This window comes from Myripristis murdjan, chromosome 1 (assembly GCF_902150065.1).
Source record: "Myripristis murdjan chromosome 1, fMyrMur1.1, whole genome shotgun sequence".
Classification (NCBI taxonomy): Eukaryota; Metazoa; Chordata; class Actinopteri; order Holocentriformes; family Holocentridae; genus Myripristis; species Myripristis murdjan.
In genome coordinates this window covers 7,237,549-7,381,727 of record NC_043980.1, presented here as the reverse complement: position 1 = coordinate 7,381,727, position 144,179 = coordinate 7,237,549, and the positions used below count along the sequence as shown (strand labels likewise).

At 40.3% G+C, this 144,179-nt stretch overlaps 7 protein-coding genes across 7 annotated transcripts; 3 read left to right on the top strand and 4 right to left on the bottom strand.

The window, feature by feature from the left end:
- Positions 1-16,793: 16,793 nt before the first annotated feature.
- Positions 16,794-22,118, bottom strand: wdr83os (WD repeat domain 83 opposite strand). Its single transcript, XM_030063612.1, has 4 exons — positions 21,957-22,118; positions 21,026-21,131; positions 18,451-18,548; positions 16,794-17,202 (listed from the first exon to the last, which is right to left on the bottom strand). The coding sequence occupies exons 1-4, from the start codon at positions 22,004-22,006 to the stop codon at positions 17,136-17,138; spliced, it is 321 nt and encodes a 106-aa protein (XP_029919472.1). The 5' UTR covers positions 22,007-22,118; the 3' UTR covers positions 16,794-17,135.
- Positions 22,119-22,204: 86 nt separating this feature from the next.
- Positions 22,205-31,162, top strand: wdr83 (WD repeat domain containing 83). The gene is made up of 10 exons (XM_030063946.1): positions 22,205-22,374; positions 22,909-23,019; positions 25,334-25,454; positions 26,098-26,203; positions 27,062-27,110; positions 27,379-27,505; positions 28,449-28,516; positions 29,067-29,175; positions 29,796-29,910; positions 30,343-31,162. The coding sequence occupies exons 2-10, from the start codon at positions 22,917-22,919 to the stop codon at positions 30,493-30,495; spliced, it is 951 nt and encodes a 316-aa protein (XP_029919806.1). The 5' UTR covers positions 22,205-22,374; positions 22,909-22,916; the 3' UTR covers positions 30,496-31,162.
- A 1,039-nt stretch (positions 31,163-32,201) lies between these two features.
- Positions 32,202-33,038, bottom strand: LOC115358155 (persephin). The gene is made up of 2 exons (XM_030050008.1): positions 32,960-33,038; positions 32,202-32,650 (listed from the first exon to the last, which is right to left on the bottom strand). Exons 1-2 carry the CDS (start codon positions 33,036-33,038, stop codon positions 32,202-32,204), a joined length of 528 nt encoding a protein of 175 aa, XP_029905868.1.
- Positions 33,039-41,643: 8,605 nt separating this feature from the next.
- Positions 41,644-44,105, bottom strand: LOC115360015 (transcription factor IIIA-like). The gene has a single exon (XM_030052701.1). The coding sequence runs from the start codon at positions 44,074-44,076 to the stop codon at positions 42,979-42,981; it is 1,098 nt and encodes a 365-aa protein (XP_029908561.1). The 5' UTR covers positions 44,077-44,105; the 3' UTR covers positions 41,644-42,978.
- A 33-nt stretch (positions 44,106-44,138) lies between these two features.
- yju2b (YJU2 splicing factor homolog B) lies at positions 44,139-52,113 on the top strand. The gene is made up of 10 exons (XM_030052700.1): positions 44,139-44,276; positions 46,834-46,883; positions 46,991-47,044; positions 47,164-47,246; positions 47,896-47,951; positions 48,033-48,093; positions 48,680-48,822; positions 49,572-49,744; positions 50,690-50,828; positions 51,545-52,113. The coding sequence occupies exons 2-10, from the start codon at positions 46,881-46,883 to the stop codon at positions 52,042-52,044; spliced, it is 1,212 nt and encodes a 403-aa protein (XP_029908560.1). The 5' UTR covers positions 44,139-44,276; positions 46,834-46,880; the 3' UTR covers positions 52,045-52,113.
- Positions 52,114-53,374: 1,261 nt separating this feature from the next.
- Positions 53,375-97,511, top strand: LOC115358146 (venom factor-like). Its single transcript, XM_030049997.1, has 41 exons — positions 53,375-54,364; positions 56,131-56,320; positions 57,483-57,648; positions 58,479-58,549; positions 58,869-58,960; positions 59,665-59,747; positions 59,878-59,965; positions 60,842-60,944; positions 61,173-61,287; positions 63,791-63,906; positions 64,609-64,752; positions 65,986-66,201; positions 67,818-68,018; positions 68,652-68,807; positions 70,282-70,411; positions 71,246-71,314; positions 74,179-74,502; positions 75,043-75,322; positions 77,427-77,512; positions 78,204-78,343; positions 80,378-80,587; positions 81,209-81,269; positions 82,386-82,469; positions 82,647-82,850; positions 83,817-83,892; positions 84,784-84,943; positions 85,115-85,225; positions 87,115-87,271; positions 88,187-88,350; positions 88,750-88,905; positions 89,064-89,123; positions 90,660-90,750; positions 91,410-91,461; positions 92,413-92,500; positions 93,148-93,237; positions 93,673-93,778; positions 94,237-94,326; positions 94,425-94,508; positions 95,819-95,899; positions 96,158-96,305; positions 96,804-97,511. Exons 1-41 carry the CDS (start codon positions 54,279-54,281, stop codon positions 96,946-96,948), a joined length of 5,274 nt encoding a protein of 1,757 aa, XP_029905857.1. The 5' UTR covers positions 53,375-54,278; the 3' UTR covers positions 96,949-97,511.
- Positions 97,512-101,110: 3,599 nt separating this feature from the next.
- On the bottom strand, positions 101,111-120,830 carry LOC115358136 (B-cell receptor CD22-like). Its single transcript, XM_030049985.1, has 8 exons — positions 120,805-120,830; positions 119,203-119,547; positions 118,878-119,093; positions 117,979-118,248; positions 117,569-117,832; positions 104,335-104,604; positions 103,904-104,164; positions 101,111-101,295 (listed from the first exon to the last, which is right to left on the bottom strand). Exons 1-8 carry the CDS (start codon positions 120,809-120,811, stop codon positions 101,111-101,113), a joined length of 1,818 nt encoding a protein of 605 aa, XP_029905845.1. The 5' UTR covers positions 120,812-120,830.
- Positions 120,831-144,179: the final 23,349 nt, after the last annotated feature.

The following is a 144,179-nucleotide window of genomic DNA, read 5'->3' as shown; positions in this document are numbered from 1 at the left end:
ATTGAAAATGTGTATCATATATGATACACATTTTCACACACATGGCTTTATAGGGTTAAAATGCTTTCAGTCTACCAAAACAATATGATTACATTGATTATATTTAAAGTTAGATTATATTATTTGTTCTCAGTGTTGTTAACATTAGCAAGCTTGTTAACGTTTGCAAACGGCCATGTTTTCCCACCTTGCAGTTTGAATGCAAGCGTGTCGGTAATTACATGTTCACACCTTTCAACCTCCCACATGGGGAAGTCACGAGAACCGATAATTCAGTACCAAGTCGATGCAGATAGTCCAAAAATATGATGGTACCCGTTTCTCTATGGTAGTGTAGGTATTGGATATATTTATTTAGATTAGTATTTCGATTTAGCCTCTAGTGGGCTGTAACATATTCTTTGCGAACTGAGGGGGGCAGTATACATAAGATTGTTCAAGAGTAAAACAAACAAGAAGAAGAGACAAAAATGTGAAAAAAAATGTGAAAGGTGTGGATCGTCTAAGTTTCCTGTTAAATAGTTGTTTCTTTTTCTAATTACGCATAAGCCTACTTACGATTTACATATTTTTCTCGTGTCTCTGCTGGACACTTCAGTTGAAATTCTGTGCAATCTAATAAGTTGTTAATTAAGCACAGTTGACTTACTATTTGTTTTAAATACTTGAAGGCTTAAATACTAAAAATGTTTAACAGACTTTAATAAAGGAGTGTATAGTGAAGTAAATAGGATTTTTTTTCCATTTCTTTCTTTTTTTTTTTTTTTTTGTGGTATTGAAGCAGGTATCAAGAATCATGGAAAATGCCATTGGTATCGACTGCTGAATTTCTGGTATCGTCACAGCCCTACTCCCTCATCAGACCATAAGTGCATGCAGAATTAGTTGCTTTATATCTGAGAGACAACTGAAAACTGCAATAACTGGTTATCTTAAAGGTGAGTGGAACAAAAATCCAGTAAATACCTTAAAAGGTTCCAAAATGTGTTTTAGTGATGGCTGTGTGTTCCCTTCAGTAAACCAATGCAATGTAACTAACACAGTGCTTTAATTTGTAATTGATGGATGTGCTGCCTTCACTTCTCGATGACGAAAATAGTGAAAACTGACACATACTATGCAAAACATTATTTAATTTTATATGACCGTGTAAGCTGCCTTTAAAAATGGACTTCAATTACTTGAGCCATTTTTCACATTTTGTCCATTCCCTGGAGAAGGCTATAAATACTGTGGTTATAATTTATCTGGGGGCGTAGGTGAGTCGGACAGCCGCAGAGAAAAAGAGGCAGGAGAAAGCCTAAACATTGGAGTCAGAGCGTTAGAGTTTTGATTGGAAGGTGAGCGGCCTGAATCCCCGGGCAGTCTGGGAAAATCTGGCAGGCGAAAGCAGATGAGCAACATTTTCCCTACCCTTGAAAGGCCCTTGAGCATGGACCTCTGTCCTAATCCCCCCCAAAATCACCGTGAAAAACACCTGCTGATGCACAGGGTGAATGATGGGCATTCAGCAGACGGGAGCTTGGAGCTTCAGTAGAAACACCAGCCCTCTAATATTAAATTGATAATAAAAATGAATGTATCACAGCAGAAAAAATATTAATAAAATGAAAACAAGCACACAACTTTTCTGTAAAACCAATGACATTGGAGATTGCATCTGGTTTCACACTATCATTGTGTTTCCGTGTGAATGATCACATAAATAAAATAAAGTGAATGTCTTTTGTGGTAGTCTTTTCACCGTTTCATAATTTATTTATTTATTTTTTTGGTTAACTAAACTCAATGCAAAATTTGGAGAAGGTTATAACCAAAGTTACAAATATGGTTTTGTCTTGATTGGTAACTGTTAAATTAACACTGAAACTGACATTGGAATTGTTGCAGTGCTAATTGCTGGACTAAATAATAATATTAATGCCACATTATTGAAGCTTGTGTAGGTGACTTTGATTTCAATGAAAATTTGAGCTCAAACAGCTTTTCCAACATTTTTTTCCACACGTACTCCTAACTTCCATCGACCATCTGCAGTTTCTCATGGTGCAGCTTTTATTGTGTAATTTGGAAATGACAAAAGGTCGAAACAACAAGCTCAGTCTTCACTGACTGAGCTTTTATTGTGAAAGGCTGCACAATCTGTCTCTGATCATTAAGTAATGGATCTGATTTAAAATGTACCGAAGTGCAAATACTCAACCAGAAATGTACTTAAGTAAAAGCAAAATTACTGGCTTTAAAAAATACCCAAAAAGTACAAGTACACAAAAACATTCTCAGTTACAGTAACGTGAGGAAATGTAATTAGTCACTTGGTTGTTTGAGTTGCATGAAACTGGATTTTAAAAGATGATATTACAGCACCAGGAGCAGCCGGGGACTGTATTCTTTTGTTTTTTTAACTCTGCACATTTAGCTTTGGCCCTTAGTGTATAACGGTGATTTGTCAAAATTGTCAGGAAAAAAATGTTGCCTACAGACTCTTTAGTGCATGTTAATGTTAATGCATCACTACCCAGTTCAGTCCAGACAGCCAGTCAGTCCATCAGTCAGCGTGTCATGCTAACAGGGAGCCAAAACCTTGATGCACCTTCACCATTTTGCAGGCAGACACAGCCGGCCTGCCCTCCTGGTGGTCTGGCTGGCTGACCTCGTTCTGCCTGTCAGCCCCTGCGCTCTGACCCCGCAGGTCTCGGCTCTCTGACCGCTCTGTCGATTGCGGAGCAGGTGAATGCTAACGAGCTGAGGCGACGTTCACTCTGCAGCCGAAAGCCGTCCCAGTCCTGATTTATCCCCTCATGCAGCTCTGACGGTGAACGATGAAATTCGAACCATTTTTTCCAATTTTTACCCAGATCATATGGCTAAATGGTATAATATTGGCTTGCAAATTACAGCGCATGTAACTTGGTAACTTGGATGCTTCAACTTTGTCAGTGTTGCCATGGCAATAAAATAATAATAATAAAAAAAACATCACTCCATTCACTTGGCACAACAACAGGACAGCAAGCCAGAACAAAACTCATAAAAACTCAATTTCAATACGGCTGTGGCGATTCAATTTTATTTTGATCTCATAATATACGACTAGATATTATATGGGATATTAATTATTATAATTTGATTATATGGCATAAATGTTGTCTTTTCCTGATTTTAAAGGCTGCATTACAGTAAAAGAGTGCAATTTCATGAACTTATTACTTATAACTATTCTAGACTTTCTGCTTGGTCATCATATCCACATATTGATACTGATTGCTTATCCAGATCTCCTGTGTATGTATTTTATGAAAGCACCGTCCTACTGTATCAACACAATAAGAACATTGATGTGTTTTTTCAGTGATATTATGATGTTTGATTTGGTCCATATCATCCACCCCTATATTTTAACTAAAATGTAGTTGAAACAAGTGGATTAAACGTGTACAAACAGATCTTCTGTTACTGTGTGAGCGTGACTGTCTTCAACATCCTAAAAATATATAAGTTGTCCAGTGAGAACAAAAGTTTGGAACTGAGCACAAAGGCCTGCAGGCTGAGCATTGCTTTAAAGGTGGTCTGCTCCTTAACATAATTTGTTATTTGAATGCAGCCTGGATACAGATGATAAGCCTCCCTTAAATAAAAATAGAACTGAATCGGACAGCATTTCCAAATTTGCAAAGAGCTAGTGTTGAACCAGCCTGGACTGAGAGGTGGGAGGGGTTTCTGTGTGGGGACGTTTAACAGGATTTAACAGGTTTCAGAGGTCCACAGCTCAATAAACTCACTTAATGCAGAAATGATCATGTCATGTTCAGTCTGAATAATTTTAAGTTGCATGTTTTTTTGTTTTTTTGTGTGTGACACATACCATTGTAGATATAAACCTCAGTGTCAGCCTATAGCACTGTGTAAACATTACACATGTGAGGTTGCAGGACATGTCGGCAGATGTCTTGCAAACAGCTTTTCTGCTTAAACAAAATGTTAGGAGTCTGTGGCTCAAGATGTCTCCAGCTCCATAGCAGCCAGCTGGACACGTGTCTGTTCAGGAAGAATGGCTGCCGGCTACTGCGATATGTCTAATTTGGCAGAGGATGAGGGCATTTTGAAACTGCTTTCCCAGCACTGGAGGAGGCAGAAGAGACAAAGTGCTGCTGCAGTCCTCTCCAGGAGATAATTATGTGTTTGTTTGTTTGTTCATTTGTTCGTTCATTTGTTTTGTTTGGGGTCTCTGCGGATAGTGAGAATATCTCCTCACCTGTTCAATCTCTCCTCAAACCCTCATCATTTACTTTACAGCTGGCAAATTTGTCCGTTTGTCCACTAACACTTTCATTCCCTGTGACCTGTTCCATTTCCATGGCAACAACGGCCCATCCAACCAATGAAAATGCGCGCCGCTAAATGGCGGGGTCTGCAACCTTACAAGGATTCGACAGGTGTGAGACGCCGTCGGATGCCAACACATCTTTCTGTCTTTCAGATGCCGTTTTGGTCGTCGGACGCTGTCAACAGACACGTCTTGTGACCATAAAACAGCCTCTAGTGTCGTGTCGTGTCGTGTCACGTCACGTCGTGTGTGCGCTTTAAAACACTCCTCTCACATCTTCAGAAAAGTCCCATGTGGGAATATCAATGAGTCAATGTACTGAGGTAAATGAAGTGCGAGAGAGTTTCTCTTGGACCACTGAACTGTGAAGACAGCAGTGTGTGCTCATGGTGTACATGTCTGTGTGTGTATGTGTATGTCTCTCTTTCTGTGTGTGTGTGTGTGTGTGTGTGTGTGTGTGTGTATTCTCCGGACCTGCGTCAAATAGACTTTGCAAATTAGCAAACAGCATTTTAACCTGCTTGGACTACCAGATGGTTTGTATATGGGGGTTTCAGGAGCCTCTTGTGTAGAAACAGACTGCTTACCAACCAGCCCATAATCAAAACACTGTGGGCTTCAAACCCCCCAGTCAACAGCTCTGAAGCCACACTTTACATTTCTCAGTCAACCACTGGGACACTACCTTATCCAGAGGTAAACACAGCTGCTTCCAATTAATGAAAAAGACAAAAAGCAGTCTGCGGAGAGTGATCTGCCTTGGGAGAACATCATTGAAATGGGCAGTAGGCTCTGTGGAGTCACCGCCCTACAGCTGGATACGAATAAAATGAGCCAGCCTCACGCTGCGATCTATTATTCTGGGAGAGCTGCCCAAAATTACGGGGCGACAGAGGAGACGGATCCTGAGAAGAAATATTAATGGGGCTTGTAAGCATGAACTGCAGAGAGAGAGAGAGAGAAAGAGAGAAAGAGAGAGAGAGATTGTGTGCATATTACATGGATCAGGTTCAGGTTCAGGTTACTTTGTACCTGCAGGTCGATTTGGTTTCCAGTAAGAAAAATTGTGGAATTTGACATAAATGCATTGAAATTTGTGTGAAAGGAGTATTTTTTTTTTTCCACAGACAATTTAGATTCAGCTCAACGTCTCTCTCTCCAAGCATTGTGGAGCTCAGTGATTGGCTGAAAGTTGCACCATGTTCCTTACAGGTAAATACAAGCAGATCGAGCTCCTGATATTCAACCCACACGCCTGAACTAAGCAGCTAGCTCCAGCTCGGCCACTTATACCTCACAGGAGCAGTCAGGAGTTAACAATAAATGGACCAAAAATACTCCTCCACCAACACATTTGGTGTTACCGCGTGAATTTTAAGTGATTATAATTGATTAAAACAGTATTTTCAGCAAAAATATGTGGTGGCCAAGTATTGACAAGATGGAATTACTGGTGTGCAATGACTTCCAAGTTTCACAAAGCAGAGACTGATGGTGGTCTCTCTCTGTGTGTGTGTGTGTGTGTGTGTGTGGGTTGTGAGGTGCCTCTACACAGAAGCACAGACACACAGCTGCTGTCTGCTTCAGTGCTCCTCTGAACCCTGCCGGTGTCTGACAGAGGAAGTATTTACTTTCACTCAAAGGTGCCACGACCTAGTGAGTCACTCCTCTTGTCACCCCTCTGCCCCAACACTCCAACACACACACACACACACACACACACACACACACACACACACACACACAGACACACACACACCTCCCTGGTGCCTTCTGCAACACATGACAAAGGACCGTATTTGATTCACGTCACACTTTGAGTGGGAAGACCTACGTGGATGACAGCAAAACAGATCAAAACAGAAGCAAACTAAACAAGTCTTCGGATAAGAAAGTAAGCAAGTAAGTAAGTTAATATGATTTTTATTATTATTATTATTACTATTATTATTACATTGACTACTACTTTGACTTCTTGTCAACAACGGTAACCGTATCTGTCTATTACAAGCATCGGTTGCATGAGTGTGTAAGGAATATGTTTTGGTGGCTTAAAAGTCAAGTTCAGTAATCAGTGTTGGGGAGCAACTAGTTACATGTAATTAAATTAAAATAAATAAATAAATAAATGTAGTTGTACTCCATTACATCACATTACATTAAAAAAGCTTATGTGCAGAATATAATATCCATTCTGTTGCTTTGTGTGTCTGTCTTTGGGCAGATTTCCAGACAACGTGGGTCAGCAAAGCCGTCGGGACAAATTTGAGTGCAACGCCATCAAGGGTAGGAGCTGTCCCTCTGTCTAGACAGGCTCTATTCATTTGGCAGCATGCGCTCAAATTTTGAGCACTGTTTCTGATTGGCTATCGTTTGAATTTGCCCCGCCTCTCGTCCGCCAATCAAATTAATGCCCATTGTAAAGTAAAAAAAAAAGTAATCAAATCTAATAAACTGCATTACCTTGATGAAGTAATTAAAACAGTTACAGTTCTTATTACATTTTTAACAGGGTAGCTAGTAACTAAGTCTATTTTCTGCATGCCTGACCACGATATGTGTTAGCTGAAATTACTGTTTTAATCAACTATAATAACTTTAAATTTGCATATTAACACCAAATATGTTCTATATCAAACTGGATGAGGATTTTTGGTTTGTTGCTAACTCCTGACTGCTCCCATGAGGTGTAAGCAGCCGAGCTGGAGGCTGCTTATAGACATGTGGGTTGAATATAAAGAGCTCTATGGGTTTCTAGTTTACCTGGAGGGAACATGTGACCTTGCCCAGTGTTACACCTTTCAGGAAATCGTTGAGCTCCACCACACTTGGGTCCTGCCCTCCGACCTGTCACTCACAGCCACGCATAACAAAGCCTAAGAATTACCTGCAGCTTTCAAGATTCACAGAGAGGTTTTTTCCACATTTTTTTTTTTAACATGTTGAAAAGAAGCCAAAATAGGTAGCATAAACAATTTGACTGTCAAAAAAGTGTCAGGCACCAAGGTGACCGCTTATTATCCGAGTAAATGTGCACACCATAATGAGTCAAAGTGCATTCTGGTTGTGATCAAATTCTGACTGTACAACTTCTAGCATATCACCCCTTTGGCCTCTGTAACATGTCCTGTTACTCTTTATGTGATTTACTTACGGCTATTTTTCCGCTTTGCTAGACTGGCCATCGGTAATTTCTGTTTACTGTCGATTTAGTTTGACAGCTACAGACTCTGATGGCACCGCTGTTTTCTCTCATGCCAATAAAGCTGCATTAAATTGAGTAGAACTGACAAACTGAGGCAGGGAAAAGATGGAGAGAGACAAGGAGAGGAAGCAAGGGACGGGCGAAGGGTTAGATAGATGGATGGAGGGAGGGAGGGAGGGAAGGATGCAGCATGGAGATGAAGGATGGAGGAGAGATGACCCAGAAGCAGCAGTCAAGGGGACGGTCTATTATAAGCAAGAACGCAAGTGTGAGGTCGCATCGAACACACACGTGAACATCCATCTAGCTGCAGATCAGAATGGTTTTAATCCTCCTGCAGGATTCATCATGCGAGTCCCTTCATCAGCAGGGGAAAGCTTTGGCTCTCTGAGGGATGGAGGAAGTTGCACTTGGCTTCCTATAAAGGTTTAACAGTGTTTGCATCTTTGGATTGAACCACCCACCTGTGCATAGTGCATGTTAAGGCATTTACTTCGCCAAGATATTGAATCTGCTCCTGCCTCTTTCCACAGTGTTACGCTCATCTGAGGCTTGCACTGCAAAAATCTCCATCTTAACAAGTCATTTAGTCACGTATTCAGTGTCAAAACCTCATTTTTCTCCGAACAAGGGAGGAAAATCTGCATGTGGGATGAAATAATCTCACTTGTTTCCAGTGCTAATCGACTTGCTTCCAGAATTTTCTTGAATCATCACCCTGATGTGCTGATCTGCCTTATTCTACCTTGTTTTAACATATTTATACTTGTTCCCAGAAAATAAAATCTGACATTGAAATTGAAACTGCATTGGAGACAAGTGGTATTATCTCTTCCTACTGGCAGATTTGTACCTTATTGAAGAAAAAATGAGATGATTTTAAGACTGAATATGAGACTAAATGACTTGGGATGATGGGCGTTTTTTGGCAGTGTGGTCCAGCTGAATCAGCCACAATAGCAAAGGGACACACAGAGAGAAAAAAACAATATTTTTGGCAAAGAGGCAACACTTTTCAGAAAACAAAGCATAGAGATTTTACATAACTCACTCGTCCACCATCTGCTTTGATACGGCGCTTGAATGTGTAATAATAACAGCCTGGAAAGAATCTACCCCAGTGTCTGCCACACTATTGACCCCTCAAAAGGAGAGTTAAGAGACCAGAAAGGGTTGTTGTTGCACATAACAAGAGACAGCAATAGCAGCGCTGTTTGTTTTGATGAGACCTGGCAGGGTGGGAAATTACCACCAGACAACAAGCAAATGCTGCTAAACATTTGCAAGCTGCTGAGTCGGTTTACTCTCCAAGGTAACCGGTAATGACTTGGACATCCTATTGTATTCTAAAAAATGTGGCGTGGTTGGTAAAATTGTCAAAATGGCTCTACTGGACGAGATAAGTGTTGGACAGCAAAGCCCAGACTGACAGAAGTTGATATTTTTATGGAGCTCTTGTCAGATTTGTGTTTTATTTTTGTCCGATTTGAAGCATCAATTAAATTTAACCCCGTTCTACAACCTGGTCAACTTTTGCCCATAGTATATTCTCAATTTATAAGCTCCATTTTTTACTGACAGTTTAATTCTTGACTGGATTTCACTAGATTTTGGGAAGCAATCATTATCAGTGGGTCTAAGATTTTTTAAAAAGTGGTTGCTGTGTAATGAGACATTCCTTCCCATGCGTTCAAGATTTTGTCACATCCCAACTCTTTTAACGATCTGGAAATGATCAAATTCATTTTCCATTCATGTTCAGATCTGTCTTGATCTGCACAGGAGCCCTGTAAGCTCCTCTCAGCTCGGCCACAGGCTCACTGTGACTCAGGGAAGACAAGCCCAGTGACAAAATATCTTTGTTGAAAAGCTCCGATGGTGTGGGATCATTTTGCCTTCGGTTCCCCACTCGTCCCTGTTTTTGTGCGTGTGCTAATATTGTTCTTTTTACGTGATCTGTGATTATTAGCATCACAAAAGCTCCATCTCTAAATACGCCGAGCCTACACTGTTTCGTGTCCTTTCCATTCACTCTTGTGGCGGTTCTAGTTTTCTTCTTGTGGGCACTGATGAATGAATGCACTGAAATGTGGAAGGAGTTATGACGCTGCACATTAATACCTATTCTGATTTCATCCAACACACACAAATATGCCGTTTTTGAGGTGATACAACACTTTTATTATCTTTTCTGTAATCCAGACAAGCTCATATCCTGGATATGAGAAACCTGAATATGACAGCAGCAATAGGCACATATTAACAGTGATATGTATGAACATTATCTTGTTTGTGTGTTTGGTCTGCCTGTCCCGTTTCTATGGCAGTATGCAGACAGACTGTTTATGATTAACTGAGCAATCAATGAGATGAATGACAGAAAATCAATTATAATCTCAACTTCTCATTAAGTAGTTTTTTTTTTAGTCATTTGCTGATGCCAGTTTCACTAATATCACTAAGATTTGATCACTTTTCTACGTTCATATCATCATAAAATGAATACTTTGGTGGTTTTTGGCTGCTGGTCAGACTACAACAGGAATTTGAAGACATCACTTTGGGTTCTGGTCATTTCCCATGAGCATGTCATTTTTTTTTTTTTTTTTTTTTTTGCATTTTATACACTAAACGAGTAGTTGATTAATTGAACAATCTATCAACAATGGATATAATCATGAGTTCCAGCCTTAATATATAGGCATAGCCAAGATGACTGCTAGAAGTATCAGCAGGAAGTGGTACAAAGGTCTCAGGACTAGACAGCACACATTCGATGATCCTTTACCAACAGTGACAGAGGAAATGTAAACAGTTATTATTGCAGAGAAGTGCAGACGCCTGTGGGACTTGCTGTTCTGTCTGATCGTATGTAATATCTTGAATCGCATGACATCACAGTTGTGATATCGACTGAACTTGTATCACACCTCACAAGTTTCTAAACTTCAGAAATTACATTCTAAAATTGTCCTCATGGGGGGCTGTGGGTGATGATCAAAATTTTCAACTCAAACATAATATCTTGTGATATCAGTGGTTCAGTTTTTACAAAACGCAACGATGCATTTCAGCAGTGCGCTCTGGCTTTGACAGCATTATGATGACTGGCCCGATGGGGGCGCTGTATAATTAACAGCTCAAAATTTCTAACTTTGAAAGGCTCTAACAACTAAATTTCATTTAGAACTGGCGCGAAACTTGCATAGGCTATCGTCACAAATTACACTCAATGACCTAATGGGGGCGCTACACTTAAAGGTCAAGATTTTTAACCCAAACAAAATATATCAGACAGACCAAGTCTGATTTTGATAAAGCTGAGAGAGATGCATTTCAGCACTGTGGTGTTTCTTTTTTCTAGTAATTTACTAATTCTAATAATTATTTCTAGCAATTCAATAATATTGCATATCAACAGAAACTTCAGTCAGTATTGTTTCAGTTTTCATTTAATTGTCATTTTAATCATCCATTTTAATCATCCTATTGTAATATTTTATTTAATTATTTATTCAGTTATACTGTAATATTGTATTATGGGTCTAATAGCTTGTCACACTGGCCAAATAGCCTATGGCTTTGGTGATAGCTGTAAAAGTTTATCATATTAAACCAGCCCTAATATGTAGTTTGGTCACCTCTCATAGCCTGGTTTATTATGCTGAACTTATAGGCCTACTGGGGTCCAATAGAAAATTATGGTGATCTATGCGTAATTATTTAAATATTGACAAAATGATGTCATTTGACCTCCATCAAACAGACTCTCAAACTGATTAAATAATATCTTGTCATTCATCTGTCATTGCTCCACTCTTTGCCTGCGGGAACATTGATTTGCACATTTTTCTGGCAGGGACACCGTCATTCATTCATTCATTCATTCACCCATTCATTCAGTCAGTCAGTAGGTCAGTCAATGGACAAATTCCAAAAGTACTGCGAGTGATTTTTTTTCTTTTTTTTTTTTTAATAATCTCAGGTGTCCGGTTCACTCTTACCTGCCTGTCACCTGCTCCGCTGTAACACCTAGCGGCTGAGCCGGCGGGCTCCGGGGGCTCCAGACCCGCCCAGCGGGGCTCCGGGGGCCTCGACCTGCTCACCTGGCGGCCTGACGCAGCTGGAAAGCGGCAGGCGGTACTGGGAGGACCGGACCGGAGGACGAGGAGGAACAGCACCGTATCCGCCACCGGAGCGGAGGAAAACTCCATTTTCACATCCAGAACATCCCGCAAAGTCACATCCACCGGCTGAACAACGTTACTGGAGTGTGAACTAAAAAAAAAAAAAAAAAAAAGAAAGAAAAAGATATGCAGCTCGGGCACTAAAAAACTAAACTGTACGGGGAAACCGGACAGAAATTAAGGCATGTCGGTCCACTCGTCGCTCTGTTCAGATGTGTTTCCAAACAGGAGGCGACAGTCTGAGGCTCATCCACTTGACTGGACTCATGCACCGCCTCTCTCTCTCTCTCTCTCTCTCTCTCTCTCTCTCTCTCTCTCTCTCTCTCCCCCTTCCGTCCTCTCACTGAGTGTCTGTAGGCTACCCCTCCATCTCTCTCTCTCTCTCTCTCTCTCTCTCTTTCTCCCTCCTTCTCCCTCCTCTCTATCTCTCCCTCATTCTCTCTCTCTCTCTCTCTCTCTCTCTCTCTCTCTCTCTCTCTCTCTCTCTCCCCCCCCTCTCTCACCTCGCCGCTCACTCTTCAGTGCCGTTTAGTTTCATTCAATTAAACTCAGTTTAATGAATTCATTTGCGCTGCAGAATCACGAAGGTGAAATTTTGAGCTGACAGTGAATCTGAGGATGTTGTTGTTTTCTTCAGATTGAGATCTATTCTTTTTTCTTTCTTTTATGTCTTTTTCTTTTTTTAATTCATAGATTATTTCAGGACATTTGTGAAGTCTTATTGTTTATGTAATGATGATAAAAAATATATTCTCTCTCTCTCTTTAACAGGATGAGGGTGGTCAGGGGTTAAAATAATTTTAGGCAACATTACAGCGCCAGTATCAAAAGACCTGACTGCTGCGGTGGTGGTACAAAGTGTGGTAACTGCGTGTGGTACACTGCCTACACTGGCCACGGCGCATGCGCAGAGGGTGATTAGTGATCAAAGTAAAGCCTGCAACACTTTCCTCTGCTTTGATTCGATTCATCTGATTCTATTCAACTCCGAGCCGTGACGACACAATGCGCTCTTACGCGCGAGAGTGCGTCCATTTGTGCATGATTCATGTCTTGATACTAAGATCTGTGTGTGTGTGTGTGTGTGTGTGTGTGTGTGTGTGTGAGAGAGAGAGAGAGAGAGAGAGAGAGTGTGGGTGCGCCTGTAAACCACCAAAAAAGCTTGTGTTACTCTTGAAAAGTCTAGGCTATAGCCACACACCTAAACACACACACACACACACACACACACACACACACACAGGATTAAAATATACTGGGGGTTTAATACGATTTAAGAACATCTGAGGAAGTAAAAAGCAGCCTGGATATCTTGTACTGCAGATACTGAATGGAGTTGCCTTTTTTCCGATATGCCTGCTGTTTGAACACCTTACACACACACACACACACACACACACACACACTGATTACATGCATGCACAGATGTCCAGACATGCAGCACACACATGCAAGCATGAAGTATAGCCATATAGCCACTTACAAATGACATGCAGACAATCTCATCATCCATTGACTCACTGTGCGGCTCAATAGCCTGAACCCAGATAAAAAGCAATACACTACATACACACAGCATGAAATATTTTATCAGAAAATACATCAGGATAGGCCCTGGCTCGGAAAATCTGACTGTGATGTTCCATTCGGTCAAAGGCACTTAAAGGAGAACACTTTTCGAGTTACTGCTGTTTGCAAGTTCATCTCTCTGCAATGCATGTCAGAAGTAGTTGGATTTATTTGTCAATGCTGGCTTAATTTTCATCATTTTATATTGGCATATATCAATGCCTAAAACCTATAGCCAAACAGATCAATGTATAAAACGTACAGCTTGGCAGAGAGGAGGAAGCGCACCTATTGGTGATGTGCAGCCAACGGGGCTGAATGCACTCAGAGAAAAGTCACTCAGTACCAGGAAATCTGAGTCATGTAAGATGTGATTCTTACCAAGGCTGCAAGTAGCCCACAGCGGAAATGTGACAATTTAATGAAAACCCTCTTAATATTTAATTTGTGGTCTTCTGTGCACAGAGAATTTGCATGTAAAATACAAAAATTCTGCTATATAGGCTAAATCAACATGTCTGTACTGTTTTTTTTTCTTTTCTGACACCTGGTGCAAAGTAGGTCGGATTTTCCAAGGAGATAGCCTGTATCCGTAGGCTAATTCTCAACCAGTCATAACATACTGCCTGCCCACCCTGAGAAAATCGTTAAATCCTGCCAGTTCCTTTATTTTTCTGTCCATGGCAAAAAGGAATAGGGTTCCTGTTTGCCAATAATTTTGTCTTTGAAATATGTTCAGCTGTGACATGGAAAGACAGCAGGGTGGATCTATTACAAGCGTTATCGATGCAGTCTAATTCTGTCAGTATCTATTTGTTCTCAAACCAGGACTGCAAACGTTTCCCGAAAACGTAACGTCAATGTCAATAAAGCTACGTTAGCAATTGCTAGCAGTTTTCAGATTTTTTTTCTTCAGTCCTCTGCAGCTGAAAACCTGCTCCACACCACACCAGGACATAAATACTTCCTCAATAAATGCACGTATTAAGCAAAGCACCAGTGTTGTCTCTGGAGCTGAGGCGGTAGTTTTGTGTTTTCCCATTCTTCTGGCATGTTCGATGGAACCAGACGATCCCGTATGTGGTCTGTTCACTCTGCCTTCAGTTTTCTGACGGGGCGTCCTGCAGGTGTGAGGTGCCAGACCTTGCTGCATCCGCCCTCTTTCCTAAACACTCCTCTCTCTCTCTATTGGCTAATAGAGGAGAGACAAAGCTTTTTTTCATGTTGCAATAAAGCTACAGAATGTATTGGAGCTATAAGTCTGCAGTGACTGTTTTTTTTTTTTTTTTCTTCTCGGCCAAAGCTAGCGTGAAATTAACTGGTAAACGCCCCAAAATAAGAGGACAGGGGTGTGTGAGAGTGTAGTTTGTAAGGTGACGTGTTTTTGAGGGATTATTTCCTGGCAGTCTTCCTTTTTATCCTTTGGGTGTCAGATGATTGACAATAAACAGAGCGTAACATAATACTCCATGTGATATGAAAACACTCAATTCTAGCATAATGAAACAAATAAAAATAGGGCTTTATTTTTGACTATGATGGATGACTTCACTCTGTGGAGGCTGATTTTCCATACTGTGATAAAAAATGAACAGCAAATGATTTCCTCTGAAGGGAAAACAAGCCCTCTGTTATCTCTAACTATGCTGAGTGTGTGCAGACAAACCAGATGTAATGTAAAAGAGAGCCACTTCTAGCAGGAAAGAGATTCAGAGTCGAGTTGTAGTGCCATGACGCAGAATAAGTGCCTTTTCCGAGGCTTTTCCACCGCAGCAGAGTACACTTCTAGGGGGAAGAGGCACTCCAGAGCTGAGTTTTAACAGCTGGCTTGTGGTGTTTTCCGGCCCTGAACTTCATGTGGACCCCCCTCAGCCACACTCATGCTAACGAAATGATAAATATACAGCATATTCATCGTACATCTGTCCATAACTCCAACAACATCCCCCAAAATAATGTCTTCCTGCAATCCACAATGAAACAAACCTTTATTTACATCTTAGCTAAAATCTTAACTCTCTTCCTAAGTGATAACTACATTTTTCATACACATTGATGCAGATATTCCCTCTCCAGTATACATGAAATAATGTTTAATGCCTGGTGTTTAACATAAGCCACAATAACAAAGTTTAGGACAGTCGTTCGCCTAACTTTATTCAACTCATTTATATGTCCTCTGAGATAATGTCCCAAATATTAAAGAGTCTGAGGAGACAGTGAGACGAACCCTGTCACGGAGCCCCATAACATTATAAAGATTTATCTGCATGGGCCTTGATGTTGTTTGAGTCGACTCTGATTTATACAAAACCACAAATTAACCAGATGATGAAGAGTCGGGCCCTCTGCTGATCGCCAGGGGCCCTCAGTCCACTAATCCTGCTCAGTTCATCCACACAGTGACTAACTAGTTGAGGACTCTATCTTTTTTCTGGCGCTGTGAGAGACTCACACTCATTTGTGATGCTGTTGTGCCATCTAGTGTTAAAACGCGGGACACAAACCTGTTTCCCAGCAGTCCCAGTCTCCCACAGTCCGCTCCCATTGGGCCGAGCAGAGTATGGAGATCAGCTTTAATTAAATCGCCTCCAGAAAGAAGCCAGCTGAACTTGAGATCCAGCATCCAGCAAAATGTGACAGCTTTTAATATCCAAATTATGCAGCCAGCCGATCAATGTTGACGATAACTGCTGACATGCGCATATTCAATATCCTCTCCCCTGATAGTAATCAACAAATGCATCACTCTGAATGGGGCAAGGCAAAATTTGAAATCCACAACAATAGGATGACAAGGGAGTTCTGAAGGCCTTTACAAATAGTAATATAATAATAATGATGAAGAGCCAGGTGGTGTTTTGAGGCGTGTCTCTGAGAACAAAATCAGGTAAAACGCAGTGGGGCTGCTGAAAAAGTGGCTCCTGGCAGCTGAGGTGCCCACATGAGTTAAAGGCCACTAAATCCGTTTCAGATCCAGCTGAATCCTCAACTACTGATCCTGCTTCCAGTCTGTCGTCAGCACACACACACACACACACACACACACACACACACACATTGACAGCAGTGAGTGTCTGCAGTGTGTTGTACAGGAGAAAGAGCAGCTCTTTAGAGGCCTTACTAGATAGATTTGAAAGGAATAGACTGAAAGCTTTGAAGATTAAAGCCAAGTGTGTGTGTGTGTGTGGTTGTTTAGCCGCTCCTGAATAGAGAAAAGACGAGGGATAACTCACCGCCGGATCAATGAGACGTCTGCTGACTGCGTGCAGTATATGAAAGATAAAAGTGCATGCGCACAACTCCAATACAGAGTAATTCTGTACAAGAAATCAGAATAATTCCATATCTGAGTTGGCGGTGTGCGGCTATCCTTTCATGTCTTACATCAAACTCATCCTAATCCCCTCTATAGTTCACCATGTCTGCTAATCTGTGGGTGTGGTGGGGTTTATGTGCTCAGAACATTAGCGTCTCCCGCTCGACACAAACAAAAGGCAGCAGGCATTTTTAAAACCGTACAACTTTATTTTCAACAACCTGCAGCAGGTAGACCAAACAGTGATGTTTTCATGTTTTCATCCAAAAACAAAGACTTAGAAAATGCTGAGGAGAAAAAAAAAGAAAAAAAAAGAAAAAAAGAACGCAGCGAAATTTCTCCATTTCGGTCTGGTGTCCTTGCTACTGACCACTTGTCATGTTCATTTGTTTTCTCTCTCTTCATCTCTTTCTTTCATTTTATCTTCCTGTCCATCTCTTGATGGCCAACGGGGCCAATCAGCTGTCTTGTCTCCCACTCCTGCATCCGCGATATATATTTCCAAGCTCTGCTGTGATTGGTCCTTGGTTACCATGGCGGCGACATCGGCTGAGGGTTCTGGAGGTAGGACATCACAACTGCCGAGATGGACAGCCTGCAGACAGCAGGGAGAGCAGGAGTTAAGACACAACAGGCACAATTTCGGTTTGAAACACAGTTTAACTGAAAAAAGTCCAGGTGGGGCCAAATTCTAGCTTCCTAAAAAGCATTTCTGGCATTAGGAAACACACCAGCTGTGCTATTTTTTTGGCCCCTGGCACCGCCATGTGCTGAAGTTTAGTCAGCGCTCAAACAAGCCCTGTACCTCTACAAGCTGTTCTAAAAGATATGCTGTCATCAACTGCATTCAGAATTTTCACGGACCATGCATATACATATACACAAAAAGCCAAAACAGAATTGAATTAACCCGGTGATACCAGGATTTGTTAAGACAAGTGAAATACATTGGCATGATGCGGCAATCCAGAAATTAGAGGACTAACATGTGGGTCTTGCTTTCTCTTAACATCGCTGCCAGGGTTTCCATGTAGGCATTCACCTTTGTTTGATAGCACAAGTGACACTCACATCATCCCGGCTATTGAAAAATGCCCTGAAACTGGCCTTGAACCAGCATCTACTTACCAGAGGCGGGCACATTAAGTCCATTCTCTGTCATTCCTTGCTGAGCTAAACATTTTGTGTAACTAAACTATGAGTGCATCGGACCCATCTTTAATACAGCCTCATCTAGCCAATGGACTGGAAGGCATTTCCTCGCTGCAAATTTGTTTGAGGGGCCCAACCCAGCTTCTCTGGACAGAAGCCCTGCTGTTGCACACTTTTATAAGCAAATGGAAATGTTCCGACCCAGGAGGTCACACAGTTAAAAGCTTTCGGGCATTAAAGTTGGCCTGTTTAGAGTCCCAATGGCGGATGCAAGCAAGTCAAACCTCTGGTATTTTTAGAGCTGCACTAGGCAAGATTTTATTGTAAAAATATAGCTGTTTTGACGGGCTAAATCACAAAGTTGGACTGCAGCAGATAGGCGCGTCCCCTCCCTACTAATTTAGACACAGTAGATTCTCCCTACTTTCCTAAATTAAATTCTGCTGTCGGGTATGGACACCTCTCCACCCCCAGGAAGTAACAAATCTATGCTACTTGTCATCTGGAGATGCCAAAGTGTACAACTGCCTTGTGTAGCTCAACATCTATGTTGAAATTACTGTAAGAGCATGTATTATTTTACTATGTGATCACAGCAGATCTGGATAGTCTGTTTTTTTTCTCACTTTTTAACACATTGGTGTGATATGGTGCAATGCAGACCCACACATACTGTTTATTTCATACTCACATGAAGCTGCTCATCATCTGTTTGGTGTCCTCTGAGCTTCTGGAGTTGGCGAAGCTGATGAAAGAGCAGTAGACTGCGATCCACGCACACCACTTCAGCTGAAACACAGACAATCCACAGGCTACTTTACGCTTCGGTTCATAGAAATATTATGCATAAACCATTTACCTTAACTAATTGAATTGTGGGTTTCATATACAAAATACCAAATCATCTCTCTGACATTACTGTCTTTCAATCCTAAACCAAATACTTGCAGTCACATAAACTGGCCTTTACATGTGGATCAAGGAAGACTGCGTAAGTGGTGTACAAAATAATAGAAACACATGAAAAAAGGACTTGTTCACAAGAAACTGATTCACACCTACAAAGGCAAACACACTGGTCAATGTTAAAGCTTGTGTAATTAACTTTGTAGAACAGGTTGGATTTCATCAAAAATTGGAACTAAAACAGCTTCCCACCCCCATCAAAATGAGATTTAGTAACTCTTCTGATGCAATGGAGGAACAGGAACTGGTGAGCTGGCTTCATTCTCTGCCATTCTGTAGCTATGGAAAGCCAAGCTTTAGTACCGCAGGTGCATAGGAGCAATGCACGCGTGTGCACAAGACATGACTGGCACTGAGGTAGTGACGCCTGCTTGAGGTGATTGGTTGACTGATTTGCACCAAATGGACTTTTAACAATTTCCAGCCCCAGGAACAGCCCAGAAGTGCATTTAGTTTGGCTCGGATCCCTTGCGTGAAATGGTGATTTGTCAGAACTGTGAGCGAAAAAAAAAAAATACCTACACAAGTCTTACCTGCATGCCAATTAACAGCAGGTGCCACGTTTAAAGAGCTCTGACAGTCACTGGTTTTATATGAACGTTTTCAAAAGAGCATTAGCCAGCAGGAGACCAAACAGTTGGTGCCCAAATTACAGGAGCATCACCCACAAAAAATGAAATATTGTTTAATTTGGCAAAGGAAACTGCCTAGAAAATCATGGCACCATACGGCAAACTAATGACAACCTGCAGCTGCAGTAAGAATCAGAAGTTGCAAGTTGAGGCACAGATGGACACTTGACACGAGAGTTGCTAAACACTGCAAATATTACCACAGAGTTGAATCAGCACCTCTGTGGCACGTTCTCAACAAAAACTCTACATCATGAGCTTTACAAACTGTGTATTATGGCAGGGCTGCCATTCAGAAACTGCTTGTATCCAATACCCACGCTCAAACATGTATCACCTTGTGTAAGGAGTACAAAACCCGGAGCCCTGAGCACTGCAGAAAAGTACAATGGTCTGATGAGTCATCATTCACACTTTTCATCGACATCTAGAACGGTTTATTTCTGCAGAAAGCTACAGGACGCCTTCAGTCCACAGTGTCTGTTGCCAGCTGCGACACACAAGTGCTTATTGCCCTGTGTGGTCATGTAACAACCGAGCAATATGAGGCTGGACCAGCGGCACCCGATGGTGCAAACTCTGCTCCCTCATTAAGTTCCTATAATACCCCCAAACGCATCGCAAGGAACAGTGAATGTCAGAGTGGGAAGTAGGTTTTAATCTTCTTCATCTCTAAAAAAATTACAAGCGTTCTTCCATCTGCCTAATTTCTATTTCTGTATTTATTGTTACCATTTTTTTTTAGGATTAATACACATATTTATACACAATACACATAATGCACACACTTTGTAAAACTAATTTCTAATGCACATATTTTTATATTTCTTATTTCTTTTTCTATTACCTCATTTTCACTTATGTTTACAATATATTCTTCTCTTGAGAATTTGAGCAACTGCAACTGACCCAATTTCCCCAAAGGGATCTATCAAATATTTCTAATTCTGATTCATGGTAATTTGGCCCAGTATCTTTCAACAAAGAGTTCAGGACTTGGATGACAGAGTTGCAAGGAAGACAAAAGATGTTTGAAGGCAAGGGGTGGCTGTCTTACCGCCAATGTATTTGATATTCATATTCAGTTAAGTCTTTCTATTATTTTGGTCACCCCCCATAATACTATATTAGCCTAGTATCTGTACTATGTGACTATGTGAGCACTTTTAGCTCATAAACCTGGCAGTGTTTGTGCCACGCTTTTCCCATAGAGCTCTACATAACATCTGACTATATTGTCCTGTGCCAGGATTTTTTTTTAAGTAACCAACAAATTAAAATAGAATTCTCTGTGAAAAAAAAAAAAAAAAAAAAAATTCAGCCAGATGGTGATCGGACAGGCCTATTAACTAGTCGTCCCCCTGCTTGTTTATGTGTCCCCTGCACTCAAAGGCAACAGCTGCCCTTCAGCCTCCCATTTAAAAGGTGAGTTTACCTTTAATCTCCTAAATGGAACAAGAAGGATGGACAAAGATCCAGTCTTTTGGGGGCAACACCCCTTTAGTGTGATCACAAATCACAAATACACACACACACACAAGCAGAGGACGAGAAAGGGTAAAGAGTTTGGCAGAGTGTCAGTGTGGTTGTGACACACAACAGAGGAGGTGGGATCGTGCATCTGTGTGTGTGTGTGTGTGTGTGTGTGTGTGTGTGTGTGTAGGTCACCTTGAGCATCAGTCCACACATGCTGAAGATCATGCCGAGCAGGTTCATGTAGTCGGGGGTGGGGTCCTCCAGTGTGGGGTTGGTCTCTGTGCTGGGCGGCTTGTACCTACAACGCCACAGAGATATTGACCACACACACAAATTTGAGTTAATTTTTCATTAGTCTCAGCATCTGTTTTAGTTTATTTTTCATTATAATATACTTGGTGTGTTGAAAATTTTGACTCAAACTGACAAAGACTAAAACTAAAAGTACTTTCTGTATATTTTTGTTATATTTCAGTTAGTTTTGTAGGTACACAATACCGTTTCAGTTAGATTTTTTTTTCTACAGTCCAGTTTTCATTTTTATTTCAGATAACTAAAATGTTTAGTCACACCTAGTTTTAGTTAACCATAATATTTAACCTTGCCTTGCTCTGTCCCTTCACACTTTATAAGATCCTGCCATTAGTACACCAAAATTGTCAATATGTCCTGCATTACTATGTAATCCTGAGTATGAACCTCCTCCAAACTGACTGTAGCTGACACTTGATTTCGCACCAATGGCATAAACACAGATCGCTGTCTATTTAAAAAAAAAAAAAAAAAAAAAAAAAAAAACGGAAAAAACGTCGACCAGTGGGAATGTGACAAGTTAACTAATAATGTGAAATACCAATAACAAAATGACACAAAGTCGTCCTTTCGTTTTGAACCAGCGCTACAGAGCTGGTACACACATCGTAAAAACGTCGATAATCCACTTCATGTTAATTAACAACAATTTTAGGCCAAATGTTCAATGGAAATCCTCATAGCTAATCGCTTTAGCCTCATTGAATTAGCCTAAAGCTAAACGTTAGCTACCGTTAACCATGCTAGTTACCTAGCAATGCTAGCTCATTAGCTAAGTCCAACAAAGCTGGTTTCCGAGTAACATACTAACCGCAAGATCTTATTTTGTCTTCTTGGGTCTGCCATGTTGTTAGAGGACATTTTATATCTTGCTGTGATAATTTATGTTACTGTAAGACTAGTAGTAATCCGACAGCTGATCGGCTACTCCATTAACTAAGTGAAAGGTTTGACAGTTCCGGGATGTTTCAAAACAAAAGCTTGGGGTTATATAGGTATGGCAAAGGAAAACAGGAAAAACGCGCTATTGGACTTTTATTTTGATAGGAGTGTTTGACCCCTGTATGCGCGGCGTGTTGTAGCGGAAGCACATCGGTGGATGAAGTCCTAACGTTTCCACGATGAAATGTTTTGAATAAAAGACTGTAATAATTATACCGATTTCGCCTAGATTTGGTAAACTACCATGGCACACACGTGAAACTGAGCTCATTGGCAAGATATTTCAAGTAAGTAGCCAAAAAAATTGCTGGTGTAAAGTAGCAGAAATTACTAACTGCAGTGCTAACTACCATTAGATCTTATTCTGTTGTACTTAGATCTTATTCTTTATTATTATTATTATTATTATTATTATTATTATTATTATTATTATCTTTTTTTATTTTATTTAATCTGTAATCTGTGGATACTGCTGAAAAACTGCGAAGTTCCTGCGGGATGAATAAAGTATCTATCTATCTATCTATCTATCTATCTATCTATCTATCTAACTACCAGTCAGGCTTGTTGCTGACGTTACACAGTAAAATACCACAGACACAGTTTGTCCCAGTTTATTAGGGTTCAAGATATTAACCAATTACGAAAAGTATTAGGCCTAGTATGTGAAAGTTGAATGTATGAACAGTTATTCAAATCCCTTCATGTGGCAAGTAACGACATCTTATGTTGTCTAGACATTTTATTTCTCTCAAGTGGACAGTGTTTTGCAAATCAACAACTGGCTATCTTACATGCCCATGGTCTGCATATTCCCACAGGTTATTTGATGGCGTTTCCCCTGCCCAAGCCCCAGGCCCCCCAGCTTCCCCAGCATCTGCTCAGGACCATCGACTGTCAGCAAGGGGCTGTCAGGGCTGTTCGCTTCAACGGTGGGAGAACAGCCGAAGCACAGTGTTGTGGTCCTGTGGCTGGACATGAGGCTGGAAGTGGCTCAAGACGAGACTGATTGAATTAGCTCTTGTGTTTTTAGTAGGAGTTGGAGGGAAAAAATTGACTCATTTAAGGATCAAAATTTTTTGTTGAGATATCTGGCATGGCCATTTTCAAAGGGGTCCCTTGACCTCTGACCTCAAGATACACTACTCACAAAAAGTTAGGGATAATTGACTTTCAGGTGAAATTTCAGGATGAACCTAAAAAGCATTATAACCTTTACAGGTGAACTTAATGTGACCTTCTGTAAACTTTTGAATGCACATGTCCAGCTGTTCAATGTTTCAGTGCTTTTTGCACAAGTTGCTGTTCTCTAACAAGGAGCTTAACGGCAAAATTCACATCAGGTGTTTGATGCTCCAGCTCATCGAGGTCGTATCATTAGGGAACGGCTGCTGGAGACTGGGGTACCTCAAATGGAGTGGCCTGCACTTTCTCAGACCTGAATCCCATAGAAAACCTATGGGATCAGCTGAGTCGCCGTGTAGAGGCTCGGAGCTCTGTACCCCAGAACCTCAATGTCCTGAGGGCCGCCCTTCAAGAAGAGTGGGATGCCATGCCTCAGCAGACAATAAGTCGACTTGTGAACAGCATGAGACGTCGTTGTCCAGCTGTAATTGATGCTCAAGGGCACATGACAAGTTATTGACACTGACATTTTTTGTTGTGGTATATCCACCACTGTTGTTGGCTTTTGTTTCAAGAAATTGTTTGAGATGAGGAAATCACCAGTGTATGCTTCTACTTAAATGCCCTACTTTCATGATATAATATCACTGTAGCGTGAACATTTTACATTTTCCATAAATTTCACCCAAAAGCCAAAAATATCCCTAACTTTTTGTGAGTAGTATATTTGAATGAAAATGGGTTCTGTTGCTCTCCCCTGTGCAGACATGCCAACTTTGTGCTAATCCCATGCAGTTTAGGGCAAAAACCATGCAGATGCTTGCATTCAGTACAAATGTTTTCCTTTGGCCTGTTGTAAAATGGTGTATTTGTGCAGACTGGGGCCTAGACAGCCTTGGAGTTGCATAAATTGGGATCGACTGCAAAGCAGAGACTCTTGTGTATTCAGTGAGCCCGATTTTATTCGTGTGTGATGATGTTAGCCCCCTTGGGAGTCATTTTATTAAAGTGAGACCAGTTTGTGAAAGTTAATGTCACACTAGAAAATGACTCATTGTGACTTCTAGGGTAATCAGAGCCTTATGAAACTTTACATCCACAAACTGGAGGATAATTCAAAAAACAAAAATTGCAAAACTCAAGAATCGCTGTATATAATCAGCACCCAAGTGTCATTATAGTATTGAATCTGGAGATAAGCATTATCATCCCGGCCCCAGTTTTTAGCCATTGAGACACTGGGGATTATGTTATGTTCTGGGTAGGTAAGTAGCACCAAATTTGATCAGAGGTCTGGTTAAAGCCTGTTTACAATGCATGTAAATATGTTTCATCATGTCTTTCTACAATCATAATATCTGTAGGCTAACAGGAGCCCATTTGGTTACCCTGCTGACATATTTGTTCTCACTCACTTACCCGCTTTTCTCATCCAAGCCAAGTTTCTACCTCAGTGCCAGAAAAACATCCTGTGTATTGCTAAATTGTAGTCCTGTGTAACTGAGTTGGTAGTTCACTGCAGTCACTTAATATATTCTGTTTGCTGTAGGCCTATTTGCAGTATATATCATTAAAGTGAATCTAATTGGGGCAGCAAGTAATGATTGTTTGTCTTGTTAATTACTTAAATCTTTGATTAACTGATTGATCATTTAGTCCAAGAAGTGTCAAAAATAATGATAAATTCTCATGGGAAGTTAAACGTGTCCAAAGTGATTTCTTCAAATTATTTCCTTTGTCGGACCAGCAGCCAAAAAAAAAAAAAAAACTAAGCAAAGTATTAATTTTATAAGGATATGAATGAAGAAAAGCAAGAAAATCTTAGCATCTTAGTGATGCTGGAGAAATGCTTAGGTTTTTACTTGATAAATGACTAAAACCATTTTTCTATTATCAAAATATAAATGTTTTTCAGTTGCTTGACCAGTTGATGAACTGACTGTTTCAGTGCTAATCTATTTATCTTATCCTGTTTGCATACTTTTCCATTGACTGTGTCACCCATGTTAATTTATTTGTACCCAGTGTGCTGTCAGGCATTTTGGATGCAAACTGTCCACCAAATGTTCAGTTTGTTACGGGAGAAATATTTAATTTGCTTCCCTCTCCCTCATCTGCCAGCTGATGGGAACTACCTGCTGTCCTGTGGCAGTGACAAATCTCTGAAGCTGTGGAGTGCGAGCCGAGGGACCCCGCTGAAGACGTACAGCGGTCATGGATACGAGGTCCTGGACGCCGATGGGTGAGGGACTTTTTAACTATTAATTACAGCCTCCTCTACAATACATCATAAAGCCTAAGCCAACCGCTTGGCATTTAACATGCTGAAGATGATGAGTTTTGCTCTGATGAATTATGCCTCAGCGTAAATCAACTACTGTGGTTTCAAAGCAGTAGGAGACAACTAACACAGTTCCAAAGAGGTCAAATGATCATTTAAAATTATGCCAGCCACAAACAAACATCATCAGCATAGAGGAACAGGAGTCGCAATTTTGAAGCTCATCAAATAGGTAGCAGCTAATCACCACAAGACTACTGTACATCTTCAGAAATTACCACCGAGATTATGATTCAAAGCTCACTGGCTACATGGATTAGATGGACAATTAATGGGATGAGGCTGTTTGGTAAACACTATAAAAATATTATTATTATTACCATTACCAAGCATTACAATAAGGAGTGAAGCCACTTTGAAGGCAAATGGTGACCCTGTTGCTTCAGCGGTATTTGATATTGTTTATTTTGTCTACCACCCCATAGACAGGTACACAACATAGCGATTAAAAGTGTGGCGAAAATATAAAGGAGTGCTAGTATAATATTTCCTTCACCACATACATGAAATAACAGTTCTTGTTTCTCATTTGCTGGCTCCACAGTTCCTATGACAACAGCCAGATTTGCTCCTGTAGCTCCGACAAGACGGTGATCCTGTGGGACGTCGCCACGGGACAGGTTTCACGAAAACTCAGAGGTCACGCCGGGGTCAGTTGTGCTGTTGATGACTTTCTGTTACACAGTTCAATTGTTTTTTGTCTTGATTTCTTTTCTCATATTTTTCAGTCTCTTGAGATTTTTGTCTCTCCTGAACAGTTTCTTGTTTTTCAGTCCTCTGTTTGTTCTTTTACATATGACTCCTCAGAAAGCACTGATGGGATTTTGAAGGCACCGTGATCTAACTTGCATCTAACTAAGGCATTGTTACATTTTCAAAATTTTATTTGATTGTCTCAGGTGACATGCCAATTTTGCTTTCATGTGCCATTGAATATATCAGGAAAAAAAATCTTGCTTGTAAATTCCACCTGTGTACAATTCGAAATCACATGATGAAGTTAGAAATGCAGAGTAGCTGAGCAGCTACATGATACGCTTAATCATCTTAATATAATAGGAAAAACAAATTAATATTCAGTCCATAGGTGCTTAAAATTGACTTTTTCATGACAGACACATCTCTTCATTCTTGCAAAAAACACTGCTATGTCATTGTCATCAATATTAGCAGCAGAAGAGTGGTAGGAGCAGTCTAATCCAGTCTTATCCATTTCAGGATGTGCTTGTTTGTTTATCATCTGTTCTCTGGTTTTAACTTTTTGGACAAAATTCCAAACGCAATAACAGAATGCCAGAACATGGTCACAACACCATTACAAGACAATTTATTTGCTGTTGATCGGCCCAGAGGGCGACTGCATCATTTATGAAGGGAAACATGTTTATTGTTGCCTTGTTTTTTCTCTTTATGTGATTATTGATTTCATATACATGCAGTTAAATAGACTATAAATGTGTGGGAAAAGCCAAAAGGGTCCTCCTCTGACTGAAACCTTCTGTTTACAGAAAGTCAACTGTGTCCAGTTCAATGAGGAGGCAACTGTGATCTTGTCTGGTGGGTCTGCTCACACATTACACACACACACAGTACAGAGTACAGCATTCAAATGCGGCTGATCATATTCTCTTGCCACTTTTTTTAATGTCTTTGTGCCGTATGCTGAATGTGTGTTCAGTACATCGATTCACTGATGCTCATTCCTCAAATTTAACTGTGCCTTGATTATTAAACCGATTTTAATTGAGATTTGGTGCTTCCCCATTAACATGGATGTGTTTATCTGCTTGTGATGTGTGTTTATGTGTATTTTCTGTCCAACCAGGGTCCATAGACGGGACAGTGCGGTGCTGGGACACCAGATCCCGCAGGTTTGAGCCTATCCAGGTTCTGGACGAGGCCCGGGACAGCATCAGCAGCGTGAAGGTGGCGCAACATGAGCTGCTTACCGGGTCAGAAAAGTAGATGCGATACGTAAAACAAAAGCCAATGTTTACCTGAGAGCTGATTTGGGGATTTTAAGACTTTACTGATCACAAAGTACAGCCATGGCAACCAAAGTGTTTTATGCCTCTTACCCCTCTACATCCCCCTATTAGATCTTTGAAGATTGAGGAAAGAGGGTGGTGCAGCCCGGCTTCCTGCAGTTGAGAAACAAATAAAAAATCATATTCAGGCCTTCACAAATTTAGAGAATGTTAGTGATGCTTTTTTAATAACTGAAACTCCCGCTCTTCCCGATTAAATCAAGTTATTTATGCCTCATGGTTTGATTTTTAATGCCAAATATGCCAATATGCCAAACAAAGAAACAGTCTTTATCTCCCTATTTATTCACCTTATATAATAATATTCCTCATTTTATGACTTGGAAAACATGTTTTTAGTTAAGCCCTATACAGGGTTTACATTTTGGAGATACTTTGTCATAAGTGGAGAAATGCCTGACATTATGTTTTGTCAACAGTTTTGTTTTATTTTAATTTATTTTACCTTTATTTTACCAGGAAAATACCCACTTGGATTGAAAATTTCTTTTAAATTAAATTAAGGGTTTTTTTTCTCAATACAGGCAGACATTGTGCCTGCATTGGAACGCAAACCAACAGAAGGATTGTTTTTCTTCAAGTTATTGTCACAAAGTCACTAATAGCTGTCTTAAGCTTTGACGAGTGACCCCCGTCTTTTTTGCATTTTGGAAAGATGTCTTCATTTAGAGAAGGTTGAACCAGTGAGTTTGTAGTGAATAAACAGTGTTTTACACTGCAGTTCTAGATGACACTCATATCCAGAGTGTAACAGTGTGAATGAGCTGAGATTCTCCTGGTAAACAACATTACACACAGCTAAATTTCCTCAGACACATTATTCTAAAAACAAACATCTTGTGTTCAGGTCGGTGGACGGCAGACTGAGGCGCTATGACCTGAGGATGGGACAGCTGTATGTGGACTTCATCAACAGTCAGTAACTACTTGTACTTTTTTTAAATTATTTTTTAAACATTCTTCAGAAATAGTAGTTATCATAATAACAAGAATAAGAATGATGACCATAAAATAGTGACCACCAACTATTCTTTCAAGTTAGAAGTCTCAAAGACGCACAGAATCTAAGGAAACATTTTTATTTTTGTTATAACGGAATTAAATAATATGTGACTTTTAGTAATCTATGAATTTCAGTGACCAAGGCAATGTAGCAACATTGACAGGTCAGTAGCACAGCTTACCACTGACACAAAAGATGAAGTCACATTTGCACAGGAGAGAGGAGCAGGCAGGCTGATTAGAGCCCAGAGAGACATCTAGTGGTGAAGTCATATATTACCACGGTAAATGCTGATTCTTCTGATTTTTTTTTTTTTTTTTTTTTTTTGGCTTGATATTCAAGTAAAACCGCCCACATGATGTACATGCTGTCGAGTATTTGAAAATATGAGCAGGTGGAGGTGGTGGGTGGTGTTTTCTGAGAAAGTAGAGCCCTCTAACCGTGTGTGTGTTTGTGTTCCAGGCCCCATCACTTGTGTGTGTTTCAGTCAGGACGGCCAGTGCACCCTGACCTCCACCCTGGACTCCACAGTCAGACTGCTGGACAAGAGCACAGGGGAGATGCTGGGAGAGTGAGTGGCGCTCAGCTGCTTCCTTCACATGCAGCGCTCTCATGCCTCAGTCCACTTCCTCACCAACTGATCCAGAAAACAGATTTTTTGAAAAGACTACATTCAAATTTCTGCAGCTTTTTTGCTCAGAGAAAAGCAGATATAAAGAGTTTAGTCCCAAAATGTGATATATCTATCTTTTATACACAAGCGATAAAGTAAAGAGTCCTAAAAAATCCTACTGAAGATCAGTTACTTTTATTTCAACAAATCTTTACTTAAGTAGAAGTAAAAGTACTGCCGTAAAAGTCTACTTAAGTGAAAGGAAAAAGTACTGCAGCGCCTTTTAAAATGTACTCAGAGTACAATTCATATTTCAGGTTATTACATCATTTACATCACTCTGTGAAAGTCTAAAAGATCGAGAGCACAGAGTTCAAAGTTGAATATTTTTATATGATTAGGAAAATTTTGAAAATGGCAGTTCACAAAGTAAAGGCAGATTCCTCTTCCTCTCTCTTCTCAGTGTTTTTACAGTCAGCCAGTTTACAATTATCCAGTTTGTGATGCAAATGCCCACAAAAGTTGCTGTCCTGGTAATGTTGATAGTAAGATGTCAAAGTGTTTTTCTTTTCCCTCAGGTACACAGGGCACAAGATGAAGGGCTACAAACTGGACTGCTGCCTCTCTGGTAAAGACACCCACGTTCTGAGCTGCTCAGAGGACGGACACGTCTACTGCTGGGACCTGGTGGAGGTACATATCTTGAACAAATCAGGTTCATCACAAAGTGTTTTACCTTGCAACTGTTATCATAGATATAGATAAAAAATAGAGAACCAGAAGTGCTGAGTAATTTTCCAACTTAAAAAGCTACAGCTCCCATAATATTTATCATTTGCTTGTCATTTATCTTTTGGATTTTGATTTTCTGCACATGAATGTGATGCAGCTTAATAGTTAAGGCTAAAAAACAGTGATGCATAACGACAGAAGTCCTAGATTGGGGTCATCACCAAAATGTATTTTAATCCTTGGGCAAACGGTAATCTGTCCACCAAATTTCAACCAAATATATTTATACCGTTCTCGGAAAAGCAATGGTGGAAAATGCACACAAAAAAAAAAAAAACATTTTAAAGACCAAAATAACATTTAACATTTTTTACTTTTTATTCTTTCTTCAAGGGCTCTTTGTCACTGAAGCTTCCAGTGGGGAAAGCCGTGGTCCAGTCACTGTCCTTCCATCCCACAGAGACCCGCCTCCTGACGGCCATGGAGGGGCGGGTCCAGGTATGGGGGGCGGAGCCTGAGGAAACGGAGGAAGCGATGGCTACATAGCAGAAGTCAAAGCACTCAGTGGACTCTGTTCTCAACTCAAGTAACGTGGATTTGTGTCGATGCATGTAGAGATCATAACTCGGCCAAATTTATTCTTTGATAGTGAGAAACCTGGTGAAGATGTCTGGCTTTCTCTTATTTTTAACAAGTTTACTGTGGCGTAAAAACATCTGACTTAGATTTTGTTGGCTGTAAACCCAGATTATTCATGACATAGTACAGGGTATCAGATTCATATAAACAGCTTAATTGACCTTAATTGGTGCATAAAAATGAAGCCACAGTAAACAACCAAACTGGAAACTCCTGAAGTTTCTTTGTAGTCGGAAGTGAGCGAGCGATGTCAATACACAGACGCCATCCGGGAGCATTCACGCACAGCTATGTCACTGCCTGTGCTGCCAGTGTGTCTTTATGGCTGGTAGTTTTACAAAGATATTAGTTCTAGTTCACATTTTCGACATTTGAGAGGCAAATACTGACAGCGCAGGTTGACATGACCAACAGAAATACAAAAAACGATGTTTAAGTTTGGTTCAGAGATCGGCAGGCCAATCTAAAGGCACATTTAGGCGTGTGTGTGTGTGTGCATGCATATGAGCACTGTTTTATTAGACTTACATTTTTGTACCAAACTTTGAATAAACCTTTTCTTATGCAAATTGAACCATATTATGTAATTTATCGTCCTTTACTGACATTCCCACGGACACTGTTTAGTCATGGTCTCATTTGTCTTTATTATGAACTGTACAGACAGTGAACACGGCACATCTCAGAATAAGTTAATCAGCATGACAAAGGAATGATACCAAATAAATAAATAATTTATTGAACATAAATATGCTTTAGATTGCTGTTTAGATTGCTGTTGAGGGCCTCATTTCAATGGTAAGGAACTTGACTCAGCTGCGTCTTTCTGAACCAGAGAGTCGGCACACAGCGTCGTAGACATGATCCACTCTTTCATCATTGCCAAATGCCCTGAATGTTTTTTTTTTAAATAATTAAATACATATTTCTTTTGATCTTATTTACAAACAAATTCAAGTAGTTTCTTGTAATATTATGTCTCATTTCAGTCCTTCCTTTGTGGAACACATTGTCTTATAATGTGATATCTAGGAAATAGTAACATTGGTTTGATATTGATATTTTTTTCACGTTAACAAAAAGTACATTTGTGGAGCTTATTTCCAAAATCCAGCATGTCTTGCTGTCAGGTAAAAACAAACAAACAAACTCCTGTCAACTTTTCAGGAACTAAGAAAACCTGCATTGTTTTTAGCTTCATTCAGTGGTGATGAAATTTTCATCAGTCCAAGGTTTGTAGAATTTTTTTCAACCTATAAAGAGACATATGATCCTTCAATTAAAGGTGAAAACTTGAATTAAATTAAAATCAAGGACGTTTTTACCCAACAGTGACAACATGCTACAGATTCCATTTTTTAAAAAAAGTTCTAAAAAATTATTATTAAGTGATTCATCATGCAACCAGAGACTTATTGAAAGGTTTTTGTCCATAGTTTTGTGCAATGAATCATTTTGTACATTTTTTTTTTTTCAAATGGAAGCTATGTAACTTTGGAATGAGGCTCCACATTTACAGACGTTGCAAGAGCACCTGCTAGCAGACTTGTCCTCCACTATCTTCCTTTCTTCCTCCGACAGTAACCCCCTTCCACCCCACAGCATCCAACCCTCTAGCCCACGCAGCTGCAGCCGGCGGCTAGCAGCTTCTCCACTTTGTGCCAGCGATACGAATTGTCAAGGAAAGCCAGGTCCTCGTGGTGGGTGGGCCTGCAGCAGGGCGCGTTGTGCCACAGCTCCCCGAGTGGCGGGTGGGGCAGCACCCCGTTGACCAGCAGGTTGGTGAGGGTGAGGTCGTGGTTGGAGCGGACGCGGGGACACGTCCCACTGCAGTACTTGAAGAGGACAGTCTCGTCTGAGTCGTAGCCCAGCCCCAGGTCTCGAACCTGCAGCAGGACGGAGCGCAGGCCACAGTGGGAGTCTGGGGACGAACGGCGGGATCGGATCAAGACTGGAACGGGGACGCCAGGGCCGGACACTGACCCAGCTCCAGAGCCCTCTTTGTGGTCCTCAGCTGCCTCTTCGTCCGGAGAACTTGGAGATGCTGTTTCTCCTCTCTGATCTAGAAAACACAGTGCCACAAAAATAACCCCTCATATTCTACATTCACAGCATAAAGCAACCACTGTACATTCAGCTGTCAAGACTCTTTAACATCCATACATCTGAGATAGCAGTCACTACTGATGGAGTTACTTATACAACAGCTCCAAATTATCATTCTGTTTTGTTACAGAGGGCAGAAATTTGTACTTCACAGTAATATATGACCAAGTCTGGACACATTTTCAACACAGCAGCCTCAAAGCAGTGAAAAAACTCAATTTTATCCAAAAGGTCATAGGTCATGACCATCCCAACCGGCACTTACCGAGCAGTGACCTCAGCCAGTGGCTGTCTGCCGTCTGGACACAGAACAGAAACACAACCAGCTTCAACAGGGACCTCATCCTGCCTGCTCTTCGTCAACCCGTCGCTCAAAACGAGTCAAAACACGTGTGCGTATGTGTACAGGCGTGTGAGCGCAAGTGATGCTGAGATGCAGACGAGTCACGACCTCCGATATATAGCCCTCCGAGTTGAAGGGGGGGTGAAGGGATGAGACAAGGCGGTGTACGGGGGGAGAGAGAGACACTAACCCGTTACTTGCCAACAGGCTATCCTGCTCACCTGAGGCTGACAGACAGCGTAGGAGGGCAGGCAGGCGTTTGACCCAGACTTTGTCGTTTTGGGATTATCTAATTGGTGTAAATCACTGGGTTATGGTTGCGTTCCCCAGATGTTTTTCCAAAGGATGTTGGCCCCTGGCAACACAATTCCAGGAAGTTGGGGGCAGATTTTTCGAAAGCTGCTATGGAGGGGACCAACATGACAATGAGATGGTGCTGATGACAGCCAGAGCCATCATGATAAAGGAATAAATAAAAAATGGATAGATAGGCAGGTGGAAAAGCAAGTAAAAAGACAGCCTCGAGATACACAGACAGAGACGCTTTAATACTTAGAGGCATAAAATTGACAGAAGAAGGACAATCTTGAAGTCAACACTTCAATGAAATGCGAAGCGAAAGAGGACTTTAAAGGGTTGCTAATCGAACCATGGTGGGAATTGAGGTCGTAATTGGAAAAATGAAAAGAAAAAAAACCACAACATGGCCTATAACAACAGACATTCCACAATGGGTGACTCGTCTTCTAAAGAAGGTTGACCATAAATTGAGGGATTTCACAAGCAATGTGCAGTCGACATGTAGAATATGTGTTATGTAACACTTGTAGGGCACAAGTAGGTGGTGATTACAAGATGGTGCATTTTTGTACCCTGTATTTTTCCATCCATGTGTTGGTCAGTTTGTACCCTATTAAGGGAATGATGAACACTTGCACACATGACTGACTCTTAGAAGATAAAGTGACTGATTCCGAAGCATTTGAGTTGCCTACCACCAGAAATAAGTTCTGTATCTCTCCATCTGGACATATATTTTTCTTCTGACAATATCAGACCATCGTACTTCATATATCTTATGAAAACAACTAGTGTCAATCAAACACTATTCGCAAATACTTTGTAGTGTTTTGTTGCTGTCCTGTCCAGGAACCAAAAAAGGTCTTGTTTTCAGCTTGACCACCATGCAGTGGCTTTTGATAGAGTTTCACTGGATGACAGTGAAACTCTTCTCAACCCAGAGAAGAGCATGTGTTCAGCGAACATAACCAAAAAGAAAATCAGAGGAGGTTTTCACATGACAACAGCAATTTGTTGAAACCTCACTCCATCAATGAGACATACCATGACTTTAAAAACTTTGTCGACCCTCCAAAATAAGACGTATATATGTTTACTGTTTAAGTCCTGGCCTTGTCTGTGCAATGATAAACTGAGGCAGTGTCTTTTTTTTTTTTTTTTTTTTTTTTTTTTTTTTTCAGAAACTTAGTGGCCTAAACAAATGTCAAGACACTGGAGATGGAAACTAACTACTTAAGTATTCTAGTTTGTGCACTTTACTAGATTTTCTACAATTTTTTTGAGAATTTTCACATTACCCTTACTCAAAGTATATTTTTAAACACTTACTCCTACTTCCACTTGAGGAAGCTATTTTTAGACTAGAGAAGTCAGTGCAATGAGATTTTGCATGTATTTATTACAGTAAATCAGCCCCATAGCTCATACTGTATCTTTCCTGATAAAAAAGGAACCATCTCTAAATCTTGAACTGGTAATGGCCCATGAAATTTATTGCCAGGTATTTCATTATTTTGTTGAGGATAAAAATTTGGAACCTACTCAAAATCCATCATTTTCCCTCATAAGAAATGACTGAGGTCTTCCTCACTGGTATTCCAGACAAATAGTCTGGCTCTAAAAGCCTCTATATTTCTTCTTGAGTAAAATATTTCAATATGCCTTCATTCCCTGCAAAGCATATAAAGAATGATATGTCAGTAAGACTAACTGGTAAATTTTCAAGGCATTTTGTTTGTGTCTTTCTTTTGTTAAGAAATCTGTAACTGAACCAAAAGCAGGGAGAGCTACAGAGGTTTAACACAAAAATAAATGTGTTTTCTTATTGATCACATGGGCTTTGGTTTGGACATTTATTTTGCTGTTGTGGTCAAGAACAATCCAATCAATATTTTTGTGTGTGAACAAATCTTTCCCTAAGCCAGAAAAAAACGAAGTTAGAAAGAGAAAAAAGATTGAAGTCAACAGGTGTAGCGCATTCACAGTTAACGTCGCATGTTCAGTTTGTGCTATTGTCACATAATCCAGTGGTGGAAGAATGTAATGTTCAAAGATGGCTGTGAAGGTTCACAGTCATCCAGTTCATGGTTATCCAAAGTAAGTTAAATCATTTATAAAGCACTCTCATTTCTCCTGCATGAAGAAGCTTCATGGATGGATTAACTCTACTTGGATTATGTTCATAAGAATTTCTGACAACACACAATCTGTGTTGTTGTTAGAAGGTAACAGTATCTCCCATAATCACCGGTGATCATTCAAGTGGAGTAAGATACCCTCCTCACACCAGGCTCAGACTACAAGACTTCAGAAATCCCAAAGTTGCTGTTCTGTTCAAGCTACACAACAATCTTTCCTGTATTTTACATCTTTACATTGTCAGCTGAGTGCTGTTCGTTGTCTTTATACATCCCATGGCACCACTGAGCAACTTTCATGGGAATCAAACGCTGTATCCAGGTCTCTTTACACATCACATGGTGCAGAGAGGGTGCATGAATTACATGATCTGTCTCCCGGGAGGACCCGGCTAAAGTCTGAAATTTCTACTGCAAAATGCATTAGAAATCAGTGCAGAATACAGAATCAGTGAATAAGTCACACCATCCTTTCTCTAACAGCTACTGCTGAAGTGCTCTTGAGCACTGAGCTTCCCTGCCTCTTCACAAGCATATGGTTGTACTGGGCAGTTTCTATGTGGCAATGTGTGTTTGCATGTTCCTTCCCTTCTGCAGCTGTTCCTCATGCATTACTGTGAATTAAAGTGCAACCTGTCATGTTACCCAGGTTAACTTACACACAGGTTAAAAAGCTGCAGCGGCTTTAGGACGATGACTTCACTCTCTGACCAGGGCTTGACTCAGCTCTCCTCAGCCAGAGACTAAACAGGTCTCACAGAGAGCATGCATCTCTGTAATCCTCACTGAAAACACGAGTATGAGAGGGCAAAAGGCCTGACACATTCCTTCCACCTCCCAAAGAGACGAGGGGATGAAGGGCAAGAAGAAGATTAAAGGAGGAGGCGGGTGAGGAGAAGGATTGAGAATTACGGTGGAGATAGAGCAATCCCTTTGGAATTTGGCCTAAAGAACCAGTCTGGAATTCAGACTTGTCAGAAGTTAGGAATGGAAAGCATGTGGCGTCGTTTATGGGAAAAGACACTAAATGTTGACAATACACTCATACTGTGGTATTGCTGGGAAGTAAAATGAGTGGCAGACTGATTAAGGGCATAGTCAGCCTGCCTGGACCGCAGCGGGCAGCTTGTGCCCCACTGGCATGCAAGGATGGCCGTGTCCGTCAGTCCATCCGACCTTCTATCTACATGTCCGTCTGTCATTTCAACGCTCTCTTCCAAGGCAACATTTGTCAAAATTCATTGGCCAGATTGACATGAAATTTGATGAGCACATTCATAACTCCTAGCGGACCAACCCAGCCAATGTAATCACCTCACAACCTTTCCTCTAGGTAATCTCCAGGTTTTGTTTTTATGCAACTAGTTACGTAATGTAGAAATAAGATCTTCCATAACGTCCTGCATCATGCAACGTTTTGCCTCATATGCAATATCTCAACATCTGTTTGACAGAATGATGTTAAATTTGTTGAGCACATTTATGCTCCCCAGAGGACGAACCTTGTCAATTTTGGTAACACTTCCACCTGTTGGCCAAAACGTCAAATTTGATTTCAATTTCTACCTGGAAGATGCTCATGAAATTTAGTGAATACTTTCCTGCCACCCCAGCTGTTACTTTTGGTGACCCTGTAACCTTTCCTCTGTGCCACTTAGGGCCCAACGTGGATGGACTGCCATGCCATTTGCTAAGTGGATTTGTAAAGCCTATCGATTTTGATGAGATCCTGTCCTAGTCCACCACTGAATGTAATCAAAAACTGATATGAAATTTTGTAACTGCAGAAAGATGAATGCTAACACATACATTTTTTTAAATATATAACCTAACGTTCCCTCAAGCACACATACACTCAAACATTTTTAATAATGTATTTCTAATTTTTAATAATGTAGTTTTTTCACTAATAATGTATAATGTTGCAACTGACCCATAATATACTATTATTAATAGACTTAATGCAATTAAAAATACATACATTTTTGTTTTGTTTTCTATGTTATTCATATGCAGTTCAACAATAAAACTGATGACCTGCTAATTTCAGGGGTTTGTTTTTATGAACCTGGTTATGAGGTAGCAATAAGACCTTCCATAAATTAGCAGTGGTCTATTAACCATATTTACAATTTAATACACACAGTTTGCACTTGGCATTCCCATTTGGGAGCTTCCCTGTACAACCAATCATTAACCAATGGTTGAAATAATCTTGGTTCACTCTTCACTGGTGGCTGCTGAGCACTTCTGCCTTGTTCAAGGGCACGGCGGCACTAGTAATTACTGAAGGGGACAATGTTTCACATGCAGTTCATGCAAAAGATCGAGAATTTGAAGAAATGACCTTACAGCCCACTTCTCGATCCTCTCTGCTTCCGTTGGCTCCTGACATGAATAAGAAGATCGTCTGATTTCCAATCTGCTCTAAATCTTTCTTGGAGCATCATAGATCTTGGTGTAAACCTCACATCCCTCCTCTCTGTGCTCTGACTCCGGCGCATTCCTGCACGTTCAGCACGCTCCTTCTCGAGGACTTACATACCAAGACAAATGTCTTTGGTGGCAAATTGTTTCAGTCTGTTTTATTAGAAAAAAAGAAGAAGAAATTATGTTCAATAACCTCATTATTTTTTTCACAGACATAGCATGTCAGTATTTTTGTGAAATCCTAATTTTCAAGTTTTAACAGGATTACATTGTCCTTTGTGGACTGAGAAAATCATGCACCAACCATTTTAAAACCTCATGGGATACACCTACAAATAAATTATTTTCAAGTTAAAATCAAGGCTGTTTTTCTTATTTCTTGAAAATTTGCAATTGTGGAAATATAATATACAAAAAACTATTTTTTAATCCCCAAAAAATAACCTCAGTAGTTTATACATATCTGATCAGATCAAAAATATTTTTTTTCCTTATCTGATCAGGGAATAGAGACAAGAATCAGAAATGAAGATATGATGTGTAGGTTTATCAGCAGCCAACCTTGAACCCAGGGCAGTCAGTCTGTCTTTCGGTTTAGAGGCAGCCAAGGGGCTGAGGCTCTGGCAGGACTGACTGAAGCCCAACCCTGATATAGAGAGGTAAAAATAGACAAGCATGTACAACACTGAACATGGAGAAAAATATCTCTGTGAACTGAAATAGCGAAAGTTTGGGAGAGTCACATGTGATGTGACAGTGGATGCATGAGTGTGTGTTTATGAACGAGAGAGAAAGGATTGCATGTGTGCACTCGACCTTGCACACGGTTTTGTTATTTAGCGTATTTTTTTTTTTAATCCATTCCAGTTTATTAAAACAAAATTAGAACAATGCACTTAAAACTGTGCACTAAATTGTAGATGTTATAATATCATATGAAAATAAACTGCACAAATGATACATATCAATACATAGAGTATTGATATGTATCAGATACAATATTGCAAAATATATGACCTACTCAGCTGCATAGATTTTTTATGGATAAAAACAATAATAATAAAATAATAATAATCACAATAATAATAATCCAAATATATCTAAATAACACCTGAAGAGACAGGACAAACATGCAATTTTTATCTAACTCTGATTGTGATTGACACTTCTTTTTTTTTAACCTGGGCTGTGATGAAAAAACATTTTAATCTTAATTAAGATTGCCATATTTAAGAAAGGTTTAAAAAAAATCAGACAAAATCATTAAAGCTTATGAGGGAAAGAACCCTGAGATAGACTGGCACTGGGCTTACAGCAAAAACACACCCAACGACATTTTCAAATGATATCTTGACTAATATGAAATAGATGATATGAGCACAGTAACTAAATATTAAATGTGCATCTGTAAGGACATCTGTGCATGATCATGTCATCCCAACAATCTCATCAGTTCAAATCCCTGGATATTTATTGTTGAATGAAGTTATTTTGGCTCTACAGACAATCTTTATAGGCTTTGAAAGAATTAATGACCAATGAATATCACCACTGTGTTGCATTCAAATTCTATGAATACTAATTGTATGAGGTCTGCTGTGCATTGCTGTGCATTCCTAGGTGAGCTGGTCTGACGGCCAGTCCATATAGGGCTTGTCTGAACCGAGCGGGGCAGGAATGTCGGGAGCAGCCATCCTGTAACGGGAAATATACAGAGGGGATTTAGCCTCGGAATCTCAAACTCGCGCAGAGCTGCTAATGTTTACGCCGTAAATCTGTTGGTCAGGCCGGCGGTTCTCAAACATGTGCCACTGAAGCCCAGGAATCTGCAGGTTTTCATTCCAAACCAGTCACCACAGCAGGTGATTTCACTGATTTACTCCCCTCCCCGCTTTCCTGTCCAGTTGCAGATGTGCACACCAATGAAATCACCTGCTTTGTTGTTATGAAAAGCTGCAGACTCTGAACCTCGATGGCGAGTAGTCGAGAACCACAGGGCCACGCAACTGTGCTTTTACCACCGTATTAGTGTACCGTGCTGTACCTGTGGTGTCGGTGCACTTGGCTGTGTTTTCCATAGATTCAATATGGTTAGGTTCCAGTAAAAGTGTGCTGATACAGTGGCTTATGTTGCCATCGTCTAGTGCAGTGGTTCCCAACCCAGTCCTCAAGGACTCCCTGTCTTGCAGGTTTTTGTTTCAGCTCTGCTCTTTCACACCTGATCCATGTATGGGCTTCATGCTGATTGGTTGCAACAGATCTACTTGAACAGGGCATGCATGAAGGTGCACGGGCCTTAATTGGCTGAGGTGTGCAAGAGCAAAGCGAGAACAAAAACCTGCAGGACAGGGGGCTTTGAGGACTGGTTTGGGAGCCGCTGTTCTAGTGGCTCCTGGCAGGACTGTCATCATCACCACAGTGCTGTACGAGCAATGGCCAGTTACATATGCCATTTGTAAATATACTGCAGGCGTAAAAAAAAAAAAAATACCTAGCTGTCCCCAGACCACATGATGAACTACAAGTCTTTACCTGTTTCCACCAGAGAAACCAGTTCCTGGCCCCAAAACAATCCTGGGGACTGTAAGGGTTGAGTTTGATATGCTCTTAGATGTATGAAACAAGAGACCTGTATTCCTCTATGCACACACATACACATACACTAAATAATAATGAACATGACAACGGCTGCAATATCTTCCGTGATTACTTTTAGGCTTTTATGCAGAACAACTAAGCAGCAAACAGTTCACTGCTTGCAAGGTGCTGCGGAAATGCAAACACACAAGAGCTTGGGGTTCCAGCTTTGTCCCAGAACCCAGTGGAAAACGATGCAATACCGCTGCAATGGGAAACAGAAGAAACAACACAATCTGTTCACATAGTAGCCCAATGACAGTGCGAAGTGAATGTAGTTCCTTCAAATTAGAGACAAGACGGGTCAAAGGAGCGATGGGTCTGCCATGGCTGCTGCTGTTTTAACTGGCCACGATGGTTCTGATGATCCACTGTTACACTTGGACAGGATCTAGTAGCTCCTGAATTGCAGTAGCCAGCCCAACCAAATCCTGCTCCATTTTTAGCATATACAGCACTGGGAATGAACTGCATTATGTCTATTAGGTAATACAGAAATACACCTGGATCCTTCCTATTATGGAGGGAAGTGCATCAATCATCCACAGACACCGATGAAAGCCAGAATGATGAAATCATCTTTTCTCTCTGTAAGTGATCCTCAATTAAAAACTATTTTGTCAAGCATGATGCCTTTTTACAGTACTGTATATGGTACCTGGGATAATGCATCAGTCTCTTTGCAGTATTTACTGGGTGATTTAACAAGTTGATCAAGCTGAAATCACTAATATTCTGGAACAAAAAAACACAGGGATTGGCACTTAGGCTGCACAAAAGCCTCTGAGGTGCTTTCATGACTAATTTAGGGCCTCTATTGTTCGGTTTTGTACCAGCCTGTTATTTACAAGATGAACTGTTGAACGGCTTTGCCAATATTCAGGATTTCACAGGGAGTAAACAGGTTCTCAGTGCCATCACAGACCAGAATTATGTAAGTTATCACTGTGAGTATTTTTATGGCCGCAGGAACAGGGGCGGTCTAGTCCGTTGTCGTCCTCCAACAGGAATGGCTGAGTTTAAAGTGGCCAAATCCACTAAAGTAACACTGAACATGATATTTAATCTATAGTTAGAAGGAAGGGACAAAACTTAGCAGAGTAAATGTGAAAAAATATTTATTTTGTACAATTTGAGACCCAAATGATTCCAAAGGTCCTTAAACAACAATCAATATGTCTGGCCCAATATGTCTGATGGCTTTTTACGTACACTCTTCTTCAAATGACAAACATTTCGACTGTATTTACTGGTGTGACTTAAAGACACCTTGTCTTTTTTTTTGTTGTTGACAATCTGAACATATTTTACTTTTTTTTTTGTTTTCTTTTCTACTATTGCTTGCTATTGCCTTTTGTTGCCTCTGTTTCTCTACTGTAAAGCACTTTGGTAGGCCACTGGCTGTTTTAAATGTGCTATACAAATAAAGCTGACATTGACATTGACATTGACATTTTCGTCTTAATCATTCACAACATGAACAAAATATATTTAACAGCAGGCAGGTGACAAAAATAATGGCTTTACAAAGTAAAAGTGCTTTTAAATGGACAAGTTCAAACTCAGTGTTGTAACCACAGAGAGAACCACTGAAACGGACAATGTCAACATCGGGTCCTGAGCCAAAGGTCGCTCACATGGCTGCGCCATCACGTTCACTGTACTTCAAATGAACGACCATGAGGAAAAACAAACTTTTTGGCAGGAAAACTGGTGCTTGTCAGACTGATTTACAATGTAAAATAAGTTTACAATGCAGAGCAAACGCTTTGCAACAGAGAGAAAGTAAACAACCAACTCAGACATTAAATATGTAATACATGCTGTAATAACTGCTATTGTCATTGTTGTGCGTTTATCAGCTGGGCTCTACACAGCCGGACTGGGACGATATGCTTATCTCCCAATGCAATACTATCACGGTGACAATTCTGAAGTATCGTGATTCTACAAGTACTGCGATCCGATATTATGATTTATTGCGATTTTTGTTTTTTTTGAATCGCCGTATAGTTTTTGGATGTAAAGTTTCATGAAGCTAAAGGTCACAACTGGTCCTTTTACACAGTGATGTCAAGTTCCAAAAAATGGTGTCACCACAATAAAACAGCGGCTATGGAGGCTAACATCATCCCCCATGAAAAAAATTGGGCTTACTGAATCCAGAATAGTCTCAGCTTTTCAGTCAGTCCCAATCTATACGACTTTAAGACGGCATGCACAAAACTGCACGGCTTTTACCCAAAAACTGCATGGGATTAGCATATGGTGGGTACGTCTGCAAAGGGGAGACCCATGGGTGCCCAGAGAACCCATTTTCATTCAGATATCTTGAGGTCAGAGGCCTCCAGTCCAGTTTCACTGATTTTTTTTAAAAAAAATCATACAGAAAAGAATCACAATGTTTAAGTGAATTGTGTTTTTTTCCCATCCCTACTACACAGGTAACACTGTAGTAAGTCCATTAGTAAGTCCATGGGTTTCCACAGCTGGGCTGCATAATAAGGATGTGTCCTGCAGGAGGGAAACCAGCTCCACAGGACCAGGTGGACCAGTCTGCCTCTGTTTGGGCCCACAGTGGGACCCGGGCACCCGCTCTGGGCTGTCCCGTGGCTTTTTACACACTGTTTTCTTCATGCCAGGGCAGCCACTGAGCCTGGAAGCCAGGGATCGCTTAGGTCTGGGCTTCCTCAGCTTCTTCCGCTCCGGATCGTGGACCACGCTGTGGCGCTGGAGACTCTGCCTCATGGCGAAGGTCTTCCCGCAGCCTTCGTGGGTGCAGGCGAAGGGCCGCAGCACTTCGTGGAAGGAGCTGATGTGGCTCTGCAGGTTGAAGGGCGTGGTGAACGACCTGTCGCAGCCGTCCCGGGGACACTTCAGCACCACTCGCGTCTCGGAGTGGACCTGCTGGTGCTGCTGCAGGGCCCACGAGTCGCGGAACACCTTGTTGCAGCGGTCGCAGGTCAGCACCGCCCTGTGCAGCTCCTTCCTGTGCTTCAGGTACTCTGTCCAGGTCTTTGCGGTGAAGGCGCAGCCCTCCTCCTTGCAGGGGTAACCTCTGTGCACCTTCTCATGGCGTTTCAGCTTGCTCGGGAAGGTGAACCGCATCTGGCAGCCCTCAAAGGTGCACTGGTAAGGGGGCAGCAGGGTGTGCTGCTCACACATGTGCGACTTGAGCTGTTTGTTTTTCCTGAAGGTGATCCCGCAGCCCTCCACTTTGCACACATATTTTTTCTGTTCTTGAGTGTGAGTGCGGCTGATGTGTCTCTTGAGGTTTGAATTAGTGGTGAAGGCCTCCGTACAGCCACCAGCCGTGCACAGGAAAGGCTTCACCCCGCTGTGAGTGAGCTCATGCCGCGCCAGGTGGTACTGACTGCAGAAGGACTTACCGCAGCCGGCGCTCTCACATGTGTACGGCTTCACTCCGGTGTGCTTACACATGTGCGCATCGAGTTTCCACTGTTTGTTGTAGGCGGCCGGACAGTCGGGGAAAGAGCAGATGTAGCGTCTGTGCGGCTGCTTTTCGGTCTCCATTTCTGCGGCATTGGTTAAAAAATAATATTAATACAGCAAATCCTGACACAGTTCCGCGCACGTTTTCATCGGCGCCGCTTCCCACAATCCCCTGCGATCTGACGTGACTTCCGAAACCTGGAAGTGACGTCTCCATTACCCATCAGTGCCTGTGGTATTGGCTTCTTGTTGTTGCAGCTCGTACCAGCTCTAAAACATTTGTAAGTATATTTAAAGCTACGGATCAGAGATACTAAACGTGGCACTTGTGCGTGTGATGTAATGTTTAGATGAAGGTTTTTGTTACAGTTGTCCTCCACGCTCTCTTGGTTTCGGACGCGTGCATCGAGCCCAAATACGTTTTCTTGCAAGGACGCAACCTCACACCAGGCTTCATAAAAATAACCTGGCAGTTTCGTGTGTCCCAGCGCACACGCTTTGTAGAACAGGACTTAAGACATTTTATATTCGTACAAGGTCCACTGTAAAATTCGGCATAACTCTGATCCACCAAACAGCGTGTAGTTTGCGAGAAGTCGATGTTATATATAGTCCAGTAATTTTAGGCCAAAATTGGGGTCATCCTAGGACAAATTGCAAGAGAAGCAAACTCAACTGATTTTGTATCCTCAGTTTGTCCTGAGTGAGGGGAAAAAAGTCCCAAGAAATCCCATTGGTGGAAAGTTTTGAAAATCACCTATATATGACCATATGTTACCAAAAAACACTGTTTTTAACACACAGGGGAAAGGGGTTCAAAATTTTACTTTCAGATATCACTATAAAAATTCACAAGTTGATTACACACACAAAGACAAGAAAAAAAGTCAATTACCAGTTCTTTGAATTATTCTGTTTTCACATGCATATCACACATTATCTGATTTGATATGCGCTAATAAGGAATATGAGGAATAAATGCCAGAAGAGACATTTAAACAGTAAATTAAAAGGTTACTATATAACAGTGAATTAAAAGGTTACTATATATATAGTAACCTTTTAATCCACTGTTTAAATATCTGTTCTGGCATTTATTCCTTATATTCCTTATTAGCGCATATCAAATCAGATAATGTGCGATATGCATGTGTAAACAGAATAATTTAAAGAGCTGGTAATTGACTTTTTTTCTTGTCTTTGTGTGTGTAATCAACCTGTGAATTTTTATAGTGATATCTGAAAGTAAAATTTTGAACTCCTTTCCCCTGTGTGTTAAAAACAGTGTTTTTTGGTAATATGTGGTCATAAATAGGTGATTTTCAAAACTTTCCACCAATGGGATTTCTTGGGACTTTTTTTCCCCTCACTCAGGACAAACTGAGGATACAAAATCAGTTGAGTTTGCTTCTCTTGCAATTTGTCCTAGGTTTTTTCATAAAATGACTGGACTAATAGGCTAGTTGTTCAAGCTGGTAGCTGTCGGCCTCACGTGGTTGTTATGGTGAGATATCATGTGAATAACAGGCGCACCGCTGTTAAAAGAGTTGATTTCTTTTAAACAAGAGGTGTTTCATGGAACATATGCATGCCGAATTTATCATTGGATCATATTAAGTCAGAAAATGTCTTATGTTAGGTTTTATTAACCACCTATATAGACGCTGGGTAACGTTTGCATTAATTTGCCAGTATTTCGAACGAAATTTGGTGCAAGTTTTCTCCACACTAACGACAGCTAGTTTGAGACTCTTTGCTCGCATTAAGTCCCTTTATGCCAACTTAAGGTTCAGATAACTTAGGTTAATGTTAATGTCCCACTTGTTAAACCTCAATTTATTTAGCTAATTAGCTAAACGGTCTAAATAGTGACTCTACACAGTGAGTAACAGTTAGCCGTTTTTTCTTCGAGGATGGCGATGTCTTTTTTTTTTTTTTTTTTTTTTTTTTAGGGCTGGGTGATGGGGACAAAATCAAATATCACGATATTTTTATTGTTGTTTATTGTTTATTGTTTATTGTTTATTGTTGATCCCCATTAGTCACTGCCTCAGTAGTGACTATTCTTCCTGGGGCCAAATAAGAAATACAATATAATCAAAAGATTTACAAGCAAAACCTAATAAAAAACAAAAGAAAAAAGAAAAAAATTAAATAAATTAAAAACATGTAACATATACAGTCACACATATATCAAAAAATGAAAACAACAACTATCATCCTAAATAACAAATGAAAACAACAACTATCATCCTAAATAACAAAGAATGATAAACAAAATATAACAGACATAAAATACCTACAGAAGTGAACAAAAATAGTATTTTTATGGTATTTTTGACCAAATACCTCCATCAATGTTGTGACAGTTTTGTAGGGATGACTACTGGTGCTGTCATTAGATGTTTACATGAGAGATTTTTCTAAGCAGTCATTAGTGCAGTGGATATGACCAAGCAGGAAGAGAGAAGTAATAAAACAGTTAGAAGAGTGTGATAAGTTTGGAAAATTGCTTTACTTTACTATAATACAGCTTTTCAAACCAGGAAAAGACATCACTTATGTCAAGTCATGTTATTATGATATCTTAAATCCCAAATGAAATCTATTTTCATATCACAATATCGATAAAATATTGATATATCACCTAGTCCTAATTTTAACGTCTGGTCATTTTGGCATATTGGTTAAGGTTAGGGTTGGGCCTAAGATTAGTGGAAGGCTGTGGAAGATGCATCTAAGTCAGCCAGGTCGTGCCTTTGCCATCCTAAGAAAAAAAAAAATGCTAACATTTACACCCTGATATGATAACATAGAGTTTCTCTCTTTTTTCCCTAGTATAAAGAGGGCTAATCCACTACTAAGGTGGAGAGCAAGTCGTCAATATGGTACGTCAGAATCTATATCTTGCATCTACAAATAACCACATGGATTTATGTTTCGAGACTCAGTTATTACTTTTTTATTCAGTTTGTTCTATTGTTTTCCTTGACAGGGTGAAAGAAAAGGAACAAACAAGTACTACCCTCCAGATTTTGACCCGGCCAAGGTGTGTATGACCGCACAGACTAGCAGATGGCTGCACGGATGGCCTGTGCAGCTCAAGACTGGCATGCAGGATAAAGATGGTACAAAAAAACTGAAGTGTCTGTCATTCTCTGTCTGTAGCATGGATCTCTCAATGGCTACCACAAAACTCACCCTCTGCGAGAGAGGGCAAGAAAACTGTCCCAGGGTATCCTCATTATCAGGTCAGTAAGGACACACACACACACACACGTACACACACACACACTTGTTGGTTGAGACTAGGAATATTTTTTTTTTTTTTAGCTATTTAGTATCTTTTATGTTATATTAATATGTTATCACTATTTAAAAAAATGGAAAAGGATTTTGCATGTTATAGATTGCTACACATCCCATTATTAATTTTGAAATGATAAGGAAATGTAAAATATCCAGGTGAATGTGACTGTATTCAACCCGTAGATGCATAAGTGACTGGACCCTGCACTCTTCCATGAGTGTGTCAAAAATGACCCCCATTTGATTCAATGTATTTTTCAGTAATTTAAGATGATTATTCTCATCCTTTTCGCTAAACTGCAACATATTTGGTGTGCACAGCAATGATTTATAATTTATAATATGATTATTTGTGTAACCTATTTTTAAGTGTGTTTAGCCAGCTACCCATGATATGGGCTTCCAAACTAATTAATAAACAGCTTTATACTTAAAAAGAGTCAGATGTTTTCATACTCAATCATGCATCTAGGGGTATTTAAGATTAAAGAGAGTGTAGAAGACCAAGCATAGTGTTAGTACCAACATTTCAAGCAAGGCCCATCTCTTGTGTCGGTTCAATTTGGTAAACAATTATTTGTGTCTGTGAAGGTTTGAGATGCCCTACAACATCTGGTGTGATGGCTGCAAGAATCACATCGGCATGGGTAAGCTAACACGGTCAAATTGTCGAGGTATCTCTGGTGGTGGTTCAGACATCGCGTAGTGACTCTCGTTTTTCTGCACAGGGGTACGCTACAATGCCGAGAAAAAGAAAGTGGGGAACTACTACACCACGCCAATCTACAGGTAAACACACACACACACACGGCTCTTAGAGGCCAAAAGTCTTAGCTGTTGTATGAAAATATAATGAGTTTTGTACTTTTGGGCCATCGTCAATGAAAAAATTCAATCAACCTAATTTAATGTGCTGATAATCCCCATAAAGAATAGTTAGCCCTGATTTTATTGTTTTGTATTTTTAGTAATTTGGAGAACATACATGTGGTGAAAACAAATTAATCAGTTATAGTTTCATAAATGAGTTTCTCCCCCCTTTTTACTAAGATTCAAACATGGCTCCTCAGTTGCTAAGTTTTATGAACCCAGAATTCATAAAATCCTTGCATATTATTTTGTTTGATTTAAAAAAAAAAAGTACACAGCATGATCGGGATAAGGATTGTTGGCAAATTTATCCAATCTAAGGTCGGATCAGTCTCAGAAATCTGTCCAATCTGTGGCACAGTTTTTTTTTTTTTGTCTTTAAAACATCCCAAACCCATGTTGAACCTCTATAATAAATGAAAACCATAAATAACAGTTGACTTCAGTGACTGCAAACTGAGCTTTTTTACATTTTGAGCACTGCTCCTTCCCCATCATGCAACAGGTTTAGGATGAAGTGCCACCTGTGTGTCAACTACATCGAGATGCAGACGGACCCAGCCACCTGTGACTACGTGATAGTGAGCGGGGCGAGCAGGAAGGAGGAACGCTGGGACATGGCCGACAACGAGCAGATCCTCACCACAGGTACACACAGCTCCGACAAAGCAGATTCACACTTTCCAGAGACGTTACTGGTCAAAAACATTTAAAAAACAAAACTGCTTATACTGTTTTTATTGAAGCAAGAAATCTGCCTGAGTGGTTTGATGGTTCATAGCAAAATAGTTAAGAAATAACTCCTTCAAACTTCCCTGACAGAAGCAGCAGAATTTCACTCTCTTCTTCTGAATGAGCTCCCCTTTATTTACTTATTTTTCTAGTATTTTTGTCTTTTTTTTTTTTTTCTTCTTGACATGGGGCACCAGAAGTGGATGAATTTCCCATCAGCCTCTCTTTTTGTCTCAGGATCTTTGTCATTATGCAGTGTTTATGTGTTTTCTATGATGCATTTGACATAACATCTTATGGCCAAAATACAAAAAATAGATCCTGGAGGTTTCTTTGACTATAGTCTGCTGTTCAAATCAGGTTGAATCATGTGGGAAAATACACAGCTGTGAGCCTTGTCAAGCTCACAGCCCATCTCAAAATGTGAAATGTTTTTTTTTTTTTCCAGTGTTTTTGATAAGTACGTTCAGTTTGCAGGGAATGATCATGTCCACAAGGCGTTCTTTGGCTCTTATCTGTCATCGCCTCACTCCTTTTTGTTGCTTGCTCTTCTCCTTTTCTTGATGCTTCTCTCCTGATCACCCTCCCCTTCTCTCTCTCTCTCTCTCTCTCTCTCTCTCTCTCTCTCTCCCTCTCTCTCTCTCTCTTTCTCCCTCTCTCTGCAGAGCGGACAGAGAAGGAGAAGCTGGAGACAGATGCCATGTACAAGCTCGACCACAGCGGCAAAGACAAGGAGAAGCTGAAGAAAGCTCTGCCCTCGCTGTCGGAGATCCAGGACCACCAGGCCGGCTGGAAGGATGACTTTCAGCTCAACAGCTCCCTCCGCAGGAAGTTCAGGGTACTGTTAGGGAGTTTTTTCCCCCACACAATCTGAAATCACCTTATCTCAATTCTAAGCTTTTATAGATATCGAACACAAATATTTTTAGTAGGTCATGCTCGGACACACAGGTTTTTTAACAGGTGACTTGAGTGCTCAATGGCCCAGTACAGCTCTCATCATAATTCCCATAATCCACAGTTAGCTCAGTGTTTTTATCATTTTGCATGTATGCCTGGAGAAAAGTCTTCAAGTCACTACAAATGTGGGCAGCTCATGTTTGAAAGTCATAATATTTGAGAGGATCTTCCCTATATTAAGTTACAACCAGCAGCAAAATGACCTAAAGTCTTAAATTTAACTTGCCTCAACATGCACACACCCTGTGCATTCAGATTTTTATATATCTGTTTTTCATATAAGGTACAACTTTCTCAGAGGTAATTTTTATTACTCCTTGTAATGTATATTTAAGACAAAACCTCAAACCAGGCACCTGTGTTGGTATTTTTATTATTGTTATTATTATTTTTTTTTTTGCAAGTTATCAGTTTCCATTCTTCATAGATGCTACAATAATGTGGCAATTTTTGTGGAGATTTTTTCCTGTAAAATGTAATTACCATCAATGTGTCATTGAAACCATCAACAATCATTCAAATAATCTAAATCCCTACTTACTTAAACTTGCAGAAATCCTGTACATTCAGTGTCAGATGTTGGTCCTTTGAATTTTTCATGTGGTAGTTTAGATTTTATTTATTTATTTTTGTTCATTTTATCCCATAAAATATGTTGCATAAATCCTATATTCTTATTTTTCCATGTGTAACTCAGGTGTCTCATACAGCTTCCCTCTCCAAATACAATGTGCCGGCCTCTGTGCGCAGAACATGGCATGTCATAATATCATGATTTTTTTTTTTTTTCATTAAACTGATGGTTGTGGTTTAATTGTTGCAGTCGGAGAAGAAAGTTCTGGCCGAGCAGGAGGAGAAGGACAACGCGGTGAGGATGAGGACCAACCTGTCCATCCCGCTGCTGCCAGAGAAGGACGAGGACAAGAAACTTGCGGCACTGCTCACCTACCAGGCACCTGACTGTAAGGAACACACACACACACACACACACAGAGGATACACAGGTATGCCGTGAGTAATTCACTGTCTGCCTGTGAATAAAATGACGTTAAAATATATGTAACATGAAAATGAAGCATGAAACATAAACAGACTTGGTGTAAGAAGCTCCAAATAATAGTAAGCAGCTTTGAATTGATTGGCTGACGTCACGGTGGACAGTGAGGGTCACATTAGTCTCAGCTGGTGCACATAAAAAACACAGCGATGTAAACCTGGCCCAAATTCCAAATTATTGACCCAATTTATTTACATACCAAACCCATTGATAACCCGGTGTTAATTGTGGACTCATTGAAAGGGTTCCTGCTCATGATTGGGAAAACAGCTGAAACATTTCCGTTTCAAATCACTACAGATGAAATGTAGAGAAACCGTCAGCTGTAGAGTGATAGGACCTTGCTGACCATCGTCATCATCATGAAAAAAAAACCAAAATCTTCAAATCCAGTGAAAGAACTGAGGTCCAGGATAAAGGCGTTTATCAGATTTTAAAACTTAAGTCCTCACAGACGGAGCTGCCACAGTGCTGAAGCTTGATTGGTTGACAAAACCAGCAAATCTGCTCCCAGTGTGTATGTGTGTGTGTCTGCTCAAATGTAGTATGAGCTATAATTCCTGTAATAGGGTAAAATTTAACACTTTGCTCCTTTTTATCCCGCTCCTCCTTCCCATGCAGCCTACGAGGACAGGCAGCACAGCAAGCGGAAGGAGATCTCCTCTCGCTCGTGGTTCTCGTCTCCATCTGCGCCAGCGGGGGGCGCCGCAGGCAGTCTGCTCCACAAGCTGGGGCTGCAGGGGAAAGGAGCAGCGGTGGCCAAAGCCCTGGGGCCCTCGTCCTCGAGCCCCCTGATCCGCAGACGCTCAGAGGCATCGGGAAGCAAAAGCGAACCGTGTGCCACCGTCACCCGCAGGAAGTCCAACCCTGAGATCAACACACAAGAGTGCGCCGTTTCTGAGGTCACACACACGGAGCAAGGCTCAAATATGGGACAAAAAGTCACAGAGACAAATGAGAGTGCGTCCAAGGAGACAAATGGTGGCACCACAGAGGAAGACAGCAAGGAATTGACAAGAGTGGAGGACTTTGGGAAGGAAAAGGAGCAGGACAGAAGTTTTGGAGGTGGCACATCTCTGGTGGCGGACTACAGCGACTCAGACTCAGATCCTGGTCTCTGAAGCTGCTCTCTTTCAAAAAAAACAAAAAAAAAAACAATACTGCTTCTGTTTTTAGTTCATGAAATATACGATGAAAGGCCAATGCGTCGATTTGTGAGATGGAAACATTAAAAAATTGGAGCTGCTCATCACAGCTGCAGGCAGTAATGACCACCTTTGCTGAGCCTTGTGTAGCAAATCTCAACCTTTGTTATAAACTGTAGCTGTCATTTGTTGACAGAAACAATGGTTAGTCACAAGTCGTCACAACCAAAATCATATTCTGTCACTTATGTTTTCCCAGAGCAGTGTGTGAAATAAGATACTAACCTTACACTTTGACAGCTTGTGTGATGCTGTGTCATGGATGTCTCCTGCGACGACGAGCCGTCTCCAAAATGCGTTTTGACATCTGCACAAGGCGTGTTGGCTGTCATCGTGTATTGTTCATAAGGCTTTGCAGACAATAGAAAACAAATGGCCATATCATATTGATGTGCTTTTATGTTTTACATGCACACATGTTGTGAGATCTCGTGAAACAACTTTTTTGTGTTATTGTTTGGAACCCGACAAGGAAAAATCCACTTTAAAATGCTTCATCACTGTTAAAAACAGATTAAGGAGATAAGTCTTTAAATTCTGTGCTTTGTTTTTTTTTTTTTTTTTTTTTTTTTTTTTTTTTTTTTTTTTTTTGCTTGGTGGTGTGTATTTCTTATTCCCACAGATAACTGGCCAATTGTAACATTAAGTTCACATATTTCCAGCAGTTACAATAGCAGAAAATATTTCAGCGATCTAAAACATCAACGGTAAATGTGAGGTTTCCAAAAAAACGAGGCCTTCTTTCTGGAGCGGCTGTTTTGCACCGATGTTCAGCAATCATACAGGGAGAAATCCATCATCGAAGAGACGCAGAGACAAATTCTTCACCGACGGTAGCCTCAATAGACCACAGGTTGTGTTTCGAGTGAGGATTGCCTCAGTGTTCACAGCCTGTTTGGCTAGCTTGCCAGAAGGTAACAAAGCAACATGGCATCACCAGTCTCATTAAAAATAAGACAGAGCATGCTCATTCTCTGAAAAGCAGGAAATCACTAGAAGTAGGCAAAGCAGGTTGACAGAAACAGGAAAAGCCAAAAAAGTAAATTACAGCCCTTCACAATGTACAATAAACATCAGATCGATGATATCCAACAGCTCTTGAGCATCTGATGAGGTTTTTTTTTTTTTTTTTTTTTTCGCCTCAAGGCAAAGCTGCCACTTAGAAATCTCTTAACGGCCCTTTTTTTGTGTGTATATGTAGTTTAATGAGATATTGCATATTTTAATTGGTTAAACAAGATACAATCACAACAGCAGCAGTATCCCTGACAAGCAGTTCATACACACATCTGCTTATTGATGTTAAAGAATGACAACTGACGGCCACAGAGCTCCAGTCTGTTAGTAAGGTTTACATCATTGTGGGTTTTTATCTAACAGAGAATGAAGCACACACATCAGTGTGGCGCAAGACATATTTCACTTACCACCATTGTGAAAATAAATCACGTTTTAGTTAAAAGGTAAGTTCTTTGGAAAGTTATTTTCCTCTTTTCTGAGGTGGTCAGGTTTCCTAAATGTTAATCAGCTTGTCAGGACAGATTTCTATATTTCGTGTTCCTCCCTGTATGTTCTTGAAATGAATTAAATTGGCTCTTACTCTGAAAGAAAAAAACAGAGCTTTAGTGAAATGTTAAACTTGATAAGAGTAACCTAACTGTCCTTGTTCGGATTGGATGGAAGTGTGGGCTGTATTGTGGGAAATAAAAGGCTGGCCATGAGAAAAGAGTCGTGATGTGTGACGTTTGGAGTTTTGCAGCATGCCACATACGTACATGCCTCATGTTATATTGGTTATGAACATAAAAGTGAGCAGATTTGATTTCTGTGCAGCTGTTTTCTGGGAGTGCCAATTCATTTTGAACAGAACAAAATAAAATGAGATGCTAAGATGTATATGAAGTTTTTCACGATTACAACAAATATTGGGTGAAAATTAAAAAAAAAAAAAGTCCAGAGAGACTGCTTACAGTTAATACACCCTCCTCCACACACTGATTGTTTGATTAGGAAAGTAGGACGTGTGTGTGTGTGTGTGTGTGTGTGTGTGTGTGTGTGTGTATGTGTGTGTGTGTTAGAGAGAGGGGAGGTTGTTGTAGCAGCAGACTATCTCCAGTGTCCATAGTCCACTGAGACCCCAGTCTGTCACCATGTCAGAGTGGACGCTACAACTCTTTTTATTCCTCATAATTTCTTATTTCTACAACTCCAATGGTCAGCTCAACGGTTTTCCAAGGTAACGTGTTTTACTTTTCTGACATTTTCCACTGGTGTTTTGAACAGCTTTCATGTCTGATGCTTGGTGTCTAATGTGGCAAACTGTCTTTACAGAAGACACAGTTGGGATGACAGATATGTTCATATTAAAATCAAATATATGTCTCCATTGAGCCAAGAGCTTGTAGCATGTTTTGTATTAAGATGTCACTGTGTTCCAGATTTATGACATTTGAGGACTTCTTGGATCACAATGAGTAAGTAACAAAAACTGACTTTGTCAAAGCGGTGGGGGAGGGGGGGGGGGGGGGGGGGGGGGGGGGCAGTTTGGATGTTTACAGAGGTTGTATTATCTAGTGGTCAGGATCACATGCGGCACTTTTTTCAACCAGATATAGTCCATCACAGGCAATGAAAATATCATGGGTTTTGAGCGATCCGGGTTTTTGAAGGCTTGTAGGCCTATTGATGCTTGGTACCAACGTTAAATATATTTAAATCTGACAATGATAATGCCAGAAGAGTACAAATGTCCATTGTTCCCCAAGCCTCTGAAACAGCATTTTCATTGTCCTTGGACAGTAAAACTCTCCACTTAAATGCAGAATAATGAAATTCGTCGAGTTTTCACAGCTCTTTAATCAGGGTGAGCTCTGGCAAACTCTTATACATTAGTCAATTTCAATTAATTAATTATTTAATTGACTGGGGGAGGGGGATATTTAAACATGTAAATGAATACTAAAAATATGAAATGAAAAAAGTATTTAGTAGTCAGTTTTTTTGTGGGTGTGGTTAGACAGGAGCTTTTATCATATCTTTGTGGGATTACATGACAAGAAAAGACCATTATTGGCTGAAATTTTTTGCAAACCATTCCATTTATCTGACTCTACCGTATACATTGGGGAAAAAACATCAGACGAGTGAATAGCTCAGACTAATGCAACAGGAAGTCAGTAATTTCTGCAAAACACAACGCCTTAAAAAAACTTCTTTACTTCTTGTTTGAGGACAGATGAGAAATGTGATTTTTTTTTTGGGGGGGGGGGGGTTACTGAAGAGTTTTAATCCATATTTTTCTTTCCTCTTTGTGTTTTAGTATTTTCATACGTGCAAATAAATTAACAGATTCTACGTCGTTTCATCATCTCTGCCATGGCTTTTGCCTTTGTAGCTGTTATCATGATTGAAAATGAATACTTATTCCCTTCATTTTGCAGTCCTCCAAGTTTGAGCAGTCGCATCAGCACTGTCCCAAGGTACAGCCGCTCTTCACTTTTCAAATGAATACGTTATTACAGACTAATAATCACTCAAATCAATTGTTGTTAACGAGCTGGTGTGTGGTACAGAAATATTTAAACTCTACAATAGAAGAGTTTTTCCCAACAATTAAAAATCCATTGCTTTAAAAACACTGTGCTTACGTTGCAAATTATGTGATGTTTTATCTAAGTAATTTCCTATTGAATATAACGGTTAAACCCAGTATATGCTGTTTTATTATTCATTATGAACTGTTGTTGAGAAACACTGTGTTGTGTGAGTAAAGTTAATTGCCATAAGTTCCTTTGTATCAGTAGCAATAATGTTATTATCAGAAGTAGTAGTGGTGATTGTGGTGGTAGTACTAATAATACTGGCAGTACTAATGGTGGTAGCAGTAGTAGTACATTTTAAGAAAATAAAGTGCACAAGTTGTACCTTCTTTCAGAGGGGCTGTAGATTTTTGTCAAAATGGCACAAAATTGTGTTAATCCTTTAACCCGGGACCTCGTCCAGGTTCACACTGGTGGCCCCAGACCTGCTGAGGGCAGACAGCCAGGAGAACATCTACCTGGAGGCCAGCGGTCTGTCCACCTCTGTCCCTGTCTCCATCTCCATCCTGGACTTCAGTAAAGCCACCCTGCTGCTGCAGGACTCGGCTACACTCAACCCAGAAAACAACTTCCACACTCTCAAGACTATCGAGGTGACTTTCCAGGGTCATGGCTACAGCTTTAGATGTCCGTTGGCAAAATTGTGTGTACCTACAATATAGCTCGTCATTCAGTGCCTGTAAAATTTAGAGAATCTCAAAAGTAATCGTGCCATCATTTTGTCAAGGGTTTATATTACCAACTATTAACATTTGGAAAAACATACATTCTTGACACACATTCTTATAATGACAAAAATTAGATTTTGAATAATGAACCTTTTAAAATCAAATTTATTAATAGCAGGATAAGCCCTTCAGAGGTCAATTTTTAGGGAATCCAAGAAATTTCATGACAGCAAGCTGCAGTTCAGGGTTAAAACATAAACAAAATATAGATAAAAACAAAATGCAGTGAAGGAGGAATGTAACAGTCACATATGATCACAGGCAAAAAAAAAACAAACAAAAAAAAAAACATGACAAGCAAGAGCAACATTTCACATAACTTCTACATAAAACATAAAATGAAATTATGAATCATAATTGAGAAGATTATTTGCTCCAATCAAATGAAGCTTCTAAGAAAAATGCCTTTTTGCCTTTTTTATAGAAACAAAAAGAACAGAAAAGCTAAGCAGAGTGTGTAAGAAACCATACCGAGCTGTATGGCACTAAACACGACATGAGGTAGTGTGGATAACTGCAATGAATGCATTTAGAAATAAATATAAACCAATGAATGTTTTTTTTTTTTTTTCATTCAAAAAAGTCCCTCAAGTACTGCATACATATCACCATGAAAAATAAAAGCAACAATCAGAGCAGACTGACAGTAGTTACTTCATAATGATAGGAAAGAATACTTGTCCAAGAATCGACCCTTGGGGAACACCCCTTTATCAGTATCAGACTGAATAGCATTCAAAACAACATATAGCATCTTGTTGACAATATATATATATATATATATATATGTATTATAAAAATGATGTTCTTGTTGTCCTCTTCATGCCTGACAAAGATCTATGACTCCATGCAGCTTCAGCATCAACATTGTTTTTTTCATTTTTGCAAGAGGAAATCTAACAGTAGTAAATGAGATGTTTTTTATGCTCCAGCTGTTCTGTTGCTACCAGTTCAGACATCAGCCTTCTGTGTTGCAGCTGATCCTCATTCTGCTTCTGCTGAACCTCAGTGTCTTCTTCTTTCCCAGCTTACCTCTGAGCTGCTGAATCGAGACGATACGAAGAACAAGTTTGTGTACCTGAAGGTGACCTTTGAGGGCTACCACTCTGAGGAGAGGATACTGATGGTGTCCTTTCACAGAGGCTACATCTTCATCCAAACAGACAAACCCATCTACAACCCTGGAGATACTGGTGAGGACTGGAAATACTGCTACTAGGTCACCGGTCTCGAAACAAATAAACAGAATAAATGTTAAAGGACTTGGAGCTGGAAGACCACAAGTTGCTTTTTGGCCTGAATTAAGTTCAGTTTCAAATCAGCATTTTTAAACTGCACCTTTTCAATTCAAAGAGTGTAACTTTTTTTGTCTTTCCGGGAAAGACAGTCAAAACCTACTTAAACCTACTTTTCAATGGCAGATGAAGGGGTTGTTGTGGCGGTGTTAATAGTAGAAAACGTAACAGTAGTGGAAGTAGTATTTGCGGTTGTGGTACTAATCATATTTGCAGTAGTAGTAGTATTAAAAATAATGGTAACAATACAGGCTTTTGGAAGTAACCACTCAGGGTTTGCATCCGGCTGAGTTAGCCAGTGCTGAGCCATTTTAAAAGTATTTGTCGATACACAGAACATTATTTCAGACAATATTTATGACATTCAAAGGAGTGCAAAACATGAACCTTATTTGAGTCATGAAATACAACTCAGCTGACAAAAGCGTGTAATGTCAAATGAACCAAACTGAATACGTTAGACAGGTCATCTTCAAAATGCAGTTGCAATGGAAATGCCAGAGGCGACATATGCTTTCATTGGAGCAAAGCAATATCAGGAGGCAACTGAAAATTAGCATCCTGCTGGGTCCTGGTGATATTTTGTTGAGTTAATGTATTAATGTCCCACCCAGCTAATTAATAGTTGATTAATAAATGTTCCAAAGCAAATCCTTCTGGTGTTCTTTCTGTATGTCTACGACTCCTTTCATCTCTCTCTCTCTCTCTCTCTCTCTCTCTCTCTCCAGTGCGGTGCAGAGCCTTGGTGTCATCTCCATCCTTCAAGGCCTTTGACAGCTCCATCACGGTGGAGTTCCAGGTAACAAATGATCATTTTAAATGTGACTTTTTTTCCTTTTTCAGTATTGACATGTAAAAAATTGTGCACACGAGGATGGTTGGATGTCAAAGGAATAAATGAAATAAAAGAAAGAGAGTATCTCTGTTATAGAGTCTGAATAACATAATTTGAAATCCTTTGGGATTATCTGCGATCTGTTTTTGATCTTTTCGAGGTGTTCTGCAAATTTGTAAACTTACTACCGGTTGTGGCAATACTTTTCAAACATTTTCCATTTCATAGGGATGGGTAAGATCTTGCTCAAATGTGTGTGTGTGTGTGTGTGTGTGTGTTTCAGAATCCGGACGGTGTGGTGGTCAAACAGACTGCCAGGACCAGAGCCATCGACGGTGTCTTCCCTGACACTTTCGTTCTTTCAGAAATTGTCAAGTAATTTCTACTTCTATTTCTGTTAACTTCCACAGCTTTGAGGGGGAATTATGGATACTGAATTTAATATTTATCCATCCAGGGGTATGCACATTTTATTCAGTGCCACCCTGCTTCACATTCACTTTTTCACTCTGCTCGGTGCAACCAGATGATTCTACTGGAGACAATGAGCAGCTCAACACGAATAAATTTTGAGTCTTTGATTAAGGGCAGCTCATTATTCATTGAGGAATGCGAGACCGTTACTCAGTCTTTTTTTTTTTTCATCTAGGAATTTGAATAAGAAGTGCACTGGTCACTGCTTTAAATGTAGAGCATTTTAACATGAATAAATCGTTAGTTTCTGAGAAATTGGTATAATTACCATAACCAGTCAAGAGCATTACTGATACGGTAAAATTTATCGCAAGAGCAGATGGTGGAACAAGTGCAAGGTTGAGGAAAAACATCACATCCAACATGTTTATCTTCAGTTGAGACAAAGACGGCAAGCAGCAACAGTCTTTGATAAATTTGCGCTTGCAATACCACTGGCATCTCAACCGTGGTCTCATTTCTTTAGCTGTACCGAGATACTGTAATTCATTTGCCAATAATATAATGATATTTAAAAATACCACATATAGCATTTTTACATCAAATACTGAGTTTGCTCATTTTTATGCGCCATCTCTAACATGATTGACTCTGGTCTCCTGCAGTGAAGGAACATGGAAAGTGATCGCCAAGTTTGACCACTGGCCGCAGAACACATTCAGCTCCCAGTTTGAAGTGAAGAAGTACGGTAGGTCATATTTAAGCAGCTGGGATGCAGTGTGTGTTTTCTGTAACGTGGTGGCGACAGCTAAACATGTCAGCAACATTCAGTAGTGAGTCTGTAACACTGTAAATTCACAAGGTGTATTGTGTCTCAGTGCTCCCTGCCTTCAATGTTACCTTGACACCGAAGAAGTCCTACCTCAAACTGGACGACACGGAACTGGAGGTAGAAATCTCAGCCAAGTAAGTCACATCGTTGTGGTTCCTCACTGACTGCAACCCAACCTTACCTTAAATGTAATCCTAACTCTAAACCCAAGTCTTGAAGGACTACTCCAAAATTTTGGGCATAATATTGTTTTTCCAAGTTACCAAGACTGAGACTGAATGTTTGATACCATTCACCTCTGTACGTCTAGAGGTTTGGTTCATATGGGTAACATTTCATGTTATGCTAAGCTAACAAAAAAATGGTACTCATAGAAGACGAACCAATAGACGTGCAGGGCTCCATTTTAACAATCTAACTGGAAACTGTGCCAGCTGGAAACTAGCAATGACACCTTCTTCATGCTTGATGTTGCTCTGTGCTGGATGTAAGAACGGGCCCACAGAGGAGAAAATGGTATTGAACATGTTTTCTCAGTCTGGGTAAGTCGTTAAAAGGGTATTTTGCCCAAAATGTTGCAGTATTCTTTTGAATGGGCTATTGTCTGCCTGATTTTGATGCTGCCAGAATGTGTAAAGTGTAACCTTTCATTATAAAGTCCCTTATAGAGGCAAAAAGTTGCAAAATTTGAGCTGAATCTTAATTTCACCCATAATGTGCTAAACTGTTCTGCCAGTTGTCAGTATGGGAGAGTGAGTGCTTTTAATGGTGGACATATTGTTTTGGAATGAAATCATTCATATACTGTAGATATATCCCTTTTTTCTATATTTTAAAATGATTTATTAATAGCAACATTTTGACAAATAAGCATCAAGTTCCCCTGATGAAGTCTCATTTGCTGAAATGTTGTTTACTAATAACTAATTTTAAGGATACGAGTGTGTGAATACTCTCCTCCACATTTATATAATGTAAACCTATGTCGATGACACTGTGCTGCCTCTCAGGTACCTGTATGGAGAGCCGGTCCAGGGAAAGGCGTACGTGGTGTTCGGGGTGCAGACGAACAACGAGATGAGGCGGTTACCAACGGTGAAGCATGTGTCTGATGTGAGTAAAAGTTCATCCTCACAGTCACCAGCTGCTCTCACTGATTTACCAGCAAACTAGATATTTAGGACAGGGAGGGAATTCCCAGTCATGACGTGTCACAGTGAAGATCCAATAACAAGTTAGTATGTAAGTAAAGCTTGATCTATATAGCACTTTCTGAAGCAAACAGAAGTGTTTGCTTCAGAAAATCAAAATGCTTTTAATGAAATGATGCACTGCCTGTAGGTGGATGGAGGAGTCGTCAAACTGAGCATGGACGAGATCAGGAGCGCCTACCCCAACATCAGATCTGTAGTGGGCAGCTCTGTGTATGTCAAGGCCTCGGTGCTCACCAATTCAGGTAGGACTTCATGATCACACACACACACACACACACACACACACACACACACACACACACACACACACACACACACACACACAGAGTAGTTAAACATGTAGCATGTCATAGTCACAAGCACAGCAATGAAAATGCAACCAAAAGCCATGATCAGGTTAGTCTTTGCGTCTTAAAAAATCTGATGCTGAAATGCTTAGTTGTTTAATTAGTCAACTGGTCGATTGACAGAAAACGTCGTTTTAGAAAAATTAAACTTTTTTTTTTTTAAGCTGGTGGTCAGACTAGACTCAGTTGATGGGTGGGTTGTTGTTCCTGTACAGAGCAGAGAGCCGGGGAACAAGGTTATTTCATGGTCGTGCTTGAGAAAAGGTGACGGCTTCACCAAAATCAGCACGGCTCCTCCTCCAGGCGTCATGAATGAATTTGAGTTTGAAAAGATTAGAATAAACTGTACTGGATTGGATTTATCACGTTCACAGTCAGAATCTGGACCTGTCGGTGATTGGAGCAAATCTGTACTGTCCCTGACACCATTGTTTCAGGAAATAATAATCATCAGCTGCAGCCTTTCATTGATCTGAGGCAAAGCTGCTCTGGAGACAGAAGTAACCTCGATGTGGAGCCAGCAAACCCCAGTTTTCCAGCTTGTCAGCTAACTGGCAAGCTTCACTGGCAAAGACAAAACTGGTCAGAAATGATAAATGACAAAGCTTCTTTTAACCTGAACTCCAGTCTGCATAGTCTTTGGCAGAACAGAGCCAGACATGTAAAAAGAAAACAGACTTTCATTTTCTATTTTAATGACACAACATCTCAGGAACGTGGCACACATACGTTTAGGGCGTGTCCATGTCCACTTTTACTATTTTAACAGTGGAAAAAAGAGTCATTGCTCCAGGTGCCTGATTCCAAAGGGTTGTACTTAGTCTCAATTAATCATGGGCGTAACATGCAGTGATCCAAGCAGAGTGCCGTCTCCTGTTCCCTTTAAAAGCCAGGTGTGGCTGCACCTTGGTGGGTTGCTGTTGAATCCACAGCAACAGCAGGACTCCATCGACGCTCCCTGAGGTGAAGCAGGTGTTCCTGATGCGTTCGTGCCCCCTATGTAGAAGCAAGTTACCATCTTGATAATGGTCTGTAAATAACAGTGAAAACTGTGTCACTGACTTCAGACCTGGTTTTTATTGGTCAATCGCACAATCGCTTTCAACATGGCAGTGCAGAAAAACCCGTCTAACCATGCCTCATTTTCAGACCGCGGGCGCTCAGAGGGGCACAAGTGCATTTGCTGTTTCAACAGTGTTGGTGCTGGACGGGAAAATGACGACTGCACTGGTTGGAAAGTAGCAAAGACACTTGCATCGAGTTGGTGCCGCTTTGTAAGATAGGGTCCATAGTCTATTTGCTGTTCCTTCCTCTGAAATGCTGAGCAACTGAGCCACAGGCATGGCCATCAGTGTTTTGCTGAATTATTAGCAGTACAAGACTGTGGTTGCACTGGGTTCAGTCAGTTAATCAGTTGGTCTAATCACACCTCTGTCAATAATGTCTGCAAATACTGAACTGAAAGTTTGTTTTTCCACATGGAGTCAAATACGATGGATTTCTCCAGCTGAAACGTAGTGTGTGCCTAGATGTGTATCGACGTGCCCTTCAGCCCCGTGGACAAACACAGAGGGACAGAAACTTTGCTGTGCAGGGGGAAACGAGGCCACTGGCCTTGCTTTGCCACAGAGACGCTAAGGCATGTTGCTGCTGCCGGGAAATAATGATTGTTGTTTGAATGTGTCATTTCACGTAAGAACAAAACAAACAGTCGGTCAGGCAGGTTTCATAACCTCTGGGCCTTTAAAAACCACCGTGCAGTTTCAATCTGCCTGCAGGTTCATCTCAGAGTTATCTTGATTGTTTTTCTTTCGTTCTTTTCAGATACGTTATTGTTTACTGTATTGTTGGCCACTACACAACTTTTCAATCTTGCGTTTTTGTGATCTTATTTTTTTATTGAATTCCTTTTGATCTTTTCTACTTTAAATCCTTGTTTCTTGTGTTTCTCTTTGTCTGATTTCAACTGCTACATAAATCATTTTCTTTTCATCAACACTGATAGCAGCAACATCTAGTAACTTGTGACTTGGACTCAGCTTTTTGTTTGTGTTTTGAGTGACTCACTGTGAAAAGTCACTGCAGCAGGTTTAATTAAATTATATTGGAATTACATTTAGTATACTCAGATTTTAGTCTCATTTTCCATAGCACAAAACTGATATAATCTTTTTATACGTGTATGTATGCTTACAGTTTTCACCCGCCCAGATAAACATTATCAGCAATGTTAAAGAGAGACTGTTTGAAAGGTGGACCAACAATAATATGAAGTGTTTTGCGACCAAAATATTGAAGAAACCTCAGGCTGCTGGTCATTTAGGAATTATTTAATACTTTTTCTTTTTATCCCGATGTGTGTCATATCCTAAATTCGCATCTCTTTTCTCCTGCGTAGGCAGCGACCTGGTTGAAGCTGAAAAGACTGGCATTAAGATTGTGGAGTCTCCGTACGTCCTGTCATTCAGAGACATGCCAAAGTTCTTCAAGCCAGGCATGCCCTTTGACTTCACGGTAAAGACCAGTGTCTAGTTTTCAGTCTAAAGCTGTAAAACCTGGCATTTCCACCGGTTCATTTGACTGTAAGGCCTCACACAGAAACAGCCATCTGTCCTTGAGCAAAGCACTAACCGTCGTTGGTTGCTCTGTAGATCAAGGTGCCAAACTCAATCATTTAATGGGCCATATTAAAAAAATCACAACCGAATTCGAGGACCAGACGTTGCCAATGTAGAGCATTTTTGACCCAAACTGGTCAAACCTTTCATCAAAATATGCCCTGGGTCAAAATAATGACTCATACACAAATACAAACTTTGCATGAAGCATTCCTCAATAAAATGTCTTCCTATTAAACAAAACAAGGATATTAAAAACCAAACTGATTAAAGTGGAAAATGACATGAAAATAGTCCACCCTGAATCCTTTCAAATGATCAACTGTTTCATCAGTTTTTATTTTATTTTATTTTATTTATTTTTTGTGCTAATAGCGCAAGATGTTGCAGTGCAAGTTAGGGTTTGTAGAATCCACATTGTGGGCAATATGTCACTTGCCTATATTAATAGAAAATCAAAAATCATCTCACTGGCCGGATAGAATTGTGCCTTGAGTTTGACATATGTGGTCTAGATTGCTATCAGTGAAATACCAAAATGTAAAACACGACCTAATGCAAATAAAATAACAAGCAAAGTTCCTCCCAACCTCTCCAGATCCAGGTGAGCCACCATGACGGTTCTCCGGCCCGTAACGTCAAGGTCCAGCTGAATCTGATGGATGTGCCGCTTCTGGTCAGCTCCGGCAAAACCAGAGCCACCGTCAACATGGCCGCAGAGCTGCGCCCACAAATCATCTCCGTCAGTACAGCCTTGCCTGTCTTTTAGTTTACAGTCTTGACAAAAGTCCATTTCTGCAAATCATGTCTGTGCTTTACTGAACCGTGTCTAATTTGTGTGTAAAAGTAACATCACATAATCACATAATCAGAAATTACATTGTTCTTGATACACTGTTACGTAGATCTGCTTTCATTTTTTCATATTTCCATCTATATATTTCTTCTATTTATGTTCAGGTGTTAACAATGTCATGTCAGAATATTTTAACTATCAGTTCCCCTGTGCTTATCACTACTCTGTTTTTTTTTTTTTTTTAATCCTTTTATTAGGCTGTTTCCTGATGTGTTGGCCTGTTTTCCTCACAGGCATCATTTAAGTATCCAGGTTATCTTACTTTATAACAGGAGCCAACTACTAGTGTGTCAAGAGCTGATTCACAGAGCATTCAATCAGCAAAAGCAGTTCATTTGAGACTTCACTATACCCTTGTTATTTGTTATTGTGAAATTCTTCCATTCTATGAGAGGAAATGTCTTACTCATTTCAGATGGTATAAATCAGTTTTTACTGCATGGTCATGGGAGAGGCACACCTCTTTCCTGTGAAAAGTGAACACGCGTTTCACTAAGTTAGATACATATCAGTCATAGTTCATCCAGAGTCTGTGTTTTTTGCTGCTGAAAAAAAAATGACAATACGCCCCAAAGCATACTTACTTCTAAACGGTACAGTCATGACATCATAAAATATTTTCCCTGCATTGTGTGGGGTTTCCTGTAAAATAACCTGATCAAGCATAAAAGCATAGCATAAAAGCAAAAATGAGACTTTATGGATCCCCCATGAGGAAATTAAAATGAAAGTAACACATAACATTAATTGCTAGGACTAAGACAGGAGCCAATGACTCAACTGGGATTGGGTGTTGAAATACCAGTGGGTGTCAAGTTTATTATTATCATTATCTATGTATGTTTGTGTGTTTGTATTTATTTAGTTATATATTTAGTTTTTTTTTTTTTTTTTCTCTTAAAGACAGAAATCTCGGTATGTGCTAAAATAAACTTTGAGTCATCTGTGCTGATGGCTGGAGAAACTTTATTATTATTAACGAGCACAGATGTCACTCATGATTATTTTGGAGTTTGTAAAATTTTTAATGTCGTCAGAATTTTATCCTATGCATCTGCTGGACAACAGGAATCAGTTTATCACAGGCGTTTTTTTTTTTTTTTTGAATTTGCATGCCAGGCTGAGACCACAGGGGGGAACCTGAGCCCGGAGCAGCAGGCCAGATACCAGAGCACGGTGCAGCCCTACATGCCCCAGAGCACCAGCGAGCAGAACTACCTGTACATCTCCACAGGGACCAACACGGTGTCTGCAGGGGACAGTCTGGCCGTGACGATGACCATCAAGACTGGAGAGCTGGCCCTCAGAGAATTCATCAAACACCTCACCTACCTGGTGAGATGAGCGCACCACACTGCAAAAAAAAAGTCATTTAAAACAGCATTAAATCGAAAATCCTTATTTTTCACACAAGTGGGCAAAAAATGTGCCGTTGGGGTGGAGTAATTTACCTTTTTCCTGTCGTCTTGGCTGAACAGCAGTGACGGTATCTTTAAATAAGACAGACATCTCCACTACAAGCAGTACAATATTTGATTTGAGAAAATCCTCGACTTTGGAAACAAGAAAATTTGTCTCAACACACTGGTAGACTATTGCAGAAGGATAAATAAAGCAGGCTATTTAAAACCTTTTTTAAGCTTTTGGTGATGACAAATTTTGAACACCGCAAATGGATGTAGTGAAAAAAGCAATGTTTACTGTTGCACTTCTGAAATTAAAAAAAATATATTTATAAATATCTATATTTTTGGTCAGACCCAAGCATATCATAAAGTGCAGAAACAGATTAAAAATAAGAGATGTCTTTGGAAATTAAACACTTTGGTTTTGTGTTAGGAGATGGCGGTAAAATAAAATCAAAAATAAGTGTTTGTCAGTCCAGGCAGAGTAACACCCACAGTTTTCATTACTGACACTTTTACGTTTCAGGGTTGACAGAGACGTATTTTTGGTAGAGCCTTTGCCTACCACGCTCACAGTGCTTTAACCATTTAGGCTACACAGTAACATCGCTATTAACATTTTTTTTTACAATATATTATTACAATTAAAACATTAAAATCGCTGTTAAAATAGCCTACTTAATTAAAGCTTGCTGGGCCACTCGGCAGTTGCCTCTGAGCCAGATGTGGGCCGTGGGCCGCCAGTTGAAATAACCAGTTGCACAGTGTCTTTTTGGCCGGCTGCCATATTGTTTGAAATCATGGATCTGTGGTATTTTTCTGGCTGGTAAATGCTGCCTGCAGCTGGGATTAGTGGCAGGCCTAATGGCCATTTATGTGATTTTAAATAAAATAAAATCAAGCAGATAAGAAATTGAACTGGCTGACAACAGTTTGAATCCACTTGCCGCTGCAGTCAGGTGATAAAAACAAATAAAAGTTAGTCTCATTAATTTTTTTTGGACGTCATAGCATAATCCAGCACTGACAGTCATTAACTAGGAACTAATCACCAGCAGTTATCCCAACATCTACACTGTCTAAACATCATGGGTCCTGAGTCTGTCATGGATGAGTTGATGTGGCCGGATCAGATCAGGAAAAAGTGCTCACATGTGCCAAAAAAATTAGTCTTCAAGGATGATGCTCAGGAGTCAGCCGAGTTCAGAGCACTGTACAGCTTTTGCAATGAAGCTGGGGGGCCTGCCTTCTCTTTTTCCTTATTTAGATCTTTCTTGGACCTAAAAACAGTAGTGTCCGCATGCAGGTACCTGCCTTGGAAACCACCGTGTCTTCCCAAACAAGTCCAGGACATGCCCTGACATAATTATATTCAATCCTGGTTCATACTCAGTTTTTAAAAAAGCATCTTTTACTCACACAAACCTAATGTTTTGGCTAAATCATTAAACAGTCTTGATTATTTAGATTATACATTGTTGCTGTTTACTGTTACTGAAAATGTCAAAACGTGAAAAATCAAAAATCTAATGCTCCTGTGCTCAGGTGATCAACAAAGGCAAAATCATTGTGGCCAAGCGGATGGACGTGTCCAGTCAGGTGATCAGCAGCGTCGCCCTGGCGGTTACCAAGGAGATGATGCCATCGTTCCGCATCCTGGCGTTTTACAAAGTTCCCTGGGCGGGGCGAGACGAGGTGGTGGCTGACTCCATCTGGGTGGACGTGGATGATTCCTGTGTAGGAGGGGTGAGTCTGCCGTGGTTCGGGAAGGTGTAAACCTGGCTCCAGTTTTCTGCTGCTCACTGCTGGGGTCAGAGGTCAGCGTGCAGAAAAAAAAAAAAACACTCTTGGTCCTTTTCAATATCCTTGTCCTTTTTGACAGTTTCTCTCCAGCTTAAATGCAATTGCAAAACACAAGATGAGAATGGAGGACAGATAAATATTCCAGAAGTTTTCATTTTTATTCCAGTGGTGAAAATGATGTTACATTCACACTGGCTGACATTAGAAATGTATATTGGCACATTAGGCAGACTGTGGGGGGAAAAAAGGTATGGAGTAATATTTAAAAAACTCCCTCAAACTTATGATAAAAAAAAAAAAAAAAAAAAAAATCGGATATTTTTTTTTTACTATCAGATTTAGTAACAAGGAAATCCTGGTGATTTTAGCCCAGAATCACAGTACTGTTTTCCTCTGAATCGGACTAAATCACAGCAATGTCTCTTCAAAGTCCAGATGCTGATGAGAATATAGTGAGGAGCAAAGAACAAAGGGAGCCTCCTCAACCTAAGAGAACTCAGGAGACTTACTTCTTGTATTTTATCCTTCTTCCAGTACATTTTTATTAACTGTCTTACCCCCTCTGCCCCCCCCCAGCTGAACGTTGGGCCGGCGGACGACAGATATCGTGAATACAGTCCCGGAAAGCAGCTCAGGTTTAAGGTCAGAGGTGATCCGGGGGCGAAGGTCAACCTGGTGGCTGTGGACAACGCTGTGTATCTGCTCAGCAGGGAGAGACTGACGCAGAGCAAGGTGTGTGTCGACATCGCCTGTGAAGAATGACGGCCTTCACAATTAAATGTGCTGGGCTTGAACGAGAGCATCTGATGCTGCTCACGGGGGATTCAGGTGGCTGAAATGTTGAAAATAGCACAAAGGAGCGCCCATATGATCACATATAATAAAATAATGGGACATACAATACTCACATTAGCCTTTTAGTATGAGTAGATACAGCAAGCTCATGTGGGATTCAGCAAAAGGTTAGTGCAGTTTACCGCATAGTAAGACATGGGGAGAAACATCAACATTAACATTAAGGGAAGTACACACTGAAACATCTTTCACTTTATTGACATATTTGGTCTGTTCATGTGTTGTAGACCAGTGTTTCTCAACTGGGGGTCCGCGGACCCCTAGTGGTCCGTGGTGTAATTGCAAGGGGTCCGTGAAAATAAAATATCTTTTTAAAAAGATTCTATTACATTTATAGAAATAAGATTATTTTACTCAAATGTGACTGAGACCTTTATCTACCTAAACTAGAGAGGGTAAAAGGACTTTTTTTCTCTAATTCCATCTGTTTCACAAGTGTAAGGAGCGCCCAGGCATGTTTGCCCCTAAAATCCGGATGATTTGACTAGTGTGATCGCTCCATTCCGTGCTTGAATACAATACACGTCCCCCGCTCTGGCACGGTTGGAAGGGGTGTGCTTCAGCATGGTACGGGCGCATACACGAGCACATGCACGAGCACATGCACGGTCACGCACGCAGCGCGCGAACGTTGATACGACGTAAATCATGCAACTTTCCTCCTGCCTCTGCAAAACTGTTTAATGCGCGCAGCGCGATTACCGGCGAATGGCCGCGTTGCGCAATCAATAATCAACCATGTTGTCTGTGTCATTGTCCGTTATGCTGCTGCAACCGCGGATAAACAAAAGTCGGTTTATAATGAAAGTACAGCAGTCTGTGTGCACGGAGATCCGGCAGACCTGATGCTGGCCGGCACCGGCCGTGGTATCCAGTCAGGTCTGGTCTGCCGGATCTATCTTACCCTCAGGGTCGATCAAAAATATGCAGGGGGTCCAGGACCCCAAAAAGGTTGAGAACCACTGTTGTAGACACTTTATATCTGGAATGAAACTCGCATGTAGAGCTCCCATGGGCAAAACAAGACCTGGGGCCCGGATCCCGCTCATAGCCACATTTAATCTGGCCCTTGGACATAATTCATGATGTAAAACTGTAATCAGCACAATAATCCAAGGGATTTCCTCTCGGGGGTCAGTAAAGTATTTCTGATTGTGATTCTGCTGATTACCTTCTGTTACTCTCTGAATACTTAGGCATATTTGAAGTATAAAAATGAGAAAAAGGGAAGTTAGTATATTAAGTTTGTTTCACAAGTCACCCAACGTACTGTACTAAAACCAAAAGAAATACGGAATAGCACAAAGTTCTCCGGTTTTGAACTCTGACCTCCACTGGACGTTTTCCTCAGATTTGGGACGTGGTGGAGAAGGGAGACATCGGCTGCACCCGAGGAGGAGGCCAAAACAGCATGAAGGTGTTTTCAGACGCAGGACTGCTCTTCTCCTCCAGCTCTGGGGTCAAAAGTGACACCAGACAAGGTATCTGACGCCTCTGCTTGCCTCCATGTTGGACAAATCTGAGCAGCTACAGACTACAATGTGTAACAGATTTATCCTCCTGCCCCTTATTTGGCTAATTGTGATAACTTGCATAGGTCAGGAAACGCAGGGTGGGTGCAAGATTTGCTTAAAAAAAATGGTAGGAGGCATTTGAAAGGCCATCGAAAGACAAATGATATAATCCATACGCTATTCCTTGCCTTTTCATCAAATCAAAATCCAACAGCCACATCTGTACTCATCTCTGCTCCATTATGCACCCAACATGTTTGGACTGAAACTTGACTTTTACAGAATTATATTTCTCCAGAATTTTATTTTTATTCTTCAGAAATCATCTGAAATAGCATTTAAATGACACTAAAACTCTCCACTGAAGGACAAGGACACTAGTACTAATACACTTCTGCTGCTACTGCTGCCTGCTAGTTATTAGTAGTAGTAGTACTACCACTGCGGCCACTACTACTGCTACTACTACTAGTAGTATTACTCATAAATGTAGAATCTGTCCAAAATGTTGCATTTCGATCAATTCAGGTAGGAGTTTCCACTGACAACTTGTGTAAATACAATAAATTATACAGAAAATATCCATTATTTCAGTTATATCTGTCATACCAGAAATGGACAAAACTGACTTTGCAATAACTGATTTTTTTAATGAAATGTCAGTATCAGTCTAGTACAAAGCCAAAACGATATATTGGTGTAACCCTGATCACAGATGATAGAAAACCAGATAAGGAAACAACAGAAAAACTGATTGTTCATCATGGTTACAGATTTTCTCCCCTCTCTAACTTTTCACAGCTCTGCAGTGTCCAGCCAGTGCCAGAAGGAGGCGCTCTGCTGAACTGTTAGAGCGGAGAGCCAGACTGGGTAAGTGTCCTCTCAGGTCCCCAGTTATACTGGGCTTTGGGAATTTCCCAGATAGAGAAAATGTGGGTGTTTTTGTCTTCCTCACACACTGTGGAATATCATCTTTGATCGATGACAAAACAAGTGGTCACTGAAATATGGAGCAGTCAGAGGCAAAATCTAGTCAGTCTATTGAAGATCAAATCAATGGCCTGCATTAACCAGTATGCAGAGGAGGCCAAACAACTGGTCTGTATTAATGGAATTAACAATGTAGACTTGCCTGGTATGTTTAATAGTTTTTTCTCTCGTTTTGAAAGGTCTGATTTTACCTCTGATGTTCATATGTTGCGGGATTCTCTTGTACCGCAAAAAGATCTTGTTATACCACAAGACAGGGTCTCCGCCTTACTAAGGAAAACAAATGTAAGGAAGGCGGCCGGCCCCGATGCAATTTGCGGGCGCACCTTAAAACACTGTGCTGACCAGCTCAGTGGAATTTTTTCAAGTCTCTTTCAGCTGTGTGCTGATCATTGTCAGCTTCCATCCATTTGGAAAACCTCAATAATAATTCCAATCCCCAAATCAAAAAAACCTAGAGAGTTAAATGAATTCAGACCAGTTGCTTTGACGTCTCTAGTAATGAAAACCTTTGAGAGAATTTTGAAAGATGAGGTTATGTCCTTGGTGTCTGACAAACTCGATCCCTTGCAGTTTGCCTATCGGGCTGGAAGGGGGGTTGAGGATGCAAAGGTCTTCATCCTAGATAGGGTGTACAAACATCTGGAGAAACCCCAATCTCATGTTAGGCTTCTATTTGCAGATTTTTCTTCTGCTTTCAACAAGATGCAGCCACATATTCTAATAAACCAGCTTTCATCTTATTTTAAAATACCTGATCAGTTCTCACTATTATTTCTTAACTTCTTAACTGACAGGAAACAGAGTGTTTTGGTTAATGGCATTATGTCTGATTTCCTAGCTTCAAACACAGGTTCACCTCAGGGTTGCGTTCTGTCACCCCTCCTCTTTATCCTGTACACAGATAGCTGCAGATCTCGTAAAGAAGGCAGCTATTTAGTGAAATTTTCTGATGATACTGCACTTTTATCTCTTCTTCAAGGCGCAGAGTCTGACCATGGTAGCGCCCTCCCTGACTTTGTCAATTGGTGCGACGAAAACTTCCTCGACCTTAATGTGTCGAAGACAAAAGAACTTGTTATTGACTTTAGGAGGAACTGTGGAAAATTAGAATTAAGTACTATCCATGGTGAAAATGTTGAAATTGTTGATACATATAAATACTTAGGAACTGTGTTTGACTCTAAACTGAGGTTTGATATTAATACAGAGAGCATTGTGAAGCGAAGCCAACAGAGGGTTCACCTGTTAAGGAGGCTAAACTCCTTCAATGTTTGTAAGGGAATTTTATGTATTTTTTATCAGTCCTTTATTGAAAGTATCTTAACGTTCTCTTTTATTTGTTGGTTTGGGGGCCTTTCTGTCAAGGACAAGAACCGCCTCTACAATATTGTGAAGATTTGCTCCAAGATAATTGGCACTCGACAAAGAGACTTGTGTTCCTTGTGGGAGAGGCAGGTGGTCAAAAAAGCAAGAGGAATAGTTTCCCTACCTGACCATATCCTGTCCTCCGACTTCATCTTAATGCCGTCAGGCCGTCGGTTTACGGCACCACTTCTGAAGACAAATCGTCTGTCAAAATCTTTCATTCCTAGTGCCATCAGGCTGCTGAACCTCGATGGCAGAATGTGGAATGAATAAAAAAAAAAAAGAAAAAAAACGTAGGCTACTCCATTTTTCTTGGAGCTTGTGTTGGACTGCACCAAGCTCAGTGCTGCGCACTGTGTATTGAAGGGCCTGTCAAGGCTACACTACTGTACTATTATTAGTGTATTTATTATCATGTATTTATTTATTTATTTATTTTTATATTTTTTATGGTCCATTGACTATTGCCTGTTGTGTATCTGTGCCACACACTGACTGTTCCTGCTTGGTATGGGTCTGTTTTTGTCTGTTTCTCTTCCTTGTTTTGTATGCATAATCTGGGTACACCGCTGAACCAAATTGCCCCTAGGGGATAAATAAAGTTGTCTGATTCTGATTCTGATTCTGAAGAGGATTGTAGAAATCATCGAGTATCTGCTTTAAAAACAACCACAGGAGTTTTTGTTTTGTATAATTATTATGATTATTGTTATTCTACGTGAGTGTATTACCGCCATTGTAGGAGGAAAGAAATTATTAAAGTTGTAAATTCACAAGAAAAAAACTCACAAATTATTGGGAAAAAAACTCAAAAATTCTGAGCTTGTAGAGTCACAGGTTTTTCACTTTGCTGACGCTCGCCGTGTTTCAGGCCTGCAGCTGATGACCTCATCAAATTCGACTTTGCAAAGGGATTTAGTGACAAGGAAATCCTGCTGATTTTAGCCCAGAATCACAATATTGTTTTCTTCTGAATTGGCCCAAGTCACGGCATTGTCTCTTCAAAGTCCAGATGCTGATGACAATATTGTGATTCTGGGCTCAAATCACCAGGATCTCTTCCTTACTAAATCCAATTGTATAAGAAAAACTACTTTATCTCGTAAATATAAGACTTTAATCTCGGAAATTCTGAGTTGTTTTTTCTCCGAATATTACAGCCCAGGACAACTTGCAGTAATCTTGAGGGATGTCATAGCCACTGCTGACTTCTTCCAAATTTGAGGTGACCTGCAAACTTGAGTGCAGGTTACGTGTTGTGGACACGTATAACGAGACGATTCCTTTCCTCCACCACAAAACGATCAAGGCGATGATTCTTTTTTTTTTTTTTTTTTTGCCTAAATCTGTCCCACCACCGCTCCCTCTGTCACCAGAGAGTCACTACAAGGAGAAGCTGCTGCGTCGGTGCTGTAAGGACGGCCTGAGGGAGATTCCCATGCCTTACTCCTGCACGCGACGCTCCCTCTACATCACCGAGGGCTGGGAATGCATCCGGGCGTTCCGCTACTGCTGCGCCCACTACCGGGACCAGGAGTTTGACACCAGGCGTCCCACCACCCCTCCACCTCTGACCACTCCTCTGCCCCTGACCACCACCCTCCCACCTGTGTCCATTCATCCATTCATGCGCTATTATTTCCCAGCAAGTGCAGGAGCTATGCCCAACCGTTTTAAGGATTTCCTATATACTACCTCAGGTAAATAAATGAATAGTTAATTTCCAGAATTTTATGTACCATATATCCATTGTCTTAATGTAAATATTTGTTGGGGAAAGTCAATAATTGATCACATTCATCAAGGTTCATCATGCATCGTCACTCAGCATTCAGTGTTCAGTCAAGTGTATTTATTTATTTATTTATTTATTTATTTTAACCTTTGTTTTATTGTACTTCATTTACAGTAGGGAAATTTACAGAGACCACAAGCTGTTTCCCCATAGAGAAACATATATTTTGTGATAAGAATTTTTGAACTGGTATGGCTTTAGTTCCAGTCAGTCAATCAGTCAATATAAAAATCAGAATCACTTTGTTCACCAAGCACATTCAATGTACAGGAATTTGTCTTTGTGGCACAGAATGCAGATATATTAACAGCTCCTAGAGTGATATAAGCACATCTGATAAAAGCAATGGACAACACTTTCATTTTAAATGGACAGAGCAGGACGTGCAAAAACCACACACCTCACAGATGTTCATCAAATGACTCCCATGAATGTCTGCACATAGTACGACAAGGACCACCTGGACTACCTGGACTACCTGGACCACCTGGACCACCTGGAGCAGCTGGACGTGTTGCACTTGCACGTGAAATACCTCAACCTGATCTGGTATACCAGTATGCAAGAGTAATCCCAAGGTTTGAAGAAGATCCGGTAACAGCGCATCTGGACGACGACGACGACGAGTACCTGGATGAGACTCAGGTGTATCTGCGCTCCAAGTTTTATGAGTCCTGGCTGTGGAAGGATGTGAACCTGCCAGCCGTGGCTGACAGAGGTGACGGGTAAGTGGTAGACTGCATCAGATATTCTCTGAGATTAAAGTGGTAAATGTATGAGAAAAAACTTGAAAATTCTGACCTTATAAAGTTGACGATTTTACGAGAAAAAAAAAACTCCAAAAAATTGTTTTTCTCATATAGTTGGATTTAGTAAGGAGGAAATGCTGGTGATTTGAGCCCAGAATCACAATATTCTCATCAATATTCGCATCTAGACTAGACTCATACTTAAATTTCCATCTTTAATCTCGGAAATTCTGATTTTTTTTCTCAGAGTATTACCCCCCTTTACCAGCTCCATAATTTTTTTCGCTACAGTGGCCCTAATTCACCGTCATACACAGTGTGAAAATAGCGCCACTGAAATACTAAATCAGGGTCACAAAATACAAGGATACAAGGATACATGGAAGTTTATTGATCATTATACAACAGGTTGTATTATAAAATTAAAATGTGGTTCCCTCTTGACTGATTAATTGATTGTGTAAAAAATAAAATTACTAAGCCTGGAGGAGTTCAGATGGTGCATTTAGTAGTCTCACAGCCTGAGGGAAGAAGCTGCTCTGTAGTCTGGTGGTACAGCAGCGGATACTTCTGTATCTTTTGCCTGACGGCAGCAGGGTGAACAGGCTGTGGCTGGGGTGGGTGTTGTCTTTTAGGATCCTTTTGGCTCTGCGCAGGCACCTCACCTCCCCAATATCACTGAGGCTTGGTAGATGGGTGCCAATGATGTTTTGGGCAGTTTTAATCACTCGTTGCAGAGTCTTCCTGTCCTGGGCCATGCACATCCCATGACAGGTTGTGATGTTTCCAGTCAGGATGCTTTCAATTGCTCCTTTGTAGAAGCTGACAAGAACTTGGCATGGGAATTTTACTTTCTTAAGTTTCCTTAAGAAATACAGCCGTTTCTGAGCTTTTTTAACCAGGGCAGAGATATGTGAAGTCCATGACAGGTTCTCTGCTATGTTGATTCCCAGGAACTTGAAACTGCTCACTTGCTCCACCTCAGCCCCTCTATACATATGTGCACGATTTACCTCTGTCATGCTCTCAATTTGCTAAAATTAATGAAATTGTGCCACCATTTTGTATGATTTGTGCGGTGATCTAAAGCAAATGTGCCCACAATGCCCTTCTGTTGCATGTGTGCCCTTGAAGACTACGGCATCAGGTTGCCCAAAAATGAAATAAATAATGTCCTCTTGTCAAAGCACACCTTAATCAAAGAATCTCCATCCATAACTACACACATGGCTGTTGTCAACTTCTTTAACAAATCATGGGCCCATTTTATATGGCTGAGGGTACAGATTAACCAAAATTTGGGCATAACTATACCGTATCCAGTTCTGAGAGGATCACACTGAAAGCACAGAAAAAGTACCTTGTGCATGTGCTTTAGGATTCCATGACCTCGAATTAGTATTTTGTGGATGCAATTGAAGATTTCATGGTCATAAAATGATGCAAAAAACACCAAAGCATCTCCCTGAGCAAGATATTTAAGTGTTAGAAGTCTACACGCACATATCAAAGCTGCAAAATGATTGCTACTGCTGCAGAAAAAAAGTGAACACAGTTTTTTTCTTTTCTTATTTGAATGACAATGTTGGACAAACAGACCGGGGTCCATCCTTAGTCCTGTGCCCAATTTGATTTCCTGGATTGCATCATTGCACTGCTCAATGATAACAGCTGTATCGTATCAACAGGTTAGACTGAATTCTGCTCACTCTTGTTCGTCAAATTAAACAAAAGCAGCCCTGATAAATGCATGTGCATGCATACATGTGGATGTTTGCAATGTGCAGCAACATGTCAATCCAAACACCAAGCTACTGTCACTGTTTACCATCAAGTTAATATTTTACAAGTCAGCTGCTGAAATTTTGGGACAAAAAGTCGAATGAAGAAACACAAAAGAGGTTACCATCGTACCTTAGCTCTGATTTTATTCAGTTAATGTTGCTATCATACAGCTCTACTCCTCGGTTCATATTTACATCTTGTCAGGGAGCTGTGGCTCTCATCCAAGATAAGTTCTGTCTTATCTTATCTCTGACTTTGTCACAGGTGATTAATTGCCATTGAATCTGATCAACAGGTTGGCATCCTTAAATGTGGACTCGGTCTTGCCTGACAGCATCACAGAGTGGGGTGTGCTGGCCATCAGTGCATCACCTGATACAGGTACGAGGTCAGGATTACTACATGTACATCAATGGATGTCCACATTTTCTATTACTGTGCAATACAACAACAATTTGACCAAGAAAAATGTATTTACTGTATTCATATCATATAATTTTCGCTTTAGCCTTTCAAAATGTTATGTCATTTCAATGGACAAGTTCTTATTGGGAAGTAATTATCAAAAATAAAAATAAAAATAAATAAAAAGAAATAAAAAAAAAATAAAAATGTATTGACCCCAAGAGATGCAACCACTGTGCAAGCACTAGTCTTGAGAGGTCTGTCCCTGACTTTCAAATTAATGTTGTAGAAAACTGAGAGGTTTGAATGTACTTATCAAATTCTCGTCCATTTTGCTTTGTTAGGAATAGATTTTGTTGATGAAATTAAAATCACATGCAAACAAGGAAGCATGCAGACCTCACTCAGCTGGTTGACTCTCCAAATGTTAGCTAAATTTGTCTGGTTAATTATCTCGATGAGAAATTTGCAGATTTCCTTTGATTTGTTGATTTTGTTGCTTGCAGTGTTCAGATTGCGTTCAAGTCGGTGCTTGTGTCAGGGTGTGTAAACATGGCAAACCAAAGTCCAAACCACACAGTTAGCCCCTTGACAAAGCAGGATCGGTAAAAATGTTTTTAAAAGTATGCATACTCGCATAACCCCCAGTATACTTCTCAATTCCCAGGTTTCTGTGTCGCTGAGCCTTACAACGTCAAAGCATGGAAGCATTTCTTTGTGGACCTCAAGCTGCCGTATTCAGTGGCGAGGATGGAACAGATCGAGATTAAAGCTGTGATCCACAACTACGACTCTCAGGAAATGCGTGTAAGAACACCAAATGAAACCTCTCCCACAGCACAGCCACTTTCCTCATTCAACTATCCTGGGAAGTAATATGTTAGCATTTTGCATTTCAGCATACGTGAGTGAGAAGTACGAAATATGGAATAGATGTTCGGAAAAACATGAGATTGTGAATTTCATAAATCCAAAGATGACTAGATTAAAATCAGGTGATCTGATAAAGAAAACAGGGCCATTTTCATCATTTAACATCATTTCATGATATTTATCATTTAGTGTGGAAGTACAAACATATTACTTGGTGTTTAGCGTCTTTCAAACTGTAATAACGCTCTCACCTGGGTGACCTAGCCAGGGCTGGTCAAATGCCAACTTATGCTCAAGGTACAACATTTTGGTATCGAAAGCCTTCTAATTTCCATTTCCATCGCAGGCCGATGGAAATGGTTGCTGTTTGTAGTCTGAGTGGTTTTATGAAGGCAAGCAGTCCATGTGTGGAATGAAAGAGGCAGAACACAGACAATGTCATCTGGACCTAAACAAACAAAAAGTGGGCCTATCAGTGCTTGTGTGTTGTGTGGAGAAATGTGCGACTTGTGTGATGACAGAAACGGAAAAGGTTTCCAGCTTGTTTCCTGCTACAACGGATGTATCACGTCAGTGGTGGTTTCGTCAGACCCAAATGCAGGAGCAGGTTGCATTGAGGAAAAGTAATTTATTAACAGAAACTACAAAATGACATGAGGAACTCAAGGAGCACTAGAAACAATCACAGGGAAAACAAGGGGCAAACAAGACTGAGTAACCAGACAGAAGTGGAAAACACAGCAGGGCAAAGGAAGCTACACCAAAACACAAGGAAAACACAGAAAAGTCCAAACCAAAAGTCCAAAACACAAGAAACTCAGAACCATGACAGGAAAACCTGAAAACTTGGCCATTTAGCCAATGGGTTCTGACATTGGCGTAGTCATGGATCAGCCCCCTTTATCCCTAACCACTTCTGAGAACCTCTCTGCAGCCTCTGCCATGTTCCCTGCAATGTGGCCTTCTTTTGTATCGTCCTGCAATGCCAACGAGCTTGGGTGCTCTGTAGAGACACTGGCCCGTGAATCCTCTGCAGCCCCCATCAATGGGCAGACATTGCAAATATTGCCTTGGCACTCCACCGCCATGCCGCAGCAGGAGACATTGCTGAAGGGTAACCTTAGCTTGTTGTTCTGTCTGTGTTTCCTGCAAATCATCATCTAGCAAAGGCCACCAAACCCGCGGTAGGTCACCATGCTGGTAGATCTAGGCCTTGAACGATGTAAGAATTATTCATGTGGAACTCTGGCAACTGTCCAGCAATGACAGAGGAATATATAAGCAGCACCACACAAGAGGCAGTGCTGCTGTACTGGATATCAGCACGGTTTTGATTCAGTCGTAGGCATGAAGCCACAGGCTGAGTGCAGAGGGTGATCCTAAGTCTGGGTCCTAAATCAAATTCCATAAACCGCTAACAGGGGGCTTGTTGATTTTGTGTTTGAAACCAGCCCAAAGCCCAAGATAACGCCACTTAAGTTATCCAGATAGATCCACAAAACTGCCTAAGACTGTATTCAACTTCAGCTCGATCCCAAGGTTGTTTGTTTAGCCTCATTCAGTTTTATTGCTAATGCCGTCATATCTAAATGTCAGTTAAACGACATGACTCTCAAATCAAATTAGCAACTTGCACCTCCTTGGAAATTAGTGTTTTTTGATTGAAGTTAACAAAATTTGGTAAATTCATAAACGTTTTCATCATCTTTAACTTTAACGTTATATTTTACTTACACCCTTCTATGGACCAGAGGTTGCTCGCCTTAAAAAACAACCTAAATGGCAACTTGATAACAAATGGCAGGAAAAAGTTATAAATGGTGAAAATGGATCTCAGTTTTTATCAAATCACTTCACATCATTGCTCATCATTTCAGTACAAAATGTGACTCAGGAATTAGCTGATGAACGCTGGGGGGTTTACATTTGTGTCATCAGCAAATGTTTTTGTGACTGGTGTCTTGCCAGGTGACAGTGGTGCTGATGAAGACAGAGGGCATGTGCAGCATTGCCTTCAATGAAAGACACACACAGAAAGTGACAGTGCCAGCCGGCTCTTCTGTGGTGGTGCCGTATACCATTGTGCCGCTGGTGGTGGGGAAACTTCCTGTGCAGGTGATGGTGGTGGCCGGGGACTCCATGGGACAAGACCGCATCCAGAAAACGCTTCGGGTCGTGGTGTGTAAAGGTCAATTAGTACTTCTGCATCAAAATGCCCCATCAATTAAACAAAGATAAAACTTCAGTATTTATTTTTGGAGCTAAGGAAGAACAAGTAAAATCAGCAACAACTGCTAAAAACCACAAACCAAGCCTTGAACTTGATATAGCCATGGTCAAATGTCTTATTAATCGCTTGCAAAACAGATTGAATTGCATTGCTGTGAACTGCACAAATAAACTTGGCCTAAAATTCAATTTAGACTTCATATCCATCCTTACATTTTAATGTGAAGGCATCAAACACTGCATAGACTACAGTTAAGCAGCAGTCCAAAGATACATTTCTACAAAATAAATGTAAGGTTTTACTGAGGCTTTGGCTGGTGAACTAGCAATGAAATAACCATAGTGAAGAGCAGATGAGGGGGGGTTGTTCTCCTCGAATGCAACAGTGCTTCATTTGTGTGGTACTTAATGATAAATGTTCAAAATTTGAACACAATAATAAGCACTGTTAACAAAAGGTTATAAATAATCATGTTTAGTGCATTAAAATAACACAGGCCAGTTTAGGGTTGATGTAGGATCAGGCTTGGTAGTTTTCACAAAGCAGACCTGCTTTCTGAACCCAAACAGATGGAAGGAGTGCAGAAGACTGAAGTCTGGACTGCTGTGCTGAACCCATCTGCACAAGGCGGTGAGGAAATTATGGATATTTTTATGTTCTGGTAATGATTTGTTGACATTTGATGCTCATCTTTTAGGTCTTTGTGTGATGCTGTCATCCAGAGCTATTCACTACAAACTCCAACAATACAGAAGCTCACAACTGTAGAAATTAACACAATTTTATGTTGGCATAAATTAGACTAACAGAGCACTATTTAACGCCGTGCACCATATGGTTATAAAATTATAAATTGCAGTATAGTCAGTACTGAGAAGCCGACATAAAATTAAGCTTTTATAGGCCACAATAATCACAAAAAACTGAAATCCTTGTGGGTCTGAGTTAAAGCTGCTATAGTGGCTTCCAAATGAAATCCCACAGTCAATAAGCCACTTCATGAGCTTTTCAAAGTAGCAAAAAGTGTAATAAAAAGGTGTAATTCAGTGGTATACTTTCTAAACTCTAATTAGCAACAAAAACCTGTTTTGCTCCCCCGTCTCAACAGGTGACATTCTTCCAGCTGTCTCCTGTCCCAGGTGTCTCTAATCCCTTTAATTATACAAACAAAATTCTTGTGGTATTAACACCAACCCAAAGGGGAGGGGAGTGAGGCAATTAAATAACCAAACCGCAAAGAAACTTGTTTGTATACTACTCTATAGTCTAATTTCATACATTAAATTCACTTTTTTCCCTTGAATGTTCATGCATGACAGTGATAGTGATGTGATACTGAAGCTACCTTAGGCAAAAATGTTACGTAAAAAATAAACTCATCTTATAAGCCTGTGCAACAAAGAACATGCCATCCTCTATAAATGAGATCCAGTAGTTTGAATCGGGCTGAGGCTAATTCTGGTGTCAGGATGTAGCAAATCAAAGAGTGAACCACAAGTGAGCTGCATGTTAGATCTTTTTCCTCTCTCATATTTTTGGTTTCTTTCGATTTAAAGCGTCACAGACCAGACTGGTTGGTTAAAAATCACTCTGCAATGTGTAGTTTATGTTGCAGGATTTTTGGGAGTTTCCAGTCAATCAATTCTCCCTGCCATTTGAAGCTGCCAACCTGCAAAGTTTCCTGGTGCATTTGGATAAATGTGAGTGAAAGGTTGCACCCTGTTGCTGTATTTCCCCCTGCTGCAGGCACACAGGTGGTTCGCTATCCCAGGGTGGAGTTGGAATCTGTTGTGCCAAACTCTCATCCTGAGACATACGTCAATCTCAGAGGTCAGTCACCAACAGAGTGGTGGGAAAGTTCATCCATAAAATATAAATGGACAGAAGAGGTGTCTTGTCCTGTCTTGACTCATCTCATCTCTCTCTTCTCTTCTTTCTTCTCCTCTCTTCTCCTCCCTTTTCTTTCCTCACCTCCCCTGTTCCATTCTACTCTGTTCCTCCTCCCAGGTAACCTGCTGGCGGACAGTATTGACAACGCGATCAGTGATGACTCCCTGGCCTCTTTGATCCGGATGCCTGGCGGCTGTGTGGAGCAGAACCTGGCCAGCATCACCTTGCCGCTCATCGCCACGCTCTACCTGGAGCGAAGTGAAGACTGGGAGAGCGTTGGGGTGGAGCGCAAGGCCGAGGCCCTCCGATACATCAGGAGAGGTGATGGACAGGAAGAGAGTGCAGCGATGGGAGCTAGATAACAAACTGGACAGATAGATGAATGAATGACTGGATGGATGGATTAAGAATGTATGGTTGGTGGGCATTTAGATAAATTGGTAGATGGATGAGTCAGACTAGTGCGGACTAGAAAGACCGACGCATACGAACTGATATAGCCCCTTGGATAAGAGCCGAAACGTCTTCCTAAGACAAATACAAGTCCAGTTGCCTACTATTCAATTTGCCCAAAGGTAGATGGACTTCTGTGTTTGTATGGATGAATGAATGAACAGCTAAATGGATAGCTTAATGGATGGTTAAGCAACTACAAGGAGTTTCATGCAGTTTGCATGTGCATCTTGTCAAGTGCTACATTTACAGCTTCCTTAATTTTGCTTTCACAACATGGCCACATCAAGATCTTTACGTCACGAGGCGGCGGTGCTCACGTGAAATGCAGCCTTTATTCCAGGAAACACTACCGATTTTGTCCACAGGGGCCGCCAAAATCAACACAAAGTGAAAGCTCCAAATAGTTGCTTGGAAGAACGTATCTATAGATGGACTGAAGTTTATTTAGAGCTCAAAATCAGTATTTACAGTCTCAAAGGGCCTTACAGGTGCAGAAGTTTATAACAACCCCTGACTTAACCCTCATATAGTGGACAAGAAAAAAACTTTCTCTGATACCAACAGATGAAACACAGAAAAAAGAAGGAAGAAAACTTTAGAAGAACCACAGAGAGAGAAAAGAAAATTGCAAAACACACCAGCTAACATGTGAAAATAACAAAACAAGCAGCAGGAGGACTTGATGAATATATGTTTGTTGAGGAATGGATGGGTAAGAGTCTGGAGCGAGGTTGCTGTCATTCCTCCGCGTTGACAGAAAACAGAATACATGTGTCTCTGACTCATACACGTCCCATCTTGAGAGTATCCCATGTGGCTGTGTATTTACAGGTTATGAGAACCAACTTGCCTACCGCAAGAGTGATGGCTCTTACCCCCCCTACAGGAACCAGGGCTCCAGTACATGGTACAGTCTTTACATTACATTTTAGGCATCAAGTACTCACTCATAAAGTCACTCGTAAAGCGGTTTGGTATTTTTCTTTGGATTTACCATTAATTAGGCTTCAGTTTCTGTTCGTAGCGGTTTTATCTTTGTCTTGACAGTAAATGTCACATCATGTGGCAGGTAGAAAGCAAAGAAGGGAACATATCAGTCATTCAGTGCTTGACATAACCGCTCTGCAATTATTTCCTTTTTTCAAGTGAATCTTATCGCCAAATTCTCACTTTTAACTTGACCGAGAAAACTTAGTTGTGCTTGTCTGTCAGTTTGTCAGCAGGATGTCTCCAAAACTTAGGCACCGTGGTGAATTGATGATGATATAAAGATTATTTTTGCGGTGATCGGCACTTTCATAACCAACAAACTAAAATTAAAACCAAATCAAAGCCATAAGAGTTGTTATGGATCCCACCGGAGTTCCAACATCAGCCCACAACTGCTGTGATTGGTCATAAAATTTGCTCCCATGTCGCCCATTCGCTAAAAAAAGCTTGACATAAATCCTCATCCAACCATAACCCTGACCTTAACCAAGTGGGAAGCCATAATAACTTATGAAACAGAGAATTGTTCAGCATTTTTCAGTCACAGGTTAACTCATCAAACTGTAATGACACACACTTCCTAAACTCAGTAACGTAATCTGATTATTTCTAGTAACTTTCAGATTGGTTTTCCATTTTTGAGATGCACTGGTAAATCTACAGCTAAGAAAAAAAAACGAAGAAATTGCAAACATCAAGAATATGTTAAACTGTTAAATGTGTCTTGTTACTGCACGGCGCTGAGAGCATGCGGACGTGATGTGCTTTTACAAATGTTGGCTGATCAGATTTAACTCTTAAACGCCAGGATCACGGCCTACGTGGTGAAGGTTTTCTCCATGGCTCACTCTCTTGTTGGCATCGACGAGAAGCAAGTGTGTGATGCTCTGATCTTCCTGCTGAAGAACAAGCAGATGTCCATGGGCCACTTCAAAGAGGACAACCCAGTCTACAGCACCACCATGACTGTGAGACACAAAAGCAATACTATTATTTTATCATTATCAGTATTATTACAGCAGTTAAGATTTAATGCCCACTTGATATATAGCTATGTAGGATTTTTATAAATGATTCAGTAAGACCCTGACTTCCCTTTGTGTGTGTGTGTGTGTGTGTGTGTGTGTGTGTGTGTTCAGGGCGGTCTCCGTGGCAAAGAGGCTGAGACGACTCTGACGGCCTTCGTCCTCATAGCATTGGCTGAGGCCAGGGAGGCAGGGATCAAGTGCAGCGGAGACATTGACATTCGGGTAACGCATTCACAAAAACCTCCAGTGTCACTTTGAACTGAGTTGGAGGAATCAGAATCAGAATCAGACAACTTTATTTATCACCAAGGGGCAATTCAGTTTAGCAGTGTACCCGGACAGGGACAGGCAGATCGATACTGTGGAACCGATACTCTGTTACTCACAAGTTACTCATTTGGCATCAATTCCTTAAAAAAAAAAAAAATACAATAATAAAATTACATAAAAACAAAACAGGGATGGCTGCAACAATTTCAAACGTTGTCAGTACTTTTGTATAATGTTTGTGCAAATAAACAGCCCACACATATAAACTGGTCTGTGGAAAACCTATGATATGAGACCCAACTGCGCACAGAACGAATCACAGAGAGACTGGAAACAAGAAAACGCAGCGTGGTGTGCTGTTACTGATACAAACACATCAAGATGCACAATTTGTGATGTAAAGGTCCCACCCAGCAGTAACACCAGTAACCTTTTTAAGCGTTTGAAATCACACCCCGACAGTTTCAAAGAAGCTGAACAAAAGCGACAAGAGGCTCCAAGTCTCCTGCAGCTCCCTCTGTTCCAAGCTTTTGTCATGAACCTTAATGGATGTGCCATGAATGAATGATTAAATAAATAAATAGATAAATAAATATTACGTGCAATGACCTTTTTTCCCTAAGAATGACTGTTATTTTAAAAAAATGAGACACCCATTTTATCGGTATCGGTAATATTTTAACAAAATATATCAGTATTGAATTTTAAAAGTCTGGTATTGCCCATCCTGACTGATTGGGAAAAGGAAATCACCACTCGGTCAGTGTTTTAGTTCATGGGCGTCAGAGTCAATAAAATGATTTTGGTAGTTTTGAGAGGCATTTGTATTGTGTTAACCCTGATTCATGTCCAGCAGTTTTTTTTTTTTTGTTTGTTTGTTTTGTTTTTTACTATTGTTTACCATTGTTTTTATTAATTACTGTTCAATTGTCTGTTAAACATTTTTAAATTTTTGTTTTGAAATGTTCATTATTATACTCGTTGGTAGTAGTCCTTGGCCTAGTAACAGTAGTAACTGAAAAATATTTGAAAAATAAGATAAAGCATAGTCATTTAGACTGTAGCTGTATAAATGGAACTATAGCCCTTGTTTAAATGTGTGTATTTTTAGTCATATGTGGACTTGGAGTTTTTAAGTCAAATCAAATCAAATCACACTTTATTTATATAGCTTTTTTTTTTTTTTTTTTTTTTTTTTTTTTGTAAAATTACAATACTAAGTGCTTAACAATACAATGGAAATAAACCAATACAGTGAAGATACAACCATGCATAAGTAATGATAAAAAAAAAAATAGGAGGCATGATAGAATAGAGACCAGTGAGGCGCAGTAAAAGAGGGATCAAAGATAATAATGATGATTAGATAAGATAAGATATTCCTTTATTAGTCCCACAGTGGGGAAATTTCAAGCATTACAGCAGCAAAGTGGATAGCAAAATATGAAGCATAATTTACAATATAAACAGATAATAAATAGCAACAAGCAATATAAACACTATAAACAAGGAATACAGAAAAAAATAGAAATATGAACAATTTAAACAACATAAGAAAATAAACTAAACCTGAGGAACAACCCGCTCCAACGGAGGTTCAGAGTTAGCGTGAAACCATGAGACCAAGTGACAGAACCCGACGCCTGGTACTGGGATTCAAGAACTATCCAAACTTGATCTTGATGATGATAATAATTCATTCATTCATAGTGGCAGAGGTAGTCAGGGTTGTATGAAGAGTAAAAAACATTAACTGTAGGAACAGTAACTGACATTAACATTAGCTGTAATAACAGCGGTAACCGTTTTGATTGTAATAATATGATTTGTGTTTTCTGTAGGCGTCCATCCGTAAGACGGCTGACTACCTGAAGAGGGCGCTGACGAGACCGCTGAGGAGGCCGTACACGGTGGCCATCTCCTCGTATGCGATGGCTCTGATTGGAAAAGACGCACACTTCAACCCTGTGCTCCCCTTACTTGCAGCAGCATCTCCAGGTGTGCACTTCTTTTTTCTTCAAATGATGGTCATCTCCATCTCTTCCATCTATCTCTTTCCTTCCACTGATCCATGCGTCTTGCTTCCTCTCTGAATGCGGATTTGGCTTCAGGTGGCTCCTCAGTGGGTTAAAACCAAACAAGCACCATTTTCACACAAATTAATCTGCCAGTCAGGCTTTATTTTGACCAGAGCTCCCTCTTCGTTATTCAGGTTTTGTCAGTTATTTAACTGTGTGTTTATTGCAGTTTTGTTTGTTTTTGGGTCCACCTGCTGAGGTGTATAAGATTATTTCTCTGCCTCTGAAAAACTTTATATAACTAATGCCAGACTTATGGGCATGATATTTGTGTGCTTTTTTGGTCAGTCAAATGGAGGTGATAAAGCGATAATAGAATCAGAAAATCTTTACTGATCCCCAAGGGGAGACTGGGTCAGTTGCAGTTGCTCAAATTCTCAAGAGAAGAATAAAATTATGAAAAGATAGAGAGAAATGTGAAATATAAAAATATGTGCCCTACAAATTTTAAGAAGTATGTGCACTATGTATATGTTGTATCAAAAGTATGTGCATTATGAAGTCTCAATATGTATGGAGTGTTTGTACTGTTTCTGCCTCTCTTAGCTGGGTCTTGACCATAAAACAACCAAAGAGACATACTAGTTGGTAGACTGATTGCAATTCAATTTGAATACTTTGTCATTTGTCAACAGGCAAAATAATGTTGTTATCCACCATGTTGGCCAGTGTCGCTTCACCAGCATTCCTCTTTCCCCAAGATGATTATCCAATGTGAAGGAGTGTTCAGATGGAGTTTTCGGCAGGAGAAAGTCATACACCCAACAAAACCTGAATGCACAGAAAGGTTCTCAACTATGGAGTTACACAGATCGTCCTGCTGTATTTTTTCCAGATAAAAGCAGGTGGCATGACTCGGAAAACCACCTGTTCACCCTGGAGGCGACCGGCTACGCCCTGCTGGCCCTGGTGAAGCTCGGGCGCATGGAGGAAGCTGCAGCACCCTTCAAATGGCTGAACGACCAGCGGAGGAGAGGAGGAGGCTTCGGTTCCACTCAGGTACCACCAGGGGGTGGCCTGGAGGCTGCAGCTCCTCTAACTTGTAAAAGTCTCTTTAAAGTCCCCATGAAATGATCTCAAAGTACGCTAAATAGTGGCATCATCCTGCTCTAGTGGGTGTAAATTAAAATTTCAACCAATAAAACCTTCACAGTTCTTTAAACATCTTCTCTCATCCACCTTTTCCCTTCAAAATAAAATTCCCTGCCAAACTGATACCCTGTTGGTTTGCACTTGTGAATGATCCTGCTGATCCAACTATCTCAGAGGGATCAAGTTGAGGCAGTAGCTATGACTTGGTGAACCTCCTTTAATGAGGTTTGGAAATGGCAATGACAAAAGTGCAGAGCGGCTTCTGAGATTGTAAAAGTGTTGAGTAACCTTTGCCTCTCCCTTCAGCCCACCATGGTGGTGCTCCAGGCCCTGTCGGAGTACCTGATCAACAACCCCCCTCCACTGGACCTCAGCCTGCATGTGGACGTCAGGGTACCGGGGCGCAGTGACCTCCGCTACCATTTCGAACCCAAAACCTCCTACGTGGCACGCTCCTCCAAGGTAAAGGAGACGAAACTCAAAGCGAATGCAATGAAAAATGCATTTGTCGTTATAGATCGATACCATTTCCCCAAAACATTAAATTTCAGGTATACTTAAAATCTCTTTTCCGAGCATTTCACCAATGATGTCCTCTTGCTCTCTGGTGTTTTTTGTAGGTGCCACTGGATAAGGAGTTTGAAGTTGAGGCTCGAGGGAATGGACAGGGAATACTGGAGGTATGACAACATGACCGCCTCTTTAAATGGATATTACTGCAAAAAAAGTGACTCAAATTTTTATTTTCACTTTTAACGTACGGCTCAAGTTTGCCTGTCCCCTACAGCAAAATTGCACTTTAGTAGCCTGTAGTTCCCCTGGCATCCACATGGTGGTGAAACATCCTCATCAATCATTATGTGCCTCCTGGGGCTGCTAATACAACACTGTATTTTTTCCCTTCCACTCATATCTCTAGCACTGCAAAACACCTCTTAGCACATAAACAAATATGAACAAAGCAGAATTTGCCAATATAAAATAAAACAACCTGTCCCGGGGCCCATCATTGGATGAAATGTTCTTGTTTATTCCTATTTGAGTCAGAAGGTGGATCCAACCAGATATTATATTCACAATTCCCCCCCCCCCCATACATGTGTACACAAACTTATATATATATATATATATATATATATATACACTACTCACAAAAAGTTAGGGATATTTGGCTTTCAGATGAAATTTATGGAAACTGTAAAAAGTTCACGCTACAGTGATATTATATCATGAAAGTAGGGCATTTAAGTAGAAGCATACACTGGTGATTTCCTCATCTCAAACAATTTCTTGAAACAAAAGCCAACAACAGTGGTGGATATACCACAACAAAAAATGTCAGTGTCAATAACTTGTCATGTGCCCTTGAGCATCAATTACAGCTTGACCACGACGTCTCATGCTGTTCACAAGTCGACTTATTGTCTGCTGAGGCATGGCATCCCACTCTTCTTGAAGGGCGGCCCTCAGGACATTGAGGTTCTGGGGTATAGAGCTCCGAGCCTCTACACGGCGACTCAGCTGATCCCATAGGTTTTCTATGGGATTCAGGTCTGAGAAAGTGCAGGCCACTCCATCTGAGGTACCCCAGTCTCCAGCAGCCGTTCCCTAATGATACGACCTCGATGAGCTGGAGCATCAAACACCTGATGTGAATTTTGCCGTTAAACTCCTTGTTAGAGAACAGCAACTTGTGCAAAAAGAACTGAAACACTGAACAGTTGGACATGTGCATTCAAAAGTTTACGGAAGGTCACATTAAGTTCACCTGTAAAGGTTATGATGCATTTTAGGTTCATCCTGAAATTTCACCCGAAAGCCGAATATCCCTAACTTTTTGTGAGTAGTGTATATGTGTGTGTGTGTGTGTGTGTGTGTGTATATATATATATATATATATATATATATATATACACACCACCATGTGGACTCATATATCTACCAAAACTCAATTTTGCTTTAAGAGTAGAGCCAGACTCCAAATTTTGTGAAATCCAAATTCAAAGCTTGGGATAAATAATCATAAATACATGGTTGGCAATGTGGTTGTCAGTCAGTTTTTTTCCTGAAATTTATATTTTTTTTTAACATACAAGATATTTATCCAACAGTAGATCTGTAGAACTTCTCTCTTTTTGTATTATTGATTGGTACTAATTTTTGTCTCTTGGGTGTTTCCTTGTTTTGCCTGCGGCGTCTCATCCTGATGACCTCAGGTTGTGACTTACTACAACCAGCTGCACGAGGTGGACGAGAAAATGCCCTGCAACAACTTCGAGCTCAGCGTTGCCATCGCAGAGTCCAGCGGTAGCTGCAGTTCTGACTGCTCAGCAGAACTTATAACAGCATCATAACACATAACAACGTCTAACGCGATGGATAACACAGCATAACATCAGGCACATTAAGATAATCCAAGAAAAAAAAATAAAACTCAGATATTCTCTGAGATTTAGGTGCTCTTTTTTCTTTCTTTCTTTTTTTGGATAACATTGCTTCACTTTGCTGAATCTGGTTCTTGGCTTTTAAAAGAAAAAACACTTTTCAGAGTTTTTTTTTCCTTGTAAATTTTTGACTTCCTAATCGCAGAATTTTTGATTTTTTTTTCTCATAAATTTGTGAGTTTTTTTCTCATAAATTTACCACTTTAATCTCAGAGAATATCTGAGTTTTTCTTGGAAATTTAATCTCAAAATTCTGTTTTTCTTTCTCTGAATATTAGCTCCATATTTTTTTCCCCCTACAATGGCCCTAATATGCAGTCATACAATCCTGATCAATAACATAATGCAGTGTAAAGCATATCATGTATGGGGATTATTATGCCATTACCTCATTAATAATTACATTACAAACTTGCAATGCAGTGAGAATAAAAGCAGTCATGTGCATTCACATCGAAAGGACAAAATGTCCAACCATGGTTAGTTCAAAAAATGATTTTGTGTTTTTCTTCTCCACAACAGAGAAGCCTCCAGCAGATGTGGAGAAATCTTACGAGATCACCATCAAAGTGAGGTGATTATTGTTCTGGTGCCTCCTACGTCTTACATAATGTGTGTGTGCAACAGCTGGGGGTGAAGTGCCTTGCTCAATGATAGTCCAACAGTGGAGGGGTCCGTGTTTTCTGTCCATCATACCTCTTACTGCATATCTCAGACACCAGCGGTCCAGTTTGACTAAATGCTGGAGATTATACATTTAGCCACTGCTCATTTTAAAAAACTATACCAATTGGCCTAATGGGGCCTGAATTTTTCATTTACAACCTGCCTGATTGATATGAAACTATATGAATGGTTGTCGTTCCAAATTACACCGAACCTCCAAATCTTTTAAATTATATTTTAGGCACTCACAATGCAACTGAACATTACCGTATGTACCAACCATGCAACATGTTCAAGTTCAACATTCACCAAAATCACCAAATCACCAAAAAGAACTACCAGGCCAGCCCTAGTTATATAGTTTATATTTTAATTATTTAAACTGCCCCACAATTCCATCTCTGTTGTAATACGGAAGCCAAGCAATGACATTTCGTTGCCAAAATCTCACTGCTGTGTTTTTTTGTGCAATGACAATAAAGAAGGTCTAAAGAAAGTCTAAGGAGGGTGCAGTGTGTGTGCTGAGTGTGTAGTTATTTTCTCAAATTTGGCAAGAACAAATTTAAAAACCAGATCAGTGTCTATTGTATAAGGATTAAATCTGTTGTAGGTGTTGTGTCTGATTTATGGCTGTGCAAACTGAAAAATGTATTGCCAAAGTTTCAAATTTCAAATTTATAGCCGTAGCCTCAATAACCTAGAAAGCCTAGCCTTAGCCTTTCTTGCCTCTCGCCTCTAGCCTTACACACAAACATTCTGATCACTATTTTGTGAACATGAATCATGAACTTTGTGTGTATGTTCATGTCCTCTCAGGTTTACTATTTTACTTTATCTTCATTCTCTTCCTCTCTCACAGAGCTTTAGGACCCATGGATGTCAGGATGGTGGTTCTGGACATCAGTCTGCCCACTGGCTTCACCCCAGATAACTCTGACCTGGAGATGGTAATCAGCACCTAACACTCGTTTTCAAATAGCAGCAGTGTAGAAAAAAAAAGAGCTTTTAGGGTCAAAACCACTGAAAAATGTTTCACTATCTCATTAACAATGTACTATGTTAGGTTTTTTGAATATTTTGTTTAAAAAAAAAACAAAAAACAAAAAACAAACCCTTACTAGAATTGTTAATTAAAGTGGTGTGCCAAGCAGAGAACCAACACAAGTGAGGATTCAATACATCGCTATGCAAAGTCCTGTAATGTGCTGTTGTTGTTGTGCTGTTTTGGCTTTGGAGAATGAAGCTTTTTTGCCTTCCTAACTGGATATGGATCCAAAATGAGTTGGAAAAGTGAGTTTACATAAGGAGAGACAAGTAGTTTTTGCTTGAAAAGAGAATATGAGTCAGAAAGTTTTTAAAACTAGAAATTTTAGCACCTTTGATGGTATTGATTAGTAATCCTGCACGTATTTTGGCCATTTTGTGATCTGAGGTAGTGAAAATTGTATTTATTGGCTCCTTAGACTTGCAGTAGCTAATGATTTCTCCTAGAGGGCGGTGGTAATCACTTTTCTGGGCCAGTGCTGCCAACTGATTCTCTTTGTGTGTGTGTGTGTGTGTGTGTGTGTGTGTGTGTGTGTGTGTGTGTGTCCAGCTGTCCAACTCAGTCGACCGCTACGTCAGTAACTTCCAGATTGTTGACAACCTGAGCGACAGAGGCTCGCTGATCCTCCACCTCTTCAAGGTAACGACACGAGAGGCTGCAGCAAGAAAACAGAGCAAAAAAAAAAATCTGTTTGTATCGATTTTCTCTGTGGCGTTTTCTTCTCTGCCATCCTGTCATCCATTCTGTTCTTTTCTGCAATATGTTCCTTTGCACGCAGTTCTGCTTTCCACTGTTGTGCTGTTGATTTGGTGTAATATGTTCTACCCTGCTTTACTCAATTGTCAATGACACTCCTCCTCTTCTTCTACTGGACTTTACTCAGCCCGTCTATGCTCCTACTCTGCTCTGTGCTGCTTTACTCCACTCTGCTGTTTTCACTTCCGCCATGTTTGTTTATGCTCTGTTCTCCTTTTGCAATGTTTCACCTTTCTTCTCTGTTCAACTCCGATTTTCCAAACTTACTCTACTCCACTTGACTCCTCTGTTTTCTCCTCTCCTCTCCTGTCCTATCAGGTGTCTCACAAAGAGCCAGAGATCCTGATCTTCAAGCTTCAGCAGAGCTTCAAGGTCGGCCTGCTGCAGCCCTCCCCAGTCACCGTCTATGAGTATTACAATCCAGGTAGAAAAACACAAAATTTCATCATCATGTCATCTCTTTACCACAATGGAAAGAAGCCTTGTGTTATCCTCAGTTTTTAAAACACATGTATTTATTTTTAGATTTGTGATTTGGGACCTTCAAGGGAGCTTTAAATTATGACTGAAATTACCAAATAGACTGAGTTGTTCAAATCACATTACATTAAAACTCGTTAATCCTTTTCTAGCCTCTGCTGTGCTGTTGTCTGTGGTAAAATTACAGACTTAACACAATACAAGGTGCAAATTATCTATGGCAAGAAAATAAATAATGTAATAAGTAAGGAGTCATCTTTGTTTTTTCATTTTGTTAGATAGATATTATCACCTCAGTGCAGGGCCGTCTCAAGGAATTTGGGGGCCCCAAGCAAAATCGAGCAGCGTGAACATCGGTGAAATTTGAGGAAATGTCTTTCTCTCGCCTGCTCTCTCTGTCAGACCACCGCTGCAGCCGGACGTACACACCCAGCGAGGACAAGGACGAGCTCGCTCAGATCTGCAGGGACGACGTCTGCCGCTGCACACAGGGTGAGACTGTGCACACGTCTGTAACCATGTGTGTGTGTGGTTTGTGGTTTGTGTGTGTGTGTGTCTGTGTGTGGTTTAACTGTGTCTGTAAACTCTAGGCGACTGTTGCGTCACCAAGGACGACAGCCAGAACTTCCCTGACAAAGCACGAGAGACGTTCGCCTGCCAGACCTTACACCACGGTACGCTCCTCGCTGTCACCCAGCTACACCACAGACACACACACACACACACACACACACTGCAGACAAAAACACTGTAATTAGACTGCATTGAAGTTGCTTTAAAAATCATATGATATGCCACTTAGTGATGCTGACAGTATCTTTCTTTCTTTCTTTCTTTCTTTCCTTTTCTTTCATTCCTTTTCTTTTATCCTTTTTTAACTTTCATAACTTTCATAATTCTCGCAATTATGCGAGAATTATGTGAGAATTATGTGAATTATATTAAGTCTATCTCTGATTAAAAAATAAGATAAAAATAAATCTTATTAATTAACTTATGTTATTATTTATTTATCAGTAACTTTTTTTTTTAAACTGTGTTTTACTGTGTTTGTATACTCAGAGTCTATATGAAAAAATGACTTATGGCCCTTGTTAGTATGTGCTAAACAGTATTACACACCGACTGTGGTGTTCTGACATGTGAAGGAGGCCCTGTTGCAGGTGTGTACGTCGTCTCATTATGTTTTCTCTGTCTGGGAAAAAAAAAATGAAACAAACATTGGCTTCCATGGTAGAAGAACAGAGGAAACTGGTACACTTTTTTTCATTTGAATAAAACAGGATTTCAAAGATTGAAAAAAATGTGTAGATCAAGTGTGCTGATCCGTAAATACATTTAATACTACTTAAATTAATTGGATTATTCCAGTAAGGTCATGCAAAGCCTTTATTCTTTTTCCCTTCATAACTAAACTCCTATGCCTGGTTGGTTGATTGTTTGATTGATTTACTGATTTTATTTGACTAATTAAAAAATACAGTACACACATGAGCATACAATAAAATAAAATAAGTCAGGATAACAGTAAAGTCACAAGACTTATTTCCATTGTGGTCCTAGAAATTCATGGCAGGGAGGCAGGCACATTTTAAAAAAAAACAGCATAAAATGAAGATAAATAAAACCCGGAGGTTCAGAAACCCAACCTTAATACCTAGAGATGGATGTGTTGTCATGATAACCTGTTCAGCATCCAGATCTTCAGTTGTTTTTTTTTGTTTTTTTTTTAAGTGTTTAAAGTGTGAGCAGATTTTATTCTGTTTTGGATTTTTGCAGCTATGTAAATTTGGTTCATGGTATTTGGTATATTTGATAAATATCAGCAAAATAAAAGGGTAGGGTAGGAAAACCAGCGGTATAAATAAGGTAATGACTAAAAATGAGAATTAAACCTGCACTTGCAACTTGACCGAAAGGAGTAAAATTGTCTTTTAAGATGTGATGTTTAAAAAATGACACAGATTTTCTTCTTGTCCTCCAGTCTTCCAGGTGAAAGTCCTGAATGTCAGTCAGAGTAATTATGACAAATATGAGATGGAGATCACACAGGTTATTAAGCTGGGTGAGTCACTAATAATCCCCTAAATCCAAATTTACTTACAGTAATCTATACAAAACTGAAGCAACAAAAATTGTTAAGACATGTTATCAAATGTTAATATTTGTTCATGGTTTTGTGTTTAAAATAGCACTGATTGTGAGTGGTATGATTATAAGGAAAGAGTGTTAACTGTTTTTATGGATAAAAAAATGTGACATACTGCAGGTATAAAAAAGTCCAGTTATGTGTAATTCCAAATCTCTTCTTTCCACCCCACAGGCGTGGAGGCTGGGGTCGCGGCGGGCCAGAAGAGGTTTTTCATGTCCCATGGAAGCTGCAGAGAGGGCCTCAACATGCAAGTGGGCTCCGAATACCTGATCATGGGCCCCGAAGAGGACCAGTGGACCATAGACAGCGACACCAACAGGTCAGGAGACTGAATGACAGGAACCAGAAAAACACTGATTGGACTGTAAAATTCAATAGATACAACGTTGATCAATATTAACAGAGTGATCAAAGTTAAATCATCAGTATCCTTCTTTCTTTCATTTAAACACACTCCTCTGCTGCTCTAAACTCCTGTCAAGAAAAGAGGATAGGAAAAACTAATTTCCTGACAATTCTGCCTGTGCAATAACAAGTCAAGGCCAAACCAAATGGTGTAGTAATGTGGATAAATGTTATGGATAAAAATTATAATGTCAAACTGATATGTAACCTCGACACTGAAAATTGGATTGAATCTGAAAAGCATTAGCATTAAGCAGTCCACCAACCCTGTCACCCTTTGCAGGCAAACTTAAGCAATTATAGCAAAAATTGCCATAACAATTTGTCTCTTGGAAAAGTCTCTTCTTTCGAATCAGCTGCCTTGTAAATATATATTAACTGTTCTCTCTCCTTCCTTGTTTCTTCTTGTCAGGTTCATATATATATTAAGTAAGAACACGTGGGTGGAGCGCTGGCCTTCGTCTGCTGAGTGCTCGAGCAACCCCAGCCTCCGGGCTAAATGCATTGGCCTGGAGCAGGCTGCCTATGAACTGTCCTTCAATGCCTGCAGGGTGTAGAGGCCTACAGCCGCCGTCTGGGATCAAAATCTCTTTGTGCTGTTCTGTCTTTCGGACGGCAGACAAATCGATTGTGGACACATGGATTCAGTGATTTAATTTGGAATTGAGTCTGTGCAATAAGGTTATGGGATATCCTGAGATCAACCAGTTCTTGTTGATGTGTTGGTGAGAAATGAAACTGTTTTGTCTGTTATGGTCATACCCAAGATGTCATTCTGTAGTGTGCAATGGACATGCAATGAGGTAGAACCATGAGGTAGAACTGAGCACCACCAACAGACAGCACCCAAGTATTCATAATCAGAGCTAAGAACATCCTCAACAGTATTACACCTCTAACAAAATGTTACAGATGTTTTTAAGAGTATGCGTGGGGAAATTAGGGCATTGTAGCAAAATAATAGTATTGTTATCAGATTTACAGGACAATGTGTGTGTAGTTTACAGATCTATGAACTTACAAGCCAGTTTATGCAGAATGTGCAAATGAATCACTGGCTACATGTTATTAGATTGTCAAAATTATGAAAAGTCCCCTGTAAAGGAGGAAAAATATATAAAAGTACCAACAGTGAAAGGAAAACACTGCTTGTCTTTGTCTCTGCTTTCTTAATATTTTCATATAAGCCACAGTAAACTCTACCCTGATGAGGCTATTCCTCACCTTTTCTTCCATATTAAATACTATCCAATACAATCTGTCATTGATCATTTGTTCTCTGTAATGGATGTGATTTAAAATGTAGTGAAAGACAAAACTCAAGCACAAATTCAGTAAAAAGTAAAATTATTGACTTCAAAAATACTCAAAAAGGCTTCTCAGTTACAGAAGGTGAGTAATGTAATTAGTTACTTCCACCTCTATCAACAGTCCAAAGCCGGTTTTAAACCCAAATGACCTGGGTAAAGTATTACCAAGGGAACATTTCAAGGAAGTAATAAGGTTCCTTCAGCCCATCGCTGTCTGCATTTCCTCAAAAAGATCCACAAATATTCAGCAAATTATTCCACTGACATATGAAACATAGGCTGCTGTTTTACCCGTCATTTTTTACAATCATCAAGCATCAGGCTATTTCACCTATTTTAATCCCCTTGCTGAAAGACTACTGACACGTTTTACAGTATTATTCTCTGGAGCTCTTTTTTTTTTTTTTTTTTTTTGTAAAAATGAGTTGGGAAGCCCACGCCTCACTTTTATTTTGCTTTTATCAAAGAGAAATGTCCTCCCCTTGCCCACAAAACGGGTCCAGAATTGATACAGCAGTGCTTCCTTGTTTTATGAATGAAGCTGTAACTAAAGCAGCTGCACTGTGTGTTTGACCAATCAGAAATTTTTTGGGTGTGAGCCACACCCATTAAAGTTCCGGGATGATCTGAAAGTCATCAAAAAGTCAGTCAAAAAAAAAAAAAAAAATCCCAAGAACAGGAAAGTTCCTGTGGTTGAAATGGACCTTACAAGTGATTTTTTTTTTCTTTCTCCTCTTTTTTTTCTTTTCTTCTGGCTGCCAAGTTGCATGCTAGAGTGGAACGGTAATCATAGTAATACCATGCAGGTTACACAGTAATTGGAGGCTATAGTAATGTAGGATACATTAATTCAATGGCAGAGCTAGGGGATGGAAAGAGGTGGCAGCTGCTACTCTTAAAAAACAGGTCACCCCGAAATCAAGTGAACGCAGCATGATGTGTGTGGAAATCTATGGACAAGTTCAAGAGGGTTGAGACTCTGCTAATGCACTTTTTCTCTGACTCACAGCAGTCAGTAGTCTTGGCTGGGCTCTAACTGATACATTGTATCATTAGAATGGAACACTGAGCACACATGAACTGATACATTGTAAAACTGGAATGGAACACTGAGCACACATGAATTGATACATTGTATCAATTCAGTGCAGTCTTTTGGAGATCGGAGGCTGTGCTGACCACTTGCTAAACAGATTAGAATACATGGCAGTCATTGAGGATAAATTCTATGAAATTATGACTACATTCGATTCCAAACTGCTGTCAGTGGTGCCAACCAGAATACCAAGTCGCTGTCCATGGTGCTGACCGGATTTATTGTGTTTATGTCGCTGTCTGCGGCGCTGACCAGGTTATCGTGGTTTAAGTCGCTATCCGTGGTGCTAAGCAGAATGTCAAGTCGCTGTCCGTGGTTCTGAACGTATTAGTTTGTTGATGGCGCTGTCTGTGGTGCCGACCAGGTTATTGTGGTTTAAGTCGCTGTCCGTGGTGCTGAACTGAATATCAAGTCGCTGTCCAGGGTGCTGAACAGATTAGTGTTTGTTTCTGTCACTGTCAGTGGTGCTGACCAGGTTGCCATGGTTTAAGTCACTGTCCGTGGTGCTGAGCAGAAAATCAAGTCACTGTCCGTGGTGTTGAACAGAATATCAAGTCGCTGTCCGTGGTGGCGGGAGGCGTTGTGCTGGGAAGCAATTTGTCGGGATGCGTTGTGTTGGGAAGCAGTGTGTCGGGAGGCGGTGTGTGAGAGGTGGGAGGTGGTGTGTCGGGTAGCGGTGTGTCAGGAAGCAGTGTGTCGGGAGGCGTTGTGTCAGGAAGCGGTATGTCGGGAGGAGTGAGGCGATGTGTTGGGAGGCGGTGTGTCAGAAGGCGGGAGGCGCAATAGCGCAATAGCCTATGCATTATCACCCTCTTCTGGTTAGTGATAGAAATTAATTGTCCACAGACAGTCAATAATTAGATAGAATAATAATATTTTTATTATATGACAGTGGCGGGCCGCATAAAAATGACGCATGGGCCGCGGGTTGAATATCCCTGATGCACATCATCCTGATCCACATTAGCCTGGTCAGCACCATGTTGTCAGAATAGGCGTTGCATGTTGAGGTGAGCAGTGAAGACATGAACTGATACTCTGTGTCATCAGAGAGAAACAATGGAACAGAGTGCTTTCATGCAACAACAGGGTCGTATATTTCGGCAATAATTCTCCAACTTCAACAAAATGCTTACATTTCAAATTTTTAATGACTTCAGCCTCATAATATTAAGGCCAATATTTTTTGTTTCTAGTCGACTAAACATCCAAAACAAGCAAAGCAACTTAAAAAAGCAATTTAAAAGTGTGTTGATTGGTTTAATGTTTTTTGTAGGACTGCAGATGGAAATTAGCTTCCCTGCTAAATCTGGTGCACTCATCTTTTTATTCTTGTGAATAACTTATGAAAGTGCACACTGTCCTTTATAAATTTAATAAATGAAAATATAAATAAAATAGATATGTATGTAATGTGTGTAATATATTTACTATTTCTGGTGGTAACTCATGAATACCGATACATTTTTATCCCTTTGCTTCAACTTTTGGAAAGAGGCATATTCTTAAGAGTTGTTGCATATATATAAGCAAAAAACACAAAGCCAAATGATTTTACATACAGTTCTTCACAATATACTGTGAATTGCTGCATGTTGTGTCCTGAGAAACATATCTTTCATCTCAAAATGGCCACTCTGTTAAATGCACATTAGATACTTCAGCATGTTTCAATAACAGACCACAGCTGCATTGTTGTGTTCAAACTCTGGCATTTTTACAGGGTTTTTGGACCGTGGAGTACAGCTGAGATGGACCTGCCTCATCTTCCCGGCTTTTGTTTCTGACAGGGAAAAAAATTAATTAGTGTTTCCTGAAAATGACAAAATAAAACATCAACCCTCCTGTTACCTTCAAATTCTTGTAACCCCCTGTTACCTTCATTTTTTTTATCAGTTGTTGTTTATCAGAAATTTTAACATCCAAAAAATTATTCTTAAAAAAAAAAATGTTACCCAAGTTTATGTGCTGGTTATTTTATGTCTCTTTTTGAATACTAAATAGTCCTTTAAATAACACCTAACCCCAATGAAACACCAAAATGTGTACAGGACACTGAAAACATATCATGATATTAATTTTATGTTTTCCCAGTTGTCCCCAATAAAATCAGAAAAGTCACTAAATATGAAGAAAAAAAAAGTTAATCATATGTTTAGAGTTGTTAAAAAGTGAATAGGGTAAAAGTGACCCCAAGATAAATAGAGAGAAAAGTAAAGTCACATACTGATTAAAAAGAGGTTCCAGTAATTAAAACAGGCGTGTAAAATGTGTATATTTGTCATCTCCTACAAGGACAATGTAAAGAGCTGCTCACCCAGGGTTGGTTTTATCTGGTTTAAAGTTGACAGCAGCATATTGCACTTTCTCCTCTTCCTCTCTCTGGGGCTGAGGTATATTAACGTTGGAGTAGAGACAATCCTCATTGTTCTTCGAGAAGTGGACGGAGGTGTAGTGAAGCTCATCCTGCTGCTCTGTCTGTTGTGTCTGTGCTGCAGCTGACGTGGTATCATACATGGGGTTTAACTGGTGGATAGATGACACACACGTTTTACTGTCCTTATTATTGTATAGACAGTGGATTTACAAAGATAAATACATTTGAACAATGACATTTTGTTTACTGAAGATCCTGAAAATGAAATATTTTTAGTGACTGATCATATAGAGAAGGTATTGAAAATGACTGAATAGGCATTTTATAAGTATAATTGCTATTATAATTGCATACTGCCTTTCACAGTGTCACAGATGTGCTTTGTACAAGTTAAACAGTGTTAGGAAGTTGTACCTTGTGTGGTCATTATGTGGCTCACTCTCCCCCTGAGCTTTACCCTATAATGATTTTGTGCCATAGTTTCATGTGGCAATTAATTTGGCATGACAGGAAAAAGAAAATTGAATTGCATAAACTTTAAATATGTTGCTGATCCCCTTATCAAAATCCTCTGACAATAAATGTAATTTAAGACTAACTTAAAGGGGTAACATAATTTCTCATATGCGCTTGTTTTAAGATTAAGGTATTAAGAGATCACATCACACTTTTATTCTCTTGGACAGAAAATGCTGTGATTAATCTTTTTCGAAAGTGTTTATTTTAAAAAAACAATAAATACGATTTTTATTGCACCATAGCGATTAATTAACTAATTAACTGTCCTGAATATATCTGCAGCGGACTGACTGACTGTCTGATCAGTTGTTCCAGAGACCTGTGTGGGACGAGATCTATCTCTTAATGTTGCAACTTCTACTAGTCGCCAGCAGAGGTCAACAAAGACAGAAAAGATAAAAGATAACTTTTTAACCGATGGAATTGTCTCTATTCTTCATTTTGACTTTTGACCTCCCATCTTTATCTGATAGAGGAAGGTAGAGGAAAGATAGACAGCTGTCAAGTTGTGCAGAGTGACCGATGAGCATGAGGAGCCAGACTGAGTGAGGAAAAGTTTTTGTTTGTTTGTTTGTTTGTTTTCTTCTATTTTTTGGCATTGAAATTGTTTAGCTCCTCTTCCTCTTCCTCACCTGTAGCCTGTTGTCTGGCGTTTGTCCAGGTTCGGATGGTTGTGTGAAGGCCTTTTTTCTTCTGGTTAGCAGAAAGAATGAACAGACAGATGCACAAATGAACTGAATCACAGAAAAAATGACTGATTTTTAAGATGCTTCAGTGAACATTACAGTGAAACAGAACTGCTCACCTAATCCTCAGGAAGTTCAGATAGAGCAAGGCAGAGAGGAGTATGACAGCCAGCAGAGCAGCGGGGATTACAAGAGCAACTGCTGATCTCCATGCAGCTGGAAAATGAAATGAAATGAAAATACTGATGATTTCTTGAGGAAATACAGATTGTGGGTTTGTGACTAACTGACAAAAGGACAAAAACATATTCAGCAAATATGTGCTATATTCATGCTATAATAGTAAATAAGATTCTCAATTTTTTCTCTTAAGCTGAGTCAAATTTCTCACCACAAAGGACTTTTAGAGATAAGTCAGAGTCTGATGGCCCTCTTGAGACAGGAACAGCATGTTCCACTTGTGTAATGTTCTGGCTTTATTGGGTATGTGAACACAAACATATTTTGTTCAGTGATTATCTTTGTTGTAAGAGCGCTACACGACCACAGCACTTTGGCATTAAGGTGGACATCTCCACTGACAGCGACTAAAAAGTGTTGGCATGCTTGTTGGTGGAAGCTGAAGTTGAAGTTGAAGTTTCTTTTTTTGCCAATTCTTATTTTCACCTGTGTCAAGTTTCTTTTTTGGAAGAGAATACAGGTTAAATCACAATACTGGACGATCATACTGGTCTGCTGAAATCTCTTGAGCTGCAAAGGAACATTTACACTACATGTAACTGAATAACAAATTTTACATAAAAGGGATGGTTAAACCACTTTAAAACTGATTTTTTTATTGGGGTATTTAGTATTATTCTTGAGCACTATCTTCATCATCCACCAAGATTTGACAACTTCTGAAAGCCAGTAACTGCAATAAAACAGAGGGCTGGACCATCTGACAGCTCCTGCCCCCCAGTGCCAAGCATCATCTGGTGCCATCTGGTTTCATGTTAACTCAGAATCACCGTGTGCTGTTCTTCGGCATTGTGGCAGATAAGACACAGACATGGCCGGTGCCTTTTCTCTCTAAAACTCACCTTTCGAGCCTCCCACTGAGTGCATCGCTCCTAACACTTAACCTTAAACAATAAGCCAAAATGATGACTCAGAACGTAAAAAAGTAAAAACGTAAAAAACTGCAGGTGCAGTTGAACGGTTATGCGAGTGCCAGAGTAATAAAAACTGATGTCATTCTCTGATTTGATCTTGTGTGTGAAAGTAACTTGTTAATCATTTGCCAGCAAAATTGTTTTTTTGAATCAGGAGAAAACAAACTGCAGGCATCTCTTTGCATAAGAAGGACGAAAGACTCTTAGTTTTGTGATGATTTCTGTACGCAATGATGACAATAAAAACAATTTTAAAAAGTGCATGTATTTGTTTACCATCCCTTTAAATAAGGTAATGCGTATTACAACACAGACAACATCCAGTTCGGGACAGAGGATGTATGTGTGAAGTTGAATGAGCACAGCTAACCTGCCAAAACATTCAACTGTACGGTGGAGTTATGATATCCTCTTCTATTTTGGACTTCACAGTAATATTCTCCACTGTGTTCAGATGTGATGTCAGTGATAGTGAAGGTCTGTCCCAATGCTTCTGGGGAGGCTTCATTCTTCTTGTACCAGGTATAAGTAGCTGCTGGGTTAGCATCACTGCTGCAGGTCAGAGTCACTGAACTGCCCTCCACTATTTCACCAGAGGGACTCACGGACACTGAGGGAACCCTCGGAGCATCTGTAAAATAAGGGGAAGGCGAGGATGTGTCATTGCAATGGCACATCCTGGATTTACAGAAGCAGGCTGGTAATAGCTACTGTGGGAAATTAAACAAGGTAGAGCTGAGAAAAAAATACACACTAAGTAAAACTTAAAAATTGATAAAATGTTGACATTTTCAAACTCACATTTGACATCAGTAGAGGTGGAGTCAGATGTCTTCTCCCCCAGCTCATTCTGCGCTGTGCAGTAAAACTCTCCAGAGTCAGAGGACTGGATGGAAACAAAGTTCAGCTGTGGTCCTGTCCTGAAAGGTTCCTGGTCTGGATTTCCATTCTTCTTGTACCAGGTATAAGTAGCTGCTGGATTAGCATCACTGCTGCAGGTCAGAGTCACTGAACTGCCCTCCACTATTTCACCAGAGGGACTCACCGACACTGAGGGAACCTTCGGAGCATCTGGAGGACATCATGTTATCATATAGGCTTTTAACTGTAAAAGTAATAGTTCACAGTTGTTTGATGTCAGCAGCCTAAAGGTTACAGAGGCAGAATAACCATGTGTAAGAGGCAAAAATGTCAATGGACAAACTGTGTATGTGTGCATATGTGTGTGTTTGGGTGGGTGAGTGGGTGTGTGCCTCTGTGTGTATGTGTTTGGATCAGGCATTAAGAGCACATACTATTTTACACTATCTCCACTCTGTGGAGGAAACTCACAAACTGAAGGAGAGCGGAAACCCTCGTGTCCTTTCACAGCACAGGAATATCTGTCATCAGGATTAAAGTTGCCTCTATAAGAAGAGGAAGCTCCTTCCTCAATTTTCTCTCCGTTCTTGTACCAGACGTAGGAAGGATGATCAGCTGATCGACAAATGCCGCGACACTTCAGCTCCACCTGGCTGCCTGTTACTTTGGTCACCTCCACCTGGAGATCTGCATATGCACATTAAATCATTATCAAAGTATTCAGCAGTATTCATATGTTGATATGCCATGAGTTTGTTTAAAGTTAGCATGTTGTTGTTGTTGTATGTATCAGTTTGTGTTCAGCAGTACCTGTGACAGTCAGAGTTGTACCAGGTAAACTGCTCCTCCATTCAAAGTTCTTCGATGTTTTGAATTTGAAGCGATACTCGGCTGAATCGCTCTCTCTCAGCTCAGTGATTCTCAGAGTGGAGCGTCCACTCTCTTCAAACAGCTGGACACGACCTGCAAACTCGGCGTCCCCACTGAGGTCCTCAGGTTGTGAGGAATCCCACCATCGATCACTTTGTTTGAGACTGAACCAGAATTTTGATCTAACATCATTTTCATAACTGTTGTATGAACAAGAAATGTCCACTGATGAGCCCTTCACAGCACAGATGCTTCTGTCAGCGTAGGTCACTCTGTTGCAGGTTGGATAGTAGATACCTGAAAGGTGAGACAGGGTGCGGTGTTTCATTGCTACAGGGGTCATCAAGAACTTACACTGAAGCCGCCGAAGCTGAGCTCTACCTCCTCCTCCTCTACCTTTGATATGACCCTTTAATTTTTTTTTTTTTTTTTTTTTTTTTTACTTTCCCAATAATAGTTATCTAATAAGAGGTGCTGACACTTTCAAGTTTGTTTATTGAGCTGTGGAAGAAGGGAAATGCAGGTAAACACAGGGTACCCACCTCTTGAAATCTTAACTGCACCTCCCCTGAAGCATTTAGTTATATGGGTAAGTAGGGAGAAAATCAAGCCTGGTTCCCAGGCTCACAGTCAGTTTTGCAAACTCACTCTTTTTTGGCCAGGCATTAAAAAAACACATAACAACCAACAAAGACAACCGCAATGAAAAATACTTTTTTATGTATGTCTGTCCCATACCCGTGGAGTAGCTGACAAGAACTAGGGTTTTTTCCAGCCAATAAATTAACGTTACAGCCATGAAATGTATGTTGTTGATTCATGAAATAAAGCAGGAATTAAATTTTCATCTATAGCTCATTTACATCACTGAACTAGCCAGCTGGAGGTATCCATTTAGGCTCTGACCTTGTCACTCCCTGCAGTATAAACCATGAAATTTAATATGATAAGAGTGCAGGGAGTGACAATATCAAATCTGTTGGGAGACCTCCAGTCAGAGACTACAGGAGATTTAACCACTGGGGTCACCCATATTAAATACATGCCGTGATGACACAGTACTTTGCCTAAATATTCCACTATGATGCTAAGTTACTGGATACACTGTGCAGTGTACTCACAAACTGAAGAAGAGTGGAAATCCTCACGTCCCCTTACGGCACAAGAACAGCTGTCCCCACGTTTATAGTAGATTCCAATGGAAGAAGAAGGTCCTTCCTCAATTTTCTGTCCATTCTTGTACCAGACATAGGAAGGATGATTAGCTAGAGGGCAGCTGCTGAGACACTTCAGATCTGCCCAGAAAGTAATCTTGGATGGGGTCACCTCTATCCAGAGATCTGGGTTTATGAACATGGAACGGAAATTTCAATGTTTACTAAATGACTGAGTGCACACTGAAGACTGAATGAACAAGTCATCTGATGAAAATGTTACCTGTCACAGTTAAAGAGACTCCAGGTGAAGCGGTCATTCTCCGGTTCAGGTTTGGTATGAACCTGAACTTGTACACAGCTGAGTCACTTTCTCTCAGGTCACTGATTCTCAGTCTGCTATAATATTGATCATTACCCTGATACTCCACACGACCTTCATACTCTGAGTCTGATCTCAGATCCACAGGTTCTTTATCCTCCTCCTTAGTAAACCATAGTGCTTGCTGAACTCTGGTAACACCTTCTTTTCCGCTGTTTGGGTATGTGTAGTTGCACTGCATTTCCACTGTTGATCCTTTTAAGGCACAGATCTTTGTAGGAGTGCAAGTTGCTGCCCAGCCATCCTGTCCCTGCACCACTGTAACACAGAGCACATCAGAAACCATAATCAGATTCATAAAAAATATAACAAGTTACACCCTGATCCATAAACAGGCTAATTCAGTATGTAAAGCATGCTGCATTTCCCAAAACTACTTTGGAGACAACGTGCTTAGTTGCAAACTTAGCTGAGCTTAATACCAAGATGCTTTGGGAAAAGGGAACCTTCAAACTTCTCAGAATAACAAGTATAATAAGAGCTAATCTGCTGCAGCTGCTGCAAGTTCCACATTTTGCAGCTATCTAAGCAGATCTCATATCAGTTGTCTGTCAAACGTGATCATTCTGAACACACAGAAATATTTGTTGCTGCTGGGTGCCGATGCTCTGCCCACTGCCCACTTTACTGATGATGATTTAGACTCAGATAAGTCTCTCTGTCTCTTAAGGGTGTCAGCTAAATTCCCGTGTGTCCACACTTCTATTCTATGATGCAAAAACAACTAACACACAGTCTGCATTGTGGTTTGTTCACACTCTGTTTAACCCCTTTCTGTTCACACTGTGGTGATGAGCTGCTGAGTGGACTGTGACAAGAAACTGAAGCTTCATGGTAAAAATGGAGGTGTGAGAAACTGTTCTGCACATCTGAACAACTCAGTGGCCCAATAGTGTTGATCATAAATGGACATGACACACTGATATGAGATCATAAAATGAGCTTAAACCATTCAGTGTGGATACACAACTTTAAACTTTAAAACAGAATGACAAAGCCAAAATGAAACAGAATGCACGTAATTTCTCAGTTATCAAATGTATTTTATATTTTATTTTTTATTATTTTTTTTTTTCCTTGGACATAAAACCTGCAGTAATGCTGAGCAAAAATACAAACGCTCATTTTGTAATGTCACAGCTTTCACCAGTATAGTTAAGCATGGTGTATTAGGGCACTGTCGTTGATATGAGCGCTAGCAAACTGTCTACAGTTGAAAAAGAAATGTACGATACCTCGCAGAGACAGAAGGAAGACAACAAATCCACTTGCTGCTGCTGTGAAACTCATGGCTGGGCCAATGGTCTCATGCCAACCCGGTCTGGAGTGGTAATTTGCTGTGTGACCATTAAATATGACCAGGCTTCCTTCCTCATAACAGTTGAAACAGAGAATGCTGGGAAATGAAGTGTAATGGTGAAGATGACTGCCCAGTTTGTTGTCTGTATAGAAAATAATGAGAGTTTTTGCCAGAGAAACTCAGAAAGCCACACATTTCAACCACAGGAGTGACACCTCATATCTCCACAAACCAGCACAGCTCTGTCATTCTGAAAAGACTTTAAAAAAAAAAAAAAAAATTATTAAGACACACAAAGAAGATCGTTTCTTTGAGCCACCATTTTGCACCGTCATTCAACAATCGCACAGGAAGAACTCCATCACCGAAGAGGAAGAGAGGGCGGTTTCTCCACCAACACTGGCCTCAGTACAACAGAGTGCATTGCTAAGACTGAACAGTATTTGCAATGGCATGCATCGCCATATTTTTAGAACGGTGTAAAAAGAAGTGTAATGAGAAGTGGTTCTTTAGAGTCTCAACAACAGCAACAAATGACAGTAAAAAAAAATCATTCCAAACAGCTTAGCTAACTTAAGTATTTTGAAAGTAAGTAGCAATTTAAAGTAAGGCAAACTATTTGTTCTGACCTCTGTTTGAGTGCATGCATAGTAGTTAGAGGATTTTGCATAAAGCAGCGCCCCCTCCTGGGCATTCAGTGGCAGTAATTAGAATGCAGGAAATTTCATGCAGTGTTGTCAAAACCCGGTGGAGGGCACTGTGTGGCTGTTTCTCTCACTGCTGTCGTCTTCAGTATTGTAGCCTTGGACACTAATTGTCTGTAAGGATTTTTATTATTTTATGATTAAATTGGATGCCACGCATACATTTGTCTGTTGCAAATTAAGTCTCGAGATGAGTCAGCTGTTAGTTAGCGTAGCTATAAGCCAACAATAAGAGCTGCTTTGCTCCAGCATTTTTTTTCTTATGTGGTTATGCTTGTGTAGCAAGTGACACTCATACTTTGATTAGTGTTTGTCTTCTGTACTTTATTGCAGTTTTACAGTTAAATTGTGGACCTTCGTTAAACACTGAAGAAATGTTACGCCTTATGTTTATTGGAGGACTTCAAGTTAGAAGCTAATTGTCTAGCACTTGTGACGACCCTCTCAACCTGACTGTTGTTTTTACCTTGCAGGTGGGCGGGGACAGAGTGAGCTGCAGGGTGGAACCTCTCATTAGCAGACTTGACACACCTGGGCCCTGTTTGTCAAGACAGTATCCCTGCGTTCCAAATCGCATACTTATACTTTTTACTTTTAGTATGTACTGCAGCTGCCCTTACAAAATATGTAGTTTAGTATGAAATATGCATGCATATGCATACTATTGGGACACACTACATACATCATCCCTGAAGTCCGCCCCTCTCGCTCACTTCCGCCGCGGTTTGTAGCGGGAAATTTGAATGTTGTTGTCAAAATGCTGGTGCTGTTTCATACTGCGCTGTCGTCTGTCATATTTCTGATCTTCTGTCTTCCTGTCGCTTCTGCTGTCACTGAGCGTGTTTTGTGCGATATGTGTGTTTTGTTGTCCATATGTGGGTGTGGCTTGTACACGCAACTCAGTCAGGGCGACGTAACGTCCGCTGCGCAAAGGATTGTGGGTCAGAATGGCCAGAGAAGCATGCTGAAATCCATACTGCGAAATCTGACTGGATGTAGTAGAACATCCTGGTACTCTTGGCATACTGCATCTGACATACTATGTATTGGGACATACTAAATCTTTTTTTCTCCTACTAAATAGTATGGTAGTATGAGTATTGGAACACAGGGAGTATAAAAACCCTCTGGAGCTCAGTCTCTCTCTCCTTCCTGCCTGAGACAGCTGTTTGGTTTGGTTTGGTTTGGTTTGGTATGCTATTGGTTTCTGTAGTTGCACCATGCATGCAACGCTGCATTACCATGCCTTTCCACTCATCCCTGTCATTTGCTGTCCTGCTTTCACCTGCAGCCCACATTTTAGTATCAGTGCAGAGGACAGTGAGGGCAGTGACAGTCTGCTCAAATCACCGGAGAATGAGAGAGACTCTGCAAGAGAAAAAAGGAACCCCTGTTTTACCTCCTCTTGACTGATATGAGCCTTCGCCCTATGAGCGCTGGGATAGGCTCCCCCACAACACGTACACACTAAAAACTGCTGGGTTAAAAAAAATAACCCAACTTTAACCCAACCCCTGGGTCAAAAAGGGTCCAACTACTTGCTCTGTTATTTTGACTCAAGAAACTGGGTTATGCATTTTGACCCATAATCTGGGTTAAATAAATAACCCAATTTTTCTTTTAACATGACCCAGGATTGTAGTCAATATAACCCAACTTATAGATCATATTCATTTAGCCCACCCAACCCAAAAGTTGAGTGGGCTAAAACTTTCACACAGTATTCTTACTAATTAAGCACTTGAACATTTATATGATTTTACTGCACATTTCCACAGTGTTATAGACGCAAACACACAACGCTATTCAATTCTGAATATGCAATCACACGCAAGTGCGGTATCAGCAGCTAATTCAATTGTATGCTCAGAGGTGGAGCCAAGCCCTGACTACAACCCAAGCCCGAAGACACACATCACTACCGGTTTTACACTGTTAAATTATCAAGTGCCATTATTAAAGTGCATAGTTAAGTTGTTTAAAGTGCATTTTCTACCCACCATGTTGTACAATATTTACAAAGCAAAGCTATCAGTCACTAGTAATAAAGTGCTCTTCGTTACACAAACTGTTTGTAAAGTATTCAATCAATCAATCAATAAGCAATCAATCAATCAAACCCAAGTCTCTAACCCAACAATGGGTTACTCTCAGAAAAAGTAACCCAGAAATATTACCCAACTCAAAAAACCCACAAATTGGGTCAAAATAAAATCCTTCTAACCTAAGAAATGGTTATGGCTCTGAAAAAATGACCCAGAAATGTAACCCAACACAAGTAACGCAGGAATTGGGTTAAAGAAATAACCCAAGTGTTTTTAGAGTGTAGTCTTTGACATACATGACCCTCAGAGGAATTTGAAAACACACCACATACATGCACTGCTGGGTTAAAAACAACTCAATTTGGGTTATTTTGGTAACCCAGTGCTGGGTCAAAAAGGGACCGACCCAGCACTGGGTTGTTTTAACACAGCACAGCTGGGTTATTGGTCTGACCCAGCATATTGGGTTATGTTTTCTACCCAAAAAATGGGTAGAAATGACTATATTGATGGGTTAAACTTGCCAAAAAGTGGGTTGAAAAATACAACCCAAATTCTGGGTTATCGGTATTATTTAGGTTAAAATGACTTGTTTTCACATTCACACACACAGTCATACCTAGGACCAACTTAGCTTCTCCAATTCACCTGACCTGCATGTCTTTGGACGGTGGAAGGAAACCGGAGTGCCCGGCGGAAACCCACGCAGACACAGGGAGAACATGCAAACTCCACACAGAAAGGACCTTGGGTGGGAATCGAACCCAGGACCTTCTCACTGTGAGGCCACAGTGCTAACCACTACACCACCCTCATTTCTCCTCAAGCCTCATACCAAACTTTCTTTTGGCAAACAATTGTACATTGCAAATTTAAAAAAAAAAAAAAAAAAAAAAAGTTTTCAGTAACGTTCATGGACTAATTATTTTTCCACTTTTTCCATTGAGCCAGAGGTAGCTGAAATCTTCGGAGCCTGTTTAGCTCACATAATAAACACTTTAACCATCAAACCTAGTAGTCTAGCCTAGGGGGCTGTGCATCCACAGCATAGACAGACAAAATGTTTGTTTGTTTGGTAGATTTTTTTTTTTTTTTTTTAGCTCACTTTGACAGTAAAATAAATTAGTTGTAGTTTCACTATTTTACCGTTTTCAGATACATCCCGGACCCAGAGCAATGCTGCTGCGTGCTGCTTGGTCAAGTCGTGTCGTCCTCTGCTCAAAAAAGGCTCGCTGGCTGCAAGCATCTCCAACCCATTGCGTTGGGTCACCATTTTTAACCCAAAGTTGAGTCAAAGTCACCCAACCCATGATCCAGCTGCCTGAACCCAGCATTTGGGTTACTGAAACAACCCAGCAGTTTTTAGAGTGTGAACTGACACATTGTTGGCCAATTGAACCAGTTGTGGATTCGAACCCTGGACCCTTATATCCCTCGACTGACTGACTGGGGAACTGGGGAGACTTCCTACACACCTTCTACAATTTGAGGCGATGACATCATGTGTCACACATCTTTTTTCTATGTAAGCTTAAAACGTTTACAACAGTCAAAATATTGTTGATAAACCTTAAAACAAACAAACAAACAAAAAAAAAAACATTCACACAGCATTCTGCTGAGTCCACATCTATTGTGAAGAACACTTTGCTGACACTGGGTCAAACATTATGTGGAACAGAAAATGTTGTGTATACGGCACAAACTACACTAAGACACTGAACATCACAGGAAAGTCGCCGTTGGACCGAGCTGAACTCAAGCCACAAGATAACCAGGATTTCTCCGGCTTAATCAGAAGGAAAACAATGAAAGCACTCAAGCTGTTAAAATGATTGTGTGAGTCAAAGTGTGACATGGAATTTGCAGTCTGGATAATAAAATAACAACAACAACAACAACAACAATAATAATAATAAAAATAATGACAACTTTATTAGATTGATCTTTGCTTCATGTTACAAAGTGGAAAGAAGCTTATTTTTCAGAGCCAACTTGTGTTTTTAAAATATATGAGCAAAAGAGAAAGATATGAAATACATTTTTTTTATTATTTCAATGTGGCCACTTGTTTAATTAAACATGAAATAATAAAATGTATAAATAACAAACAAAAGAGCTGTGTTGTGTTCAGATTTTGGGGTTTTTATGATTCTGGTTTTGAGAAAATGAGTTAAAGTATGTAATATAGTCCATGGATGAAATTTTGATTTCAGAGGTGGGAGGGACACAACTGGCTTGAGTACGGAGGTGGGGGGCGGGGTGGCGCTTGAACTGCTTGAGGACCAAAACTGCCATTTGAACAAATTATGTCCGTGATACAGTCTGACTATAAAATGATATTTATAATAAAAATAACAATAACTTTATTATGATAACTTTATATTGTTACTAAATGCATAAAACAGGCAAATACAGCCGTCAAAAATTGGATCCAGCTTACATGGTTTTTAATCATGTAGACCAGGGGTGTCAAACTGGTGCCATGGAGGGCTGAGAGGCTGCAGGTTTTCATTCCAACCGAAAACTCCACCAGGTGATTTCACAGATTAGTTCCTTCCTGCTTGGAGGTGGGGTGATCGGTGAAATCACCTGGTGGAGTTTTCGGTTGGAATGAAAACCTGCAGCCGGTCGGCCTTCCATGGCACCAGTTTGACACCCCTGATGTAGACAATCTGTCTGTGCTGCTTCACTCAGCTGTAATGTGAAGGCCAGCTCACTTAGAGCCTGATTTGTCTTTTAAAGTTGAGAGCAGCATATTGGACTTCCTGTTCTTCCTGTCTCCGGGGACGAGGCGTCTTGATGTTGGAGTAGAGAGGATCCTCCTGCTTCTTAGAGAAGACGATGGTGGAGTAAAGAAGCTCATCCTGCTGCTCTGTTGGTTGTCTCTGTGCTGCAGCTGATATGTTGTCATACACAGTATTTAGCTGCTGGATAAATCATACAAAGAGATTACATCATATTGATTTTGTACTTGTACTGATTTTGTAATTGATTGATTTTTACTGTCAAACTTAGTTTTCTTTTTGAAAAAGAAATAATTTCAATCACAACATATGTACAAAAAGCATGGGAACTGAGGGACAAAATGGTGCTGTTAAAATGAAAGGGATAGTTGCTCCGTATTGCCTTTCACAGTGACTAATCACAGGTATGCTTTATCCAGGTTAAGCAGAATGATGAGTTATAGGTTTGTAAAACACTGTGTCATATAATCTCATGTGGGATGGGCCATTAATTTGACATTTCAGACAAACACAATTTAATGATTTATTAAATTTTATTGAGATGTTGCTGACCCTAAATAGAATTTAAGACTTAGGGCTCTAGTTTCCCGGCACAGCGCAGGGTGGCGCAGTGAGGCAAACCCCGCGCAGAGCTAGTTTCAACCGGCGAAACGGGAGAGGCGGACAGTGTCCAAGTTTCGCAGACGGACTTGCACCGAGATGAGAGTGGCGGCGCAGCGGGGGGAGGTGTCAACAGATTCAACTTGCCGCAGTGACAGTTTCGTGCCAAAAGGCTTCGCCGAGGTGCGCCAAAAGCTCGCCATCTGAAACCACATCTACTTTCCGCGCAAGGCTGAGCGGAGCCAGCGCAGTGGAAGTTTGGCTGGCTGGCGCACATCACCAAAACCTCACAATCAGCATAAACAGTGCCAATCTCCTTTGATCTGACATCAGCTGTGACGGGACAGTTGATATGGAGATATATGTATGTGCTGATTGTGATCGTAGCATTGAATAGTGTTTTTTTCGGTATTTATAACATTGTTCATGTGTCTGACATTCCGGAAGCCTGCCTGTGAGGTTTTGGTGCTCGCCGGTCTCCGCTCCACGCCTGTCTCCTGAGCTCCGCTCCGCCTGCGGCATTAGACCTCCATGTCAGCTGTGTAAACTTTCATTACGCCTTCGCGCAGCGCATTTTAAAGGCGAGTACAGGGGCTCATTTGATTGGTTAAATGTGAATCGGCTGTGTCAAACCCACTCCACGCCTTCTCTCCTCCCTTGCGCCGGTAGGAGGGACGGCGGAGTACTTGCGCCACCGAGCATGGCATGCCAAACTTGGAAAATCCGCCTGGCCACACCCAGTTGGCGAAGCGCATCTGCGCTACGCCCCCGCCTCGCCAGGTCTGCGAAACTAGAGCCCTTAAACTTAAAGAGGTGACCAGACAGAGACCAGAAGTGCTAGACTCTAAAGATTGGATTTTTAAGAGATCAGATCACTTTTATACACTTTAGATCACTATATTTCAAAAGGCCAGTGAGTACAATTTGCTCTGCCCAGTAGCACACAATGACCAGAGTATATCTTCAGGGTTTTGATACAGTTGTTGATCAGTACCAGAATGTGCCAGATACTTGTGTGGGAGGAGTTCAGCTCTATTGATTTTAATTTTGGTGTGGTTTCTATTGATCACTGATAGAGGTCGGTCAGTGTCAAAGATTATTTGATGCTGCTGTACAAAACAATAACGTTGTGCAGATGGAATTGTTTGTATTATTCAGTTTGATGGTTGACCTGCCACAATTTATCTACTTGAAAACGCTAGTGGACAGAAAGACAGGTTTTCGTTTGGGTGGGATGACAGGGAGTGACTAAGGAGGAGAGTCAGACTGCGTGTGACGAAAATATTTTATTTTGCACATGATTTCCTATTCCTCACCTGCAGCCTGTTGTCTGGTGTTTGTCCAGGTACAGACGGTTGTGTGGAGGCCTTTTTTCTTCTGGTTAGCAGAAAGAATGAACAGACAGATGCACAAATTAACTGAATCATAGAACAAATGACTGAATTTAAGATGATTCAGTGAACATTAACAGTGAAACAGAACTGCTCACCTGATCCTCAAGACAGTCAGAAGGAATAAGGCAGAGAGGAGTATGACAGCCAGCAGAACAGCAGGGATTACCATAGTAGCTGTTGATTTCCATGCAGCTGGAGAATGGTGATGAAATGGAAAAGCCAACAGTAAATTGTGGTTACAGGGGGTTGGGGTTACAGAATGTTTGGCCTTGCTACTGATTGGTTAACCAAAAGCATAAGATATTCTTTTTAAGGTTGAAACCTGACCGAATACCTCCCCTACTACCTTTTGAGGAATTTGGGGAATAAAATATGTCTCAACTATATTTTTGAAATCTCGCCACATTGCTCTGAATAAAATAAACCTCACATTCAAAAAGAATTAAGCCATGGATGACATCCAGTGCAGGACAGATGAGCATGACTTACCTGCCGCAACATTCAACTGTACTGTGGATTGATGACGTCCTCTTTTGTTCTGGACTTCACAGTAATATTCTCCACTGTGTTCAGATGTGATGTCAGTGAAGGTGAAGGTCTGTCCCAATGCTTTTGGGGAGGCTTCATTGTTCTTGTACCAGGTATAATTAGCTACTGGGTTAGCATCACTGCTGCAGGTCAGATTCACTGAACTGCCTTCCACTATTTCACCAGAGGGACTCATCAACACTGAGGGAACCTTGGGAGCATCTGTGGGACATGATGCATAGACACAACATATCAATGTTTAACTGTCAGATATTTGTATGAGGGAATACTGTGAGTACTGCTATGTATTGTCTTATTTCACCAATGAATGCATTGTGAGGCCTTCTGTTACTTCTGAAGAGAACTTGAGCTTTTTAGGTTTTAGACAACAACACCAAAGTGTTGTGGGGCAGCTCAAATCACTGAACAAAATATTTATATGCACTTTTTTCACCACTACATCTACAGAATCAGCTAACCTCTTCCTGACAAATGTATGTACATTTCACATTTCACTTACATGTTTTTGTCTGGTATCAAATTAACAAAAACCGGTGGTAAGAGCCTGGAGTATCTTTCCAATATCATTTTTAATTTACTTTGGGGCCACAAAACCCAGACTCGTGGTTAGGAACTAAATGGAAAGCTCTCTCAATTATATATGTCACTATCATTGCAGGGATTTTTCGATTATTGTAAATTTAATTTAGCTTGTAATAAAATCAGTTCACAATAATATTTCTCATCAAATGATTTAAATGGTACATGGTCATTATTCAGTGTGTGGGATAATGTACAGGGAGCCAGGAAATGACAGAAAACATCAGTGGACACCATCAGGTTTTGGTGTCTCAGAACCTCTTTCTAGAGTTTTCATTTCCCTCTGACATTTAACAATCATATAGTACAGGAAAAATGCCATTGTTGAAGAGGCACAGAAATCAATTTCTTCACCAAAACCAGCATCAGTGGTAGAGAAAGCAATATAGAATCAAGCCATATTACATTTGGAGCAATAGTGCATGGCTCTCCTTAATTGACAACCAGAAAAATTATCACTCTGCTATTGCTATTGCTATTGCTGCTGTCATCCCCATATACAAGTATCACTGACATCGAAATAGATGAAGTTCAGGGACAGTTTCTGGCAATAGTTGAAAGGCATTCTGGGAAATGTAGAAAATGAAAAAAGTGGAAAAAGAAGAAAAAGAAAAGTAGAAAAAAGTAGACAAAGCAGGTTGAGCTAAAGTGTGCATAACAAAAAGATATTGCAACACTCCTCATAAAGAACTCCCAGAATGCCCTGAAACATTACTGACTGCTGATACAGTATATGACAGTACTTCCAAAAGGTGGATTTTTTTTCTTTGAAAAATGACATTGATTTTTCAGATTAAGCTTATCAGGCAGGAATAAGTAAAACATACTTTTTCTAATATTTTCTGCTTACATTGGACATCAATGAAGTGAGATGAAGAGTTTATCTGTCCATGCTGATTCTCAGACTGACAGTGGTATGTCCCTGTGTCCTCAGAGCTGATGGAGGTGAAGTTATAACTTCTCTCTGGTCCTTGAAGCAGAGTTTGGTTCTCCTTGTACCAGGTGTATTCGTCCACTGGAGGGTTAGCATCACTGCTGCAGGTCAGAGTCACTAAACTGCCCTCCATTATTTCACCAGAGGGACTCGCCAACACTGAGGAGCTCTTTGGGGGATCTGAAGGGCAATCCATATAGACATGTGTTAGAACATGCCGTAGTATGTGTGTGTGTGTGTGTTTGTCTCTTTTCCCTTCCCTTTGTTTGGGGGGAGGCAAAAGTTATCAATAAGTAACACTCCCCTGTCCCTCAACATCTACTCACATTTGACATCAACAGAGGTGGAGTCAGATGTCTTCTCCCCCAGCTCATTCTTTACTGTGCAGTAAAACTCTCCAGAGTCAGAGGACTGGATGGAAACAAAGTGCAGCTGTGGTCCTATCCTGAAAGCTTCCTGGTCTGGATTTCCATTGCTCTTGTACCAGGTATAATTAGCTGCTGGGTTAGCATCACTGCTGCAGTTCAGAGTCACTGAACTTCCCTCCACTATTTCACCAGAGGGCCTCACCAACACTGAGGGAACCTTCGGAGCATCTGTGGGACATGACATTGACAATAGTGATGCACGATATTCAGTTTTTGACAATGTCCAATATATCAATATTTTCCAACTCTTTTGGCTGATTGCAGATGCCGATATCAATATATGCACATATTTTTACTGTACATATTTTTTTTTTCCCACCTAATTGCACAGAACATCATATCTATCCTATAGTGGCATTAACACATTATTATTCATACTTATTGGCATAATTATTATGGCCCACTGGCAGATGCAGACATTAAATACAATGGTTTTCAAAATGTACACATTCACAGGGTAAAATAAGAAACCTACTTCAACTTAGGTTATGTAAAACATGCCATATTTATTTTTATATAACATTCCCTTTCACACATAACTGTAAAATTTGATTCCTTCTTAAAAAGGCTTGAACAATGCTGTCCCTGTCAACAGCTACAACCAGGGCAGATTTAACTAATTTCACATATCACGTCATATCAGGCTGATGTAAATATTTAATTTTAAAGCCAATGTCGGCCAATACTAATGACATGCCAACATTACTGTGCATCTCTAATTAACTTTAAGATGGATGGGCATTTGTTGTGAGACATTAAAATACATGCTGCCATGGTACCATGTGTAGTAAACTCACACACTGCTGGAGAGCGGTAATCCTCATGTCCTTTTACAGCACAGGAATAGCTGTCTTCTGGGTAAATGTTGAGTGTGTATGAAGAAGAAGTTCCTTCTTTAACGTTCTGTCCATTCTTGTACCAGATGTAGGAGGGACGAGCAACTGGACTACAAATGCTGTGACAATTCAGCTCTGCCCTGACTGAGTTTAGTTTGGTCACATGCACCTGCAGATCTGGAAACGTGAACATGCAGAAGAAATGTCACTAAAGGCATTCATTCACGTGCGCACACACACACACATACAAAGAGAGAGAAAAGGCATCATCTGATGAAAATGTTACCTGTGACAGTTAAAGAGACTCCAGGAATACCATTAAATTTTCCTCCCTTTATGTTTGTTATGCACCTGATCATGTACACAGTCGAGTCAGTCTTCCTCAGGTTTTTGATTCTCAGTCTGCTGTACTTGTGTTCATTATGAAACTCCACACGACTTGCATACTCCGAGATGAACTTCAGATCCACGCCTCTCCTCTTGCCAGAAAACCAAAATAAACTTCTAACTGTGACCACTTGGCCACGTACTTTGTTTGGGTATGTGTAGTTGCAGTCTATGTCCACTGTTGATCCTTTTAAGGCACAGATCTTAGTAGAAGTGTAAGTCGCTCCATAGTGACCCTGTACCACTGTAACACAAAGCACATCAGAAACCACAATCAAATTCATAAAAAAAAAAAGAAAAATTAGAGGACAGACTTTCCTCTGCAGTGGAGCTGCTTCGATACAGTATGTAAACTACGGGCTGTATTTTCCAAAACCACTTTCGTACTGGCATCATCTCAGCTCCACTGTAAGTCAGTGACACAAAGAGGATCTTAGCACCGCTTTCATTTTGTGAAAGGGGAACCTTGACAAACATTAAACTGCTAAGAATAACAAATGCTAATCTGCTGCAGCTGTTGCACAAGTTCCTCATCGTCCTTAAACACAACTCAGTGCTTATATTAAATTACTGATAGCCCTTGACCATCTTTCCATGGATGGCTGGTGAGGCTGGATATTTATATTTATATTTATTTATATTTATTTATATTTATTGGGCAAGTCTCTCAGGTTAAGGGTAACCTCCCACGCCCTACACACACACACACACACACACACACACACATGCCCAACCCCCACCAAAGTAAGAGGGAAAGGAGAGAGAAGTCAGTTCTGGGTCAAGTTAGGACAAACACAGTCCGAGGACAGTTTACAGAAAGAGTGCATGCTGAGTTATGCATATTATGAATTTACAATGCAAAGGAAGATTATCACTTCTACAGTTTATCATTGTGTGCAGACAGAGAGAGTCATACAGCATGGAGGTGTAGTGAAACAACAGGGATGCATTGGATCAGCGAGGCAGTTTTATAGGGTAAAATGGCATAAGGATTTGTGAAATAAAAAAAAAAAAAAAAACAGATCATCAGATTTGTTTCCTTTGGTTGCACTGTGGTTATGTAGGTGTCAAGTAAACCACAACAGGAAGTTGTTGCCTATTACTGGTCATTGTAGTGTGATAAACTATTCAACCACACTGTCTTACACATGAGAGCATGGGAACATGAGAAAATGGGAACATTATATAATAATCTTGTATCATTTGGTATGCATACACAATGATAATAGAAAAATATATTGGAGAGAAAGGTTTAAAAAAAAATAAAAAATTCCAATAAGGCAGTAATAGAGACTCACAATATAATTTAAAGGAGAAAACATTAATAAACTCAGATCTTAAACCTGAAATGAGATGTATGGTGAATAAACAGTCTTTTTTCTTCTTCTTCTTTGAAAGAGCTTACACAAATACAGCTTATTTCACCACTGCACTCACTGTAAGATGTACTTGATAAGAGCACCATCGTCATGTCAGAAATGGAAATGGAAATGTACGATACCTGGCATAAAAAGAAGAAAAACAACAATTCCACTTCCTGCTGCTGCTGCTGCTGTAAAACTCATATCTGGTCCTTTCCTCTCTCTCTGTTGGTGCTCCAGATTCTTTAAAGCACATTAGCAGCCAGATAACATACAGAGCACGAAAAATCTATCAGTCTTGTCAACCAGCATCTCAAATGGTTGTTGAATCTCTAAGTATAGCCTTCCGTTATGTCAAAAGAAGTCTGTCGTATGCTGGACAAGGATGTGGTGTGGAAAGGGAAGTTGTTTTGCGGCAATTCTGCAATGGACAAACAGCTGCTGATTGTTACACCAGACTCACCAGACTCCCTTCCTCTTTACACCTGAAACATGCAAAACAAAGAGAGTGAGTTGGTGACTCATTTTAATAGTGAGGTTGATTGTTTCAACTTTAAATTACAGAATACGAAGGTTGGTATATAGGACACAGCCAGCCACATCGAGGCACATCAATATCACACAGGAGTGACACCTCATGTCTCCACCAGCCAACACAGCTCTGCTCTTCAGAAAAGAGTTTTCAAGGGAGAAAAACAATGTACATTTTTGATACAGCAGTGCAGTCAAATATTGAGTACCAAATATTGAGTGATAGAGAGATTGTATTGCTTGCTGCCATATTTACTCTGGGGAAAATATATGCAAAAAAATATTAAAATGTTGCAAATAATGTCACAACAATGGGATTCAGTGGTTTAAAAATGTACCACAAAAAATGTACCACAAAAAAATTTTACACAGTCTGCAGATATGTATTGATGAGTGATAAACAAAGCTGCAAAGCATTTTGTCATCAAAAATGATTGGTCACCTGTTAGGCAACACCAGCAGTATGTCAGATTGTGTAACATTGCACACCTCTGACACAGAGACATAATTTTCTAAACTTTTCATAAAAAAAACATCCCATTTCTATGGATCACAAAAAACATTTTTTCCGCTCCACTCCACTTCAGTTTGACAGCGAATATCAATGCTGCTGATTCTACTCCCATTACTTGTACTGTTGCCAGTGCCCCTGGTGCTTGAGCTACTTCTGCTACTACTGCTGTTACTCCTCTTATTCCTACATCTGTCACAACTACTGACTAAAGCCACTGAGCATCTACTGCCTCTAGTGGTACGACTACTAGAATAAATACAACTGCTGCTGCAACTGCAACTACTGCAACAAAAGTTTTACTAGACCGACACTAGACTTTCTCACCTGCAGCCTGCAGTCCGGTCTTCTTCCAGGTTCCCTTAGTTTGTTTGAAGGCATTTTTTCTTCTAGTTAGGAGAACCAATAAGATGAATGTGAGCAAAATACTTGCTTTTCCCACTTTGCTTACTCAACCTACCTACTAACAACAGTCGTTACAACTCAACGGAGCACTACCGAGTTAAACAGGTTAAATACCTTAGATCCACACCAGTTAGTTAGACTACCAGTCTCATCTAATGAACATCATGAACTGATGAAGCCATTCAGATAAGGGGCGAAACATCTTCTAGACATATAACTAGGTCCAGTTGACCTGATTCAGTTTCCTTGAGATGAGCTGGAAGTTTCAAATGTTTTTAACATTTCAGTTTTGTCCTTTTTGTATACAGTCGCATTTAATCATTTAGAGTTTCCCCTTATTCGCATTGGAGAACAACTTAATTTAAAAGGCCTTGCCCATTTGTTTTATTACATATATATTTACATTACATTAAATTTCCATCTTTTTATAACATTTTGAAATTTTTTTTGTTTATTATTTTGATTTTGTGAAACACGTTAAATGTGACTCACTGCAAGAAATATGTTTTTATTGATATTCCTTATGTAAAGCACAAGTAGTTTCCCTGAAAGAAGACAGTCTTCATTTACTTGGTCCCCAAAAATAAACTGGTGCAAAAAAGCTGAAGACTCTCGTTTCCTCATTTTCTGATGTGCTGTTTTTTTCTGCTTTTGAATATTTATTGACTGTTATGAATCAAGAGTCACTTTTTCCAAAGACCCAGTTCTCATTGACTGAAATACACTGCTGTCCATTTTCATGAGTGACTTGGCTCCCTCTAGTGCTACTTTAGAGACATGACAGCGACTCAATGTGATGATTATGAATCCTGTTTGGAAATCATGTTGATGTCCACAATTTGTCAAACATGCACTTGATACACATTTAGTGTGCAATTAGAAATAAAACATGCACATGTAATAAATGCTGATATTAACCCGGAGCTGACGTACCAGCCCCTTCTGGGATTTGGAAGCTCAAACTGTTGACTGAAAGCTACAAATCCTTCACAAAGTCGATAACATCCTCCCAGTGTGCACACTGTTGACCATTAGCTCTCAGTCTCCCAATCAAAGGCTTGTTCCTGAAGAGAACGCCTTGCATTAGAAGAGCTGTCAGAAGGAAAGTCCTTCATAAACTCATCCTGAGCTTGTTATGTGAGGCAAAACTCAATCAACAAACTTCTATCCATTATACCTCATCAAAAGCCTGACTAAACTAAATGCATCTTTATTCTACAAATATCAGGCTAATTAATCGACTAAATTCAGATTACAGCAGGGAGGTGTAACCAGTTTCAAATGTTCAGCACAAGCCCAATCAAATACAAACTTCAACAGAAAATGGAAACACTGGTGGGAAAAAACATTCAGGTTTTAAAAGCATTGTCAACATGGTGTGTTACCACTCAAACAGTGAACAGGGAGTCTGAAAAATGAGGTTTTTATTACAGGTTAGCCTAATGACATAGACTTCTGAAAAAAAAAAAAAAAAAAAACAAGTTACATAAACACATTTTATCCTAACATACAGTGTAATGCACAGTGAAATGTTTAAATATTTACAATCTTAACCTCATGAAAAGAGCCATGTTCAACACTGTTCAACACTGTCAACACCGACGCCTCATTAGTGGAGAAGCTGAATAGCTTCTTTGCCCGGTTTGAAGTTAAGAGAACTGCAACTGCAACAGCCCTGCCTCCTCCACCTCCCTCCACCAACATCCTTCCTCCTATTATACAGGAGCATGAGGTGAGGTGGGTGCTGAAATCAGTTAATCCAAGGAAAGCAGCTGGATCGCACATGATACCAAGCAAAGTATTTCAAGCCGGTGCTTATCAGCTTGCGGGAGTTTTCACTGTGATCTTCAACACCTCCCTATCACAGAACATCATATCTCCCTGCCTCAAATCTGCCATAAATCTGTCCCTGTGCCTAAAAAGACAGCCCCTGCAGGTGACCTGAACAACTACAGACCAGTGGCACTAACACCAGTCATTATGAAGTGCTTTGAGAGATTTGTCTCTCAGCTCATCAAAAAGTATCTACCGCCCTCCTTTGATCCCAACCAGAATGCTTATCGGCCAAACAGGTCCACGGAAGATGCAGTCTCCATGGCAACACATGTTGCACCGAGCCACCTGGAACAACGAGACAGCTATGTGCGGATGCTATTTATTGATTACAGCTCCGCCTTTAACACCATCCTCCCAGACATCTTGGCTCCACCTGGGCCTCCCCTCTTCCATCTGCATGTGGATTACCGACTTCCTCACCAACAGGACACAAATTAGTCCAGTCATTTTATGAAAAAACCTAGGACAAATTGCAAGAGAAGCAAACTCAACTCATTTTGTATCCTCAGTATGTCCTGAGTGAAGGGAAAAAAAGTCCCAAGGAATCCCATTGGTGGAAAGTTTTGAAAATCACCTATATATGACCATATAATACCAAAAAACGCCCTTTTAAACTTAACCTTTTAACCTTTTTAACGCTAATTGGAATAAATGCCAGAACAGATATTTAAACAGTGAATTAAAAGGTTACTATATATATAGTAACCTTGAATTAAAAGGTTACTATATAACAGTGAATTAAAAGGTTATTGTATATATAGTACCCTTTTAATTCACTGTTTCAATATCTATTCTGGCATTTATTCCTTATATTCCTTATTAGCGCATATCAAATCAGATAATGTGTGATATGCATGTGTAAACAGAATAATTCAAAAAACTTGTAATTGACATTTTTTCTTCTCTTTGTGTGTGTAATCAACTTGTGAATTTTTATAGTGATATCTCAAAGTAAAATTTTGAACCCCTTTCACCTGTGTGTTAAAAACAGTGTTTTTTTTTTGTTTGTTTGTTTGTTTGTTTGTTTGTATTATATGGTTATATGGTCATATACAGGTGATTTTCAAAACTTTCCACCCGTGGGATTCCTTGGGACTTTTTTTTTTTTCCCTCACTCAGGACATACTGAGGATATAAAATCAGTTGAGCTTGCTTCTCTTGCAATTTGTCCGAGGTTGACCCCGATTTTGGCCTAAAATTACTGGACGAAATCGTCAGACTTGGCACACACCTCTCCTGCTGCATCACACTCAGCACTGGCGCTCCCCAAGGCTGTGTATTGAGTCCATTATTGTACTCACTATACACACATGACTGCACCCCTACTCACCCAACTAACACAATTATGAAATTCATGGATGATACGGTTGTGGTTGGTCTCATATCAGGGGGAGATGAGGCCAACTACAGACACGAGATCCAATGACAGTCGCGGTGGTGCAGCACTAACACCCTCAAGTTAAACATCACCAAAACAAAAGAGTTCTGGACTTTAGGAAGAAGCACAGCGGAGACATAACACCACTGATGATTAACGGAGCCTGTGTGGAGCAGGTCCACTCATTCAAGTAACTGGGGCTCCACATGTCCAACACGCTCTCCTGAAACATCAACACCACTGAAACAGTCAAAAAGGCTCAGCAATATTTCCATTTTCTCAGACTATTACGAAGGAACAACCTAGATAAGAAGCTGCTTGTGGCTTTTTATCGTTCAGCAGTTGAAAGCATCCTCACATACAACATGACAGTATGGTACGTAGGTGGCACAGCAGCGGAGAAAAAATCTCTTCAGCGATAAATCCACTCACCTGGAAAAATCATTGGCTGCTCGCTGCCTTCCCTCAGTATTGCAATGACAATTAAGGCTTCTATTCTTATATTATTCTATTCTATTCTAAACGTTCAGTTAAATCCTGATGAAATCTCTGATCTCTTTTTACCCGCTCCAATGCAATGGGATGGGAGTTGAGTTTTCACATTTTGTCTGTTGGTCCCTTAGCAGAATATACAGTATGAAGACATTATAAACAAATTGGTATTGGAGCAAAGAAGAACTGGTTAACTTTTCACACTGATTGGCCAACAGGGGAGTGATAGATGATGTGGCCTCTCACTAAAACCTGTATAATTTCCAAACAGATTCCTCCAGTATTGGCCCAGTCAAACAACATGGGGAAAGGGTGTGCTAATTTCCAGTTTAGACATCAACTGCCCTGCCAGTTTTTCCATCTGTGTCCGGTGTAGGGAGAGGCAGCCCTAAAAAGCACTGAATAAATATGGAGCACTTTGGTTTCATGGTGTTTGCAACAATCAGCTAAAATGATTAAAAGTGGCTATAATCTGAACAGGCATGTCTTATTTCTTGTTTCATGTAGCCTACAGTCATGAAAATGGTTAACGTTTGGTGAAAACTGAAGATACTGTGCCTAATAATTGCATAACGTAGCAGACCTCTGCCAGGGCAAGACATGGATGTGGCAAAAGGCATTGAACCTCAGCAGTAGGAAGATCCTACTGTTGTGCACACTGTGTGTATTAAATATGTCCCATGCTGCCTGTCTTTCCTGCTCTTTGTGCTTAGATAAGTCACTCTGTCCTTGTTTTGACAACTGTCAGTATATTCAAACAACGAGGTCTCCTCAAAGTGTTTGAAGAAGGATGATTCTACCAGTTGATGGACCTGTCCTCAACTAAGCTTAACCCTGTTAACCACAGCACAGAGAAAATGATCTGACACTGTTACCAGTGGCTGTGGTCAAATGCTGTCAGTGCATCATCGAGTAGTAGCTTCGACCTGTGCATTTTGGCCACAGCAAATTTAATCTTCATAAATAAACTGAGTCACTAATAATGACTAACAACAGTGAGATCTGGTCACTGATCATCAGTGAATAAAGTCTGCAACACTTGCAGAAGGCTGAAGAGGAAGTTATGGCTGAAGTGAGCCACTGAGGTGAGCCACTCTACATCTGCTCTCAACACCGACCACGACTGCTCCTCTAAACTGATCCTGTCTTCACAGAGACTGACATTCTGTTCACAGTTTTACACCCAGTCATTTCTCACCTCCCTGTGAGGAGCCTCGAGGGGATGTACACACACACACACACTGCCAGCCATAGTGGAGCCCTCAGCTGCTGGGCCACATTAGCTCTAAACAGAAATTATACATTTAAATCACAATGACTTTTGACACCTTTTTAACAGTAAATACAGATTAACTGACGGCATTTGTATCGTTTTATAGTTCTGTATGAAAATCTCATTCCATTTACTTCCTTGAAAGCAGTGAACTTTCTCACTTTACCTCACCAGACTAACGGAGCTGGTGACCCTGCAAGTTTGAGATGGCTGACTGAGCAGCTCATAAACTGAATTGTACCACCAATAACAAAAAAAAAAAAAAAAAAAAAAAAAAAATGTTTAGAAGTTTCTTTTTCCTTCCTCTTCAGAGTGTCTTTTCAGAGGCTGTGTTGTGGTGGTTACATGTGGTGCATGTGGTGGTGGTACAGATAACACACCCAGAATGCAAGATGAATTTTTTTCTGCTATTTTAAGAAGTTCACAATGTGCAAAACAACAAAAGTAGTTGTTTCTGGTATTAAACTTGGAGGTTTACCCACTATCTCCTCTTCATGCATATTAATGATGTAAAGAGGAAGCAAGTCTTGGCTCTGAGTGTTTCTCTGTGGTCTGCTGACCACATCAATAACGGAAGACGACATCCTTCTCCACTGTAAGATCTATCAGATAAGTAGATTTAATGTTTCGTTGTATGTGTTACTTTAGAAATTAAACAGCCATTTAAAGAGTTATGCTGGATTTAAGATTATTTTGGAGAACCAAACACTAGGTTGCTTCTTTGTTGGAGTTGTTATACAGAGCAGTCTACAGTGGACAACAAACTGCTAGATAAAAGTTAAAGTAATTCTGGTATTTTCGTGTTAAAGTTGTGAGTTGTGATGAGATTAACTCATATTTTTCATCATTTGTGCTTTTCTGCCTGCTGATGTGTGCTGATGTGTATTAACATCAAGAAGAGAGCGGAGAGGAGCAGTTATGGGTTTAACAGCAGCAGCAAGTGGATTTGTTGTCTTCCTTCTGTCTGTGCCAGGTATCGTACATTCACATTTCAGGCATCTTGCTGGCACACTTATTGAGTTGAATAAGTTTAGTGGTAGAATAAGGTTAGACTGTTACATTACCACTGTCTTAGATTTCACTCTGTACCAGTGGAAGCATCAGTAGTAAAGGTGTTCCTGTATCGCAGCTAAACTGCCCTGACAGTCATTCAGCTTGTAAATGACAAACACAGTTAAGGCAGAGTTGTTATGTGATGCATTCCTTTAAACTTTACAGCACCTGATGTTCTCCTCCAGTTATTTAACACCTGACAGTGGTTAGTTTTAGTGCTCAAATGCCACAGTTATCTGTATCGGTCAAATAGTGAACACGCACTTGCTTTGCTTTTTTCAATTAAAAAAAAAAAAAAAAAAAAAACTTAAAGTGGCCCCATGTTGCTTCCATTATATTGAACTATCTAAAAGTCAATTTTGAAAAACAAAGCTCAATATTATTCAACTCTGAGAATTCATCAGTTTTATTTCATCAAAAAAATGTACAAATACTTCTTTCATTTAAAAATGCCTGGCTTCTGTCACTCATTGAAAATATGTTTGCCTATTTCAAATGGCAGATTTCTAATTTTCAAACTCTTGAACTCCACTTTCCTATTGAAGCATTTTTACTTTATCATCACACAGCTGTATCAAACCATCCTGGTAAACTTTATGGTGCAATACTAATGGGCCTTTTCATTCTTTAGGGGTCATATATTTAGCTGTTTCTCACACCTCAGTTGTGAACATTTCAGGTCCCTGTCACACTCCACTCAGCAGCTTCATGACCACAGTGTGAACAGAGAGGAAACGATGTGAGAGCAGAGTTCACACTGGCTCAACCTGCTGCTACACATTTATTTGTCAACTCTAAGATACTGTATTTTAATATCAGTTTAGGCTGACAATCGCTGCTCCTGAAATGTGTGCATTCATCAAACACAGGAAGTCTCATTATCCAGTTAAATCACGTGAGGCTCCTATTTTCCTCAGTGCCTCAGAAGGGTCTAACTGTGTGTTTGCTGTACAACATGTCACACCCTGAGATAACTTCAAAGATTAATATGAGGATGACACATGTTAACAGCCAGAAGTACTGCAAGAAAACCCAAAAAAGCAGATTAGATAGCCGGTAAATATTCAGAGCTGTACAAGTAGGTCTGCCAGGCTGTGGTTGTGGTTGTGGATGAGTCAATAAAAGACGTTCAGGTGGGAGGCAGGAGTTCACTTCCTGTGTGATGATGAAGTACAAAGTTGGCCCCTCCTCCCTGACTAAGCTAGGCAGCAAGCTTTTGTTTCCTAGGATGGTGATGGAAAGAAATGCCAAAATATAAAACGTTCCTATGTTTTATCCCTCGGGCTCCTACCTGTCCAACAGAAAACAGGCTAACAACACGTTGCTCTTCATCCTCCTCCTCTCCCTCAGTGCTCACCAGCAGGTGAAAGCCAACCCCAGATTCATTTTTGTAGCTTCCCATTGAATGTTGTGTTATCGGTCTGGCGCCGTGCTGCGCTGTGATTGGCTGGGAGCTGCACACCCACTGTCCAAAGGCCGATACCCAGAAGAGTCCCGAGCTCAGCAAAACAAGACAATCCAGGCAGAGGGCAGGGTCTCTGCAGACACACACACCAACACACACTTCTAGTCCTTCTAGTCCAAAATCCTACTCATTCTGCCTTTAACATCTTAGAGTAAATTTAGAGAATTAGTTTGCTCAGTGGTTAGCAACTGACTTATTGCTTTTGACTTATGAGAATATACCAAAATATTGACTGGGTGTTATAATATGCATCTTACACTTTTTATTTACATTCTCAAATTTTATCCTGGTGCTCAGCAAAATGACCTCATTGAATTCCAATGGATTTTTCAGTGCACCTTATATCAAGACAGCAATGGTATATTTTGTCATCATTTTTTTTCCCTTCATTTTGTAATAAAACTCACATTTTTTAATATACTGCACCATTTTCTATTAAAAACCTTGGATACAAAATGTCATACATTCTGTCATATTTTGTAATAAGATCTGGGGTCTGCAGAGTGCAGGAGAGGGCTTGATCATATCTTACAAACACTCGCCTCACTTTTCCCTTAAATGAACCTCTGTTAGGAGTTGTGTCTTGGACTGGTGTGGGTGTGTCTTGGTAGGCTCTGTTTTGGAGTGAGCAAGCTGCAGTTGGATAGTCTTTAAAAAGTTGGGAATCAGTCAAAACGGGGCTTGACACAAAAATGTTTTTGAATTTAAGTTCATTTCACTGAAGTGAATTACTGTAGGTGTGGCACTTCATATAAATGAGGATAGTAACTGTGGCATGTTATTACATAATGTGCTAATTTTTTACATATTCACCTAAACGGAAAAAAGAACAACTTGTGCATGAGCTCATGGAATACCTAAAAACTAAAGTAATTACAAAATGTGGGAAAATGTATTCCGTTTTATATTCAAACTTTGCATTACAAAATGCAATTGGCTATTATAAGATGTGGGTCTTATTACAAAATGAAGGAAAAATGTGTTACATTTTGGAAGGTTATTACAAAATGCAGCGTTGTTACATAATGCCCTGTTTCACACCTCCATACTGTAGTGATGAAGCATGTGAACATCTGCAGCTGTTCCTTTGCACTAAAACAAAACATCTGTACACCGCCCTCGGCCTGGTTCACCTCGGCTTAACCCAGATCTGACCTTATAGAAATCATAAATTTTATTAATACAGCCCCTTTTTTAAAACAGAAGTGACATGATGCTTCACAAACTAGAGGTGAAAAAAAAGCTTTATTGTGCTTCTCCTGAATGAAATTGTTTAAAGATTGATTTGCTGCTTACAGTGGAGGTGAGGTGATGTGAGACCAGGGCTCCAGACTAACTTTTTCACAGGTAGCACTGGTGCCACCTAGCTTTTCATTTAGTAGCACCAAAAGAAATTAGGTAGCACCATATTTTTCTATGTATAGCGTGTTATTAATGCACGATCTTATCATGTTGATGAAATTTAAAGATTAAAAATGACCCAAACCTGACTGCAAAATATTTTAATTTGAAGTTTACGTTTCTCTGCAGCAGCAGTACAAAATCAGTACAAAGTCTGTGTCCGAGTCATTTGATTTTGAGTATCTGCCGATACCGAGTCCCCGATCCAATACTTCTATAAAACCAGGAAATGATATGTTATTAATGATTGAACAAAAATGACAAGAGGATGCATCAGTAATTATTTCACCTGAGGGTTGACAGAGTACTTTTTACTGTAACAATATGTTAAATTATTATTTGTTTTAACAATGTAAATTGCTTATCAAACAGACCTAACAATTCAGCTACCAATGAATGAGCAGTAGTATGCATGTGATAACATAGATTGAAAAATAAGACGAAGTGATACCTCCTCTGTGAATATACAAGCTAAGCCAGTGTGCTGCTGTTAGCCAGTGAAAATAGAGGAGTGGCACCTCTTCGCTTTATTACACAATCTATGTCAGTGCGCTGCTGTAGCCTGGAAAGTGTCTTTGCCTTTTGGACTCGGTTTCCAAGTCCAAAATTCGTTTGTCGCTTTCAGACCCTCCAGCATCAACAGCCTCCTGACACATTCTTTTTCTTAAAATAATCAACGATAGACCGCTTCATCTTCTTTGTTTAGTTTTTTTTTAGCGGGATCGTTGGTAATCATTCAGTGAGCGCGCTGTGTGTACGCGCGTGTACGTCTGTGCACGTCACGCATTAAGACAGACAGGCAGGCAGAGACGGGGAGCGAGAGAGAGGAGAGATAGGAGTCGCAGGAATGAGGCAGAAAGTAGCTTAATATTTTTATTATCAACCACAACCATTACTGCACTAACATAGCCACGGGAGTGATGAGAGAAAAAAAATGATTTTTTTTCACTCGTCCTCCTGCAAGTAGCACCGGCGCGACCTAATTAAATTTTAATTTGCACCTTTAAAAAAGTAGGTCGCACATGCGACCTAATAGGTCGGACGCTGGAGCCCTGTGTGAGACCCAAAGAGGTTGTGGGAAATGTAGTTCAGACTTTACATTCTGAGTCAGATCCATTATACCTGAAAGTCTGTCCTCTAATGTTTTATGAATCTGGTTGTGGTTTCTGATGTGCTCTGTGTTACAGTGGTGCAGGGACAGGATGGCTGGGGAGTGACATACACTTCTACTAAGATCTGTGCCTTAAAAGGATCAACAGTGGAAATGCAGTGCACCTACACATACCCAAACAGAGGAGAAGAAGGTGTTACCAGAGTTGAACAAGCACTGTGGTTTACTAAGGTGGAGGATAATGAACCTGTGGATCTGAGATCAGACTCAGAATATGAAGGTCGTGTGGAGTATCAGGGTAATGATCAATATTATAGCAGTAACAAGCCACACAGCAGACTGAGAATCAGTGACCTGAGAGAGAGTGACTCAGCTGTGTACAAGTTCAGCTTCATAACAAACCAACAAGGCGGGAGATACACTGTTGAACCTGGAGTCTCTTTAACTGTAACAGGTAACATTTTCAACAGATGATCTATCTGTCTGTCTATCTATCTATCTATCTATCTATCTATCTATCTATCTATCTATCTATCTATCTATCATTTATTTAGTAAACACTGAAATTTCTGTTCCATGTTCATAAACCCAGATCTCTGGATAGAGGTGACCCCATCCAAGACTACTTTCTGGGCAGATCTGAAGTGTCTCAGCAGCTGCCCTCTAGCTAATCATCCTTCCTATGTCTGGTACAAGAATGGACAGAAAATTAAGGAAGGACCTTCTTCTTCCATTGGAATCTACTATAAAGCTGGGGACAGCTGTTCTTGTGCCGTAAAGGGACATGAGGATTTCCACTCTCCTTCAGTGTGTGAGTACACTGCACAGTGTATCCAGTAACTTAGCATCACCTAGTGGAACATTTGGGTAAAGTACTGTGTCATCACGGCATGTATTTAATATGGGTGACCCCAGTGGTTAAATCTCCTGTAGACTCTGACTGGAGGTCTCCCAACAGATTTGATATTGTCACTCCCTGCACCTTTATCATGTTAGATTTCATGGTTTATACTGCAGGGAATGACAAGGTCAGAGCCTTAATGGATACTTCTAGCTGGCTAGTTCAGTGATGTAAATGAGCTATAGATGAAAATTTAATTCCTGCTTTACTTCATGAGTCATCAACATACATTTCATGGCTGTAACGTTAATTTATTGGCTGGAAAAAAACCTAGTTCTTGTCAGCTACTCCACGGGTATGGGACAGACATACATTAAAAAAAAGTATTTTTCATTGCGGCTGTCTCTGTTGGTTGTTATGTGTATTTTTAATGCCTAACCAAAAAAGAGTGAGTTTGCAAAACTGACTGTGAGCCTGGGAACCAGGCTTGAGTGTTGGTCTACTAACCCATATAACAAAACGCTTCAGGGGAGGTGCAGTTAAGATTTCAAGAGGTGGGTAGCCTGTGTTTACCTGCATTTCCCTTCTTCCACAGCTCAATAAACACACTTATGAAAGTGTCCACACCTCTTATTAGATAACTATTATTGGGAAAGTAAAAAAAAAAATAAAAAAAAATTAAAGGGTCATATCAAAGGTAGAGGAGGAGGAGGTAGAGCTCAGCTTAGGTGGCTTCAATGTAAGTTTTTGATGACCCCTGTAGCAATGAAACACCCCACCCTGTCTCATCTTTCAGGCATCTACTATTCAACCTGCAACAGAGTGACTTACGCTGACAGAAGCATCTGTGCTGTGAAGGGCTCATCAGTGGACATTTCTTGTTCATACAACAGTTATCAAAATGTTAGATCAAAATTCTGGTTCAGTCTCAAACGTAGTGATCGATGGCGTTATTCCTCACAACCTGAGGACCTCAGTGGGGACGCTGAGTTTGCAGGTCGTGTCCAGCTGTTTGAAGAGAGAGGACGCTCCACTCTGAGAATCACTGAGCTGAGAGAGAGCGATTCAGCTGAGTATCGCTTCAAATTCAAAACATGGAAGAACTTTGAATGGAGGAGCAGTTTACCTGGTACAACTCTGACTGTCACAGGTACTGCTGAACACAAACTGATACATACAACAACAACAACAACAACAACAACTAACTTTAAACAAACTCATGGCATATCAACATATGAATACTGCTGAATACTTTGATAATAATTTAATGTGCATATGCAGATCTCCAGGTGGAGGTGACCAAATTAACAGGCACCCAGGTGGAGCTGAAGTGTCGCAACATTTGTCAATCAGCTGATTGTCCTTCCTACGTCTGGTACAAGAACGGAGAGAAAATTGAGGAAGGAACTTCCTCTTTTTATAGAAGCAACTTTAATCCTGATGACAGATATTCCTGTGCTGTGAAAGGACACGAGGGTTTCCGCTCTTCTTCCGTTTGTGAGTTTCCTCCACAGAGTACAAAAGCACATACTAAGAGCACATAGTATGTGCTCTTAATGCCTGATCCAAACACACACACACACAGGCACACACCCACTCACCCACCCAAACACACACATATGCACACATACACAGTTTGTCCATTGACATTTTTGCCTCTTACACATGGTTATTCTGCCTCTGTAACCTTTAGGCTGCTGACATCCAACAACTGGGGACTTTGAACAATTTGAATTTCTTGCATAATAAAAAAGACATCCTCACTTTACAGTTAAAAGCCTATATGATAACATGATGTCCTCCAGATGCTCCGAAGGTTCCCTCAGTGTCGGTGAGGCCCTCTGGTGAAATAGTGGAGGGCAGTTCAGTGACTCTGACCTGCAGCAGTGATGCTAACCCAGCAGCTACTTATACCTGGTACAAGAAGAATGGAAATCCAGACCAGGAACCTTTCAGGACAGGACCACAGCTGGACTTTGTTTCCATCCAGTCCTCTGACTCTGGAGAGTTTTACTGCACAGCGCAGAATGAGCTGGGAGAGAAGACATCTGACTCCACCTCTATTGATGTGAAATGTGCGTTTGAGCCTTTTTATCCATTTTTCAGTTTTACTGATTATGTATGCCTTTCTCAGCTCTACCTTGTTTGATTTGTGCTACTGTCATTCCCTGAGCAGCCGCACTGCAGGACTTGGAGATAAAGTGACCTGCCTAAGGGCACATTGACAGTAGATGTAGGGGAGCGAGGGGTACAACCTAACGTTTCAGGCCAAAGGCAAAAAAATGTAGGATATGTAGGAGTTAGAGAACTCATTTTTTAATACAAGCAACATACACATCTCTGCTACAAATGAATACTTTAACTTTGTTTCTAGAACCTACCATTTCAATGGAATTTCACCCTAAGTGAAAGAAGAGAAATGTTACAATTTACCCCACAAGTGGGGTTAATTGTAACGAAGGGAGTCTTAGTTGTAACACTTATAGAAAGGTTTGGTTTAACACAGTTTAATACAATCTCATCTACGTTCTACTGGGTGATACTGATTGCTACCCCCCCGCCCCCCGCGGTGCAGGGGGGTGAATGAATGAATGAATAAAGACAATCAACCCATCCCACATGGGGTTATTCTGACACCACATAAATCATAACTCTGGCTTGTAAGCCTCACAGAAGAAAAAAATCTGTTAATACACTAGTTGGAGCATCTGTTTCAATATACACTAGCTACTAGAAAGAATACAGTAGAAATCCCATGATGATAGGGGCTCACATGTTATATCCACACACACATGCTCCACCTTGTGCACGCATGCATGCACACACACACACACACACACACACACACACACACACAGCTACACTACATAGCTAACGTTACTCTTGAGTTAGTGATAAATATGCAGTTGTTTTTATTGCGGCTTAGTTGTAACACTGCGTTACAACCAACCCCACTGTGTAGGCACTGGTCTCAAACCTGACTAGCACTCGCTGTGAGTTAGCTAAATGTTTTGAATCAGTGCGATGTTTTAGGCAACATGTTGCTTAATACGTTGATGTAAGATTGGATTTGGTAACGCACACATACAGTAGTCAATAAATTTGAAAGGTAAAGAAATTCACTTACTTGGTGGAAAAACACACTTTTACACATCTCTCCTCAAAAATGCAGCCAATTCTCCCCAAAATTCGCGCTGGGCTCTCTTACGATCATGTGACGAACTAACCGGAAGCACTTGCCGGTTGACCTTGTGCAACTACCTAAAAAGTCTGTGTTACAACTTACCCCGCGTTAGTTTCTACCCCGCGCTCCCCCACAGGACAGGCGAGAATGATTAGCAGTTGACTTAACTGGATTTTCTTAGCTGCTCTCAGGATTGGAACCATCACACTTCTACTCACTCTCTCCCACAGCAGTTATTACCAGCCTGCCTCTGTAAATCCAGTATGTGCTATTGCAATGACACATCCTCACCTTCCCCTTATTTTCCAGATGCTCCGAAGGTTCCCTCAGTGTTGGTGAGTCCCTCTGGTGAAATAGTAGAGGGCATTTCAGTGAATCTGACCTGCAGCAGTGATGCTAACCCAGCAGCTACTTATACCTGGTACAAGAAGAATGAAGCCTCCCCAAAAGCATTGGGACAGACCTTCACTATCACTGACATCACATCTGAACACAGTGGAGAATATTACTGTGAAGCCCAAAACAGAAGAGGATGTCATCGCTCCACCTTACAGTTGAATGTTTTGGCAGGTTAGTTGTGCTCATTCACATTCACATACACACACACATCCTCTGTCCCGTACTGGATGTCGTCCGTGTCATAATACACATTACCTTATTTAAAGGGATGGTACACAAAAATATGCACTTTTTAAAATAGTAATTATTGTCATAATTGTGTACAGAAATCATCACAAAACTGTGAGAATCTGAAGTCCTTTTTAGGCAGAGAGATGCCGGCAGTTTGTTTTCTCCTGAGTCAAACAAATGATTTTGCTGGCAAATGATTAACAAGTCACTTTCACACGCAAGAGCTGGGGGAGATCAAATCAGAGCATGACCTCAGTTTTTTTTATTTACTCTGGCACCTGTTTAACTGACTCTTCAACTGCGCCTGCTCTCCTGTGAGCTAATTTTTTCCCTCCACAAAGATAGCAAAATATTTTTTTTATGTTTTGAGTCATCATTTTGGCTTATTGTTTAAGGTTAAGTGTTAGGAATGATACACTCAATATCTCACACCTTCCCCATGTCCAATTTCGGTAGTATGAGAGGCTTGAAAGGTGAGTTTTACAGAGAAAAGGCACCGGCCCATGTCTGTGTCTTATCTGCCACAACGCCGAAGAACAGCACACAGCAGTTCTGAGTTAACATGAAACCATGTGGCAGCCCCTGATGCTCGGCACTGGGTGGCAGGAGCTGTCAGACGTGGTCAAGCCCTATGGAATCAACTCATCCCCTTTGTCTTTACGCACAACAGTTACAACAATTTGGGGCCCTTTGCCCTGTCACTAGCCCTTTGTGGCCCCTCCCTTATCTCCCCCAATACTATCACAAAGGTCAGTGACCGTAGGTTTGTTAGAAATTTATTACAGGGAAACAAATTAGAAGGAGCTGATTCCCTCATACTACCCAAGCAATGTGAAGTCTAGTTAAGATTAGGGTTAGGTGATGTTGAGAATCCGTAATTTAAATCTATTCTGGTATGGTTAAGATTAGGGTTTAGATAGGTTTGGATCTAATTTAGGGCCTGTTTTGATAGTGGTTACAGTAAGATTATGTTAGGAATCTCCTCATAAATTCTGCATTTCTTGCATGGTTAAGAGTTTAAATTGGTTTTGGCCTGATTTTGGTTAAGGTTAGGATGAGATTATGTAGGGAATCTGTTATTTAATGCTTTTCAGACAAGGTTAAGGTTAAGGTTTAGATTGGTCTGGGTTTAGTTTAAGAATTATTAGGGGTCTGAGTTTGGTAAAGGTTAGGTTGGTAAATGGAATGATTAGTGTCTACAATTCTACTCAAAAAGGGTTATGTTTAGGCAGGCCCGGACTGTACATCGGGAGAACCGGGAGATTTCCCGAAGCGCCGGCCTGTCACTGGCCTGATGGCCTGCGCGTGTTTTTTTTTTTTTTTTTTAGACAGGTCGCCGGCCAGGCCAATCAGCTTTTTTTTTTCTTTTTTTTTTTTTTTTTAAGTCAGAGAGACAGGCCAGGCCAATCAGAGGCCACCAACCTGTGAAGAGATCAAGACGTGATTGGTTTGTTTTGATTAACACCCGCCCCAACACTCCCAGTCCGTTGTAAACAGGCAGCATGTTGAGGAGGGGGTGTCGTAACTCGCGTGTAACACCCCCCTCCCCCGCTCTGGCCTGACACCTGACTGACATGTGGCCTGAAAAAGTGTCCCAGTCCGGCCCTGTGTTTAGGGTTTGGGCTGCTTTGGGCCTGGTTAATAATAATGTAGGATCTAAGTCTGGTGAAGATTAGTGGCAGGTTGTGGTTAAGGCCTGATCTATTCTTTTAATCCTATTTTAGAATTGGTGGACATAAGGGTTTGGTTTGGTTTTGGTTTAGTTTAGAACAAAATGGCAGCTCATACAAAATGTAGATGTAATGTTTTTGTCCTTTTGTCAGTCAGTCACAAACCCACAATCTGTAATTCCCCAAGAAATCATCAGTATTTTCATTTCATTTCATTCTCCAGCTGCATGGAAATCAGCAGTTGCTCTTGTAATCCCTGCTGTTCTGCTGGCTGTCATACTCCTCTCTGCCTTGCTCTATCTGAACTTCCTGAGGATTAGGTGAGCAGTTCTGTTTCACTGTTGTTAATGTTCACTGAAGCATCTTAAAATCAGTCATTTTTTCTGTGACTCAGTTCATTTGTGTATCTGTCTGTTCGTTCTACCTGCTAACCAGAACAAAAAAGGCCTCTACACAACTGTCTGAACCTGGACAAACGCCAGACAACAGGCTGCAGGTGAGGAAGAGGAGCTAAACAATTTCAATGCCAAAAAAAGAAGAAAAAAACAAACAAACAAACAAAAACTTTTTCTCACTCAGTCTGGCTCCTAAGACTCGTCGGTCACTCTGCTCAACTTGACAGCTGTCCCTCTTTCTTCTGCTTTCCACTATGAGATAAAGATGGGAGGTCAAAAGTCAAAGTGAAGAATAGAGACAATTCTATCAATTAAAAAAGTTATCTTTTATCTTTTCTGTCTTTATTGATCTCTGCTGGCAACTAGTAGAAATTGCAACGTTAACAGATAGATCTCGTCCCACACAAGTCTCTGGAAGAACTGATCAACCAGCCAGTTAGTCCGCTGCAGATACATTCAGCACAGTTAATTAGTTATTTAATTGCTATGATGCAATAAAAATCTTACTTATTGTTTTTTTTTTAATTGTAATAGTAATAGTAATTCCACTTATAAAATGCCTATTTAGTCATTTTCAATACTTTCTCTATATGATCAGGGACTAAAAATCTTTCATTTTCAGGATCTTCAGTAAACAAAATGTCATTGTTCAAATCTTTGCAAACCCACTGTCTATGCAATAATAAGGACAGTAAAACACGTGTGTGTCATCTATCCACCAGTTAAACCCCGTGTATGATTCCACGTCAGCAGCAGCACAGACACAACAGACAGAGCAGCAGGATGAGCCTCATTACGCCTCCATCTACTTCTCGAGGAACCAGGAGGATTGTCTCTACGCCAACGTTAATATACTTCGGCCCCAGAGAGAGGAAGAGGAGGAAGTCCAATATGCTGCTGTCAACTTTAAACCAAACAAAACCAACCCTGGGTGAGCAGCTCTTTACATTGTCTTTGTAGGAGATGACAAACATACACATTTTACATGCCTGTTTTAATTACTGTAACCTCTTTTTAATCAGTATGTGACTTTAGTTTTCTCTCCATTTATCTTTGGGTCACTTTTACCCTATTCACTTTTTAATGACTCTAAATACATTAACATTTAATTAATTAACTTTTTTTTTGCTTAATATGTTGTGACTTTTCTGAATTTATTGGGGACAACTGGGGAAACATGATATGTTTTCAGTCGCCTGTACACATTTTGTTGTTTCATTGGGGTTAGGTGTTATTTAAAGGCTATTTGGGTATTCAAAAAGAGACATATAATACCTGGCACATCAACTTGGGTAACAATTTTTGTTATAATAATGTTTGGATGTTTAAATAAATGTTTTTTGGATGTTTAAATAAACAATAACTGATAAAAAAAAAATGAAGGCAACAGGAAGGTTACAAGAATTTGAAGGTAACAGGAGGGTTGATGTTTTATTTTGTCATTTTCAGGAGCCACTAATTCATTTTTTTCCCTGTCAGAAACAAAAGCCTGGAAGATGAGGCAGGTCCATCTCAGCTGTACTCCACGGTCCAAAAACCCCGTGAAAAGGCCAGAGTTTGAACACAACAATGCGGCTCTGGTCTGTTATTGAAACATGCTGAATTATCTAATGTGCATTTAACGGAGTGGCCATTTTGAGATGAAAGATATGTTTCTCAGGACACAACATGCAGCAATGCACAGTATATTGTGAAGAACTGTATGTAAAATCATTTGGCTTTATGTCTTTTGCTTATATATATGCAACATAGCACAACTCTTAAGAATATGCCTCTTTCCAAAAGTTGAAGCAAAGGGATAAAAATGTATCAGTATTCATGAGTTATCACCAGAAATAGTAAATATATTACACACATTACATACATATCTTGTTATATTTGTTGATATAAAATATGGTGAGCCCAACACATTAATCAGTAGGCTAAGAAATTTTTGTGTTGTTTTTTGTTTACTTGTAGTTTATTCAGTGGTTCCATGTTGTTATTTTATTTTACCATTATTGTGGCTTCTCAAAAAACTTACTAAATAAAGCCACTGTTGATCGGGGGTTGGTGTTGCAGTCTATTGTTGATGAATACTCGTGTCTCTTCTTGTTTACAAACAAATAGCGGAGATCGAAGTTGCGTCAGTCAAACAATATTTATTCAGCGTTACTCCGTTACATAACATAAACTTAAACTTTCCACTATAAAACAAAAAACAAAAAAACAAAAAAAAGAGCCTGCCTGGTCAACAAACTGTAACGCTTCCCCGTCTTACCTTTCTTTTCTCTCAGGGTGCCACCCATTATTACACTTATCACCCATTACGCACAGGTGCCCTGCACCCACAAATTATTCAATGAACGGGGGGACGTAACCTCTAATCAGCCCATCACACAATTCATAATCAAATACCCAAATAAATATCAATTTCATATAACAGGCAATTAAATCAAAATAAACACAATCAATATGAAAATAGAAAATGGCTCTAACAACCATTATTGCTTTTAGGTTACTTGTTTTGGATCTTGAGATGTTTAGTCGACTAGAAACAAACAAAAAAAAAAAAAAAAGATTGGCCTTAATATTGTGAGGCTGAATTCATGTTGAAATGTAAGCAATTTTTGAAGTTGGAGAATTATTGCCGAAATATACGAATCTCTTGTTACATGAAAGCACTCTGTTCCATTGTTTCTCTCTGATGACACAGTGTATCAGTTCATGTTTTCACTCTTCACCTCGACATGCGACGCCTATTCTGACAACATGGTGCTGAGCAGGCTAATGTGGATCAGGATGATGTAAGTGGTGCTTACCATGAACTACAGTAACTTAAAGTGACAGTGACTCAAACCACAATAACGTGGTCAGGACTGAGAACAGCAACACGGACAGCGACATAAACAAACAACAATCTGGTCAGAATCCACGGACAGCGACGTAATCGCCTGATCAGCACCACGGACAGCGACATAAAAATACAATGAATTTGGTCAACACCACGGACAGCGACTTGGTATGGTCAGCACCACGGACAGCAGTTTGTCCTCTATTACAATCATTTGTAAGGCCCATTTCAACCACAGGAACCTGCTTAACCTGGATAAAGCATACCTGTGATTAGTCACTGTGAAAGGCAAAACGGAACAAGTATCCCTTTCATTTTAACAGCACCATTTTGACCCTCAGTTCCCATGCCTTTTGTACATACTTTGTGATTGAAATTATTTCTTTTTCAAAAAGAAAACTAAGTTTTTCAGGATCTTCCATAGACAAAAACTCAATGTCAAAAGTTATCAAAAAAAAAAAAAAAAAAAAAAAAAAAAACTCCCCCCATCTATAATAAACGTGACAGTAAAATACAAAATCAATATCATGTAATCTCTTTGTATGATTTATCCAACAGCTAAATACTGTGCATGACAACATATCAGAATCTCATAAAAGATTTCTCTCATAAAAGAGAGAAATCAGACTCTGAGTGAGCTGGCCTTCAAATTACAGCTGAGTGAAGCAGCACAGATTGTCTACATGAGTAAAAACCATGTAAGCTAGATCCACTTTATGATGGCTGTATTTGCCGGTTTTATGAATTTAGTAACACGTCTGTTATTGTTATTATTATTATAAATAATATTTTATATTCAGACCACATTACATATTTTAACTCATTTTCTCAGAACCAGAATCATAAAAACCCCAAAGTCTGAATGCAACATGACTCTTTTGTTTGTTATTTATACATTTTATTATTTCATGGCCACATTGAAATAAAAAATGTATTTCATATATTTCTCTTTTGCTCATATAGTCTAAACACAGGTTGGCTCTGAACAATAAGCTTCTTTCCACTTTGTAACATGAAGCAAAGATCAATCTAATAAAATTGTTGTTATTATTATTGTTGCTGTTGTTATTGTTTTGTCATTATTCAGACTGCAAATTCCATGTCACACTTGGACTCACACAATCATTTTAACAGCTTGAGTGCTTTCATTGTTTTCCTTCTGATTAAGCCGGAGAAATCCTGGTTGTTTTGTGTCTTGAGTTGCTTTGCAGACTAGTGCAGAGTTCAGCTCGGTCCAACGGCGACTCTCCTGTGATGTTCAGTGTCTTAGTGTAGTTTGTGCCGTATACACAACATTTTCTGTTCCACATAATGTTTGACCCAGTGTCAGCAAAGTGTTCTTCACAATAGATGTGGACTCAGCAGAATGCTGTGTGAATGTGTGAATGTTTTTTTTTTTGTTTGTTTGTTTGTTTGTTTTAAGTTTCATTAACAATATTTTGATTGTTGTAAGCGTTTTAAGTTTACATCGAAAAAAATATGTGTGACATGTGATGTCATTGCCTCAAATTGTAGAACGTGTGTAGGAAGTCATGTCTCCCCAGTTCCCCAGTCAGTCAGTCGAAGGATATAAGGGTCCAGGGTTCGAATCCTCAACTGGTTCAATTGGCCAACAATGTGTCAGTTCATGTATGTGTTGTGTTTTCAAATTCCTCTGAGGGTCATGTATGTCAAAGACTACGTGTTGTGTTCGGACCCTGTGAGTTGCTGCTTACGGCCATATTTTTAACAGTACTTTTCCTTTACCTGTCAGTCATATCAGTCATGAGGAGGTAGCACAGGGGTTCCTTTTTTCTCTTGCAGAGTCTCTTTCATTCTCCGGTGATTCGAGCAGACTGTCACTGCCCTCTGTCTTGCCCTCTGCTTTTCCTCTGCACTGACACTAAAATGTGGGCTGCAGGTGAAAGCAGGACAGCAAATGACAGGGTCTGCCTGCAAAGAAGCTGCTTTGTTCAAATTTGCCCCAAAAATTGATGATTATGAGATTAAAAAATCCATGATTACAACATTCACTGATAGCTGCTTTTAAAAATAGTTCAGATTACAGACCCCACCCCCTACCATCGTTTCAGCAACAGTTATAGTTTGCAACAGACAAAAGACCAGCCGCTCGATCTTCATCAAAAGAATGGATTGGATATAGATAGATAGATAGATAGATAGATAGATAGATAGATTACTTTATTAATCCCCAAGGGAAAAGAAATACATGACAATGGAGAGAAAAACAACACAAACACAAAATCATGGGACACAGAAGTGAAAATACATAAAAGCACACAGTGATAATGGATAATAAATATATTAATAAAATGTGCGTGTAAACGATAAAATGTGCATGTAGGTATCGATAAAATGGGTTGGCGAGGTTATCATGTGACAACCCACACATTGTAAATGACAGGTACCATGCTCTCCAGGTGAGGATCCACTCACTCAATGAGAAGACTGTGAAGCACGATGCCTTAGCCTAGTCCTTGATGAAAGCTCAAGTCCAACGCTTGAG

Coding starts and splice junctions, on each gene's coding strand:
- wdr83os (XM_030063612.1), bottom strand. CDS start 22,006: ATGTCCTCTAACAACATGGCAGACCCAAGAAGACAAAATAAGATCTTG. Junction 18,549..21,025: donor TGTGTGGACTGATGCTCAAG/GTGACCTACACA, acceptor TCTGTGTTTCAG/CTGAAGTGGTGTGCGTGGAT. Junction 17,203..18,450: donor CAGATGATGAGCAGCTTCAT/GTGAGTATGAAA, acceptor TGCTGTCTGCAG/GCTGTCCATCTCGGCAGTTG.
- wdr83 (XM_030063946.1), top strand. CDS start 22,917: ATGGCGTTTCCCCTGCCCAAGCCCCAGGCCCCCCAGCTTCCCCAGCAT. Junction 27,111..27,378: donor GGCAACTGTGATCTTGTCTG/GTGGGTCTGCTC, acceptor CTGTCCAACCAG/GGTCCATAGACGGGACAGTG. Junction 28,517..29,066: donor GTATGTGGACTTCATCAACA/GTCAGTAACTAC, acceptor TTTGTGTTCCAG/GCCCCATCACTTGTGTGTGT.
- LOC115358155 (XM_030050008.1), bottom strand. CDS start 33,038: ATGAGGTCCCTGTTGAAGCTGGTTGTGTTTCTGTTCTGTGTCCAGACG. Junction 32,651..32,959: donor CTGGCTGAGGTCACTGCTCG/GTAAGTGCCGGT, acceptor TGTGTTTTCTAG/ATCAGAGAGGAGAAACAGCA.
- LOC115360015 (XM_030052701.1), bottom strand. CDS start 44,076: ATGGAGACCGAAAAGCAGCCGCACAGACGCTACATCTGCTCTTTCCCC.
- yju2b (XM_030052700.1), top strand. Junction 47,952..48,032: donor CAAGAATCACATCGGCATGG/GTAAGCTAACAC, acceptor TTTTCTGCACAG/GGGTACGCTACAATGCCGAG. Junction 48,823..49,571: donor CGAGCAGATCCTCACCACAG/GTACACACAGCT, acceptor CTCTCTCTGCAG/AGCGGACAGAGAAGGAGAAG.
- LOC115358146 (XM_030049997.1), top strand. CDS start 54,279: ATGTCAGAGTGGACGCTACAACTCTTTTTATTCCTCATAATTTCTTAT. Junction 63,907..64,608: donor GCATGCCCTTTGACTTCACG/GTAAAGACCAGT, acceptor CAACCTCTCCAG/ATCCAGGTGAGCCACCATGA. Junction 71,315..74,178: donor AGAGCGGAGAGCCAGACTGG/GTAAGTGTCCTC, acceptor CTCTGTCACCAG/AGAGTCACTACAAGGAGAAG.
- LOC115358136 (XM_030049985.1), bottom strand. Junction 117,833..117,978: donor CACCTCTGTTGATGTCAAAT/GTGAGTAGATGT, acceptor ATTGCCCTTCAG/ATCCCCCAAAGAGCTCCTCA. Junction 104,165..104,334: donor CACCTCTACTGATGTCAAAT/GTGAGTTTGAAA, acceptor CTTATTTTACAG/ATGCTCCGAGGGTTCCCTCA.